The sequence below is a fragment of the Ranitomeya imitator genome, chromosome 6 (genome assembly GCF_032444005.1).
Source record: "Ranitomeya imitator isolate aRanImi1 chromosome 6, aRanImi1.pri, whole genome shotgun sequence".
NCBI classification, from domain to species: domain Eukaryota; kingdom Metazoa; phylum Chordata; class Amphibia; order Anura; family Dendrobatidae; genus Ranitomeya; species Ranitomeya imitator.
In genome coordinates, this window is record NC_091287.1 from 67,006,028 (window position 1) to 67,150,206 (window position 144,179).

The 144,179-nt window shown below is 43.6% G+C and overlaps 2 protein-coding genes across 2 annotated transcripts; both read left to right on the top strand.

Moving 5' to 3' along the window:
- The first annotated feature begins 33,202 nt into the window (after positions 1–33,202).
- Positions 33,203–98,397, top strand: LOC138643306 (kelch-like protein 10). The gene is made up of 8 exons (XM_069732235.1): positions 33,203–33,215; positions 40,658–40,790; positions 42,049–42,172; positions 83,629–83,864; positions 84,749–85,238; positions 86,169–86,786; positions 87,442–87,591; positions 98,035–98,397. Exons 1-8 carry the CDS (start codon positions 33,203–33,205, stop codon positions 98,395–98,397), a joined length of 2,127 nt encoding a protein of 708 aa, XP_069588336.1.
- A 27,753-nt stretch (positions 98,398–126,150) lies between these two features.
- Positions 126,151–134,790, top strand: LOC138643572 (kelch-like protein 10). Its single transcript, XM_069732452.1, has 5 exons — positions 126,151–126,368; positions 127,251–127,740; positions 128,676–129,293; positions 129,948–130,097; positions 134,343–134,790. Exons 1-5 carry the CDS (start codon positions 126,190–126,192, stop codon positions 134,703–134,705), a joined length of 1,800 nt encoding a protein of 599 aa, XP_069588553.1. The 5' UTR covers positions 126,151–126,189; the 3' UTR covers positions 134,706–134,790.
- The last annotated feature ends 9,389 nt before the right edge of the window (positions 134,791–144,179 follow it).

The window sequence follows — 144,179 nt, forward strand, 5'->3', positions numbered from 1 at the left end:
TTGCATAATCTGCATGATGTGGTTGTGTTGGGGTTGCCATGGCTACAAGCCCATAATCCAGTATTGGATTGGAAATCCATGTCGGTGTCCAGCTGGGGTTGTCAGGGGGTACATGGTGATGTTCCATTTCTGTCAATTTCGTCATCCACCCCTTCTGAGGTCCCAGAGTTCTTGTCTGATTACCGGGATGTATTTGATGAGCCCAAGTCTGATACCCTACCTCCGCATAGGGATTGTGATTGTGCTATCAATTTGATTCCTGGTAGTAAATTCCCAAAAGGTCGATTGTTTAATTTATCCGTACCTGAGCACACCGCTATGTGCAGTTGTGTGAAGGAATCCCTGGAGAAGGGGCATATTTGCCCGTCATCGTCGCCATTAGGAGCTGGGTTCTTTTTTGTAGCCAAGAAGGATGGTTCGCTGAGACCTTGTATTGATTACCGCCTTCTTAATAAGATCACGGTTAAATTTCAGTACCCCTTGCCATTGTTATCTGATCTGTTTGCTCGGATTAAGGGGGCTAGTTGGTTCACAAAGATAGATCTTCGTGGTGCGTATAATCTGGTGCGAATTAAGCAAGGCGATGAATGGAAAACTGCATTTAATACGCCCGAGGGTCATTTTGAGTATCTTGTGATGCCGTTCGGACTTGCCAATGCTCCATCAGTGTTTCAGTCCTTTATGCATGACATCTTCCGAGAGTACCTGGATAAATTCCTGATTGTGTACTTGGATGACATTTTGATCTTCTTGGATGATTGGGAGTCTCATGTGAAGCAGGTCAGAACGGTTTTTCAGGTCCTGGGTGCTAATTCTTTGTTTGTGAAGGGATCAAAATGTCTCTTTGGTGTGCAGAAGGTTTCATTTTTGGGGTTCATCTTTTCCCCTTCTACTATCGAGATGGATCCTGTTAAGGTCCAAGCCATCCATGATTGGACTCAGCCGACATCTCTGAAAAGTCTGCAAAAGTTCCTGGGCTTTGCTAATTTTTATCGTCGCTTCATCTGCAATTTTTCTAGTATTGCCAAACCATTGACCGATTTGACCAAGAAGGGTGCTGATGTGGTCAATTGGTCTTCTGCTGATGTGGAAGCCTTTCAAGAGTTGAAGCGTCGTTTTTCTTCTGCCCCTGTGTTGTGTCAACCAGATGTTTCTCTTCCGTTCCAGGTCGAGGTTGATGCTTCTGAGATTGGAGCAGGGGCTGTTTTGTCGCAGAGAGGTTCTGATTGCTCAGTGATGAAACCATGCGCTTTCTTTTCCAGGAAGTTTTCGCCTGCTGAGCGAAATTATGATGTGGGCAACCGAGAGTTGCTGGCCATGAAGTGGGCATTCGAGGAGTGGCGTCATTGGCTTGAAGGAGCTAAGCATCGCGTGGTGGTATTGACTGATCATAAGAACTTGACTTATCTCGAGTCTGCCAAGCGGTTGAATCCTAGACAGGCTCGTTGGTCGCTGTTTTTTGCCCGGTTTGACTTTGTGATTTCGTACCTCCCAGGCTCTAAAAATGTGAAGGCGGATGCTCTGTCTAGGAGTTTTGTGCCCGACTCTCCGGGTTTGTCTGAGCCGGCGGGTATCCTCAAGGAAGGAGTAATTGTGTCTGCCATCTCCCCTGATTTGCGGCGAGTGCTGCAAAAATTTCAGGCTAATAAACCTGATCGTTGTCCAGCGGAGAGACTGTTTGTCCCTGATAGGTGGACGAATAAGGTTATCTCTGAGGTTCACTGTTCGGTGTTGGCTGGTCATCCTGGAATCTTTGGTACCAGAGAGTTAGTTGCTAGATCCTTTTGGTGGCCATCTCTGTCGCGGGATGTGCGTACTTTTGTGCAGTCCTGTGGGATTTGTGCTAGGGCTAAGCCCTGCTGTTCTCGTGCCAGTGGGTTGCTTTTGCCCTTGCCAATCCCGAAGACGCCTTGGACACATATCTCTATGGATTTTATTTCAGATCTTCCCATTTCTCAAAAGATGTCAGTCATTTGGGTGGTCTGTGATCGCTTTTCTAAGATGGTCCATCTGGTACCCTTGTCTAAGTTGCCTTCCTCCTCTGATTTGGTGCCATTGTTCTTCTAGCATGTGGTTCGTTTGCATGGCATTCCAGAGAATATCGTTTCTGACAGAGGTTCCCAGTTTGTTTCGAGGTTTTGGCGAGCCTTTTGTGGTAGGATGGGCATTGATTTGTCTTTTTCCTCGGCTTTCCATCCTCAGACTAATGGCCAGACCGAACGAACCAATCAGACCTTGGAAACATATCTGAGATGTTTTGTTTCTGCTGATCAGGATGACTGGGTGTCCTTTTTGCCTTTGGCTGAGTTCGCCCTTAATAACCGGGCCAGCTCGGCTACCTTGGTTTCGCCATTTTTCTGCAACTCTGGGTTCCATCCTCGTTTCTCTTCAGGACAGGTTGAGTCTTCGGACTGTCCTGGTGTGGATACTGTGGTGGACAGGTTGCAGCAGATTTGGACTCATGTAGTGGACAATTTGACCTTGTCCCAGGAGAGGGCTCAACGTTTTGCTAATCGCAGACGCTGTGCGGGTCCCCGACTTCGTGTTGGGGATCTGGTTTGGTTATCTTCTCGTCATATTCCTATGAAGGTTTCCTCTCCTAAGTTTAAACCTCGTTTTATTGGTCCGTATAGGATTTCTGAGGTTCTTAATCCTGTGTCTTTTCGTCTGACCCTTCCAGATTCTTTTTCCATACATAACGTATTCCATAGGTCGTTGTTGCGGAGATACGTGGCACCTATGGTCTCATCTGTTGACCCTCCTGCCCCGGTTTTGGTGGAGGGGGAGTTGGAGTATATTGTGGAGAAGATTTTGGATTCTCGTGTTTCAAGACGGAAACTCCAGTATTTGGTTAAATGGAAGGGTTATGCTGAGGAAGATAATTCCTGGGTTTTTGCCTCTGATGTCCATGCTCCCGATCTTGTTCGTGCCTTTCATGTGGCTCATCCTGGTCGGCCTGGGGGCTCTGGTGAGGGTTCGGTGACCTCTCCTCAAGGGGGGGTACTGTTGTGAATTCTGTGGCAGAGCTCCCTCCTGTGGTCACAAGTGGTACTTTGGCTGATTCTCTCTGGGATCTTCCGTTTGTGGAGGAAAATGGTACTGCAGCTTCTGAGTTTCCTCCCTCAGGTGATCTGGTGAGCTTGTTAGCTTCTTCTCTACTTAACTCCACCTGATGCTTTGATCTATGCTTCCTGTCAATGTTTCAGTGTGGGACTTGTTTTTTCCCTGGATCATTCCTGTGGCCTGCTGCTCTGCAAAGCTAAGTTTGCTTATGTTATTTTGTTGCTATTTTTCTGTCCAGCTTGCTTTATTGGTTTTTCTCGCCTGCTGGAAGCTCTGAGACGCAGAGGGACCACCTCCGTACCGTTAGTCGGTGCGGAGGGACTTTTTGTCCCCTCTGCGTGGTTTTTTATAGGTTTTTGTGCTGACCGCAAAGTTATCTTCCCTATCCTCGTTCTATTCAGCTAGTCGGGCCTCACTTTGCTAAATCTGTTTCATCTCTGTTTGTGTTTTCATCTTACTCACAGTCATTATATGTGGGGGGCTCTTTTCCTTTGGGGAATTTCTCTGAGGCAAGGTAGGCTTATTTTTCTATCTTCAGGCCTAGCTAGTTTCTCAGGCTGTGACGAGGCGCCTAGGTTCTGGTCAGGAGCGCTCCACGGCTACCTTTAGTGTGGTTGGATAGGATCAGGGATTGCGGTCTGCAGAGTTCCCACGTCTCAGAGCTCGTTCTATTATTTTGGGTGTTTGTCAGACCACTGTATGTGTTCTGACCGCTATGTCCATTGTGGTACTGAATTGCCTTCATATCAGTTTTCATAACAGTATTCCTTCTAACTTTCTTATTCCTTCTTTCTATCTATTTATCTATCTCATCTATCTAACAGCAGATTACCTACAATATACACCCCGCGACATACACCCTACAACATACAACATACACCCTGCTACATACACACTGTGACATCCACCCAGCGATATATGTCTTGCAACCTACCACATGTGACATGCAACATACTACATGCAACATGCAACATATTGCATGCAATATACTACATGTGACATGCAACATGCTACATGCGACGACAATATGCAACATGCTACATGCAACAACATGCGACAACATTCAACATGTGACGATGTGCAACAACATGTGACATGCAACATGCAACGACATGCAACATGCGACAACATGCAACATGCAACATGCTACGACGTGCGACAAAATGCGACTACATGCGGCATGCAAAAACATGTTACATGCGACAATATGCGGTATGCGTCAACATGCGACATGCAACATGCAACAACATGCAACAGCATGCGGCGACATGCGACTACATGTGACTACATGCAACTACATGCGACAATATGCGTCATGCTATGACATGTAACAGCATGCGACAACATGCGACACGCATGATGCAATGACATGCGACAACATGCATCATGCGATGATATGCAGCAACATGCGCCATGCAACATACAACAACATGCAACAACATGCAACAGCATGTGACATGAAACATGCGATGACATGCTACAACATGCGACATGCGACAGCATGCGACACACAACATGCGACAACATGCGACAACATGCATAATGCGATGACATGCAGCGACATGCGACATGCAACAACATGTGACATGCAACAACATGCCACATGCAAGATGCGGCAGCATGTGACATGCAACATGCGACGACATGCAACAACATGTGACATGCGACGACATGCGACAACATGCACCATGCGACAACATGCACCATGCAACATGCGAAATGCAACAACATGTGACATGCAACAATATGCGCCATGGGACGACATGCGGCAACATGCGACAGCATGCCAAAACATTTGACATGCACCAACATGCAACAACATGTGACATGCAACAACATGCAACAACATGTGACATGCTACAACATGCGACATGCGACAGCATGCGACACGCAACATGCGACAACATGCGACAACATGCATAATGCGATGACATGCAGCAATATGCGGCATGCAACAACATGTGACATGCAACAACGTGCGACATGCAAGATGCGGCAGCATGCGACATGCAACATGCGACGACATGCAACAAGATGCGACATGCGACAACATGCGACAACATGCACCATGCGACAACATGCACCATGCAACATGCAAAATGCAACATGTCACATGCGACAATATGCGCCATGGGACAACATGTGGCAACATGCGACAGCATGCCAAAACATTCGACATGCACCAACATGCAACAACATGTGACATGCAACAACATGCAACGACATGCGTCATGCGGCGACATGCGACGACATGCAACATGCGACATGCACCATACAACATGCAACATACAACACATACATACAATATATACATATAGACATACAGTACATTAAACATAGAGTACATCCTCACCATCACTTGTCACTTTGATCCCCGAAGCAAGTGTCATCTTTAAAAAATATTAAAATAACAAACAACCTATATACTCCCTGTCCGCAGAAATCCAATGTAAACAAGTGTCCCTCGACGATCTCCCATGGAGAACAGCTGCATCAGCTGATGTGACTGCTCTCCAGGGGCTCCAGGACTACAATGATGGAAGGTTTGCTTCCCCAATGTATTCCCCACAATCTATTCCTATGCCCCTGTGAGAAAATAGTTCCTAGTCTCACTTCTGGCACTGCTGTGTGAGGAAGTTCCCACGCAGCAATTGCCATAAAGTGAGACTTTGTCCTAAGGTAACCTCTCAGTGATGCACTGCAGGAGCCCTTGTCTCCTGTCAATGTGTCACTGAGGGTCCTATAGAGGAGTGACATCACCCGATGTCACTGTTCTATAGGGGAGATCGTCGTGGGACACTCGCTACTAATTGGACTATGGCGGACAGGTAGTATACGGTTTATTATTTTACTTTTTTTTGCAGGCGCTGAAGTATGGTAAGTATGGTTAAATGAAGAATATTAAAATACTTTTCTCATAATGTGTGCGTGTTTTATTAACCCTTTATTACTATTGGATTAATAATGGATAGGCGTGTTATTGACGCCTCTCTGTTATTAACCCGGCTTAATGTCACCTTACAATAGCAAGGTGACATAATCCCCTTATTGCCCCATATCTGTTATGACCTGGTGGTCAGGACAATAATTGACCTGGTGGTTAAGAGCACACGGAATGACCTGATAGTTACTGATAAAAAGGACGAGCTCTGGGACGTGGGAACTCTGCTGACCGCAATCCCTAAACCTATCAAACACACTAGAAATAGCCGTGGATTGCGCCTAACGCTCCCTATGCAACTCGGCACAGCCTAAGAAACTAGCTAGCCCTGAAGATAGAAAAATAAAGCCTACCTTGCCTCAGAGAAATTTCCCAAAGGAAAAGGCAGCCCCCCACATATAATGACTGTGAGTAAAGATGAAAATACAAACACAGAGATGAAATAGATTTAGCAAAGTGAGGCCCGACTTACTGAACAGACCGAGGATAGGAAAGGTTACTTTGCGGTCAGCACAAAAACCTACAAAAAGACCACACAGAGGGCGCAAAAAGACCCTCCGCACCGACTCACGGTGCGGAGGCGCTCCCTCTGCGTCCCAGAGCTTCCAGCAAGCAAGACAACAAATTAAATAGCAAGCTGGACAGAAAAATAGAAAATCAAAGAAATACAAGCTGGAACTTAGCTTCTGATGGGAAGACAGGTCACAAGAACGATCCAGGAGTGAACAGACCAATACTGGAACATTGATAGGTGGCATAGAGCAAAGATCTAAGTGGAGTTAAATAGAGCAGCAGCTAACGAATTAACCTCGTCACCTGTGAAACTCAGAAACACCCACCAGAGGAAGTCCATGGACAGAACCAGCCGAAGTACCATTCATGACCACAGGAGGGAGCCCGACAACAGAATTCACAACAGTACCCCCCCTTGAGGAGGGGTCACCGAACCCTCACCAGAGTCCCCAGGCCGACCAGGATGAGCCAAATGAAAGGCACGAACCAGATCGGCAGCATGAACATCAGAGGCAAAAACCCAGGAATTATCTTCCTGACCATAACCCTTCCACTTGACCAGGTACTGGAGTTTCCATCTCGAAACACGAGAATCCAAAATCTTCTCCACCACATACTCCAACTCCCCCTCAACTAACAGCGGGGCAGGAGGATCAACGGATGGAACCACAGGCGCCACGTATCTCCGCAATAACGACCTATGGAACACATTATGGATGGCAAAAGAAGCAGGAAGGACCAAACGAAATGACACAGGATTGATAACCTCAGAAATCTTATACGGACCAATGAAACGAGGCTTAAACTTAGGAGAGGAAACCTTCATAGGAACATAACGAGACAACAACCAAACCAAATCCCCAACACGAAGTCGGGGACCCACACAGCGCCGGCGGTTAGCGAAACGTTGAGCCTTCTCCTGGGACAATGTCAAATTGTCCACCACATGAGTCCAAATCTGCTGCAACCTATCCACCACAGTATCTACACCAGGACAGTCTGAAGACTCAACCTGCCCTGAAGAGAAACGAGGATGGAAACCAGAATTGCAGAAAAACGGCGAAACCAAAGTAGCCGAGCTAGCCCGATTATTAAGGGCGAACTCAGCCAACGGCAAAAAGGACACCCAATCATCCTGATCAGCAGAAACAAAGCATCTCAGATATGTTTCCAAAGTTTAATTAGTTCATTCAGTTTGGCCATTTGTCTGAGGATGGAAAGCCGAGGAAAAAGACAAATCAATGCCCATCCTAGCACAAAAGGATCGCCAAAACCTTGAAACAAACTGGGAACCTCTGTCAGAAATGATGTTCTCCGGGAGACCATGTAAACGAACCACATGCTGGAAAAATAATGGCACCAAATCAGAGGAGGAAGGCAATTTAGACTGTACCGTACCAATGGTGGCAGACCTAGCGAACCGCTTAGTGCGCTTAGGACAATCGGAGATAGCATGAGTGGAATCACCACAGTAAAAACATAGCCCATTCCGACGTCTGTGTTCTTGCCGTTCAGCTCTGGTCAAAGTCCTATCACATTGCATAGGCTCAGGCCCATGCTCAGATAGTACCGCCAAATGGTGCACAGCTTTACGCTCACGCAAGCGTCGATCGATCTGAATGGCCAAGGACATAGACTCATTCAGACCAGCAGGCATGGGAAACCCCACCATGACATCCTTAAGGGCTTCAGAGAGACCCATTCTGAAGATTGCTGCCAGGGCACATTCATTCCACTGAGTGAGCACAGACCACTTTCTAAACTTTTGACAATATATCTCCGCTTCATCCTGACCCTGACACAGAGCCAGCAAGATTTTCTCTGCCTGATCCACTGAATTAGGTTCGTCATAAAGCAATCCAAGCGCCAGGAAAAACGCATCAACATCACGCAATGCCGGATCTCCTGGCGCAAGGGAAAATGCCCAGTCTTGAGGGTCACCACGTAACAAAGAAATAATGATCTTTACTTGTTGAACAGGGTCACCTGAGGAGCGAGGTTTCAAGGCAAGAAACAATTTACAATTATTTTTGAAACTCAAGAACTTAGATCTATCACCAAAAAAAAAATCAGGAATTGGAATCCTAGGCTCTGACATCGGATTCTGAACCACAAAATCTTGAATGTTTTGTACCCTTGTAGTGAGATTTTCCATCCAAGAGGACAGACCTTGAATGTCCATGTTTACACCAGTGTCCTGAACCACCCAGAGGTAAAGGGGAAAATAGAGACAAAACACACTGCAAAGAAAAAAAAATGGTCTCAGAACTTCTCTTATCCCTCTATTGAGATGCATTAGTACTTTGGGCCACCTGTACTGTTATGACCTGGTGGTCAGGACAATAATGGACCTGGTGGTTAAGAGCACACGGAATGACCTAATAGTTACTGATAATAAGGACGAGCTCTGGGACGTGGGAACTCTGCTGACCGCAATCCCTAAACCTATCAAACACACTAGAAATAGCCGTGGATTGCGCCTAACGCTCCCTATGCAACTCGGCACAGCCTAAGAAACTAGCTAGCCCTGAAGATAGAAAAATAAAGCCTACCTCTCCTCAGAGAAATTCCCCAAAGGAAAAGGCAGCCCCCCACATATAATGACTGTGAGTAAAGATGAAAATACAAACACAGATATGAAATAGATTTAGCAAAGTGAGGCCCAACTTACTGAACAGACCGAGGATAGGAAAGGTTACTTTGCGGTCAGCACAAAAACCTACAAAAAGACCACGCAGAGGGCGCAAAAAGACCCTCCGCACCGACTCACGGTGCGGAGGCGCTCCCTCTGCGTCCCAGAGCTTCCAGCAAGCAAGACGACAAATTAAATAGCAAGCTGGTCAGAAAAATAGCAAACCAAAGAAATACAAGCTGGAACTTAGCTTCTGATGGGAAGACAGGTCACAAGAACGATCCAGGAGTGAACAGACCAATACTGGAACATTGACAGGTGGCATAGAGCAAAGATCTAAGTGGAGTTAAATAGAGCAGCAGCTAACGAATTAACCTCGTCACCTGTGAAACTCAGAAACACCCACCAGAGGAAGTCCATGGACAGAACCAGCCGAAGTACCATTCATGACCACAGGAGGGAGCCCGACAACAGAATTCACAACAGTACCCCCCCCTTGAGGAGGGGTCACCGAACCCTCACCAGAGCCCCCAGGCCGACCAGGATGAGCCAAATGAAAGGCACGAACCAGATCGGCAGCATGAACATCAGAGGCAAAAACCCAGGAATTATCTTCCTGACCATAACCCTTCCACTTGACCAGGTACTGGAGTTTCCATCTCGAAACACGAGAATCCAAAATCTTCTCCACCACATACTCCAACTCCCCCTCAACTAACTCCGGGGCAGGAGGATCAACGGATGGAACCACAGGCGCCACGTATCTCCGCAATAACGACCTATGGAACACATTATGGATGGCAAAAGAAGCAGGAAGGACCAAACGAAATGACACAGGATTGATAACCTCAGAAATCTTATACGGACCAATGAAACGAGGCTTAAACTTAGGAGAGGAAACCTTCATAGGAACATAACGAGACAACAACCAAACCAAATCCCGACAACAGAATTCACAACACATATCCCACCGCTACACGGGAGTGGGAAGAGGGGCTAAGTGCCAGAATTGGTGCATCTTACAGATGCGCCATTTCTGGGGCGGCTGCGGACTGGTATTTGTAGCCGGGGGGACCAATATCCATGGCCCCTCTCTAGGCTATGAATATCAGCCCACAGCTGTCTGCGTAGCCTTTCTGGCTATAAAATATAGAGGGACCCCATGTAATTTTTTTTTGGGGTCCCCATATTTTAATAGCCAACTGAACCAATAGTTTTTGGTGCAGTTTTGATGCATGTTTGATGCTGTTTTTGGTGCAGTTTTGATGTGTTTTTGATACAGTTTTGGTGCAGTTTTGATGAGTTTTTGATGCAGTTTTTGGTGCAGTTTTGATGCAGTTTTTGGTGCGGTTTTGATGCCTTTTTATGCAGTTGCTGGTGCAGTTTTGATGCAGTTTTTGGTGAAGTTTTGATGCGTTTTTGCGTGGTTTCGATGCATTTTTTGATTCATTTTTGGTGCGTTTTTTGCGCGGATTTGATGCATTTTTTAATTTGTTTTTGGTGTGTTTTTGCATGTTTTTGGTGCAGTTTTGATGCAGTTTTTGGTGTGGTTTTGATGCAGTTTTTGGTGCAGTTTTGATGTGTTTTGGTGCGTTTTTTGCACGGATTTGATGCATTTTTTAATTCATTTTTGGTGCGGTTTTTTGTGCGGTTTTGATTCAGGTTTTGATGCGTTTTTTATGCAGTTTTTGGTGCATTTTTTGGTGCGGTTTTTGTGCAGTTTTGATGCAGGTTTTGGTGCATTTTTGATGCAGTTTTTGGTGCAGTTTTGATACAGTTTTTGGTGCGTTTTTGCACGGTTTTGATGCATTTTAATTCGTTTTTGGTGCGGTTTTTGCTCAGTTTTTGTGCGTTTTTGTAAGCTAAATAAAGATGTATTATAGAACAAGAAAAGAGATTTGTGATGTCATTATTGTCCAACATCCTCTTTTACATTTGTCCAACCCACACTCAATTACACACACAGATAGACATATAGATGATAGATGAAATGGATAGACAGATCTACATATAGATAGATCTATAGATGCATACATCTATCTGTTCATATATCTATCTATAGATATATCTGGATAGATAGATATATCTATTGATAGATGTATGGATAGTGTAGGGTGTGTGTCCATTGTCCGGATTACAGCCGAAGTAGCTGCAGATTGGATGCTGCGTACATGTAGTCCCATTGGATGATGTATGCACACACACCCCAAAAGACCCCCTGCACAGCCTTGCACACACCCGAACTGTCCCGTACACACCTGAACAGCCAGGCACACACCCAAACAGCCCTGCACAGCGCCGCACACACCCGAACAGTCCAACACACCCGAACAGCCAGGCACACACCCGCACAGTCCCGCAAACACCCGAACAGTCCTGCACACACCCAAACCGTCCCATACACGCCAGCACACATCCGAACAGCCCGCAGACCCCACCCGCACACACCCGGACAGTCCCGCACACACCCGAACAGTCTTGCACACACCCGCACACATCCGGACAGCCCCGCACAGCCCGCACACATCTGAACAGCCCGCAGACCCTGCCCACACACACATACACGCACACAGTCACCGCCCACACACTTCCCTCCTCCCAAACTGCAGCGTTTCTCAGACCCACATCCGCAGCCAAACTGCAGATCTTTTTTACATCTGCAGTTTTGCTGCAGATGTGCCCAACACAATGCAAAACTAAGGGTGCAGAGACGCTGCAGTCCGGCACAAAAGAAGTGACATGCATCGACGGAACAAAAAAGCTGCATTTCGGTGCGGCCGCAGCATGTGCACAACAAGTCTGTGGCTCTCATAGACTTACATTGGTTGTGCACTACACTGCGGATTTGATACAGCAAAAACCGCTGCGGATCTGGAATCAAATCTGCAACATGTGCACACAGCCATAGCATTTAGTGAACCTAGCAAATAAGCCAAGCAAGAAACAAGTGTAGGATTGCACTTTTTTTGCAATTTCATCGCACTTTGAATTTTTTTCACATTTTCTGTTACACGACATGGTAAAACCAATGATGTCATTCAAAAGTAGAACTTGTCCCACAAAAGACAGGTGGCATAGAGCAAAGATCTAAGTGGAGTTAAATAGAGCAGCAGCTAACGAATTAACCTCGTCACCTGTGAAACTCAGAAACACCCACCAGAGGAAGTCCATGGACAGAACCAGCCGAAGTACCATTCATGACCACAGGAGGGAGCCCGACAACAGAATTCACAACACATATCCCACCGCTACACGGGAGTGGGAAGAGGGGCTAAGTGCCAGAATTGGTGCATCTTACAGATGCGCCATTTCTGGGGCGGCTGCGGACTGGTATTTGTAGCCGGGGGGACCAATATCCATGGCCCCTCTCTAGGATATGAATATCAGCCCACAGCTGTCTGCGTAGCCTTTCTGGCTATAAAATATAGAGGGACCCCATGTAATTTTTTTTTGGGGTCCCCATATTTTAATAGCCAACTGAACCAATAGTTTTTGGTGCAGTTTTGATGCATGTTTGATGCTGTTTTTGGTGCAGTTTTGATGCGTTTTTGATACAGTTTTGGTGCAGTTTTGATGAGTTTTTGATGCAGTTTTTGGTGCAGTTTTGATGCAGTTTTTGGTGCGGTTTTGATGCCTTTTTATGCAGTTGCTGGTGCAGTTTTGATGCAGTTTTGATGCAGTTTTTGGTGAAGTTTTGATGCGTTTTTGCGTGGTTTCGATGCATTTTTTGATTCATTTTAGGTGCGTTTTTTGTAGGTTTGATGCAGTTTTTTGGTGCAGTTTTGATGCATTTTTGGTGCGTTTTTTGCGCGGATTTGATGCATTTTTTAATTTGTTTTTGGTGTGTTTTTGCGTGTTTTTGGTGCATTTTTAATGCAGTTTTTGGTGTGGTTTTGATGCAGTTTTTGGTGCAGTTTTGATGTGTTTTGGTGCGTTTTTTGCATGGATTTGATGCATATTTTAATTCATTTTTGGTGCGGTTTTTTGTGCGGTTTTTATTCAGGTTTTGATGCATTTTTTATGCAGTTTTTGGTGCGTTTTTTGGTGCGGTTTTTGTGCAGTTTTGATGCAGTTTTTGGTGCATTTTTGATGCAGTTTTTGGTGCAGTTTTGTACAGTTTTTGGTGCGTTTTTGCACGGTTTTGATGCATTTTAATTCGTTTTTGGTGCGGTTTTTGCTCAGATTTTGTGCGTTTTTGTAAGCTAAATAAAGATGTATTATAGAACAAGAAAAGAGATTTGTGATGTCATTATTGTCCAACATCCTCTTTTACATTTGTCCAACCCACACTCAATTACACACACAGATAGACATATAGATGATAGATGAAATGGATAGACAGATCTACATATAGATAGATCTATAGATGCATACATCTATCTGTTCATATATCTATCTATAGATATATCTGGATAGATAGATATATCTATTGATAGATGTATGGATAGTGTAGGGTGTGTGTCCATTGTCCGGATTACAGCCGAAGTAGCTGCAGATTGGATGCTGCGTACATGTAGTCCCATTGGATGATGTATGCACACACACCCCAAAAGACCCCCTGCACAGCCCTGCACACACCCGAACTGTCCCGTACACACCTGAACAGCCAGGCACACACCCAAACAGCCCTGCACAGCGCCGCACACACCCGAACAGTCCAACACACCCGAACAGCCAGGCACACACCCGCACAGTCCCGCACACACCCGAACAGTCCTGCACACACCCAAACCGTCCCATACACACCAGCACACATCCGAACAGCCCGCAGACCCCACCCGCACACACCCGGACAGTCCCGCACACACCCGAACAGTCTTGCACACACCCGCACACATCCGGACAGCCCCGCACAGCCTGCACACATCTGAACAGCCCGCAGACCCTGCCCACACACACATACACGCACACAGTCACCGCCCACACACTTCCCTCCTCCCAAACTGCAGCGTTTCTCAGACCCACATCCGCAGCCAAACTGCAGATCTTTTTTACATCTGCAGTTTTGCTGCAGATGTGCCCGACACAATGCAAAACTAAGGGTGCAGAGACGCTGCAGTCCGGCACAAAAGAAGTGACATGCATCGACGGAACAAAAAAGCTGCATTTCGGTGCGGCCGCAGCATGTGCACAACAAGTCTGTGGCTCTCATAGACTTACATTGGTTGTGCACTACACTGCGGATTTGATACAGCAAAAACCGCTGCGGATCTGGAATCAAATCTGCAACATGTGCACACAGCCATAGCATTTAGTGAACCTAGCAAATAAGCCAAGCAAGAAACAAGTGTAGGATTGCACTTTTTTTGCAATTTCATCGCACTTTGAATTTTTTTCACATTTTCTGTTACACGACATGGTAAAACCAACGATGTCATTCAAAAGTAGAACTTGTCCCACAAAAGACAAGCCCCCACATGGCCATATTGACAGAAAAATTATGGCTTTGGAAAGAAGGGGAGCGATAAACGAAAAAAGCTCCAGGGGTGAAGGGGTTTAGAAACATGGATATGGAAATATCTATGGAAATAGACATAGATATACAGATATATCTGTATGTATCTATTTATCCCATATCTATCTATCTATCTATCTATCTATCTATCTATCTATCTATCTATCTATCTATCTATCCCATATCTATCTATCTATCTATCCCATGTCTATCTATCTATCTATCTATCTATCTATCCCATATCAATCTATCTACCTGTGTGTAAAAAAAGAGTGTGGGTTGGACAAATGTAAAAGAGGAGGTTGGACAGAAATGACATCACAAATCTTTTTGAAGATAGAGGGAGGGGTTTGGGTGTGTTTTGGAGTGGGTGTGGTAGGTTTGGGCTTAGTGGCCAGTGCAATGCATCATGGAACTTGTAGTATTAGAGCACAATAAGTCAGGAGAAAGGAAGTTGTCGATTAACCCCATGAGAGCTGGATTCAGCACTGAAGATGTGCTGCTACAGCATGATAAAAGGTAATATTGCTAAAATAAACACAGTGGATGTTGTCAGTGGCACATAATAGCAAGATTTATGAAAAAAAAAAGTTATTGTAGTGGACAACTTCTTTAAGACTCAGTTCACACTGTCATAATATCAAGAAAGGTTTTTTACTACATGGACTTTCTAAACATTTTTTTTACAGAACATAAAAAAAATTATAAAAAACTAAGAATGAGTCCTATTGAACATATCCCAGTAGGCACTAACAATAGAATCCAAAATTTGAATCGTAGGAGATATATTGGATATATAAGCTTAATACATTAAGGCCATATGGACTGAATGAAATCACTGAGGTTCTCCGCTAAAATTATTGAAATACATTCTCTCTAGAAATATTGCTTAAGTCATATTCATATAATATATTAATTTTAGTAAATTATTAGCACTTTCCTCTGGAATATACTTATAATTTTTTATCACAAATATATGTATATTTTTCAAGTATAACACTTCTTTTTTATATGAAGTTCTTTTCTATTCAAATCCCCACACACTAAAGTTTAATTAATTCTCTTTAATCAAATGATTAATTACATTTCTTATTTATCTAAGTAATATTAGTAATTGGATATATCTACTACGTGCACTGATATTTGTCAACTTTTATAAATAATTTAACTTTTTTCTGGGGATATCTTGAGCAGAGATTCAAGCAGGTACTGTTTTTTTGTGCGGAATCACCTGCTATATGGTCCCGAGATTGGTTGTGTGCTCCGTTTCGGACATTGTGTACCTTGTTCTACCTCTGGCTATCTGAGGTGTAGATATGCATAGCTCTTTAATTCCTTAATGACCGCCAATACATCTTTTTACTGACCTGAGATATAAGAGCATAGCCTCCCCATACAGGTGACAATCCAGCAGCTGCCGGCTGTACACTATAGCGGACAACTTGCTCTACCAGCCACGATCAGTGCTTGCACCGTCCAAATCTGTTTAACCCCTTAAATGCTGCTGTCAATAGTGACTACATCATTATAAATGGTTAACAGAATGTGAGGGCTTCCTCTTTATCCCAATTGGTGCCCTTAGATCATGATTTTGTGGTCCTGATGTTTGCCATGGCACTTCACGACCAAATAGTGGTCTTAGAGCCTGACGGCTGTAGCGGCCTGTTCAGAAGTTAGCGGCATTTAGGTGGTAAAAATACACTTTTTCATTTCTGTTATGCCACTTTGCATTAATTCCTGAAAAGCACCTGAAGGGTTAATAAACTACCTGACAGCCGTTTTCAATATATAAGGGGGTGCTGTTTTTAAATGATATAACTTTTAGGGGTTTCCCGATATATGGGACCCCTAAAGGCACTTCAAATATGGATAAGTCCTAAAAAAATAAATTTTGTAAATTTCCTTGAAAAAATGAAAACTTACTGCTACATTTTTAAACCTCTTAAAATGCTAACAAAATAAAAAAACATTTTACAACATTTTACAAATGGTGCTGATGTAAAGCAGTCATGGGGGAAATGTTATTTATTAATATTTTGCTGTGGTATGACTATCTGGATTAAAGGAATGATCATTCAAAGTTTAAAAACTGCTATTTTTTAAATATTTTTCTCAAATTTCTGATATTTATAATAAATAAATACAAAACATATCGACCTAAATTTACCATTATCATAAAGTATAATGTGTCCCAAAAAACAATCTCAAAATCACTGGGATTTGTTGAAGCATTCCAGAGTTATTACCACATAAAGTGACACTACCAACTATACAAATTTCTCAGTCATACACAAAATTGTGCGATATGTCTACTGGGGGATCCAGCCTTTCATCTTGATCCTTTTTTTTTTGTTCGGCTGCCAACATACGTATCTACGGCTAGCGCCATGAGCTGTTATAATGACTAGGAGTTACTAGTATATTATATATTTTTACAATATGCTTCAACAATGATTACACGGATTCATGGTTTTAAATGTTTTAATTATTTTTGGTGCAATCCTTCTTGAACCTAGTGCCTCTTTTTTATTATATTTATAATATATATTTTTACACACAACAAAAGAACACTGGTTTCTCTTTTAATATATTTTTTATTTATAGTTTATTTTAATAAAGTTGTCTTTATTACATCTTTTGATTTAACGGGAATTCATAGGCTTGGTGTCTGATGATGACGTGTAGATGGGTGAGTCTACTCTTGAGAGGAGTTGTTTTTTGTCTGTGGGTTCTCGTCCTTGTGCATACATTTTTTTTTTACGGCATTTCTTTGTTCTTTTGGTTTCTTCCTGATTTTTCGTATTCCTACAAAAGATGTAATAAAGATTATGTTACAAAATGGACCATTTGTAAGTAAATAAGTCTGTATGATATTGGACCATTTTTTGAACTTTGACATGTGATTAGTGTTGAGCGATACCGTCCGATACTTGAAAGTATCGGTATCGGATAGTATCGGCCGATACCCGAAAAATATCGGATATCGCCGATACCGATATCCGATACCAATACAAGTCAATGGGACATCAAGTATCGGAAGGTATTCTCATGGTTCCCAGGGTCTGAAGGAGAGGAAACTCTCCTTCAGGCCCTGGGATCCATAGGGATGTGTAAAATAAAGAATTAAAAGAAAAAATATTGATATGCTCACCTCTCCGGCGGCCCCTGGACATCACGCTGCTAACCGGGAGGCTTCTTTGTTTAAAATGCGCGCCTTTAGGACCTGCGAATGACGTTCCGGCTTCTGATTGGTCGCGTGCCGCCCATGTGACCGGCACGCGACCAATCAGAAGCCGTGACGTCATTCGCAGGTCCTCAATTCCTAGAATTAGGAGTTTTTGTGAATGAGAATGACGTCGCGGCTTCTGATTGGTCGCGTGCCGGTCACATGGGTGGCACGCGACCAATCAGAAGCCGCGACGTCATTCTCATTCACTAAACTCCTAATTCTAGGAATTGAGGACCTGCGAATGACGTCACGGCTTCTGATTGGTCGCGTGGCGGTCACATGGGCGGCACGCGACCAATCAGAAGCCGGGACGTCATTCGCAGGTCCTAAAGGCGCGCATTTTAAACAAAGAAGCCTCCCGGTTAGCAGCGTGATGTCCAGGGGCCGCCGGAGAGGTGAGCATATCAATATTTTTTCTTTTAATTCTTTATTTTACACATCCCTATTGATCCGATACCGATACCCGATATCACAAAAATATCGGATCTCGGTATCGGAATTCCGATACCGCAAGTATCGGCCGATACCCGATACTTGCGGTATCGGAATGCTCAACACTACATGTGATACTATTGGCCCCATTTTTTTTAATTTGGGACTTATTTAAGAACTGTCAAACATGTGCCTATGTATATACTTTTATGATTTCCTGATGAAGGAGTCATAGTACCCCGAAATGTATTGAATAAAGCCACTTTTTCGTCTGAATATCCATTAGGACTTCTATCTTTCAAAAAGCGCGGAGTTAATCCACCTTTTTATCCCATTTTTTTTTTACTCATAAAAAAATGAAGAAGGTGTAGTTGTGGTACTTTTACACTAATAAAGGCTTTGCACAAAGTGCACACCCATCAAATAATTATAGAAAGGTTCAGTCATCCATAGACCTTAGATGGCAATAACTGTGAGCCTCATTCAAATACTGAACATTAAAAACACTTTATGTGCTGCAGTCATCCGGTGGTGTGGAAAAGTTGGGTCTAATTCAGGCTTTGTTCATTGTTATCAGAGTGAGCCTGTCAGCACTTTCTATTGGCAGGGGAAAGCGCCCGTCTGTTATGCCCCTCCTTTGGCACTAAAAACTTGCTCAGACAAGATGCTAGTGGCAGGGCACGCCGGACTGACATATATCTCTTTGGTTTCGCCGCCAGTGTGTTGCACACCTGGTATGTATGAATGAATTAAAACTGAGTATTTAACATAGGCATTACACCACCATAGCACTGTGGACCTTGAGGAAGACGCTATAAGCGTTGATACGTGTGGGTCCTAACATTGCCACAGTCCGCTATGCTAATAATTGAGGTGACCTACCTGATAGTGTGGGGGTAAGACACTGGGTCCTTTGGTGCACCTTTTGGAGACCAGTTATTTTTGGAGCAGTTGATTTCCTCATACCCTTTGGATACTCAGGCCTTTCCACAGTTGTGGATGGTATTGCTGAACAATTATTTGTACTGATTTTACATTGAATATGGTACTTTAGTTAGAACTTTAATGCTTGTTTCTGAATGGGATAACAGCATGCATATATTGTCTTGTCCACATTATTTTGGGTTTGGTCACATTGAGATATACATATATACAATTGATATTGACTGTGCAGTGTTTCCTTTTGAGTATTTAGCTCATATTTGTATGGAACCTAATCCTCTATCCTGTTTGTGGGGTTTTTAATTGTTTTTTTTTAAAAAACAGTTCTTGTGTGGTGTTTTCAATAAAATTTTGTCATCTTTTGTACTAAAACTATTGGTGTGGGGATCCCAATTTTTTGATGCATGTACTTTTCTCTGTGTTGTAGTGGCAGGGCAGCACAACACCTCCAAGGCATAGAGGACCAGCTCATGCCAGGTGTCCAGCTTTAAGACCCAATTGTTGGAGTTCGCAGAGGAATTAGGGAGTACGCTGGTTTGTTCTGACAGGTATTGCTTGACCAGCTTTAAAAACTTTCCTTCCTTGTCAAAATTACCTGGTAATCAAGGAATGGATGCTGGTAGGTTGACATGAACTTGTCCCAGGCCTTTGACAGTATACCTCTGCCTCTGCTGTACCTGGTGTATGTCTCTCTAGACTCTCCTCCTTGGTTGGGCAATGAAACTTGCCCCATGCTGCTGAAGTTGGCTGATGGAAATTTTTTCATCATATTTTTCACAGTGGCCTTCTGCTAAAACACTATTTTAGAAAACCTCTCCACCTCATGAAGAAGAAAGGCAAAGTTCTCCTTGTAGAGTGGGTCTAGCAGGGTGAACAACTAGTACTCTTTTTTGGTCAAGATGAATGTAACACAAGTGGAACGGGAGATGTCAAAACATAAAGTTTGCCTTATGTACCAAGGTCCCTAGACCCAACATGTCCTTGTCTCGCCTTGATGACTACTCACCTTCTCCATATCTTCCTCCTTAATCTTCTCCTCAGCCCATCCACATAGGAGAAACAGGACAAAGCTTGTGTGGATGCTAGCCTCAATCATGCTATCAGCCAGCTCCTCCTCAACTTTCACCTCCTCATTGTTACCCGATCTGCGCTAAGCAGATGAGATGAGGCTATGTAGTATCTCCTTGTCTCATGTCTTTGTCCATCTGCATCTAATCCGCATGCAAAGCTTCATGTTTAATTGTCAGCAGTGACCGTTTAAGTAAGCACAGAAGTGGGATCCTTGTGCCGATGATGTCTCATCTGTTATTCCTTTAATTACCTCTGCTGTGGTATGCACTTTGTCTCCTAGACAAATTAGCTTCACCAGAGCCTATTGACCCTTTGCTGAAGGAGTGATGCAGAGCTTCCAACTTCTGGCTGATGTGGATGAAGTTGTCTGAGATAACACATCGGAGATGGAAGATAAGAGAGAGCAAGAGGGGGTGCAGGAACTGATGGATGATGTGGAGGAAACCCTGATAGAGGTAGGGCCAGCAATATTTGGTGTCAGGAGTGCTGTGCCAGGGTGGGACTCAACTGCAGCCTCCACAATGTTCACCCAGTGTGCTATAAGGAAAATGTAGTGTCCTTGGTCACAAGCTCTTGTCCACATGTTGATTGTTAGGTGGACAATCACAGTAACGGCAATGGTCAGGGTGCGGGTGATGTTCCTGGACTCGTGCTGGTGCAAGGCAGGGATGCCACACTGGGAGTAAAAGTGGTCGACAAGCCTAAATGGCAAGATTATCACTGCAAGCTGCCTGGAAATGTGTCCATTTAACATTTGGGTCTGTGGTTGAGTGGCTGGAAACTTTTACTTTCAATCTAAGGCCTGGGGTAGGCACAGCTGAACGCTGTGCTGGTACTAGGATTTGGAAGTGCCTGGTGATGGTGTGTCAGAATGTAAAATGTGCAAGGACAGGTGCAATGTCATAGACAGGGGACTGGTAAGCACTTAGCACTGGGGAAGAGGCAGTAATGGCACCAATCATGGACCCAGGTGTTCGGCCCACTGAGTTGCGGTCTTAGATGGTATGTGCCTGATCATGCTGGTGGTTAGGCTCTTAGTGGTCAGGTCCCTACTTATCTTGGCATGGCACAGGTTGCAAATGACCATTTTTTTGTCTCAGAATTCTCTGTAAAATAGTCACAGACTGGGGAACACCTAACACTTTGATGGAGAAATTCAGGAGTGTCAAGGCTCTGCGAAAGAGTTGCCCACCTTCTCCCACTGATCACCCTACTGCCTCTTAGGCTAGCTTCACATTTTGTTATGTGAACTGTTGTGAATTCTGTTGTTGAACTCCCTCCTGTGGTCGTGAATGGTACTTCGGCGAGTTCTGTCTATGGGCTCCCTCTGGTGGCTGTGAGTGAAGCTGCTGCTTCTGAGGTTCCTTACACAGGTGACGTGGTTTATCCTTTGGTTGGCTGTTCTATTTAACTCCTCTCAGATCGTTACTCCATGCCAGCTGTCAATGTTTTTGCATTGGTTCAGTTCGCTCCTGGATCTCTCTGGTGACCTGCCTTCTCCTGCAGAAGCTAAGTTCCTGATAGTCATTATTTGTTCACTGTTTTCTTGTTCAGCTGGTTTTCATGATTTTGTCTTGCTAGCTGGAAGCTCTGGGATGCAGAGTGGCCCCTCCACACCGTGAGTCGGTGCGGAGGTCCTTTTTGCACACTCTGCGTGGTCTTTTGTAGGTTTTTGTGCTGATCGCAAAGTTACCTTTCCTATCCTCTGTCTATTTAGTAAGTCTGGCCTCCCTTTGCTGAAACCTGTTTCATTTCTGCGTTTGTGACTTTCATCTTTACTCACAGTCAATATATGTGGGGGGCTTCCTTTACCTTTGGGGAATTTCTCTGAGGCAAGGTAGGCTTAATTTTCTATCTCTAGGACTAGATAGTTCTTAGGCTGTGACGAGGCGCCTAGGTCTGGTCAGGAGCGCTCCACGGCTATTTCTAGTGTGTGTGATAGGATTAGGGATTGCGGTCAGCAGAGCTCCCACATCCCAGAGCTCATCCTGTATGAGGTTTAACTATCAGGTCATTCCGGGTGCTCCTAACCACCAGGTCATAACAGTACAGCTGGCCCAAAGTATTAATGCATCTCAATAGAGGGATAAGAGAACTTCTGAGACCATTTTTTTTTCTTTGCACTGTGTTTTGTCTTTCTTTTCCCCTAGACCTTTGGGTGGTTCAGGACACAGGTGTAGATATGGACATTCAAGGTCTGTCCTCTTGTATGGATCATCTCTCTGCAAGGGTACAAAACATTCAAGATTTTGTGGTTCAGAATCCTATGTTAGAGCCTAAAATTCCTATTCCTGACTTGTTTTTTGGGGATAGATCTAGGTTCTTGAATTTCAAAAATAATTGTAAACTGTTTCTAGCTTTGAAACCCCGCTCCTCTGGTGACCCCGTTCAACAGGTAAAAATCATTATTTCTTTGTTGCGTGGTGACCCTCAAGACTGGGCATTTTCCCTTGCGCCAGGAGATCCGGCATTGCGTGATGTTGATGCGTTTTTTCTGGCGCTTGGATTGCTTTATGATGAATCAAATTCAGTGGATCAGGCAGAGAAAATCTTGCTGGCTTTGTGTCAGGGTCAGGATGAAGCGGACGTGTACTGTCAGAAGTTTAGAAAGTGGTCTGTGCTTACTCAGTGGAATGAATGTGCCCTGGTGGCAATTTTCAGAAAGGGTCTTTCTGAAGCCGTTAAGGATGTCATGGTGGGATTTCCCACGCCTGCTGGTCTGTTGTGAATTCTGTTGGCAAGCTCCCTCCTGCGGTCATGAATGGTACTTCGGCTGGTTCTGTCCATGGGCTTCCTCTGGTGGTTGTGAGTGGAGCTGCGGCTTCTGAGTTTCCTTCCACAGGTGACGAGGTTAATTCGTTAGCTGGCTGCTCTATTTAACTCCACTTAGATCATTGCTCCATGCCACCTGTCAATGTTCCAGTATTGGTCTAGTTCTCTCCTGGATCGTTCTTGTGAACTGTCTTCCCAGCAGAAGCTAAGTTCCTGCTTGCTTTTCTCTGGCTTGCTATTTTTCTGTCCAGCTTGCTATTTTGATTTTGTCTTGCTTGCTGGAAGCTCTGGGACGCAGAGGGAGCGCCTCCGCACCGTGAGTCGGTGCGGAGGGTCTTTTTGCGCCCTCTGCGTGGTCTTTTTGTAGTTTTTTGTGCTGACCGCAAAGTTACCTTTCCTTTCCTCTGTCTGTTCAGTAAGTCGGGCCTCACTTTGCTAAATCTATTTCATCTCTGTGTTTGTAATTTTCATCTTTACTCACAGTCATTATATGTGGGGGGCTGCCTTTTCCTTTGGGGAATTTCTCTGAGGCAAGGTAGGCTTTATTTTTTTATCTCTAGGGCTAGCTAGTTTCTTAGGCTGTGTCGAGTTGCATAGGGAGCGTTAGGAGCAATCCACGGCTATTTCTAGTGTGTGTGATAGGATTAGGGATTGCAGTCAGCAGAGTTCCCACGTCTCAGAGCTTGTCCTATTTTATTAGTAACTATCAGGTCATTCCGTGTGCTCTTAACCACCAGGTCCATTATTGTCCTTACCACCAGGTCATAACAGTACAGGTGGCCCAAAGTATTAATGCATCTCAATAGAGGGATAAGAGAAGTTCTGAGACCATTTTTTTTTCTTTGCAGTGTGTTTTGTCTCTCTTTTCCTCTTTACCTCTGGGTGGTTCAGGATACAGGTGTAGATATGGACATTCAAGGTCTGTCCTCTTGTATGGATAATCTCACTGCAAGGGTACAAAAAATTCAAGATTTTGTGGTTCAGAATCCGATGTTAGAGCCTAGGATTCCTATTCCTGATTTGTTTTTTGGGGATAGATCTAAGTTTCTGAATTTCAAAAATAATTGTAAATTGTTTCTTGCTTTGAAACCTCGCTCCTCAGGTGACCCTGTTCAACAAGTGAAAATCATTATTTCTTTGTTACGTGGCGAACCTCAAGACTGGGCATTTTCCCTTGCGCCAGGAGATCCGGCATTGCGTGATGTTGATGCGTTTTTTCTGGACTTGGAGTTTGCTAGGCGTTGTGGTTTTTTCTTGGAGCCCTTGCAGTATCCTATTCCATTGAGAGGAATTGATGCTACACCTTTGGCCAAGAATAAGCCTCAGTACTGGACCCAATTGACCATGTGCATGGCTCCTGCACATCAGGAGGATATTCGCTTTTTGGTGTTGCATAATCTGCATGATGTGGTCGTTTTGGAGTTGCAATGGCTACAGGTCCATAATCCAGTATTGGATTGGAAATCTATGTCTGTGTCCAGCTGGGGTTGTCAGGGGGTACATGGTGATGTTCCATTTCTGTCTATTTCGTCATCCACCCCTTCTGAAGTCCCGGAGTTTTTGTCGGATTATCGGGATGTATTTGATGAGCCCAAATCCAGTGCCCTACCTCCTCATAGGGATTGTGATTGTGCTATAAATTTGATTCCTGGTAGTAAGTTTCCTAAGGGCCGACTGTTCAATTTATCTGTGCCAGAGCACGCCGCTATGCGGAGTTATGTAAAGAAATCCTTGGAGAAGGGTCATATTCGCCCGTCATCGTCACCATTGGGAGCAGGGTTCTTTTTTGTGGCCAAGAAGGATGGTTCTTTGAGACCTTGTATTGATTACCGCCTTCTTAATAAGATCACAGTCAAATTTCAGTACCCTTTGCCGCTGCTGTCGGATTTATTTGCTCGGATTAAGGGGGCTAGTTGGTTCACCAAGATAGATCTTCGTGGTGCGTATAATCTTGTGCGTATTAAACAGGGTGATGAATGGAAAACAGCATTTAATACGCCCAAGGGCCACTTTGAGTACCTGGTTATGCCATTCGAGGCTTTCCAATGCTCCATCAGTATTTCAGTCCTTTATGCATGACATCTTCCGAGAGTACCTGGATAAATTCCTGATTGTATATTTGGATGATATTTTGGTCTTTTCGGATGATTGGGAGTCTCACGTGAAGCAGGTCAGAATGGTGTTCCAGGTCCTTCGTGCGAATTCTTTGTTTGTGAAGGGGTCAAAGTGTCTCTATGGAGTTCAGAAGGTTTCATTTTTGGGTTTCATTTTTTCCCCTTCTACTATCGAGATGGACCCTGTTAAAGTCCAGGCCATTTATGATTGGACTCAGCCGACATCTGTGAAGAGTCTGCAAAAGTTCCTTGGCTTTGCTAATTTTTATCATCGCTTCATCAGTAATTTTTCTAGTGTTGCTAAACCGTTGACTGATTTGACCAAGAAGGGTGCTGATGTGGTCAATTGGTCTGCGGCTGTGGAAGCTTTTCAGGAGTTGAAGCGTCGTTTTTCTTCTGCCCCTGTGTTGTGCCAGCCAGATGTTTCGCTTCCGTTTCAGGTCGAGGTTGATGCTTCTGAGATTGGAGCAGGGGCTGTTTTGTCGCAAAGAAGTTCTGATGGCTCGGTGATGAAACCATGTGCCTTCTTTTCTAGAAAGTTTTCGCCTGCTGAGCGCAATTATTATGTTGGCAATCGAGAATTGTTGGCCATGAAGTGGGCATTCGAGGAGTGGCGTCATTGGCTTGAAGGAGCCAAACATCGCGTGGTGGTCTTGACGGATCACAAGAATTTGACTTATCTCGAGTCTGCCAAATGGTTGAATCCTAGACAGGCTCGTTGGTCGCAATTTTTCTCCCGTTTTGATTTTGTGGTTTCGTACCTTCCAGGCTCTAAGAATGTGAAGGCTGATGCCCTGTCAAGGAGTTTTGTGCCTGACTCTCCGGGTGTTCCTGAGCCGACGGGTATTCTCAAAGAGGGGGTAATTTTGTCTGCCATCTCCCCTGATTTGCGGCGGGTGCTGCAAAAATTTCAGGCTGATAGACCTGACCGTTGCCCAGCGGAGAAACTGTTTGTCCCTTATAAATGGACTAGTAGAGTTATCTCTGAGGTTCATTGTTCGGTGTTGGCTGGTCATCCTGGAATCTTTGGTACCAGAGATTTGGTGGCTAGATCCTTTTGGTGGCCGTCTTTGTCGCGGGATGTGCGTTCTTTTGTGCAGTCCTGTGGGACTTGTGCTCGGGCTAAGCCCTGCTGTTCTCGTGCCAGTGGGTTGCTTTTGCCCTTGCCGGTCCCGAAGAGGCCCTGGACGCATATCTCTATGGATTTTATTTCGGATCTCCCTGTCTCTCAAAAGATGTCGGTCATTTGGGTGGTTTGTGATCGCTTCTCTAAGATGGTCCATTTGGTACCCTTGTCTAAATTGCCTTCCTCCTCTGATTTGGTGCCATTGTTTTTCCAGCATGTGGTTCGTTTACATGGCATTCCGGAGAACATCGTTTTGGACAGAGGTTCCCAGTTTGTTTCGAGGTTTTGGCAAGCCTTTTGTGCTAGGATGGGCGTTGATTTGTCTTTTTCCTCGGCTTTCCATCCTCAGACAAATGGTCAAATCGAACGAACTAATCAGACTTTGGAAACATATCTGAGATGCTTTGTTTCTGCTGATCAGGATGATTGGGTGTCCTTTTTGCCTTTGGCTGAGTTCGCCCTTAATAATCGGGCCAGCTCGGCTACTTTGGTTTCGCCGTTTTTCTGCAATTCTGGTTTCCATCCTCGTTTCTCTTCAGGGCAGGTTGAGTCTTTGGACTGTCCTGGTGTAGATACTGTGGTGGATAGGTTGCAGCAGATTTGGACTCATGTGGTGGACAATTTGACATTGTCCCAGGAGAAGGCTCAACGTTTCGCTAACCGCCGGCGCTGTGTGGGTGTCCGACTTCGTGTTGGGGATTTGGTTTGGTTGTCGTCTCGTTATGTTCCTATGAAGGTTTCCTCTCCTAAGTTTAAGCCTCGTTTCATTGGTCCGTATAAGATTTCTGAGGTTCTCAATCCTGTGTCGTTTCGTTTGACCCTTCCAGCTTCTTTTGCCATCCATAATGTATTCCATAGGTCATTGTTGCGGAGATACGTGGCGCCTGTGGTTCCATCCGTTGATCCTCCTGCCCCGGTGTTGGTCGAGGGGGAGTTGGAGTATGTGGTGGAGAAGATTTTGGATTCTCGTATTTCGAGACGGAAACTCCAGTACCTGGTCAAGTGGAAGGGTTATGGTCAGGAAGATAATTCCTGGGTCTTTGCCTCCGATGTTCATGCTGCCGATCTGGTTCGTGCCTTTCATTTGGCTCGTCCTGGTCGGCCTGGGGGCTCTGGTGAGTTTTCGGTGACCCCTCCTCAAGGGGGGGTACTGTTGTGAATTCTGTTGGCAAGCTCCCTCCTGTGGTCATGAATGGTACTTCGGCTGGTTCTGTCCATGGGCTTCCTCTGGTGGTTGTGAGTGGAGCTGCGGCTTCTGAGTTTCCTTCCACAGGTGACGAGGTTAATTCGTTAGCTGGCTGCTCTATTCAACTCCACTTAGATCATTGCTCCATGCCACCTGTCAATGTTCCAGTATTGGTCTAGTTCTCTCCTGGATCGTTCTTGTGACCTGTCTTCCCAGCAGAAGCTAAGTTCCTGCTTGTTTTTCTCTGGTTTGCTATTTTTCTGTCCAGCTTGCTATTTTGATTTTGTCTTGCTTGCTGGAAGCTCTGGGACGCAGAGGGAGCGCCTCCGCACCGTGAGTCGGTGCGGAGGGTCTTTTTGCGCCCTCTGCGTAGTCTTTTTGTAGTTTTTTGTGCTGACCGCAAAGTTACCTTTCCTTTCCTCTGTCTGTTCAGTAAGTCGGGCCTCACTTTGCTAAATCTATTTAATCTCTGTGTTTGTAATTTTCATCTTTTCTCACAGTCATTATATGTGGGGGGCTGCCTTTTCCTTTGGGGAATTTCTCTGAGGCAAGGTAGGCTTTATTTTTCTATCTCTAGGGCTAGCTAGTTTCTTGGGCTGTGTCGCGTTGCATAGGGAGCGTTAGGAGCAATCCACGGCTATTTCTAGTGTATATGATAGGATTAGGGATTGCGGTCAGCAGAGTTCCCACGTCTCAGAGCTCGTCCTATATTATTAGTAACTATCACGTCATTCCGTGTGCTCTTAACCACCAGGTCCATTATTGTCCTTACCACCAGGTCATAACACTGGTCTGAATGAGTCTATGTCTTTGGCCATTCAGATCGATCGGCGCATGCGTGAGCGCAAAGTTGTGCACCATCTGGCGGTATTCTCTGAGCATAGGCCTGAGCCTATGCAGTGTGATAGGACTTTGACCAGAGCTGAACGGCAAGAACACAGACGTCAGAATGGGCTATGTTTTTACTGTGGTGAATCCACTCATGCTATCTCCGATTGTCCTAAGCGCACTAAGCGGTTTGCTAGGTCTGCCACCATTGGTACGGTACAGTCTAAATTTCTTTTGTCCGTTACTCTGATTTGCTCTCTGTCGTCCTATTCTTTAATGGCATTTGTGGATTCAGGCGCTGCCCTGAATTTGTTGGACTTGGAGTTTGCCAGGCGCTGTGGTTTTTTCTTGGAGCCCTTGCAGTATCCTATTCCATTGAGAGGAATTGATGCTATGCCTTTGGCCAAGAATAAGCCTCAGTACTGGACTCAATTGATCATGTGCATGGCTCCTGCACATCAGGAGGATATTCGCTTTTTGGTGTTGCATAATCTGCATGATGTGGTCGTTTTGGGGTTGCCATGGCTACAGGTCCATAATCCAGTGTTGGATTGGAAATCTATGTCTGTGTCCAGCTGGGGTTGTCAGGAGGTACATGGTCATGTTCCATTGCTCTCAATTTCACCTTCCACTCCTTCTGAAGTCCCTGAGTTTTTATCAGATTACCGGGATGTATTTGAAGAGCCCAAATCTGGTGCCCTACCTCCTCATAGGGATTGCGACTGTGCTGTTAATTTGATTCCTGGTAGTAAGTTTCCTAAGGGCCGTCTGTTTAATTTATCTGTGCCAGAGCACGCCGCTATGCGGAGTTATATAAAGGAATCCTTGGAGAAGGGTCATATTCGTCCGTCGTTGTCACCATTGGGAGCAGGGTTCTTTTTTGTGGCCAAGAAGGATGGTTCTTTGAGACCTTGTATTGATTACCGCCTTCTTAATAAAATCACAGTCAAATTTCAGTATCCTTTGCCGCTGCTGTCTGATTTATTTTCTCGGATTAAGGGGGCTAGTTGGTTCACCAAGATAGATCTTCGTGGTGCGTATAATCTTGTGCGAATTAAACAGGGTGATGAATGGAAGACGGCATTTAATACGCCCGAGGGCCATTTTGAGTACCTGGTTATGCCATTCGGGCTTTCTAATGCTCCATCTGTGTTTCAGTCCTTTATGCATGACATCTTCCGAGAGTACCTGGATAGATTCATGATTGTATATTTGGATGACATTTTGGTCTTTTCGGATGATTGGGAATCTCATGTGAAGCAGGTCAGAATGGTGTTCCAGGTCCTTCGTGCGAATTCCTTGTTTGTGAAGGGGTCAAAGTGTCTCTTTGGAGTTCAGAAGGTTTCATTTTTGGGTTTCATTTTTTCCCCTTCTACTATCGAGATGGACCCTGTTAAAGTTCAGGCCATTTACGATTGGACTCAGCCGACATCTGTGAAGAGCTTGCAGAAGTTCCTGGGCTTTGCTAATTTTTATCGTCGCTTCATCGCTACCTTTTCCAGTGTTGCTAAGCCGTTGACTGATTTGACCAAGAAAGGTGCTGATGTGGTCATATGGTCCTCTGCGGCTGTAGAGGCTTTTCAGGAGTTGAAGTGTCATTTTGCTTCTGCCCCTGTGTTGTGCCAGCCAGATGTTTTGCTCCCTTTTCAGGTGGAGGTTGATGCTTCTGAGATTGGAGCAGGGGCTGTTTTGTCGCAAAGAAGTTCTGATGTCTCGGTGATGAAACCCTGTGCCTTCTTTTCTAGAAAATTCTCGCCTGCTGAGCGCAATTATGATGTGGGCAATCGGGAGTTGTTGGCCATGAAGTGGGCATTCGAGGAGTGGCGACATTGGCTTGAAGGAGCTAAACATCGCGTGGTGGTCTTGACGGGTCACAAGAATTTGACTTATCTCGAGTCTGCCAAACGGTTGAATCCTAGACAGGCTCGATGGTCGCTCTTTTTCTCCCGTTTTGATTTTGTAGTTTCATACCTTCCGGGATCTAAGAATGTAAAGGCTGACGCCCTGTCAAGGAGTTTTGTGCCTGATTCTCCGAGTGTTCCGGAGCCGGCGGGTATTCTTAAAGAAGGGGTAATTTTGTCTGCCATTTCCCCTGATTTGCGGCGTGTGCTGCAAAAGTTTCAGGCTGATAGACCTGACCGTTGTCCTACGGAGAAACTGTTTGTCCCTGATAAATGGACTAGTAGAGTTATCTCGGAGATTCATTGTTCAGTATTGGCTGGTCATCCTGGAATCTTTGGTACCAGAGATTTGGTGGCTAGATCCTTTTGGTGGCCTTCTTTGTCACGGGATGTGCGTTCTTTTGTGCAGTCCTGTGGGATTTGTGCTCGGGCTAAGCCCTGCTGTTCTCGTGCCAGTGGGTTGCTTTTGCCCTTGCCGATCCCGAAGAGGCCCTGGACGCATATTTCTATGGATTTTATTTCTGATCTCCCTGTTTCTCAAAAGATGTCAGTCATTTGGGTGGTTTGTGATCGCTTCTCTAAGATGGTCCATTTGGTACCCTTATCTAAATTGCCTTCCTCCTCTGATTTGGTGCCATTGTTTTTCCAGCATGTGGTTCGTTTGCATGGCATTCCAGAGAACATCGTCTCGGACAGAGGTTCCCAGTTTGTTTCGAGGTTTTGGCGGTCCTTTTGCGCTAAGATGGGCATTGATTTGTCGTTTTCTTCGGCTTTCCATCCTCAGACTAATGGCCAAACCGAACGAACTAATCAGACTTTGGAGACATATCTGAGATGCTTTGTTTCTGCTGATCAGGATGATTGGGTGTCTTTCTTGCCTTTGGCTGAGTTTGCCCTTAATAATCGGGCCAGCTCGGCTACTTTAGTTTCTCCTTTTTTTCTGTAATTCTGGTTTCCATCCTCGTTTCTCTTCAGGGCAGGTTGAGCCTTCGGACTGTCCTGGTGTGGATGCGGTGGTGGACAGGTTGCAGCAGATTTGGACTCATGTGGTGGACAATTTGACATTGTCCCAGGAGAAGGCTCAACGTTTCGCTAACCACCGGCGTTGTGTTGGTCCCCGACTTCGTGTTGGGGATTTGGTTTGGTTGTCGTCTCGTTATGTTCCTATGAAGGTTTCCTCTCCTAAGTTTAAGCCTCGTTTCATTGGACCATATAAGATTTCTGAAGTTCTTAATCCTGTGTCATTTCGTTTGGACCTTCCAGCTTCTTTTGCCATCCATAATGTGTTCCATAGGTCGTTGTTGCGGAGATATGTGGCACCTATGGTTCCCTCCGTTGATCCTCCTGCCCCGGTGTTGGTCGAGGGGGAGTTGGAGTATGTGGTGGAGAAGATTTTGGATTCTCGTGTTTCGAGACGGAAACTCCAGTATCTGGTCAAGTGGAAGGGTTATGGTCAGGAAGATAATTCCTGGGTCTTTGCCTCTGATGTTCATGCTGCCGATCTTGTTCGTGCCTTTTATTTGGCTCATCCTGATCGGCCTGGGGGCTCTGGTGAGGGTTCGGTGACCCCTCCTCAAGGGGGGGGTACTGTTGTGAATTCTGTTGTCGAACTCCCTCCTGTGGTCGTGAATGGTACTTCGGCGAGTTCTGTCTATGGGCTCCCTCTGGTGGCTGTGAGTGAAGCTGCTGCTTCTGAGGTTCCTTACACAGGTGACGTGGTTTATCCTTTGGTTGGATGTTCTATTTATCTCCTCTCAGATCGTTACTCCATGCCAGCTGTCAATGTTTTTGCATTGGTTCAGTTCGCTCCTGGATCTCTCTGGTGACCTGCCTTCTCCTGCAGAAGCTAAGTTCCTGATAGTCGTTATTTGTTCACTGTTTTCTTGTTCAGCTGGTTTTCATGATTTTGTCTTGCTAGCTGGAAGCTCTGGGATGCAGAGTGGCCCCTCCGCACCGTGAGTCGGTGCGGAGGTCTTTTTTGCACACTCTGCGTGGTCTTTTGTAGGTTTTTGTGCTGATCGCAAAGTTATCTTTCCTATCCTCTGTCTATTTAGTAAGTCGGGCCTCCCTTTGCTGAAACCTATTTCATTTCTGCGTTTGTGACTTTCATCTTTACTCACAGTCAATATATGTGGGGGCTTCCTTTACCTTTGGGGAATTTCTCTGAGGCAAGGTAGGCTTAATTTTCTATCTCTAGGGCTAGATAGTTGTTAGGCTGTGACAAGGCGCCTAGGTCTGGTCAGGAGCGCTCCACGGCTATTTCTAGTGTGTGTGATAGGATAAGGGATTGCGGTCAGCAGAGCTCCCACATCCCAGAGCTCGTCCTGTATGAGGTTTAACTATCAGGTCATTCCGGGTGCTCCTAACCACCAGGTCATAACAGTGAACCCATTTAACGGACTACGTTACACCACAGCATAACGCGGTGTAATGTAGTCCATTAACGCCGCCATTGATTGTAATGGCGAACGCATCGCTAGCGCACGCCCACATTGGGCGTGCGCTAGCGATGTGCCATCATTTGAGTGACGGACCGTGAACGCTGCTTGCAGCGTTTGCGGTCCGTTCCTCGCTAGCTCAGATCGGGGATCTGCGCTAGCGGGATCGGCAAACGAGATTCCTTTTCGGACATTGCGTTAGCGCAGTCCATAGCACTATGCGCTAAACGGACTGCCCTAACGCAATGTGACCCTAGCCTTACTTACTGTTTTGGTGTTGCCAATCTCTCCACCTCAGCTCTGCTGGCCTCCTGACTTGGTGACTTAACAACAATGTGACTTATCTGCCACTGTGTCTTATCATCTTCCTCATTAGACACAATTTGCCATTCCCCACTGTAATCTTCTTGTGGCCATTGCTGCTCTATGCTTTGTGCATCACTAAAGAGCATCTCCCCCTGTCCCTCTTGGGACATTCAGGGTGAGAGGCCACAATTGATGTTGTAAAGAGCTCCTCAGAGTGTCCTAGTTTGGGATCACTAGTCTCCTGGTATTCAACATGGTCGGAGAACGTAAGATCAGGGTGATGATTACGTGATTGTAAACACCGCAATGTGCTCTATGGATGAGTAATTGAATCCAGAAAAATGTTTCAACTCTTTCTTACTGTTATATAGCACATAATATATGGATGAATAATTAAATACAGAAAACATTTTCAACACTATTTGGGAAAGTTATATGCCACTGAAATGTTTCACAGAGCATACAGAAAAAAATGTTCAATGTTTTTTGAACTGTTATATAAAACCAAAATGTACCACGGAGCACATAATAGTATACGGATATGTAATTGAATGCAGAAAAATGTTTCAACACTTTTTTAGACTATTATATATCACAGAAATGTATCTTAGAGCAAGTAAACGTATATATATATGTGAGTAATTAAATACAGAAACTTTTTAAAATGCTTTTTGGAGTGTTATATGCCACCAAAATGTACTACAGAGAATAGTGTCTGAAGTAATTGAATACAAAAAAAGTTTCAAGGCTTTTTTGGACTGTTATATAGCACCAAAATGTACCAAATAGCACATTATAGTTTATGAATGAGTAATTTAATACCGAAGTTTTTCTTAGAGCAAGTAAAAGTATATATATGCGAGTAATTAAATACAGAACCTTTCTAAAAAAAATTTTGGGAGTGTTATATGCCACCAAAATGTACTACAGAGCACGTAATACTCTATGGAGGAGAAATTGAATCCATAAAAATGTTTTAATTTTTTTTGCAGTGTTATATAACACAAAAAGGTAACACAAATCACCTTATATTCTATTGATGAGAAACTGAATATAATGTAGTCGCCTCTCCCTCTGCTGCGTCTTCCTCTCTGTGCTCGCTCCCAGCCTCTCCTGCTTGCGCGTGCATGCCAGGTTCAGAGCTGTTTGTGTGCACTTCTAATCTCCTGTCGGCGCTCCTTATCGTCCTCTCTATGGTTCTGGAGGACTAGTACCCAGAAGTGCCGCACTGTGTCAAGGTATTTAAACTGCTTCCTGCCGCCCCTCTGTGCCTGATGATCATTTGTGCCCTCAAGTGCTCTTGGCCGCCCGTAGTCTTTGTGTTTTCTTGTCCCTCTGACTTCGGGTTGTTCTTGTCTTTGCAGTACCTCGCCAGCCTCAGTGCTTCAGCAGTACCTCGCCCGGTTCCGTGTCTCTATAGCAACTCTCCAGTCCTTGTGTCTCTGCACTTTTCCCGCCAGTCTCTGTGCCGTGGCACTACCTCATCAGTTCCTGTGCCTCGCCAGTGTGTCAGCAGTCTCTGTGTTGCAGCAGTGTTCCCGCTATCCTTTTTGTCCCTGTCATACCCGCCAGCTCTGTGTCTCTGCAGTACTCACCTATCCTGTGTTCCTGCCGTCTCCGCTAGTCCTTTGTTTCTTCCCTTCCCAGTCCCCCAGTTTCCGTGGCGATAGTCCCTCACGGGCCTGCCCCTAACTCTCCCTGTATAGGGGGCGGTCTATCTGGTCAGCTTGTCCATGAGGGGTTCGTTGTCACGGTCCAGTGGGTCCACTTTCTGGTTTCACCCTTTGAACCGTCACACTAGAGAACTCTGATTCGTTAAGCTATGCACACACATGGGTGGGACAAGCACGCCCTCCAATAACAATAGTCACAGAGCTGAACAATGGCTTCAATGTGCCGAGCCTGGTGGCGCCTGTCCTTTTCTGACCCCTGATGATGTCACACGGCCAGCCCATTGCATTAAAGCCACTAACAAAATAAATGATTCGGGGATTCATGATTAAAATCGAGCACTGCCTAATGCTCGCCGAGTGACAAGCACATCCGAGCACCCAGATACTTGAGTCATATCCAAGTATCACTGAGCACGTTCGCTCATCCCTACTCCTCTTCGAATGCAAGTATCATCAGTGAAGTGGATGTAGAGGTGAGTTGAGTATTTAACATTTTGCTGGCCCTCTACAGCTCAGAAAAATGTTAAATTCCAGGGGAGCAAATTACGAAAAAATGTTTCTGGATTGTCCTATAGGTTGTGAGATGTGTCATCCATGTGCCTGTTTTATTTTTTTCTGGCATTTTCCATAGATGGGTAATTGTATTGTCTCAGACGTCTAGTCATTACAATTTGTCCTTAGTCAAAGTCTCTCCTGTTCTTACTCGCCTACTTTATGGCTTCCAACATATCAACTTCAAGAACTTGCCTAATATATCCCACCTCTGACAGGTGCTATTTCAGTGACATAATCGATAATTTTCATTTCACCTGTCAGTGCTTATAAATAATCTTTCAGATACTCAACGTAAATAGTCACTGATTTTGTAGTATTTATCACTTCATACAAAAGTCTGTGCATTTTCCAGTAGTCCTTCCGTGCTCAGAGAAAACATGGCCAAATCCACAAGCTTCTTTGTACCCCAATCCAGTCTACCATGAAAACATTACTAATGCTCCTTTTCATTTCTAATTCATCAGTAGTAAAGTTCTTATGAATCTAACATGCAATATGCAGACGAAAATGGAGATGTATTGAGCGGAGTAAAACGAAATTGGAGAATAATTTATTGAGGGCACTGAACATGAAATAAAATGGAAACTGGAGACAAACGGAGACATTTTCATATAAAATGTGACAACGGAACCTGAGACTCGAGAGGTCACATTTTATGGTAATCAGTTTAAAATTTATAGATAGTGAAAAGCAACAAGAGCACCGCTGTTCTGTGTGGTTTTATTATCGCACTGCAAGGAAGTTGATTTGATGAAAACCCCTGAATTAACATTTTGCATATATAACATGATTATTAAAAGGTCTCGCATTTCATATAGGATGAAATGTTGGTTTTCTTCATACTCTCGCCCTATGATCTTTGCAGAAAAAACAAAATGGGAACATTTTATGTAAAATTACATGTTTACATGAGGCGATTATCATTTATCCCCTTTTCAACATGGCCATTTTCTGTATTTGAACTTTCATTTTCTACTTCCTTTGTTCCAAAGGCCATAACTTTTTTATTGTCCATTGATACAACCAGATGAGGGCTATCTTTTTTGCTGGACGAGTTGTTCTTTTGAATGACATTATCCAATTTATCATGTGATGTCGCGAAATACAGGAAAAATTTCACAAATTATTTTTTGGGGGTTTTGTTTTTACATCATTTATTGTACTATAAAACCCACCTGGCAATATGATTTTCGGAGATACCAGTACCAAAGTTGAGACAATACCAAGCATGCATATTTTTTTTATTTAAGTGGTAAAAAAATCATAAATTATTTAAAGAAAAACATTACTGAGCCCCATAATGTTTTTGTTCTTATTTTTCGAAAAATGGGCCTCTGCAGGGACTTTTTTTGTGCCTTGAGCTGATGTTTTTATTGATTTTGGGGTAGACATGATATTTTAATCTTTTCTTACATTTTTTTGATTGTGGCAGCTGAAAAAATGAAATTCTCATTAAAATGTTTATGAAGCAGGTTAATTAACATTATATGTTACTATATCAGACTTTTCTGGTCATGGAGATACAAAGAGAGAAAAGGAGTGTGATTTGAATTATTTTTTTCAGATTTTTTTCAGTAATAAAAAAAAAATCAGTGGTGCGAGCGAGATTATACACAGCGGAGAAAAATGTGACTCTATCATAACTGGTGCAGCTAGTAAGCTATGTGATACATCGCTGGAATTGGAGTCTCATTCCTTACATCATGTTGCTGCTAGAGGAAAATACCACTGACGGGTTCATTTTAAATACTGATATTGATGTAAAACCACCCGGGCAATGACAAAATCTCCATTAGCAGTTTTCAAGCCAATTTACTATAACAGAGCCATTTATAGGTTGTTGGAGCCAGGTCGACTTATTTTGATCTTTAAGAATAAACCCTGTGTCATCACAAAATTCATTACACTATAAAAGCGGACAAGAGCACCCACTGACCCTCGTGTCTCCACAAATTTGTATTCATATATCTTTGAATTATTTCTCTTTGCGATATGTTATACTCAGAGAATCTGCTAGGAGTCTGTAAAGGGCTGCGATCTGGTAGGGGTTACTCATGTATATTCTTACATTAAAAAAGAAATTTTGAAACCCCTTAAATAATAAGAAATATACAACTTGGCAATTTATAAAGCAACAAAAAAAAATCGTATAGATGGCTATATGTACATGTTCTAAAAGGGGAAGAATCTCCATGAGATTAATAAATGCATAAGTTGACTCACCACTGTCAAGGCATATTAGATGTGCACACAACAGTGACATAAAAATACTACATTACTATGGTGTTTTCAAGATAAAAATAGGCCCTATGTATGGAGATCTAAACAAAACGTTTTTGAAGGAAGTTTCAATGAATGCATTATATTAACAGTGTTAAGCCCGCCATACATAGTAGATGGCTGTTGGCTGAATCATTGCTAGGCCATCTCCACCTATGTTCCGCTTAGCGCTCTTGTGTTTTTTATGAGAAAGTTGCTGACTGACACATTGACCAGTGTCTTATCTCACAGACAACAATGTAATTGACAGTGTGAAATCGGACATGTCCAATTGACTTCTCACCTGACCATCAGTCGACCAGCGCCCGATATACAGTACATTAGACTGTCAGCTGAACCCTCCAATATCTTTTTGGCCGACATTAGTCTAATGTGTATGGGGTCTTTTAGGCTTCTTTCACACTTCTCACTATGGGGCCGTCACGAAGCGTCGGCGCGACGTACCGACGGAAGTGTGTGAAATTTTGAGTGACGTGAGCAGCAGACACAGTGTTTCAATGTGTCCGCTGTCCAATGTAAAGTCCCAGGAAGGAGGGGGGGGATTTCTGGCCGGGCATGCGTATTAAAAAATGCAGGGTATGACGTACGAAAAAACGTTTTTTTGATACGACGGCCCGCCAAATACCGACGCATCCAGTGCACGACGTATGAAACATGTGTCCATACGTCGCGATGCGTCGGTAATACAAGCCTATGTGAAAAAACGCATCCTGCGGGCAACTTTGTAGGATGTGTTTTTTTCACAAAACGACGCATTGTGACAGTTAGCTGAAAACGTAAGTGTGAAAGTAGCCTTAGTCTGAAGATATTAGAGAAGTTAACTGGGCTTAAGGCTACTTTCACACATCAGGTTTTTGCCGTCAGGCACAATCCGGCAAGTTTTGAAAAAAACTGATCTGTTTTTTTCCCAACGGATTTGTTTATTTCTCATAGAGTTGTATTAGCGCCGGATTGTGCCTAATGGCCATGCGTTTCATCCATTTTTTGTCGGCTCCGTCTAAAATAATTTTTCCGGCGGCCGGAGAAAATGTTCTTTCTGCCCAGCGAAAAAATGCCAAGCGACGGTTCCAGCGATAAACGGATGAAACTGACATGTGAAATGATGAATCTGGCCTTCGAATCTGGTTTTCATGCATTCTCGATACAAATCATGCACATCCCATTCTGGGATATCTCTCTCTCTCCTCTTTTCCCCGACACATGAAGTCCAAACTCCATCCCCGGGTTCATTTAAAAAAAAAAAACGGATCCAGCAAAAAAAGGATCCGTTGCATCAGTTTTTTACAATTTGCAATGGATCAGTTTTTTTTTTACAAATTTTCTGGATCCTGCCTAAGGCTACTTTCACACATCAGGCTTTTTGTTTCAAACACAATCCAGCAATTTTTGAAAAAAACAGATCCATTTTTTTTACGCCGGATCTGTTTTTTTTCCATAGAGTTGTATTAGCGCCGGATTGTGCCTGATGGCCAGACGTTTCATCCGTTTTTTTTTCCAGATCCGTCCAAATAGTCGTTTCCGGCAGACGGAGAAAACGTTCACTGCAACTTTTTTTTGTCCGGCGGAAAAAAACGCACAGTGACAGAATCGGCCAAAAACCCATGAAATGGAGGTGTGAAACAATGAATCCGGCACCCGGATCCGGTTTTCAAAGCATTTTCCATACAAATCATGCAGATTTTCCATTCTGGTCGGTCTCTCTCTCTCTCTCTCTCTCCTCCCGAAACAGGAAGTCAAGAATCCATGCGCATTAAAGAAGGACGGATCCAGCTAAGTAACGGATCCGGCGCATCAGTTTTTCACAATTTGCGCCGGATCCATTTTTTTACAAATTGGCCGGATTTCGCCTGAACACAAAAAACTGATGTGCGAAACTAGCCTAACGGCAAAAACCTGATGTGTGAAAGTAGCCTAATATAAATATCTGCAGCCAGTGTACGTGACTGCACATTGCAGAGTCCTGCCAGTGTTCAGTGTGCACATTGACAGGATTTCATCTATTGCCAGCTTAAGCGAGTGACTGCCAACTTTTCCAGCTTGTCTCAATGTTCTATGGAGAGCAGCAGATGAGAATCTAGTTGGCACGTGACCACAACTATGTAGATTGCATACTTGACCTGGCAATAGAGAGGAATACTGTCAGTATATACTGTATATTGCAAGTGGTCAATATTTGGCAATCTGCAGTCATGTAACGTGACTACAGAAACGTATACTCAGCCCAGAGTACTCCATTAAATGAATCCTTTTACATTTTAACCCTCTTGCAAAATAAAGATAATTTAAAATAATGAAATGGGTAATTTCTTTACAACGTATGAACAAAAGAACCAGGGGCTGCAGACCTGGATGTAGGAACACCATTGTAACATGTTCCTTGTTATGATTAGATGTGCTGAAAGGGAATCATAAATTGCTAACCAGCAGCACAGAGATCATCTAGATTGTGGGAATAGAGAGAGTGTTAGATTAATTACTAGCCATTTATCATAGTGACATCACAGCGCTAGTCTCAGGCTTTCCACCTTCATCATACACAAACTACAGGAAAATTGCATTCTTCATATGTTACCTTTGATAAAGAAAGTCAAAAATGACTTTTCTTTTATATGATAACGAAGGCCATGACCTAGAATGACTGAGAACATTTGTTGGTAGTGACAAATCCTAAATGTGCGATCTTTAGACTGAAGGCACGTTGCTTGAAAATTGCTGTCACAATTTGCTCTTGTCAACAATGACCCCACGCACAGTGAGGATCATTCCGGTCAAGTCCATCAGATCCTTGACTGTGATTGTTCTCACCACCAATCTTTTAACAAAGTCTTGATAGCTTAGCAGAAAATTAATAGGTCTTTTCAGAATGAAATGTTGTGTTTACATATAATTGATCACCAAACCAATCTCCTATACTTCATTTTTAGCAGCAACCATGTCTTGTAGCGTACAGTTTGACCATATGCCTTTATGTTGGATCAATATCTTTCCTCTCTCAGCCTGGGCTCATATTGTGCATCCGTTATTTTCTTCCTTTTAGTTATTTTGTTTGTACTAATTCTCTTTAAGAGCTGAGATTTTAATGAATCATCTTCTCTCGTGCTTCCTTTCAGCGCCTTCATGCTCGATCCTCTGTGCAATTTTCTATAATACTGAATAATGTTTCCATTTTCTTTGTATTGAAGTATAATGTTTCCTTACAGGATCGGTGAGATCACAAGATGAATTTCCTGTAAGTAGACCAAGATCTATCGTTTTCCACCTCTTTACTTTTGTCTACGTATGCAATATTAAAGACAGACAGAGAGTCATTCGACATTTCACAGCTGGCAACAGGTGCGTGCTACATTTTGTCTTGTGCCTCTGTAAATTCTGTGCCAGAGGAATGTAACAAAACTACATGTGGTTCAGAAATATAACATCAGTCATGAATGTGATGAATCTTTTTCTGTCTTTCTTTTTGTCTTAGGCTGCAGTCACACTAGCAGTATTTGGTCAGTATTTTACATCAGTATTTGTAAGCCAAAACAAGGAGTGGAACAATTAGAGGAAAAGTATAATAGAAACATATGCACCACTTCTGTATTTATCACCCACTCCTGGTTTTGGCTACAAATACTGATGTAAAATACTGACCAAATACTGATAGTGTGACGGCAGCCTTAACGTACCTTCACACTGACCAACTTCACAACGATATCGCTAGCGATCCGTGACGTTGCAGCGTCCTGGCTAGCGATATCGTTGTGTTTGACACGCAGCAGCGATCTGGATCCTGCTGTGACATCGTTGGTCGGAGCAGAAAGTCCAGAACTTTATTTCGTCGCTGGATCTCCCGCAGACATCGCTGAATCGGCGTGTGTGACGCTGATCCAGCGATGTCTTCACTGGTAACCAGGGTAAACATCGGGTTACTAAGCGCAGGGCCGTGCTTAGTAACCCGATGTTTACCCTGGTTACCAGTGTAAATGTAAAAAAAAAACAAACACTTCATACTTACATTCCGGTGTCTGTCGCGTCCCTCGGCGTTCTGCTTCCCTGCTCTGTCAGCGCCGGCCAGCCGTAAAGCAGATTACTTGCGGTGACGTCACCGCTGTGCTTTACGGCCAGCCGGCGCTCACAGTCAGTGCAGGAAAGCAGAACGCCGGGGGACAGACACCGGAATGTAAGTATGTAGTGTTTTTTTTTTTTTACATTAGCACTGGTAACCAGGGTAAACATCGGGTTACTAAGCGCGGCCCTGCGCTTAGTAACCCGATGTTTACCCTGGTTACCAGGGGACTTCGCATAGTTGGTCACTGGAGAGCTGTCTATGTGACAGCTCTCCAGCGACCACACAGCGACGTTGCAGCGATCGGGATCATTGTCTAGATCGCTGCAGCGTCGCTAAATGTGACGGTACCTTTATTCTCAGTAGACAAAAGTCAATTATATTGCAGACTCATTTCAACTTGATTTCTAAATTACTTACAGCTATGATGCTGCATAAATGCTCATTTAGATTTCCATTGTTGTCTTGTACGTGAAAAAAATGGACTGATTTAGGTCTGTGTTTGGGATCAGATTTACATCAAGTGTTTGATCTGTTTGTCAGGTTTGCCATCAGTGTTTCATCAGTTTTTCTTGCTGAAAAAACAAGAGAGATGTTTCTTAAGCTTTTAGGCTATGTGCCCACATTGCAGAAATGCTGCGAAAATGTCAGCAACTCCCTGCCTTGGGTAAAACGCATGCGGAATTCGCATACATTTTCCCGCAAAACACCAGCATTTTGCAAGCATTTTTAGCTTGCAGAATGCTTGCGTTTTCCAAGCGATTTGAAGCATCACTTGGAAAAGTGATTGACTGGTTGGTCACACTTGTCAGGCATAGTGCTTGACAAGTGTGACCAACTTTTTACTATTGATGCAGCCTATGCAGTATCAATAGTAAAAGATAGAATGTTAAAAATAATAAAAAAAATAAAAAATATGGTTATTCTCACCTTCCGACGGCCCCCGATCTCCTCAGCAGTGCTCCTGGTATGTTCCGTTCCCAGGGATGCTTTGCGCGAAGGACCTTTGTGACCTCACGGTCGTGTGACCGCGACATCATCCCAGGTGATTCACGCAATGCATCCCTGGGAACGGAAGCATCGCTGAGAGGCGGGAGGACTCCAGGGGCCATCAGAAGGTAAGTATATCCCTACTTTTTATTTTAATTTTTTTTACAGGGATATTGTACCTAGGGCCTGGAGGAGAGTCTCCCCTCCTCCAGACCCAGGTACCATCCGCACATGAAGCGCTCACTTTACGCATGGTGGGTATAGCCATATGCGTAAAGTGAGTGTTTCAAAGCAATCCTTTAGTTGCGGAATCACCGCAATTCCGCAGAAATAATGAACATGCTGCAGATTTTACCGCTATGCGATTCCGCAGGTGGAAAATCCACTGCATGGGCACAGCAACTGCGGAATCCCATAGGATTGCATGGGAATGCGTTTTTTAAGCATTTTTTAGTGTTTCCGCTGCGGCAAAAAACACGGCAGAAACGCATAAAAAATGCAACGTGGGCACACAGCCTTACTGTCAAGCTAACATAAAAAACAGCACAAGATCTAGGACCCACAGGACCCAAAGACTTGAATATTTGATTTTGATTCTCGACTTTGCTTTCTTGGCGAACACTCTGTTTGCAAAAAAACAATCATGTGAACAACCTTATAAACTATAATAATTACATTTCCCAGCCGTAAAAAACAGAAACATGTATGTAAAACTCAGGCACCTGAATTAGGTTTTAGTGTATGGATTAGTAAATCTAAATGTTTTTCATTTGTTGCAGATCACGCATTCCTAAACTTTGACTTAATGGGACATGCATGTTTGAGCATGACATAGGCAATGAAGGCATGTCTTACTCCGATGCCTCAAAAACTACATCCTATACAGGCGGTACAAATTCTGTAATGTCAGTTATGAGGCTCTTTTTCAATGTTTGTATTGTGCATGATCAGAAAATTTACATTGTGTTAGGTTTTGAGTTTACACAAAAAAATTGTGGTTTCTTAGGTCAAGTTCAGACAAGCAAATGAAAAATTGTGCAATTTCTATCCAGAAAAAATGGTAAAATTGATGTGCAACCCATTTGTCATCCGTGTGTCATCCGTGTGTCTGTTATTGGCATCCGTCATCTTTTATTGCATTTTAAAGAGAAACATGCCCACTGCTCCCCAAAAACGCAAAAAACTCCATAAATGGTCCCATGATGGCAGTAATACAATTTTCACCTTCTAAACAGCTTAAAAGAACATGTTCTTTTTGTTTGCTAACCAATTTCAAGTCAAATTTCCTGAAATTTGTGGTTTCACTTGAATTTGGATATTTTGAGATTTATTTTCCACAATGCTGAAGCATTAGAGAGCGTGCTAAAATATTTTTGCATGGTCGCACGGGCTTCCCCATAATGCCCTGCAACTATGACATCTAGAGGACCATTACACCTTGGACAGTGGTGGTCATTATCTGGGCCATCACAGATCAGTGGTTCACAGTGGAGCACAGTTTGCACAGCAGAGTCATTTTCCATCTCCAGAACCACTGGGTAAGTCTCTTCTGTAGAGTGTAAATTCTTATGGTAAGTCTTTTCTCTCATCTGTAGACTGTAATATCTTATGGTCAGTGGGGTCTTCACTGTCTCTCTCTCTATGTTGCTCTAATATTTTCACAGCGAATCAAATTTTTGTGGAAAATTCGTCAAAGTCTGCAAATTCAAATTTCAAAACATTCACTCATCTCTATTTTTGTTAGACTCAATGGGTTGGAATAGTGTTTTCTGAAAAGTTTTTTCATACATAACATTGTTATAAAATAGCAAGACCACAAGGTGAACAAAGGCACCCCATCCTTTATATTTGCTAAATGTAATTGTTACATGTAGATACTAGTGATGAACGAGTGTACTCATTGCTCGGGTGGTCTCCGAGTATTTGTAAGTTGTAACTGCTCGGAGATTTAGCTTTCGTTGCCTCAGCAGCATGATTTACAGCTGATAGACAGCTTGATTACATGTGGTGATTCCCTAGCAACCAGGCAACCCCACATGAACTCAGGTTGGCTTGCAGCCGTAAATCATGCAGCTGGGTCAACAAAAACTAAATCTCTGAGCACTTACAAATACTCGGAGACCACCCGAGCATGCTCGGGAAAACCCAAGCAATGAGTATATGCGCTCATCACTAGTAGTTACCCATTATATACATGACATCTACATTTTTTCTGGACTACATAGAGAATACCATGCATTAGCAGAAGACATCGCCAATGGACAAAGGTGACACTTTCTGAGTTTGAGGTGAACTCTATCGTGGGGTTCAAGGTGGTACATGGCAAAAAATATTATATGGTGGACTGGAAGGGTCACGGCCCAGAGGACAGAACCTGGGAACCTGTGGAGCATAGTCAGGCTCCGCTGCTCATTGCAACCTTTCAGCGTAGCGAGGTCCAAGGAAGGGGAAGCCCTAGGAGAAGGTGTAATGTTAGGAGTCGAGTTTCCGCTGCTGCACAGGGGGAATCTCGAGCCATGTCTGCTGCGGTCTCCCATTCTGCTTCAGCCGCAGTGGAGCCTGCTCAGCGGAGACATCGGTCCCAGCGTCTCACTCAGCCTGATACTGTGCAAAGGGTTACTGCTGCCTTTCCAGGTTCTGCTTTTGTAGCCAGCACTGGTCAGCGGCGTGCAGGCTTTTCTGGGACTAAGTCCTGCTTTGCACACACTGAGCATGCCCATGGGAGGACCTCTCATTGGAGGTCGGGGGTCACACGCTCAGGCCCTGTAGCAGCTCCTATTGGACCACTTGGAAGGTCCTTGTCTGCTACAGCTATAATAGGTTCGCATGGCCGCACGGCCATGCGCTAGTATCAAACCAAAGTCTATGAGCTCAGCGCCAGTGTTGTCATGTCTGGATGTGGTTAGGGTTTGGCTGAAATAAGCCCCTAGAATACCAGCACCATCCGGTGAGGAGCTTGTATGTGTGTACTCAGGGCCTTGGCTGAAATAAGCCGCTAGAATACCGGCACCTCCGGTGAGAAGTTGTTTGCCTGTTTCTCTGACTGCATGACCACAGTTTTGCTCTGTTTGGTAGCTGTGTACCTCTGTGAGGTTAACAGGGCACAGCATCTTGTTTCTAGCGAATCTGTGGAGTTAACAGAGTTCGCTTATACCACCATATAGCGCCGCCATTTGCCAGCAGCAGGTTCCTCTCCTGCACGGTGGACCCCGGGTTCCGAACGCACCTATTAATACATATATATATATACTCGGTGCGTTCCACCAACCCTAACACTGAGTTTCTATGGTATGGCAGTAATGTACCCTAAACCTATTGTGTAGTAAGAACAATCAGCAAAACATGGTTATGTATGAGAGTTTAGTTACTAAAGATGTGAAATTGAAGTTTTGAAAGAATGTGAAGAACATTGCATAATTCGGATTTCGATAACTGATGCTGATACAAAAATAATTTTATCAGAAGTCATAGAAGAAATGAAATCTTAGAATCAGGAAGCCTTTGGGCTATATTTAGTAAAGCAAGGTTGTAGACATGCCCCGTCTCCAGGGACTTGTCCTGCTCACACAAAAGTACAATGAATCTTTAGAGTCTTATTTCTCAAACTCTGAGCAACTCTAAATGATGAATAGTCTGAGCTCCAGGCAGCTGCAGGAAGACAATTACAAAGTCAAAATCAGACATGTAGTCTCACCTAGAGAGAAGAAATATTACAAAAATGCGAAAGCCAATCTAACAATAAGTTAAAGGCTGCAAATATCTTTGCACTGATTTTTTTAAATTGTTCATGTAATCAATTTTCGAAATAGTTTTCATAGATTTCATAGTGGTTTGTGACAGAAATGTACAGTTCCTATCTGTGGTTCTGTAATGTGCTTTTCATCCATGTGGGCAGCACAAATAGAGCACAAGGTTCAAGATTCAAGGTGATTAACCTGTTCAAGCCGTGTAGTTAAAAACTAATTACAAAATGACAGAAGCGCAGTAATCAAAGTCACTGCCATGCTTTACCTCTTTTCTTTAGCTTAAGAGATTCTGTCACTTGCTCACAAAATTTGAGTTAAACGGAACATGTCACCCCCCTGGGTGTTTTTAAGTAAAAGAGCCACCTTCAGCAGCACTAAGGTTGCATTCTGTGAAGGTGGCTCTTATATTTATTATCCCTAGGAATGCTGAAATAATTACTTTTATAAATTTTGGTCATACCTGTATTGTGTCCCGGAGGTATGTCTTCTCCACCGGTGTCAACTGCCTCCGAGACGTCAATGATCCCCGTTTCCTCCGGGCGCCGCCTCCTCTCTTTGTCTTGACGTCACCGGCACCAGCGCTCTGCAATCAGTTCTTGGGCATGTGCCGTGCTCGCTGCCCGTGAACTTACATCAGGTGCCTGCACCTGCGTGTAGCCGAGGCCCCAGAACCCGCACCGCAGTGTGTTATGATGTATTCACACTGTGGGACTGGGAATCTGGTGCCTGTGCAGTGGAGCGGATCACCGTGCTCCATTGAAGATAGTGCCGAATCTCACGAGACTTCACAAATCTCGCGAGACATCAGCACTATCTTCAATGGAGCACGGTGACCCAGTCCACTGCGCAGGTGCCAGATTCCCAGCCCAATGGTCTGAATACATCATAACACACAGCAGGGCAGGATCTGAGGCCTCAGCTACACAAAGGCACCAGTGACGTCACGACAAAGAGAAGAGGCGGCGCCCAGAGGAAACAGGTGGATGATTGACAGCTCTAAGGCAGTTGACATCGGGGGAGAAGACATATCTCCGGGACGCAATACAGATATGGCGTGAAATTTATAAAGTGATTATTTCAGCATTCCTAGGGATACTAAACATAAGAGCCACCTTCACAGAATGCAGCCTTAGTGCTGCTGAAGGTCGCTCTGTTACTTAAAACCGTCCTGGGAGGGTGACAGGTTCCCTTTAAACACCTTGTAAAAATCCCTGCGCTCCAGTGATTCTGCATATTTGTTTCCTTTTTGTGCTGTGTCACTTCATTCCAGAGATATTCACAGTTGTTGCTTTTAGAGCACAGTATGTGAAATCTCTGCTTGTAGTGCAACTGAGCATTTCTTCAAAATTTTCTCTCAGATGTGCACTTTCACCCATCTCTTCCAGACACTGTCAATCCCAGCTCGGCACCTGATCTAGGTTTCTGGATAAACATTTTTCCTCTCAATTGACAGACTGTACAAACTAGATATATAACCAGAGCATTGAGCAGAAGAAAAAATAACCAGCTAATAGAGCCTATATAGCATCTTGCAAAAGTGTTTCTGATACTTAAATGGTTATTCCCAGTATAGCAAATTATCCATTATCCATAGAACAAAGTATAACTAACTAATCACTGGGGGTCCCAGCAGTAAGACCCCCAGCAATCCTAAGAACGAGACTAGGAGCTGACCTCTGCTGTACATGGATTTGTCAGAGAGTACCATAGGCAATAAATGAAGTAGAGGTCCAGCATGTGATATGGGATGTACTTAAAGGGGTTGTCCAGTCCACATCGATAAGTTTGCATTTGCTCTGTGTGACTGCAGACTTACGAAGCACTGAGGGAGTCAACAGTTTATGAGCTGGGACTAGAAGGTATGTATGAGTTATACATACTCCCATGCAGAGCCCGTCCGGTGGCGCGGCCTCACGCCATACAAGTGTATGGCGCAAGGCCACGCTCACTTGATGGGCCCTACCCGGGACTATGTATAACACATATTTCCTCTCTGGTCCCTGCTCAGAACCTAAGTGACTGCAAACATCGATTTGGACCAGACAACCCCTTCAAAATAAAGAAACAAGATGACAATTAAGTAAAAGGTTTTTTTTTAGTTCATTAAACCAGTCAAATAGACAGAGTAAACTATGCTTACTATAACTGGTGTATCTGATACCTCTCCGAGACTGTCTTGCAATCAGAAAATTAAATCTATGAGCACGGTTCATTATTGTACTTCTGACCAATTTTTGTCTAGATTTTCTATATTAAGGCTATCTTTGTCTTGTTTCAAATTCCTCTGTTATTATTATTATTTATTATTATAGCGCCATTTATTCCATGGCGCTTTACATGTGAGGAGGGGTATACATAATAAAAACAAGTACAATAATCTTAACCCCTTTCTGTCATTGGACGTACTATTCCGTCCATGTGGGGTGGGCCTAAATTCCCAAGGACGGAATAGCACGTCCAGGGCGATCGGGCGCGCTCACGGTATAAATAACCGCGCACAAAGCCTCTCATACCCGATGTAAGCGTCTGGACATGCGCACTCCAGCCGCCCTTATAGCCCTATGTATCGCACACTGGCGGCTGCGGTCAGGCACAGTCTATCTACTCTTTAGCACTGCCACCTCCAAGATGGCGCCTGCACACCACCGTCCATGTGACCTGCCCTTCCTGGCAGGTCACTTCTGCCTAACTCCGCCCACTTCCTGGGCGGTTTAGCACTGCTCTCATGCTCTCAGCTGCGTCCTCCCGGTCTCTGCCACCATATAAACAGCCCCATGGCCCTCTGTCCTCACCTGCTATTCAGCGGTGGACGCCGCGATGACAGCACCTATATAGGTAATTACATGCTACACTCTTCAGCGTCTCTCCAGTATGTAACTCTATCAGGGTCCGTCATAGATGTTCTATTTCTTCTAGGCTGTAACTTTTCTCTCTGGATATCCAATACTATATTGGTAGCTACCTCCGGGTAGGTGTCCATACACTCCTGCTTCTTTTGTCTTCTCGTTTATAGTACCTCAGTCCACTCTCTCACTATGATTTATGTTCCACCTCCCAGGCAGGCCATATAGCCACTTGAATCTATACATTGTCCCAGTAAACGGTATGTAAAACTCCACCACTGTACTACCACTGTGCCATGACATAGGTCACTCTCTTATACCACTAGTATCCACCCACCATCATTTTTGCCATAGTCATATGCATAGGATGTTTCATATGTTGTATATACTTTGGTTATTTTTGTTCACAGTTTTATTTATGTTTTCCCAATTATGGTTTTTAATTATGCTGTATTGTATGTACATACTTATTTCAGTTACTGATGAAGGTCCAGCTGTGGGACCGAAACGTTTTCTAATTTGGGATAATACATCTTTCATTTCTTCACACCACAAAGTTAAGTGCCGGATTTTGTATTATTTACCAATAAAAACATCAACTCGTCCCGCAAAAAACAAGACCTCACCGGACTCTGTGGACTCAAATATGGAAAAATTATAGCTCTCAAAATGTGGTAATGCAAAAAATATTTTTTGCAATAAAAAGCGTCTTTCAGTGTGGGACGGCTGCCAATCATAAAAAACCCGCTATAAAAGTAAATCAAACCCCCCTTCATTACCCCCTTAGTTAGGGAAAAATTAAAAAATGTATTTATTTCCATTTTCCCATTAGGGTTAGGGTTATGGCTAGGGTTAGGGCTAGGGTTAGGGTTAGGGTTAGGGCTAGGGTTAGGGTTAGGTCTAGGGTTAGGGTTAGGGTTAGGGCTAGGGCTAGGGTTAGGCTAGGGTTAGGGTTAGGGCTAGGGTTAGGGCTAGGGTTAGGGCTAGGGTTAGGGCTAGGGTTAGGGCTAGGGTTAGGGTTGGGGCTAGGGTTAAGGCTACAGTTAGGGTTGGGGCTAAAGTTAGAGTTAGGGTTTTGATTACATTTACAGTTGGGAATAGGGTTGGGATTAGGGTTAGGGGTGTGTGTGGGTTAGAGGTGTGGTTAGGGTTACCATTGGGATTAAGGTTAGGGGTGTGTTTGGATTAGGGTTTCAGTTATAATTGGGGGGTTTCCACTGTTTAGGCACATCAGGGGCTCTCCAAACGCGACATGGCATCCGATCTCAATTCCAGCCAATTCTGCGTTGAAAAAGTAAAACAGTGCTCCTTCCCTTCCGAGCTCTCACGTGTCCCCAAACAGGAGTTTACCCCAACATATGGGGTATCAGCGTACTCAGGACAAATTGGACAACAACTTTTGGGGTCCAATTTCTCCTGTTACCCTTGGGAAAATACAAAACTGGGGGCTAAAAAATAATTTTTGTGAGAAAAAAAAGATTTTTTATTTTCATGGCTCTGTGTTATAAACTGTAGTGAAACACTTGGGGGCTCAAAGTTCTCACAACACATCTAGATAAGTTCCTTGGGGGGGTCTAGTTTCCAATATGGGGTCACTTGTAGGGAGTTTCTACTGTTTAGGTACATTAGGGGCTCTGCAAACGCAATGTGACGCCTGCAGACCATTCCATCTAAGTCTGCATTCCAAATGGCGCTCCTTCCCTTCCGAGCCCTCCCATGCGCCCATACGGTGGTTCCCCCCACATATGGGATATCAGCACACTCAGGACAAATTGGACAACAACTTTTGGTCTCCATATTCTCCTGTTACCCTCGGAAAAATACAAAACTGGGGGCTAAAAAATAATTTTTGTGGGAAAAAATTTTTGTTTTATTTTTACGACTCTGCATTATAAACTTCTCTGAAGCCCTTGGTGGGACAAAGTGCTCACCACACATCTAGATAAGTTCCTTAGGGGGTCTACTTTCCAAAATGGTGTTACTTGTGGGGGGTTTCCACTGTTTAGGCACATCAGTGTCTCTCCAAATGCAACATGGCGTCCCATCTCAATTCCTGCCAATTTTGCATTGAAAAGTCAAACGGCGCTCCTTCCCTTCCGAGCTCTCCCATGTGCCCAAACATTGGTTTACCCCCACATATGGGGTATCAGTGTACTCAGAACAAATTGTACAACAACTTTTGGGGTCCAATTTCTTCTCCTACCATTGGGAAAATAAAAAATTGGGGGTGAAAAGATAATTTTTGTGAAAAAAATGATTTTTTATTTTTACGGTTCTGCATTATAAACTTCTGTAAAGCACTTGGTGGCTCAAAGTGCTCACCATACCTCTAGATAAGTTCCTTAGGGGGTCTACTTTCCAAAATGGTGTCACTTGTGGGGTGTTTCAATGTTTAGGCACATCAGTGGCTCTCCAATCGCAACATGGCTTCCCATCTCAATTCCAGTCAATTTTGCATTGAAAAGTCAAATGGCGCTCCTTCGCTTCTGAGCTCTGTCATGCGCCCAAACAGTGGTTTACCTCCACATATTGGGTATCGGCGTACTCAAGACAAATTGTAAAACAACGTTTGGGGTCCATTTTCTCCTGTTACCGTTGGTAAAATAAAACAAATTGGATCTGAAGTAAATTTTTTGTGAAAAAAAGTTAAATGTTGATTTTTATTTAAACATTCCAAAAATTCCTGTGAAACAGCTGAAGGGTTAACAAACTTCTTGAATGTGGTTTTGAGCACCTTGAGGGGCGCAGTTTTTAGAATGGTGTCACACGTGGGTATTTTCTATCATATAGACCCCTCAAAATGACTTCAAATGAGATGTGGTCCCTAAAATAAAATGGTGCTGGAAAAATGAGAAATTGCTGGTCAACTTTTAACCCTTATAACTCCCTAACAAAAAAAATTTTGGTTACAAAATTGTGCCGATGTAAAGTAGACATGTGGAAAATGTTACTTATTTGCATAAAAATTCAAAGTTGGAAAATTGCGAAATTTTCAAAATTTTTGCCAAATTTCCGTTTTTTTCACAAATAAACGCAGGTAATATCAAAGAAATTTTACAACTATCATGAAGTACAATATGTCGCGAGAAAACAGTGTCAGAATCACCTGGATCCGTTGAAGCGTTCCAGAGTTATAACCTCATAAAGGGACAGTGGTCAGAATTGTAAAAATTGGCCCGGTCCATAACGTGCAAACCACCCTTGGGGGTAAAGGGGTTAAACAATACAAGTCACGACTGGTACAGTAGGAGAGAGGACCCTGACCGCAAGGGCTCACAATCTACAAGGGATGAGTGAGGATACAATAGGTGAGGGTAGAGCTGGTCGTGCAGCGTTTGGTCGATCGGTGGGTACTGCAGGTTGTAGGCTTGTCGGAACAGGTGGGTCTTCAGGTTCTTTTTGAAGGTTTCGATGGTAGGCGAGAGTCTGGTATGTTGTGGTAGTGAGTTCCAGAGTAGGGGTGATGCGCGAGAGAAATCTTGTATGTGATTGGGGGAAGAGGAGATAAGAGGGGAGTAGAGAAGGAGATTTTGTGAGGATTGAAGGTTGCGTGCAGGTAAGTACTGGGAGATGAGGTCACAGATGTATGGAGGAGACACATTGTGGATGGTTTTGTATGTCATGGTTAGGGTTTTGTACTGGAGTCTCTGGGCACCTATTTTGAAGTCTGTTTTCTACTTATTCATCTGCTTTTTTTTGCTTTGTTCACTATTGTGAGGGCAGTTTTTCATGTGTATGTTTGCAGATGATTTATTTGCAACTTTTTAAAAAAGCTAAACATTTTTGCGCTGAATATCCCCCTCCATCAGTGATTTTTTTTATGTTTTGTGTGTAGGGAGGAGAACCAGGCTAACGGTTCTCTTTGCATTTCTGGGCCAGAACTGTCGGGGCAGTCACCATTGTTTCATTGTTGTGACCGGAGCAGTTCAGGACACCTGATTGATGGGGACGGGTCTACCTTAAATCGCAGTCTGAGTGGGAAGATGGGACACTTGGCGGGAACCGAGTCTGTGAGCAGTTGACTCCCTCTCGACGCACTCATGCTAGCTTTCTGTGACTGCGCACCTGGCCAGCAAGGCTGCTGAAACCAACCACCCTGAGCCTGGTGAGTCTCCCGCATCGGGTAGTGACAGTGCATATCTTGACTCCGCTCGCCACCGTGGATGCATCGCTCAGTTCTATCCTCGCGGTGCCCGCTGAGGACCGGCCTGTGCCTGTGGCCATTTTCACTGGACTGTGTGCTACTACTGCTGACTGAACTTTCTGCTTCTTCTGTGTCACTTACCATCACCACTACCCCACCATGTGCACAGATCAGGAGATCCCGTGCTGAAGAACCCGGAGGATTCATCATTGCAAGGAGAAAGTGCATCGCTCATCTGTGGGACCAGATCGGAGACATCTTGCGCCGCCTGCGGTGCCGCTCAGGGATTTTCCAGCCACCTTCTCCAGTGCACAGAGACTGATAAGTTAACCTGTTATCTTCTATTGCATTTGACTTTCACCCATCATCCTATCTACATCCCCTTTCCCCCCTGCTTGTACCATTACTGTTTATACATATAAAGAACCTGTTAACCCTGGCTCTGCCTCCTGTGTGTCACTGCATCCTATGTACCTGCTAGCTTCCTACATGTGTATGCAGTTAAGATTTGCTTCTGACATATATTAAACGGCTCATGCAACTTTTTGTTTAAAAAAGGCTTCGAAAATGTAAGAGCATTTTATTGCACAATATTAATGAACCCGCATGCACCATTTTGAATAATTTGGTGTTACACATGGCAATGATTACTGCAAGACAAAAAAGAAAATGACTTAAACAAATAAAACCAAAATAATGAATCAGGCTATCAGTCTGTAGATTTCTACTTAAATCTTTGCCATTTTAAGCCTTTCTCATTAATATATTTCCAAATTTGTTTAGTGATGTAAAAAGTTATTTTTATCTATTTCAGTTCTCATTTTGCACAGCTTATGCCAAATCCTGGTCTTAACTGCTTTATAAATGTGGACCGAAGTGTTTGGCTAATGTACCTAAAGATACCTAAGCCAACCAATCTCCTGTGAATAAGAGGGCCACTTTGCTATCTGTATATTGCCTCACAATTCATTAACACTCATGAACAATCAAATACCTTGAACATTTTTTCATGGTATTTGTCATAGGTAGCACGGTGGCTCAGTGGTTAGCACTGTTGCTTTATAGAGTTGGAGTCCTGGGTTCAACTCTCAGCAAGGACATCTGCAAGGAGTTTGTATGTTCTCCCCGTGTGGCTGCTACCAAGTACTGCAATTTATCTCCCATTCACATTAGTCTATAGTGAACTAAGAAATGCAATACTGTATTATTTAGGCCATAAAACTCACTTTTTAGTAAGAAAGAATTGTACGCCCAGGATAAAATTAGCTATATTAACCTCTTCACCCCTGAGCCTGTTTTCACCTTCATGAACAGGCCTATTTTTACAATTCTGACTTTATGCGGTAATAACTCTGGAATGCTTCAACATGTCTCACTGATTCTGAAAGTATCTTCTCGTGACATTTTGTTCCATGATAAGGGTAACATTTCTTTAATATGACTTCCGTTTATTTGTGAAAAAAACATAAACTTGGCAAAAATTAAATGCTCTTAAATCAGAGAGCTATATCATGCAAAATACTTAATAAATAACATTTTCCACATGTCAACTTTACATCAGCACAATATTTTCCTGTTAGGAATTTATAAGGGTTAAAAGTTGACCAGTGATTTCTCATTTTTCCAACAAAATTTACAAAACCATTATTTTTAGGGACCACATCACTTTTGATGTGACCTATATGACAGAAAATACTCAAAAGTGACACCATTTTAAAAACTGCACCTCTCATGTGCTCAAAATCACATCCAAGAAGTTTATTAACCCTTCACGTACCTCACAGGAATATTTGGAATTTGGAAGGAAAAAATGAACATTTAACTTTTTGTCACAAAAATTTTACTTTAGACCCAAAATTTTACATTTTCATCATGGTAACAGGAGAAATTGCACCATATACATTATGCAATTTCTCCTGAGTATGCTGATACCCAATATGTGGGGGAAAACTACTGTTTGGGCGCACGGCACAGCTTGGAAGTGAAGGAGCACCATTTGACTTTTTGAATGCAAAATTTGCTGGAATAATTAGTGGACACCATATCACGTTTGAAGAGCACCTGAACCCCCACAAGTGACACTATTTTGGAAACTAGAGCAATCAATGAACTTATCTAGATGTGTGGTGAGTGCCTTGAACCCCAAGGTGCTTCACATAAGTTTATAACATTGAGCCGTGAAAATGTGAAAATATAAAAATCACTTTTTCCCCACAAAAATGTTTTTTAGCCCAAAATTTTGCATTTTCCCAAGGGTAATAGGAGAAATTGTACCATACAATTTCTCCTGAGTAGGCTGACACCCCATATGTGGGGGTAAAATACTCTTCAATCTCAAAAAAGGAGTGATGTTTTGGAACACAGACGTTGATGGAATGGTCTGCTGGTGTCATGCCTTGTTTTGACAGCCCCTGATGTGCCTAAATAGTGGAAAATCCCCACAAGTGACACTATTTTGGAAGCTAGATCCCTCAAGGATTGCATCTAGATGTGTGGTGAACCCCCTGAACCCCAGCTGATTCCTAGAAGTTTATAACGTAGAGGAATGAAAATACAAAAAAATCATATTTTTCCTACAAAATTTTTATTTTGATAGCTGAAGAAAATGGACCCTGAAATAGGTTGAGCAATTTTTCCTGAATATGCTGATACTCAATATGTGGTCAAAAACTACTTCAGCTCAGAAGGGAAAAAGCGCATATTGGAGTTTACATTTTGATGGAATGGTTTGAGGGTGCCATGTCACATCGGCAGAGCCCCTGAGGTGCCAGAACAGCAGAACCCCACATAAACGACCACATTTTACAAACTACACCTCTCAATGAATTCATCTAGGGGTGTGGTGATCATATTGACACCTCAGGTGGGTCACAGAATTTTATACCATTATGAACAAAAAAATAATAATATTTTTACCACCAAAATTTTATTTTAGCCCCAGATTTTACATTTTCACGTGGGGAAATGTGTTAAAATAGCACGATTTTTAAAAAAACGCTTTAACTTATTGCCACTATGGGACTTTTACATTCTGCAGTCTCATCGCAGTTATAATGCATAGCAATGCAGCAGCATTGCAATACTTATAACTGTCAGAGTTGCAGACACAAGTTAATTAGATGATGCACTACGCATGATCTAACTAACTTCCTAGTGCCTGGTGACCCAGATGTCATGACAAATCGGGTCACCATGGCAATGTTTGGAACTCCGAGATAAGTTGCGAAGTCTCTCATCCAAGGGCAGAGGGGCTTTCTTCCCTCTGCCTGCTCTCTAAATGCTGTGATTGCACCGATCGCAGCATTTAGGTGCTTAAAGTGCCGGGGGCGATGCGATCACCGTTCCTGCCACTTAGAACAAGAGCAGAATCAGCTGACACCCTGAGGCGATCGCAGGCACACAGCCCTAATGTATTGCATTGGTCGGGAATTCCTTCTTGATCATGACATACATGTAATGCAAATGTCAGGAAGGGGTTACTGGCTGCTTTTCTTCCTTGAGGGTGTATAATTTGAATGAGTTGCATGCAAGTCAATCATGTTTGCATCCACATGTAAGAGGTAAGGTGCAAGCAGTGTCCACACATGAGGAATATTGAATCTGATGCGTTGCTAATTATTGCCTGTCAGCCCTGCATGTATGAACTGTCAGAATTGTAGCTCCATAATTAAAGGCGACCACACCTCCCACCCCACTATGAGCACAAAAATACCTATAAAATGTTTTTCTACATGTAATTCCTCCAATGTGACAGTTTTCACAATGTCAATGTCTCATGGGCCACATGTTGCAGTTCTACCAGACCACTGATCGGCAGCTTTCTGTGTACACCGAGCATAGCCAGTGTTCCTGTTCATTTGTATAATTGTCATTTAATATGTTAGGTGGTATTTTATTAAAGGCCTCACTAAATAGTTTTACAAATAAATCAATATTAGGAGGCAGTGTTGGTGGAGGAAATGTCTTGATCATACAATCAGATATTTTCCTACCTTGTGATGTTTGTTCCTACAATTGAAACTCCAAAATTTTCACTGCTTCCAATTCCTCTGTTGTAATTAAAGGACGGGGAGGCTGAAACTTAACATATCGTACATCTTCTTAAAATGTACTTTGCATGCAGAGGTGTGAATCCTTTATTGCTGCAAAGCAATCAAATTTGGCAGCGAGGGAAATGTCAAATCTAATTTCAAAACTTCTATCTGAGATGTAGTAAAAATAGTATTCAAAAGGTTAATTACCTTCATTGTGTTGCTCATTTTTGCCGCATCTCGATTATCCTTAGTCTTCTTTGTATTTGATATATGTTGATTGGTTTCTTGTTTCCTTTTTTCCTTCCTTATTGAGTGTCTTTCTGTAAGTCCAAAAGTTGCTACAGAATCAGTGTCTGTTGAGACGTGAGAAGAAATAGAGGCACGCTGGTCCCGGACTCCCTTTTTGATTGTTTCCATTTGTATATGCGATTCAACTCCTGATCTTGTAGATTCCTCTGATATTTCTTACTAGCTATTGAACCCGTTCTACGCCCGGGTGGCGAGCATTTATATTGGTATATGGTCGCCATCCTGTCATGAGCTGCTCCATCCTGCGTCCCCATCCTTTCATGAGCTGCTCCATCCTGCGTCCCCATCCTGTCATGTGCTGCTCCATCCTGCGTCCCCATCCTGTCATGTGCTTCTCCATCCTGCGTCCCCATCCTGTCATGTGCTGCTCCATCCTGCGTCCCCATCCTGTCATGTGCTGCACCCATTCTGCGTCCCCATCCTGTCCCATCCTGTCATGAGCTGCTCCCATCCTGTGCCTCCATTCTGTCATGTGCTGCTCCATCCTGCGTCCCCATCCTGTCATGTGCTGCTCCATCCTGCGTCCCCATCCTGTCATGTGCTGCTCCATCCTGCGTCCCCATCCTGTCATGTGCTGCTCCATCCTGCGTCCCCATCCTGTCATGTGCTGCACCCATTCTGCGTCCCCATCCTGTCCCATCCTGTCATGAGCTGCTCCACCCTGCGCCCCCATCCTGCGCTGTTATGAAAGGCAATTCAGTATCACAATGGACATGGAGGTCAGAGCACATACAGTGATCTGACAATAACCCAAAATAATAGAACGAGCTCTGAGACGTGGGAACTCTGCAGACCGCAATCCCTAATCCTCTCCAAACAACACTAGAGGCAGCCGTGGATTGCGCCTAACTCTGCCTATGCAACTCGGCACAGCCTGAGAAACTAACTATAACCTCCTAAAAAATTCATCAGGAGGTTATGATTTGTATATCTTTTCATTGACCATAAAGAATTTTATATCTGGCATCCTTTTCTATATAAGTTTTTGAGAAACTAACTAGCCTGAAGATAGAAAATAAGCCTACCTTGCCTCAGAGAAATACCCCAAAGGAAAAGGCAGCCCCCCACATATAATGACTGTGAGTTAAGATGAAAAGACAAACGTAGGGATGAAATAGATTCAGCAAAGTGAGGCCCGACTTTCTTAACAGAGCGAGGATAGGAAAGATAACTTTGCGGTCTACACAAAACCCTAAAGAAAACCACGCAAAGGGGGCAAAAAGACCCTCCGTACCGAACTAACGGCACGGAGGTACACCCTTTGCGTCCCAGAGCTTCCAGCAAAACAATTAGACAAGCTGGACAGAAAAAACAGCAAACAAATAGCAAAGAAGAACTTAGCTATGCAGAGCAGCAGGTCACAAGAATGATCCAGGGAAAAACAAGTCCAACACTGGAACATTGACAGGAAGCATAGATCAAAGCATTAGGTGGAGTTAAGTAGAGAAGCACCTAACGACCTCACCAGATCACCTGAGGGAGGAAACTCAGAAGCCGCAGTACCACTTTCCTCCACAAACGGAAGCTCCAAGAGAATCAGCCGAAGTACCACTTGTGACCACAGGAGGGAGCTCTGCCACAGAATTCACAACAGTACCCCCCCTTGAGGAGGGGTCACCGAACCCTCACCAGAGCCCCCAGGCCGACCAGGATGAGCCACATGAAAGGCACGAACAAGATCGGGAGCATGGACATCAGAGGCAAAAACCCAGGAATTATCTTCCTGAGCATATCCCTTCCATTTAACCAGATACTGGAGTTTCCGTCTTGAAACACGAGAATCCAAAATCTTCTCCACAATATACTCCAATTCCCCCTCCACCAAAACCGGGGCAGGAGGGTCAACAGATGGAACCATAGGTGCCACGTATCTCCGCAACAATGACCTATGGAATACGTTATGTATGGAAAAAGAATCTGGGAGGGTCAGACGAAAAGACACAGGATTAAGAACCTCAGAAATCCTATACGGACCAATGAAACGAGGTTTAAACTTAGGAGAGGAAACCTTCATAGGAATATGACGAGAAGATAACCAAACCAGATCCCCAACACGAAGTCGGGGACCCACACGGCGTCTGCGATTAGCGAAACGTTGAGCCTTCTCCTGGGACAAGGTCAAATTGTCCACTACATGAGTCCAAATCTGCTGCAACCTGTCCACCACAGTATCCACACCAGGACAGTCCGAAGACTCAACCTGTCCTGAAGAGAAACGCGGATGGAACCCAGAATTGCAGAAAAATGGCGAAACCAAGGTAGCCGAGCTGGCCCGATTATTAAGGGCGAACTCAGCCAAAGGCAAAAAGGACACCCAGTCATCCTGATCGGCAGAAACAAAGCATCTCAGATAGGTTTCCAAGGTCTGATTGGTTCGTTCGGTCTGGCCATTAGTCTGAGGATGAAAAGCCGAGGAAAAAGACAAGTCAATGCCCATCCTACCACAAAAGGCTCGCCAAAACCTCGAAACAAACTGGGAACCTCTGTCAGAAACGATATTCTCTGGAATGCCATGCAAACGAACCACATGCTGGAAGAACAATGGCACCAAATCAGAGGAGGAAGGCAATTTAGACAAGGGTACCAGATGGACCATCTTAGAAAAGCGATCACCCAACCACCTAAATGACTGACATCTTTTGAGAAACGGGAAGATCTGAAATAAAATCCATAGAGATATGTGTACAAGGCCTCTTCGGGACCGGCAAGGGCAAAAGCAACCCACTGGCACGAGAACAGCAGGGCTTAGCCCGAGCACAAATCCCACAGGACTGCACAAAAGTACGCACATCCCGCGACAGAGATGGCCACCAAAAGGATCTAGCCACTAACTCTCTGGTACCAAAGATTCCAGGATGACCAGCCAACACCGAACAATGAACCTCAGAGATAACTTTATTCGTCCACCTATTCGGGACAAACAGTTTCTCCGCTGGACAACGATCAGGTTTATTAGCCTGAAATTTTTGCAGCACCCGCCGCAAATCAGGGGAGATGGCAGACACAATTACTCCTTCCTTGAGGATACCCGCCGGCTCAGATAAACCCGGAGAGTCGGGCACAAAACTCCTAGACAGAGCATCCGCCTTCACATTTTTAGAGCCCGGAAGGTACGAAATCACAAAGTCAAAACGGGCGAAAAACAGCGACCAACAAGCCTGTCTAGGATTCAAACGCTTAGCAGACTCGAGATAAGTCAAGTTCTTATGATCAGTCAATACCACCACGCGATGCTTAGCTCCTTCAAGCCAATGACGCCACTCCTCGAATGCCCACTTCATGGCCAGCAACTCTCGGTTGCCCACATCATAATTTCGCTCAGCAGGCAAAAACTTCCTGGAAAAAAAAGCGCATGGTTTCATCACTGAGCAATCAGAACCTCTCTGCGACAAAACAGCCCCTGCTCCAATCTCAGAAGCATCAACCTCGACCTGGAACGGAAGAGAAACATCTGGTTGACACAACACAGGGGCAGAAGAAAAACGACGCTTCAACTCTTGAAAAGCTTCCACAGCAGCAGAAGACCAATTGACCAAATCAGCACCCTTCTTGGTCAAATCGGTCAATGGTTTGGCAATACTAGAAAAATTGCAGATGAAGCGACGATAAAAATTAGCAAAGCCCAGGAACTTTTGCAGACTTTTCAGAGATGTCGGCTGAGTCCAATCATGGATGGCTTGGACCTTAACAGGATCCATCTCGACAGTAGAAGGGGAAAAGATGAACCCCAAAAATGAAACCTTCTGCACACCAAAGAGACACTTTGATCCCTTCACAAACAAAGAATTAGCACGCAGGACCTGAAAAACCGTTCTGACCTGCTTCACATGAGACTCCCAATCATCTGAGAAGATCAAAATGTCAACCAAGTACACAATCAGGAATTTATCCAGGTACTCTCGAAAGATGTCATGCATAAAGGACTGAAACACTGATGGAGCATTGGCAAGTCCGAATGGCATCACTAGATACTCAAAATGACCCTCGGGCGTATTAAATGCAGTTTTCCATTTATCGCCTCGCCTGATTCGCACCAGATTATACGCACCACGAAGATCTATCTTGGTGAACCAACTAGCCCCCTTAATCCGAGCAAACAAATCAGATAACAATGGCAAGGGGTACTGAAATTTAACAGTGATCTTATTAAGAAGGCGGTAATCTATACAAGGTCTCAGCGAACCATCCTTCTTGGCTACAAAAAAGAACCCTGCTCCTAATGGCGACGATGACGGGCGAATATGCCCCTTCTCCAGGGATTCCTTCACATAACTGCGCATAGCGGTGTGCTCAGTCACGGATAAATTAAACAGTCGACCTTTTGGGAATTTACTACCAGGAATCAAATTGATAGCACAATCACAATCCCTATGCGGAGGTAGGGCATCGGACTTGGGCTCATCAAATACATCCCGATAATCAGACAAGAACTCTGGAACCTCAGAAGGGGTGGATGACGAAATTTACAGAAATGGAACATCACCATGTACCCCCTGACAACCCCAGCTGGACACCGACATGGATTTCCAATCCAATACTGGATTATGGGCTTGTAGCCATGGCAACCCCAACACAACCACATCATGCAGATTATGCAACACCAGAAAGCGAATAACCTCCTGATGTGCAGGAGCCATGCACATGGTCAGCTGGGTCCAGTATTGAGGCTTATTCTTGGCCAAAGGCGTAGCATCAATTCCTCTCAATGGAATAGGACACTGCAGGGGCTCCAGGAAAAACCCACAACGCTTAGCATATTCCAAGTCCATCAAATTCAGGGCAGCGCCTGAATCCACAAACGCCATGACAGAATACGATGACAAAGAGCAGATCAAGGTAATGGACAGAAGAAATTTTGACTGTACCGTACCAATGGTGGCAGACCTAGCGAACCGCTTAGTGCGCTTAGGACAATCAGAGATAGCATGAGTGGAATCACCACAGTAGAAACACATCCCATTCAGACGTCTGTGTTCTTGCCGTTTAACTCTGGTCAGAGTCCTATCGCACTGCATAGGCTCAGGTTTAAGCTCAGGTAATACCGCCAAATGGTGCACAGATTTACGCTCACGCAAGCGTCGACCGATCTGAATGGCCAAAGACATAGACTCATTCAAACCGGCAGGCATAGGAAATCCCACCATGACATCCTTAAGGGCTTCAGAGAGACCCTTTCTGAACATAGCTGCCAGCGCAGATTCATTCCATTGAGTGAGCACTGACCACTTTCTAAATTTCTGACAATATATCTCTACCTCATCCTGACCCTGACAAAGAGCCAGCAAATTCTTTTCTGCCTGATCCACTGAATTAGGCTTATCGTACAGCAATCCGAGCGCCAGGAAAAACGCACCGATATTACTTAATGCAGGATCTCCTGGCGCAAAAGAAAATGCCCAGTCCTGAGGGTCGCCACGCAAAAAAGAAATAATAATCAAAACCTGTTGAACTGGATCACCAGAGGAACGAGGTTTCAAGGCCAGAAATAGCTTACAATTATTTTTGAAACTCAGAAACTTAGTTCTATCTCCAAAAAACAAATCAGGAATAGGAATTCTTGGTTCTAACATAGATTTCTGATCAATAGTGTCTTGAATCTTTTGTACTCTTGCCGAGAGCTGATCCACAAATGAAGACAGACTTCTAATGTCCATCGCTACACCTGTGTACTGAACCACCCAAATGTCTAGGGGAAAAAAAAAGGCAAAACACAGTGCAAAGAAAAAAAAATGGTCTCAGAACTTCTTTTTTCCCTCTATTGAGAATCATTAGTACTTTGGCTTCCTGTACTGTTATGAAAGGCAATTCAGTATCACAATGGACATGGAGGTCAGAGCACATACAGTGATCTGACAATAACCCAAAATAATAGAACGAGCTCTGAGACGTGGGAACTCTGCAGACCGCAATCCCTAATCCTCTCCAAACAACACTAGAGGCAGCCGTGGATTGCGCCTAACTCTGCCTATGCAACTCGGCACAGCCTGAGAAACTAACTAGCCTGAAGATAGAAAATAAGCCTACCTTGCCTCAGAGAAATACCCCAAAGGAAAAGGCAGCCCCCCACATATAATGACTGTGAGTTAAGATGAAAAGACAAACGTAGGGATGAAATAGATTCAGCAAAGTGAGGCCCGACTTTCTTAACAGAGCGAGGATAGGAAAGATAACTTTGCGGTCTACACAAAACCCTAAAGAAAACCACGCAAAGGGGGCAAAAAGACCCTCCGTACCGAACTAACGGCACGGAGGTACACCCTTTGCGTCCCAGAGCTTCCAGAAAAACAATTAGACAAGCTGGACAGAAAAAACAGCAAACAAATAGCAAAGAAGAACTTAGCTATGCAGGGCAGCAGGCCACAGGAATGATCCAGGGAAAAACAAGTCCAACACTGGAACATTGACAGGAAGCATGGATCAAAGCATTAGGTGGAGTTAAGTAGAGAAGCACCTAACGACCTCACCAGATCACCTGAGGGAGGAAACTCAGAAGCCGCAGTACCACTTTCCTCCACAAACGGAAGCTCCCAGAGAGAATCAGCCGAAGTACCACTTGTGACCACAGGAGGGAGCTCTGCCACAGAATTCACAACACTGCGCCCCCATCCTGACATGTGCTGCTCCCATCCTGCGCCCCCATTCTGTCATGTGCTGCTGCCATCCTGCACCCCCGTTCTGTCATGTGCTGCCCTATTCTGTCATGTGCTGCTCCCATCCTGCTCCCCCGTTCTGTCATGTGCTGCTCCCATCCTGCGCCCCCGTTCTGTCATGTGCTGCTCCCATCCTGGGCCCCCATTCTGTAATTTGCTGCTCCCATCCATATGCCCCATACGCTGCTCCATAAAGGTTTATGGCCCCCATAAGATGCTCCATAGTATATGCCCCGTACACTGCTCTATAAAGGTTTATGGCCCCCATAACATGCTCCATGGTATTATATGCCCCGTACACTGCTCCATTATGGTTGATGGCCCCATAAGATGCTCCATGGTATTATATGCCCCCGTACACTGCTCCATTATGGTTGATGGCCCCATAAGATGCTCCATGGTATTATATGCCCCCGTACACTGCTCCATTATGGTTGATGGCCCCATAAGATCCTCCATGGTATTATATGCCCCCGTACACTGCTCCATTATGATTGATGGCCCCATAAGATGCTCCATGGTATTATATGCCCCCGTACACTGCTCCATTATGGTTGATGGCCCCATAAGATGCTCCATTGTATTATATGCCCCGAATACTGCTGCAATATATATAAAAAAAAATACCATACTCACCTATCGTCGCTGGGCACCGAGTGCTGGGGGGCCTGAGCAGGCGGGGACACCGGCGTGCTGTGGGGGTCAGGTGCTGGAGTCGCCGCTAGCTCAGGCCCCCGACACTTGCTATAGTCACCTGGCCCTGATCCAGTGCTGCGTGCCGCTCCGTCTTCCGACCCCTCTGGCTGTGACTGTTCAGTCAGAGGGCGGCACGCATTAAGCGCGTCATCGCGCCCTCTGAACTGTGAACGTCACAGGCAGAGGACCCGGGAGACGGAGCCGCACGCAGTGCTGGAACAGGGGACAGGTGAATATAGCTCATACTCACCCTCCTGGTGCGTCCCTGCCTCTCCGGTGGAGATCGCGGTGTGCGTTCAGTGCTTACGCATACCGCGATCTCCTGGGAGCGTCACTCTGTAGGGTCCAGACTGCGCCGGCGCTTGCGCTTGCGCAGTCTATAAAGGCTTTGGACAGAGTGACGCTCCCAGTGTTATATTATAGATGCTTCATTTACTTAATCTGTTTCTTCCATGTGATAAACATTTCCTTCATTTCAATTTTAAATATTTCTCTTTCGTATTGGCAGTGACATCATGCGTCACCCATGGCAGGCACGTCAAAGTCAGCTCCTGGCCTGTGCACCAGCTATAGAAGTGGATGCTGCATGTTGTGGGAGTGAGGGAAGGTGAGAAGAATCATCTTTTTTTAATGTGTTAGAGAATAGCAGCAGAAAGAGGAGCATTATTATAGGATGGGTCCAGGAACTAGGACATTATACTAGAAAGGGTTCTGGGAAGGGGCCCATAATGGCTGACATTTCACCAGGATGGGGGATATATATTGCGGGAAGGACCTATAGTGTGGGACATTACATCAGGATGGGGGATATATATTGCGGGAAGGACCTATATTGTGGGACATTACATCAGGATGGGGGATATATATTGCGGGAAGGACCTATAGTGTGGGACATTACATCAGGATGGGGGATATATATTGCGGGAAGGACCTATAGTGTGGGACATTACATCAGGATGGGGGATATATATTGCGGGAAGGACCTATAGTGTGGGACATTACATCAGGATGGGGGATATATTTTGCGGGAAGGACCTATAGTGTGGGACATTGCATCAGGATGGGGGATATATTACAGGAAGGGGCGAGGATGGGTACATTACACCAAGATGAGGGACATATATTACTGGAAGGACCCCATAGTGCGGGACATTACACCAGGATGGGGGACATATATTATTTTTCCCTGGAGAACAAAAAATGATTGGAATATTAATTCAAATGTCCTGATCCATCTATTCCCCCAACATAATTAGAGGAGGATCAGGGGTCCCCCAAACATATTAAATGGTCTGCTGTTAGCAATTTGTTTTCAGTGAACAAGTAGATGAAAGTTTACCCAAGTATTACAACTCTCTATATCACATAGCTATATATGCCGAGAACTCATCTACTACCAAATAATAAAAGGAAGACTAAGATCTGCTCGACATCCTGTAGATTTACGGCTGCAGAATTCTATGTGGATTTGCTGTAGAGTATCTTAACCCCCCTTGGATAAAGGAAGTAGAGATTTTCCAATAATAACTAAAAGCCATGAAAATAAGAACTTATTGAGAATAGTCAATTACATCAGATATCCACGTCATAAACTTTGGACAGACATAGCTGGGGCACAAATAGCTTTCTGGCAGCTATATGCCTCTGCAGTATGTGCTTGCTCTACACATAACCATTATTTCAAGTCCAAGACAGTTTCCTGGCTGCCATTTTTTTTTACGTCATTCAGAAATATGTCCCTTCTTAACAAGTCTCTCAGCTTTCCAAGTGATTGGTAAGGCATTAATAATATTCAAATTTTCTTCTGTGGTGGAGGGTAGCCAAAAGGCTAGGCAACAATAGGCAAAATTGTTGGTACCCTTCTGTTAAAATAAGAAAAACCCATAACTTGAAGCTGAGAAAATTAATATTGAATTAAAATGTATTGCATATTAACTTAAGAAAATCAGATATTGTTTTTAAAATTGTGATTCAACAGAACTTAAAGAAAACAAACTAATGAAAATGGCCTGGACAAAAAAGAAATTGAATATAGGGACATATTAAACTAACATGTACCTTGTAATTAGCATCACAGGTGTCTACAATCTTTTGTCTGCCTGTTTAACGGGTGAAAAGTAGTCACTGTGCTGTTGGTTATCATGGTGTACACATCACTGAACATGGAGCAAAGAAAGCTAAGGATAGAATTGTCTCAGGAGATTAGAAAGAAAGTTATAGAGAAACATGTTAAAAGGAATCAGTCAGTAGAATCAACCCTCCTAAGCCGACTATATGGGCATGTAGGTCAAAGGAAGATGAATAAAATGATACCTTGATATCTGCGATCCGAAGTCTTATTCCAGAGAAATCCACTATTTTCTTAATATGTAAATGAGCTGTTAATAAATATTGGTTGGACGCAGATCTCCCTGAGAATCTACAGTACCTCCTGAGCTTATGTTACAAGTGAGAGACATGTAAAGACTGACATTCTGCCTTCTGGAGCAAAGTGTGCTGTCTAGTGACAGAAAGATTGGTCTGAGTCGCAGGTCATCTGTCCTCCAACAGGATAATGTCCAAAAGTATAGCCAAAACTATCAATGAATGGCTAAGAGCTAAGCTTTGAACCATTCTAAAGTGTCCTTCTATGAGCCCTGATCTAAATCCTGTTGGACATCTGTAGAAGGCACCTTCACACCTGAGATAGCTGGAGAAGTTTGCTCATGAGGAGTGGGCCAAAATACCTGGGTAGAATGCAGAAGTCTCTTTGAATGTTACAAAATTCTGTTGTTTGCCTTATAAGTAGAGTTGAGCGAATTTTTCAAAATTTGGTTCCGATTACGATCGATGGCAAATATTGCTTTTGCAATATTTTGAACACAGCCAAACATCATTGGAGTCAGTGGGAATGGAAACCTAAATTCGGCATAAATAGGGTGCCGATATGGCACGAATATGGCAAATTCAGATTCGGCGAACGATTCCCAACATATTCACTCAACTCTACTCGAGAGGTTGTACAACTAAATATTGAGTTAAGGGAACCATCATTTTTGTCCAGGTCATTTTCATTAGTTTGTTTGTTTTATCCTCTTCACCACATGCGCCGTACTAGTACAGTGCATGTCGTGTCTCCCCCTTTGATGTGGGCTCCGGCGGTGAGCCCACATCAAAGTCGCGACATGTCAGCTGTTTTGTACAGCTGACATGTGCGCGCAATAGCAGAGTGTGAAATCGCGATTCACCCGCAGCACCTGTTAAATGCTGCTGTCAAACCCTGACAGCGGCATTTATCTACCGCTTCCGGCCGCGCGTCCAGAAATGAGCTCATCGCCGACCCCATCACATGATCGGGGGTCGGCGATGCATCAGGATGGTAACCTTAGAGGTCCCTGAGACCTCTACAGTTACTGATGCAGGCCTGCTGTGAGCGAAACCCTGTGGTCGGCGCTCATAGCAAGCCTGCAATTCAGCTACATAGCAGCGATCTGATGATCGCTGCTATGTAGCTGAGCCGATCCAGTGGTGCCAGCGTCTAGCCTCCCATGGAGGCTATTAAAGCATGGCAAAAGTAAAAAGAAATGTTTTTAAAAATATGAAAAAAATAAAAAAAATATAAAAGTTTAAATCACCCCCCTTTCGCCCCATCCAAAATAAAACAATTAAAAAAAATCAAACCTACATATATTTGGTATCACTGCGTTCAGAATCGCCCGATCTATCAAAAAAAAAAGCATTAACCTGATCACTAAATGGCGTAGCGAGAAAAAAATTTGAAACGCCAGAATTACGTTTTTTTGGTGGCGCGACATTGCATTAAAATGCAATAACTTGCAATCAAAAGAACGTATCTGCACAAAAGTGATATAATTAAAAATGTCAGCTAGGCACACAAAAAATAAGCCCTCACCTGACCCCAGATCACAAAAATTGGAGACGCTACGGGTATCGGAAAATAGTTCTTTTTGTTTTTTAAGCAAAGTTTTGAATTTTTTTTCACCACTTAGATAAAAAACAGCCTAGACATGTTAGGTGTCTATGAACCCGTAATGACCTGGAGAATCATAATATCTGGTCAGTGTTAGCATTTAGTGAAGCTCGCATAAAAGCCAAACAAAAAACAAGTGTGGGTTTGCACTTTTTTGCAATTTCACCGCACTTGGAATTTTTTACCCGTTTTCTAGTACAAGACATGGTAAAACCAATGGTGTCGTTCAAAAGTACAACTCATCCCGCAAAAAATATGCCCTCACATGACCATATTGATGGAAAAATAAAAAAGCTATGGCTCTGGGAAGGAGGGGAGTGAAAAACGAAAACACAAAAACGAAAAAGGGCCGCGGCGGGAAGGGGTTATTTTTTTCTGTTGAATCACAAGTCTCAAGTGGATTTTTCTTACTTTCACAAAAAGGAAACAAATTTGTTCATTGTTTCAGGCTCCATTGTATCATATTGGAGACAGTGAATTATCGTTGATAAAGCTTATTTCCAGTACAATGTAGATAAATCTCAAGTTACAGGGTTCATGCTAATAAAAAGGCGATTGTATTTCTAGTGATAGAAATGGATCCCTATAGCATCTTAATGGATTCAAGTTTTATTATTTTATGTCAAACCTGTAGTAAATCCAGTCCTAATCACATCAACATCTTCATCGTGAAAAATAAGCTAAAAAATTGCTGGATGTTTTTACTTTTACCATCATATCTACAGTGTGTGAGATTTCCTTTGGCCATACACATAAGCTAGCGATGGGTCAATTTTTATCTTTTCCATTCATTCATAAACATATTGTAAGGAGGCTAATGGCCACGTAATCAGTGGGAGGTATGTGTCACAGGGAAGGCTGCTCCCTCTGATGTAACCCGGAATATTTTTCTTTAGTGCACGTAAGCACTAGGATTTTGTTTGGTGCACCTCGGTCTGGGTTGCGGGTAGCTATAAGACATGGGTGGGTCTGGCTACCCACATACCTCACCTGTGGGTGTGGTTACAGCCTACATAATGAAGGCTGTTGTTTGGCACATGGTCTTTGTCTGGGGAGGGAAAAGCCCATCTGTGTATGTGGCTCCAGAGAGAAACTGCATGCAGGACATTGCCCACAGGCCTGAGGATGCAGAACCCGACTAAGGGCATTTTGTGTTATTTTACCGCCTCTAAAGGCTGTTTACCTTTTGTTGTTGCTTAAGGGTTTATGGAGCAAATAAACCCACATGGACTTTTTGTTTAAAGAAAAACGCCTCCGGTCTTCCTCCTGCCTGAGCGAGTACGGTCTCTACAATATATATTTACTGCTATAGGCAGATTGAGGTGAGCTGGCAACCAATACTTCTGGAATTATCTTCAGGGGTTCGCAAAGAAATATTAAAGAAATATTCCCATGTCATAAAGTGATGCAATAAATAGAAAAAACAGGATAATAGGATCCACACACCTTTAGTATTAAATTAATGTACGGGTGCACAATTGCACTCTGTGTCTCTTCAGTTATCTTCACAATATAGTACTTCAGGACCATTTTTATGGTGACAGAGTCTCCAAAAAAGTCCCATTCTGATCCCCAAAATAAACTAACAGTAATTAGAAGGCTTTGTTCACGCATTGCGGTTTTGATGCAGTTTTTTCTGCAAATTAAAAGCTGCGTTTTACAATACCAGATAAGTCTATGAGATTTCAGAAGTCTTATGCACACACATTATTTTTTTTCTTGACTGAATTAGAAATCTGATGAGTTTTTTTAAACTGCTTCATGTCTCTTCTTTCAGTGTTTTTGCAGCATTTTTTTTCACCCGTAGAAAGGAATGAGAAAGGCTGGTTTCACATTTGCGTTTTTTTGGGTGCGTTTTTGCGGTAAAAAACGCAAAAAAAGCATGGTGAAAAAACGCATGTAAACGCGTGCAAACGCTGCGTTTTTTTGACGCATGCGTTTTTGCATGTGGTGAAAAAAACGCGGCGTTTTGACGCGTTTACATGCGTTTTTTCATGCGTTTGCGTTTTTTAAACGCATGCTGAGAAATGTGTGACAGCTGCCAATCATCAAAATAAAGTAAAAAACCCACTATAAACAGAAATAGTTAGGGTTAGGGTTAGGGGTAGGGGTAGGGGTAGGGATCATAACCCTAACCCTAAAGGGATCCTAACCCTAACCCTACCGCTAACCCTAACCCTAAGGAATCCTAACCCTAATCCTACCCCTAACCCTACCCCTAACCCTAACCCTAAGGGATCCTAACCCTAACCCTACCCCTAACCCTACCTCTAACCCTACCCCTAACCCTAACCCTAAAAGGATTAGGGTTAGGGGTAGGGGTAGGGTTAGGGTTAGGATCCCTTAGGGTTAGGGGTAGGGGTAGGGGTAGGGTTAGGGTTAGGGGTAGGGTTAGGGGTAGGGTTAGGGGTAGGGTTAGGGTTAGGGGTAGGGTTAGGGTTAGGATCCCTTAGGGTTAGGGTTAGGGGTAGGGTTAGGGTTAGGGGTAGGGTTAGGGTTAGGATCCCTTAGGGTTTAGGGTTAGGGGTAAGGTTAGGGTTAGGGGTAGGGTTAGGGTTAGGGTTAGGGGTAGGGTTAGGGTTAGGATCCCTTTATCACCTTTATGTTGGGGGGTGGCATATCAGTGTGTTTTCTGTTTTTTTAATAGAAAAACGCATGCGTTTTTAACGCAAAAAAACGCATGCACCAAAAAACGCATGCGTACCCATTGACTCCAATGTATTTTTTGACCCAAAAAAACCGCATGAAAACGCATGCGTTTTTTTTGGTCCAAAAAACGCCTCTCAAAAATACTACAAGTTGCATTTCTGAAAATGAACGCATGCAGTAAAAAACGCATGCGTTTCAAAACGCGACCAAACGCGTACACACAAAAACGCATGCGTTTTCAATGTTAAATATATGAAAAAAAACCGCATGCGTTTTTTTTGAAAAAAAACGCTGCAGACAAAAACGCAAGTGTGAAACCACCCTAAGTGCAAAAATGCTGCAAAAATGCAGGTATCAGGTTTGGCTGCGTTTTTGGTGCAGGAAATTCAGGAACAAGAGGAGGAAAATCGCCACAAAAAACTAACAAAACCTGCTTTATTTTAAGCCACTTCTTTATTGACAAGAGAACAGGTTTTGCCTGCAGAAAAAAAAGCAATATGTGAACATAGCTAAACAGACCCTGAAGTAGATGTATTCCTTTATTTATTTATTTTAAATAAAAATCATTCATTCCATATACTGTATGTTTTGACTTCAGATGCCATAAAAACTTTGAAGCTTATTTAAATGATTGTTCAAAACTGATTTCACTTGACTAAATTGATTACACTATTCTTCTTATATGTTTCTGTAATGTATTCTGACATTGCAAACATGAAATCCTATTGACTTACTATCATATCCAGGGATCCAATTACATGGTGAGCCCTGCAAGCCAATACTCAATACTTGGCTTTAATATAGGGAGCAATATTAAAATCAGTTTCTTTAATTTATGTGCATATTGCAGGCTATAACCGACATGCTCTACAGCGGTGGACACCGCGGAATCAGCTCTCCTGAAGGCTGCATTAAGAGACTCTCATTTAAGATATACGCTGTACTCTGGATAACACTGGCAGCGCCTATAGCCATCGGCATTTATGTACCATTCCATTCTTTGGCAACGTATTTAGCCATCAGTATATATCTACTATCCCAACCTTTGTCACTGACGAAGGTCACATGTGTGACCGAAACGTTTGAATTGTGCGTTGGGATAAAATAAAGTACCCAATCTTCTTCTCACAACAAGTTGAGTGCTGGGTTTTGTAATTAAGTTATCCTATGGTTTGGGAACCTACCCATGCACCTCTTTAAGGTTGTGCACACGTTGATCTTTTCATAACCGACATAATAGACTTCCAGCAAGACTAATAAAACATAATTACCAGACAGCATAATAGATCGATATTGTGACATGTCATTGACATTTCCAATTTCTGTGTTCTAAAGTCAAATATTTTTCTGTAAGCCTTGTTCATTCCTGGCAAAAAAATGTTCCATTAATTATAGGAGGATATATATTATTGAAAACATCTCATGATATATACCATGAAGTACAATCTATGAATACACTATATATTATATATATATATATATATATATATATATATATATATATATATATATATATATATAAAAGCCAGGATAAGGAGAATGGGTAAGCGGATGGAATTTTGTTTGACTAAAGAACAACTTGCCTTAAAGGTGTTGTCCAGACTTGGGCCGAAAGTCTGCAATCACTCTATGTAACTGCAGATTGCTGAATCGTGACAGCATTCGATGCAGACGCTGTCACATTGCTATTGCTTGCGCTAGTGGGTGATCATATGACCACAAGTATGCATTTTGCTTACTTGTGGTCACATGCTAACTAGATGCCAGAAGAGTCTAGTTGGCAAGTGATCACAAGTATGTAAATATCATACTTCATGTGACTGCCCACTTGCGCCGACAATAATGGGAACCTGCAATAATGTACATGTGAGAGAGTGCCATGGCTGTAGTCATGGCCAAGGAAACTGGGGCATCTGTGCCCTGGCCTCCCATCACATGAAAACAATGTCCAATACTTTGCATACCTGTGGCTTCACTTTCTGCGCTTTCAGGGTGCTTTCTGCTCTGCTGTAGGCTCCCTTTAGACGGTGTTGCATAGATTGAGACATAGCCCTTTTCAGCTTTCAAATAAACAACTTTACTATTTTATTTACGCAGCACATCCATATTCTTCAGAGCATTTACTACAGGATTCACATTACACAATTCTTCTTCTTTCCCTGCACTTTCCTTCCTGTCACACAGCACATACCCTGGTCAGACCGTACCTCACGCTTCCTCAGCATCCTCCCAAGTCAGTTATGCTGCGGTAGACCTTCCCTAGTCTGTTTCACACCAGGCAGGAGAATATCTGTCTTCAAAGTCAGTTGCCACTTGGCGAGCAACCTACCCATCTGTACTGTACTTTGCGGTGACACAGCGTACTCTTGGTCCAAGCTCACTGCATCTGAGATTCTCTCAGCTGTTTCGCACTGGTTCTGAGGGCATCTGCCCAAGCTAAAAGCTGCCACATCATGGAGCTAACTGCATTCCTGTCCTGTCACTGTTTCTGTCTTTATTCTTCTCTCCTGCTGCTGTACAGCCTACTACTGATCAGGCTCAATGCTATGGATGGCTAGGCTTCTCCCTTGGTGAATGTTACGTGGCCACTGCTATCATCCCGGGCACTTAAGCCCATGCAGGCGGTTTGGGCACCCTGCCCAACTGACTGAAATGAGGAAATCCTCCCTCTCTTAGCTGCAGCTGTCCCTTCCTGCATTTAACTGTTTACTAGCTGGTTTTACTGTACTACATTACTTATACTATAATGCCCCATCTAATGACCAGAAATGAGTACTACGCTTTCCCTATTTAACAGGTACACACAATAGCAAATATATACATTACAACAGCATTAACACAAGGGAAGGGAGTGGAGTATTACACGGTCCCGGTACATCCCTTACATACACGCTTCTCCCAGTCACCAATCAGCATTCTGCAGTCAGATTGTTTTATCCCCAATTTATGTCTATGCTGATAATTTAGAGCTATTTCGACTATTTGCTTTGAATGCTATAACTCCCTCACTCTATAATTCATTGGTCTTGCACATAATTAGAATGTGCTACATCACTTTAAAACATTCAAAACCCTTAGAAAATCTGTAACAACAGTATTGCTATTTTATATATGTATATATATTAGCAATCAGTGAGTGTGCTCATTACACGAGATTTCCGAGCATGATCCGGTGTTCTCTGAGAATCTTGGGCGTGCTGGTAGATTATGTTTGTGTCGCCGCATCTGCACGATTTGCGGCTGCTAGACAGCCTGAATACATGTGGGGGATTCCCTAACAAACAGCAATCCCCACATGTGTTCAGGTTGTCTAACAGCCATAAATCATGCAGCTGCGGGAACACAAACATAAAACACGATCACACCCAAGATACTCTGAGAACACCTGAGCATGCTCGAAAATCTCGAGTAACGAGCACACTCGCTCATCACTAATATAAATATGCAATCGATTCATGCAGCATTATATGAACACCCGATTCTTACACTTTGGCTGGTCAAAACAATGGAAGCAATTGTTACCATCCACCTTTTGTGTCTCCCCTTTTCTTCATAGATTGTAAGCTTGTGAGCAGGGCCCTCATTCCTCTTGGTATCTGTTTTGATATATGTGTTTATTGTTATGCTGTAATGTCTATTGTATATACAAGCCCCGTCTTTAATGTAAATTTCTGCGAAATATGTTGGCGCTATAGAAATGAAATTATTATTATTATTATTATTATTACACGTACACACACACACTATATATATATATATATATATATATATATTATACAGTAAAAAAAAGTATTTATTCAGGGACCAATTATGCAAGTTCTCCCACTTACAAAGATGAGGGAGGCCTGTAATTGACATCATAAGTAGATCACAACTGTGAGAGTCAAAATGAGAAAACAAATCCAGAAAATCACTTTGCCTGATTTGGCAAGATTTATTTTGTAAATTGTGGAGGAAAATAAGCATTTGATCATTAACAAAAAGCTAATCTCAATATTTTGTTAAATATCCTTTGTTTGCAATGACAGTGGTCAAATGTTTTCTCTAATTCTTCACAAGGTTGGCACACACTATTGGTTGTGTGTTTGCTCATTCCTCCATGCAGATCTCATCTAGAGTAGTGATGTTTTGGGCCTGTCGCTGGGCAACATGGACTTTCAGTTCCCTCCAAAGGTTTTCTATAGGGTTGAGATCTGGAGACTGGCTAGGCCACTTAAGAACCTTGATATGCTTCTTATGAAGTAAATCCTTCATTGCTCTGGGGTGTGCTTGGGATCATTATAATGCTGAAAGACCCATCCATGTTTCATCTTCAATGCCCTTGCTGATTGAATGAGGTTTGTTCTCAAAATCTTACAATGCATGGCTCCATTCATTCTTTCATGTATACGGATCAGTCATCCTGGTCCCTTTGCAGAGAATCAGCCCCAAAGCATGAAGTTGCCACCCCCATGCTTCACAGTAGGTATGTTGTTCTTTGGATGCAACTCAGAATTCTGTCTCCTCCAAACACGATGAGTTTTGTTTCTACCAAACAGTTCTACTTTGGTTTCATAAGACCATATGACATTCTCCCAATACTCTTCTGGATAATCCAAATGCTCTCTAGTAAAGTTCAGACAGGTCCGGACATGTACTGGCTTAAGCAGGGAGTCATGTCTGGCACTGCAGGATCTGAGTCTCTGGCAGCGTAGTGTGTTACTGTTACTTAGCCTTTGTTACGGTGGTCCCAGTACTATGCAGATCATTCATTAGGTCCACCATTGTGGTTCTGGGATTTTTGCTCACCGTTCTTGTGATCATTTTGACCCCATGAGGTGAGATCTTGCGTGGAGCCCCAGATCGAGGGAGATTATCAGTGGTCTTGTATGTCTTCCATTTTCTTATTATTGCTCCCACAGTTGATTTCATCACACCAAGCTGCTTGCCTATTGCAGATTCAGTCTTCCCAGCCTGGTGCAGGGCTACAATTTTGTTTCTGGTGTCCTTTAACAGCTCTTTGGTCATCACCATAGTGGAGTTTGGAGTGTGATTGAGGTTGTGGACAGGTGTCTTTTATACTGATAACAAGGTCAAACAGGTGCCATTACTACAGATAATGAGTGGAGGACAGAGGAGCCTCTTAAAGAAGTTACTGGTCTGTGAGAGCCAGAAATCTTGCATGTTTTAGTTTGACCAAATACTTATTTTACATTATAAATTGCAAAATAAATCTTGCCAAATCAGGCAAAGTGATTTTCTGGATTTGTTTTCTCATATTGTCTCTCATAGTTGTGGTATACCTATGATGTCAATTACAGGTCTCTCTCATCTTTCTAAGTGGGAGAACTTGCACAATTAGTCGCTGACTAAATACTTTTTTTCCCCACTGTATATACGGTCATGGCCAAAAGTATTGACACCCTTACAATTCTGTCAGATAATACTCATTTTCTTCCTGAAATGATTGCAAACACAAATTATGACTGTATATGTGTGAGACATAACCGAACAAGAAAGTTGCCTGCAATAAACAACACTGGCTTGTAATGCAAATTTACTTGGTGGTCAGCTTGATGCTTTGGAACACTTTGCTTTTGACCTTGGACTTTGTCAAATTTTCATTAATTTTCCCCCAACTAACCCCATACATATTAGATGACGTATAGCCATCTTACACGGCTTTCACATACAGAGGAGCGCTCGTTCAACTGAGTGATCCAGTGTTCTCTATGAAAAAGCTGGTGAGGAGGCCCAAAAAGTCTCTTTAGCCTGTATGAGAAGACCAACACTATTAAAAATCCATGATAGTTGGGGGTCCTGTTGGAGATATTGCATTGGGGCCCATGAGCTGGCAGTATGTATGAATCAGGTGACCTTAAGGACAAGGACAAAAGGACAGTATAAGATACACCAAATAAATGTAACATATTACACATCTAACATCAATTCTTTTACTGGACTTGGCAATCGCACAATTGCTGGGGATCTACCAGCAGGCCCAGATCACATTTGCCAGTGACTTGTGCCACTGTAGTTGCTTATTTTCAACTTTAACTGTTGCTTATGTGGATGACCTAGTTACAGTAAAAAACTATGTTCCCCAGAGATCTTTCATAATATCTTTAGGACATAGTATGTAAAAATAGTAGGGGAAAAAATAAAAGCCCCCACTGCAGCAAAAAATATGAAAAATGTATATACAGTATAAAATACATTTTAGTACATACAGTGCATAAAAAAACTATACAGTTTATTTTTTTATATTTATTTAGTATATTTGCATTGCAAAAAAAGTGACAGGAATTTACATGCATCTTAAAACACCAAGTCAAAAATCACAATTTCTCCCTGAAAGAACAGGGCCTCATACAGCCACGTCAGAAAAAAAAATAAGAACGTTATATCTAATGAAACGTGGAGAGGTGAGAGTAAAAAGTTGTTAATGTACAAAACTGACGTATGCATAAAAAGGATAGAATTGAAAATAATATATGGACAAACAATTCATTCACATCATGTTATAAAAGGTGAAACACATCACAAAGGTTTTACTAGATATTACCTATTTTAAAACTGAAAATTAATAGGGTCATCCAAGTTCTTTTCAGCACATATCGCCAGCCAAGTGGAAAATGAGCTTTAGAATTAGGATTTAAAGATGTTGTCTCAAGGTCGTAAATGATTAAAATTGTAAAGTGTTCTTAAAATCAATTTACCCCGTAGATCCAGGTTACTGGTTAGATAGGTTGGGAGTGCAGGCAGCCTGCAGACACTAAAGGTACCGTCACACTGAACGATATCGCTAGCGATCCGTGACGTTGCAGCGTCCTGGCTAGCGATATCGTTCAGTTTGACAGGCAGCAGCGATCAGGATCCTGCTGTGCCATCGTTGGTCGGCGCAGAAAGTCCAGAACTTTATTTCGTCGCTGGATCTCCCGCAGACTTCGCTGAATCGGCGTGTGTGACGCCGATTCAGCGATGTCTTCACTGGTAACCAAGCTAAACATCGGGTTACTAAGCGAAGGGCCGCGCTTAGTAACCCGATGTTTACCCTGGTTACCAGCGTAAATGTAAAAAAAACAAACACTATATACTTACATTCCGGCGTCTGTCCTCTCCTGCGCTGTGCTTCTCTGCACTGTGTAAGCGCAGCGGCCGGAAAGCACAGCGGTGACGTCACCGCTGTGCTTTCCGGCCGGCGCTTAGTGCAGAGAAGCACAGCGCCGGAGAGGACAGACGCCGGAATGTAAGTATGTACTGTTTGTTTTTTTTACGTTTACGCTGGTAACCAGGGTAAACATCGGGTTACTAAGCGCGGCACTGCGCTTAGTAACCTGATGTTTACCCTGGTTACCAGGGGACCGGCATCGTTGGTTGCTGGAGAGCTGTCTGTGTGACAGCTCTCCAGCGACCACACAGCGACACTGCAGCAATCGGGATCGTTGTCTAGATCGCTGCAGTGTCGCTTAATGTGATGGTACCTTAAGCTTCAGAGCCTGCGAGCACTCCTCTGAAGCCTGCTGGATCACTGGATCAATCTTCAGAAGGCGGTGGAGGAGCACTGCTTTCCTGAAGACAGAAGGTTACAACCAGGGATGGATTAAGGGTAGCCAGGGCCCTGGGCTGTTCAGACACTGTGGGCCCCCCGGTCATGTGACGGGGTCATGTGACGGGGTCATGCGACGGGGTCATGCGACGCGGTCATGCAACAGGGTCATCATATACCTGAACCAGATTATTCCAGAAAAATAGTTGCTGTGTGAAACTATAACCTGTCAAACATCCATTGATCTAGTCAATTTACCTTTCAGTTCAGTATATAGTATATAGTGTATAGTGTCAGTGTATAGGTCACACTGACTCACCAGTGATGTCTCTAGGTGAAGTCCTTCATCTTTCATCCAGCACAGACCGCCATCACTTCATCCTGCCAGGACTCGTCTCTGCAGGAAGTAACACAGTTATCTCGAGCTCCGCTTGTAGAACACATTACTTATTTTTTCCCAACTTCTACATTACACCACATGAAGACAAAGATGCAACATAGTGTCACTCTACACAGTAACAGGACCGCCCCCCATTTAAAACAGTGTCCTCAAGAAATAAAATAAATACATCACTTTAGTAATAATATCCCTTAATTATCCCCTATGGTAATAATAATATCCCCCATCCTGACCCCGTGTATCTCATTCCTGGCTTCAGCCCTATGTTCTCCCATCCTGCCCTCATGATTATCCATCCTGCCCCATATGATCTCCCCATCCTGCCCCATCTGTCTCCATCATATCCATCCTGCCCCATGATCCTGCACGATCTGTCTCCAATCCTGCCCCATGTCTTTCATTCTGCCCCATGTCTTCAATCATGCCCCGTATCTACATTCTGCCCATGTCTCCAGTCCTGCCCTCAGTGTGTCCAGCATCTCTGCCCCCAGTGTCCAGCATCTCTGCCCCAGTATCCAGCATCTCTGCCCCCAGTGTCCAGCATCTCTGCCCCCAATGTGTCCAACATCTCTGCCCAATGTGTCTGGCATCTCTGCCCCTAGTGTGTCCAGCAATCTGCGCCAGTGTCTCCAGCATTGCCCCCAGTGTGTCCAGCAATCTGCCCCAGTGTGTCCAGCATATTACCCCCAGTGTGTCCAGCAATCTGCCCCAGTGTGTCCAGCATATTACCCCCAGTGTGTCCAGCATATTACCCCCAGTGTGTCCAGCAATCTGCCCCAGTATGTCCAGCATATTGCCCCAGTGTGTCCAGCAATCTGCCCCAGTGTCTGACTCCAACATATTGCCCCTAGTGTGTCCAGCAATCTGCCCCAGTGTGTCCAGCATTGCCCCCAGACAGTGTGTTCAGCAATCTGCCCCAGTGTGTCCAGCATTGCCCCCAGTGTGTCCAGCAATCTGCCCCAGTATGTCCAGCATTGCCCCCAGACAGTGTGTCCAGCAATCTGCCCCAGTGTGTCCAGCATTGCCCTCAGACAGTGTGTCGAGCAATCTACCCCAGTGTGTCCAGCATTGCCCCCAGACAGTGTGTCCAGCAATCTGCCCCAGTGTGCCCAGTATTGCCATTGCCCCCAGACAGTTTGTCCAGCAATCTGCCCCAGTGTCTCCAGCATTGCCCCCAGTGTGTCCGACTCCAGCAATCTGCCCCAGTATGTCCAGCATATTGCCCACAGACAGTATCTAGCATTCCGGCCCGCCCGGGCCCCCCGGATTGCCATTCGCAAAAAACCCCCCCAAAAACCGAGTTCTCCTCACCTGACCTGCGCTCCAGTGGCGAGCTCCCTCCAGCAGCGTGCACTCACCAGCGACTGACAATAACGTCACACGCCGGCGACGTGTGCGCTGCGCCTGCGGCTGACTTCAGCTGCCAGCATCCAATTGGCTGGCGGCTGTTGTTAACTATTGACATGCGAGAGCGCGCCCACACATCAATAGGTGAAACTGCCACAGCGCCGGTAGGGGCCCGGTGAGCAGATGAGACGGGGCCTGATGCGGGCCCCCTCTGCCCACCGGGCCCATACGCCAGTCAGGGCAGTAATGCCCTGATGGCGGCGGGCAATCTGAGCGGTAGCCCAAGGCCCCCCCAAACCACTGGGCCCTGGGCTAGCGCCCAGATTGACCCTATTATAATCCGCCCCTGGTTACAACACTCCTTGATAAAACGATTCATATTTAAATCAAATTTACAAACTTTTTGGGATGAAATTGTTCTAATTCTAACTGTGAGGGTTTTTTTTTAAATTTTATTTAAGGTTTTCCTGGAGCTATGAAAATCATAGCTCAAAGCTGTGATCACCAAGGAAAATAGCAGCCATCCATACATTGTATGTAAATGGTGCACTACATGGAATACATTTAAACTAAGTACCGTGTATTACATGAATGGGTCAGGTCTGTCAGAAACATAGCTGATGATACTTTGTGGCTCTGTTTCTTTGATTTATAGAGATTGGCTCCAAGTGTACACAAGAGACAGAAATATAATAAACGGCTGAATGGAAGAAAAATCTATTAGATCAGTGATATGAACCGAAGCAAAAAATAATGTAGATAGCTAGAACATAGATTATTATGGAACGTCAGATGAGATTAAATGGGGGATTATGGAACTCTGATACAAGTACCGTATATACTCGAGTATAAGCCGAGATTTTCAGCCCAAATTTTTGGGCTGAAAGTGCCCCTCTCGGCTTATACTCGAGTCACGGTAGCGGTGGGGTCGGCGGGTGAGGGGGAGAGGGCGCTGAGGCATACTTACTTAGTCTCAGCGATCCTGGCGCTTCCCCTGCCCTCCCACGGTCTTCTGTGCTGCAGCTTCTTCCCCAATTCAGCGGTCACGTGGGACCGCTCATTAGAGAAATGAATAAGCGGCTCCACCTCCCATAGGGGATGGAGCCGCCTATTCATTTCTCTAATCAGCGGTAAAGGTGACCGCTGATAGAGGAAGAGGCTGCGGCACAGAAGACCGTGGAACGGCAGGGGGAGCCGGACGTCGGGACCAGGTAAGTATGTCATATTCACCTGTCCGCGTTCCAGCCACCGGGCGCCGCTCCATCTTCCCGGCGTCTATCTGTGCTCTGACTGTGCAGGTCAGAGGGCGCGATGACGCATATTGTGTGCGCGGCGCCCTCTGCCTGATCAGTCAGAGCGGGGAGACGCCGGGACCGGACGCTGGAAGCTGCAATCAAGAAAGGTGAGTATGGCTTTTTTTTTTTATTGCAGCAGCAGCAGCGGCGGCACAGATTTATGTGGAGCATCTATGGGGCAATATGAACGGAGCAGAGCACTATATGGGGCAGATATGGAGCAATATGAACAGTGCAGAGCACTATATGGGGCAGATATGGGGCAATATGAACGGTGCAGAGCACTATATGGGGCAGATATGGGGCAATATGAACAGTGCAGAGCACTATATGGGGCAGATATGGAGCAATATGAACAGTGCAGAGCACTATATGGGGCAGATATGGGGCAATATGAACAGTGCAGAGCACTATATGGGGCAGATATGGGGCAATATGAACGGTGCAGAGCACTATATGGGGCAGATATGGGGCAATATGAACGGTGCAGAGCACTATATGGGGCAGATATGGGGCAATATGAACAGTGCAGAGCACTATATGGGGCAGATATGGGGCAATATGAACAGTGCAGAGCTCTATATGGGGTAGATATGGGGCAATATGAACGGTGCAGAGCACTATATGGGGCAGATATGGGGCAATATGAACAGTGCAGAGCACTATATGGGGCAGATATGGGGCAATATGAACAGTGCAGAGCACTATATGGGACAGATATGGGGCAATATGAACGGTGTAGAGCACTATATGGGGCAGATATGGGGCAATATGAACGGTACAGAGCACTATATGGGGCAGATATGGGGCAATATGAACAGTGCAGAGCACTATATGGGGCAGTTATGGGGCAATATGAACGGTGCAGAGCACTATATGGGGCAGATATGGGGCAATATGAACGGTGCAGAGCACTATATGGGGCAATATGAACGGTGCAGAGCACTATATGGGGCAGATATGGGGCAATATGAACAGTGCAGAGCACTATATGGGACAGATATGGGGCAATATGAACGGTGCAGAGCACTATATGGGGCAGATATGGGGCAATATGAGCAGTGCAGAGCACTATATGGGGCAGATATGGGGCAATATGAACGGTGCAGAGCACTATATGGGGCAGATATGGGGCAATATGAACGGTGCAGAGCACTATATGGCAGAGCTATGGGGAAATATGAACGGTGCAGAGCACTATATGGCAGAGCTATGGGGAAATATGAATGGTGCAGAGCACTATATGGCACAGCTATGGGGCAATAATGATCTATTTTTATTTTTGAAATTCACCGGTAAATGCTGCTATTCCACCCTAGGCTTATACTCGAGTCAATAAGTTTTCCCAGTTTTTTGTGGCAAAATTAGGGGGGTCGGCTTATACTCGGGTCGGCTTATACTCGAGTATATACGGGTAATTAGATGGGACTCCTGTATTACTCTATGGTCATTCCATTCAGAATTCCAACACACAATGCAGATTGTGATGTCATAAAGAAACATCAGATTTTGATTCCATTAGCTGAACAGCTTGGAGACTAGAAGACGCAGTGACAGGATAGGCCACCATACATTCATAATAGATCCTGAGGAAAGCTTTTACACCAGCAACATGGAAAGCAAAATGATCCCTGTGGCTTTCAATATCTTTAATGAGCTTAGAATGGAGGGCAAGCTGTGTGACATTGTCATCAAAGTTGGCGATGTAGAGTTCAATGCTCATAAGATTATCCTATGTGGCTGCAGTCCTTACTTTAGGTCAGTATTTAAGATGCTCACAGGGAAATGTAATTTTATGAAAATGCTCACGATTGGCTGTAAACTCTAATTCTATGGATATTAGGATTTTCCAGAATTAATTATTTCAGCAATATGAAACCCTCACTAAACAACAGAACTCATGGGCCCTTTCATGTTCATTAAGAGGGTCAAATCGCTCTAGAATGCTTTCAGACTCTAGTGTGACCTAAAAAAAACCAAACATTCACATCATAAGGAAAGGCCAGAAATTGTAGGGGACCCCTTTAACTAGAGATGGGCAAATTTGGGAAAAATGTAAAATTCACAGCTTTGCTTAAATTTCTTCAGGAATTTTCATTTGTATGGCATTTAAGCTATGTGAATGGAGTGAGAATTACTATGCTCTGAGGTTTCTCCAGGCACCAAAACATATTAAAAATAGGTTAAAAAAAGGAATAAAAAATATATACTTAACCAGCCCTGTCTGATCATGATATTACGGGGCCTAGTCACCACAGATGGTGCTGAAGATGGTGTTTGTGTAAAATGGTAAATATAGTAGAGCCCCAGAAGACTCCAAAGATGGTCCAATGAAGACTGGATAAGATAAGGGCATCAGGATATGTAAGGGACGGATGTGTATATTTTTTTTAACCCCTTCCTGGTTATTTATAATCTAAAACATGGTGGCTGGACGGATAACATTTTGCTGGATTGACCCAAAGAGAATTCTGGATATCTGTATTTGGGCAAGTTTTTTGTAAAAATTTGAGGCAAATTCCATTCACCTTAAATCAAGGTCCTGACTTTTAATCTATATTGTTCCATTTAATAGTTTCTTGTAGGTAAATGCAATTTTCACCTAGATCATGCTTTTATCTCTACATTCTTTCTAATTGCAGAGCATTGTTCACAAACAGCTGGAACAACAGTGAAGATAAGGCGTATGACATATCTGGCGTCTCTCCAGAGATAATGAACTTTATTCTAGAGTATGCCTATACAGGGACTGTCCCAATCAATGCCGACAATGTGGAAAATCTCTTAATTGCGGCAGATTACTTCAACATTCTAGATCTTCTTCAACAATGTTCTGATTTCATGATAAACCAACTGTGCCCAGAAAATAGCATTGGTATCTACAAGTTTACTGAGTATTACTATTGCCCCAAGCTTCACCAGAAGGCATATTCTTACATCTTGCATAATTTCGAAAATATAATGAACACCTCAGATGAGTTTCTTGAACTGTCAGCTACCGAACTGAAAGATCTTTTAGAGAAAGATGAGCTTAATGTTAAACACGAGGAAGCTGCATTTGAAGCTATCATAAAGTGGATCAATTATAACCCAGCAAGCCGGCAACAGTATATCTCAGCTCTTCTTCCAGAGGTAATGCTGAAGTTTTATCATGAAGTCTTCACCTAGAGTTAAAAATATTCTGACAAAAGCTGATTGAAACATGTAGCTGATGTCAGTGAAGGTCTGACCATTGGTTCAGAAGAAGAAAAACGTGCTGTTGAATGTTTGTTTTTTACTAAGCACTATGCCACCTACATTGATGCTTTATGTTCACATTCGGGCTTAGATAGATAGATAAAGATATACTGCACAAATATCTGCTTAGTACAGTAGATGTATTTGATTTCACATTTTTCTCGTTGCCTTTATCATACTTTTTATTGTTTTGCGAGGCACAATTGGTTCTCTTTTTTTAAAGCACACCTGTCTTCTCAGCTGACTTCAAAATAAGCTGTCATTTGTGTGTACATCAGAAATAACATTATTTCTGGCTATTATATGACTTTTATTCTGCATTTTCACTAAGTTTCCTATCTATAAATTCCAGGTGTCAATGTGCTATTGGGAGTAGACTAGCTGATATGATGTCTCCTCTACATGGTACATGGAGACAAGAGAGACAATAGGGATTCATGTTCCCCTATCACTTTGTGGAATGTAGACAGAAGCTGCAGCATCACAAAGGACATTATATAGAAGTAGAGAGCAGTGTAGCTGTGAGTCCAGTACAAGAGGATGGCGTGGGGGGGGGCGCTTACTACAAAGAATCCTTTCTCCCTCTTTCCATCCAATAGACTTAATAGTCCACTGTATTATGATACCGCGATGAATTGACAATCTCTTTAATGAGACAGATTTTTCTACATGAGTTATATAAGTTCAGGAGGCAAAGGGTATTAGAAAAGGCTAACAGGTGGAGAAAAAGGCATATTTCTTTGACAAAATATTACAATGTTTTTTGTGTTATTGATTTATTAACAGCTTTTTTAAAACAATAGTAACCATTATATTTCTTTCCAGGTTCGCTTTGCCTTCATGCCCACTGAATATTATGGCAACAATGTCAAATCCAACATCTATATACGAGACAATGAAGAATGTAAACCTATTCTAATTAATGCTTTCAAAGCCATGCATAACCTCAATGTTAATGGCCCCTCACATTCTGATTTTCAAAATCCTATGAGCAGACCCCGTCTTCCTTATGCAGTCTTGTTTGCCATTGGTGGTTGGAGTGGAGGTGGACCAACCAATGCCATGGAATCATATGATGCTCGTGCTGACAAATGGATCAATGTTACATGTGAAGAGGAAAGTCCAAGAGCCTATCATGGAACAGCATACTTAAACGGCTATGTGTACCTTATTGGTGGATTTGATAGTGTGGATTATTTTAACAATGTAACACGTTTTAACCCAGTCAAGAAAGCATGGAAGCAAGTAGCACCGATGCATTCAAAGAGATGTTATGTCAGTGTCACAGTTCTGGATGAAAACATCTATGCAATGGGAGGCTTTGATGGCCATTTTCGTCTGAACACTGCTGAACGATACGAGCCAGAAACCAACCAGTGGAGTTTGATTGCCCCTATGAATGAGCAAAGAAGTGATGCAGGTGCCACCACACTTAATGATAAGGTAAGGAGATAGTCATCATAACTAGATACAAGCGGATTGCGTGAAATTCAAATTTGACAGCATCTCTAAATTTTCCCCAAAGGTTAGATTTTTAAATTCGCCTTGAATCTCAATATTGCAAAGGACCTAGTTGCTTGAAAATTACACGTATGACACTTGGAGGTCTCCTAGGACTCTATTGAACCCCTTTTGAGTTCTGTGATGCAAATACAGCCTTATTAATGTCACACACACTCAGGAATGCACATTTTACTCTGTAAAGCTCTAGCATTTAAGAGAAAACAGAATTCAAAGATCCAGCTCGCAGACAAGACTGGTCCGACCACTACTCTCTTCACTACTCTAGTTAACTGATAGGTCTCTCCCATAGGTGTACCTTGGGATAGACCTCTTAATCACCTAGAGTGGTTAATATTTTATAGCAAACCTATAAGTATGCAGCCTGGCTCTGATTCCAGCTGTCCATGGTTTGGATAGCATGGTCAACAGACAGGTTCCCTTTATCACACCCAGAAGCAACACACTTGATGGTTACTTCCTTATTCTTGTTCTCTAATTCTACTAGTCTATTGAGATGCTAGTACATTTTGGTAGTTCCTTCTTTATGTATAAAAAATTGTATGTATAAAATTTATGACTATTATTTTTTTCACAGATCTATATATGTGGAGGATTCAATGGGAACGAGTGCTTGCTCACTGCTGAGATGTACAACCTTAATACCATGCAGTGGAGTATAATTTCTTCAATGGGGAGTCGACGCAGTGGAGTGGGAGTTGTTGCCTATGGAGAAAAAGTATATGTGGTATGGACTAATTATATTTAAAACCTGTTATTAATGGACATGAAGCAAATCCCAAAAATGTACAAGCTGACCAATTCATCAATCAGAATTGTATAATTCTAGAACATATTTCTTGCTTTGAAAACGATGGCCTCGCTTCATCATTTGCATTTTTGTAACTCACTTTTTGTTTTTGTCTTATGGTATTTGCTGTTTTTGGTGCCAAATTCATCAAAAGGGCCCATGCAATTCATGAATTTGGTGCACAGTTCACAATAAGCTTTCTTCCTGTCTTGAACAATTTGTACGTCTTTTGGCACTAAAATTTGCATGATGACACAAAAGAAATCACAAAAATTGAACAAAAATACTGGCATACTAAAAAATGCATCAGGGGGACTGGAGTGGAGTTGTGTTAAATTATGCATTTTTTTTTTTAAAGTGTCAATTAATAAATAAATAAAATAATGTCTGAGCCTAAGACATCTGGAATAACTAAACTTCAGAAAGCAGAAAACAAAACAAAAAGGTCACTGAACAAATATACAGTATAATGCATTTAAAAAAGTGCAACTAGTACAATGACTTTTGTGCACACAAAAAAAAACAAAACTACACAAAACATTGTTGCACAGCAATGATGGATCAGGGCTGATGTATAGTAAAAGATAGACCCGAAGTGTAGCCAATATTTGTCTTAACACATTCCTATCAATTTTCGTTCTTACACTGTCATTCTTTCAAGAGCCATATCTTTTTCAGTTTTCCACTGACATAAATAGCCATTTGGAGATTTGCGGAACGAGTTGTAGTTTTGAATGACACCATTACATACTTTAGTTTACATAGTTACAATGCTTTGCATGTTGAAAAAAGGCTCATGTACATTAAGTTCAACTGAAGGATGGGAACGAATGCAGGGAAGGAGTTTAAGTACAACCAAAATGCATGAACCAGTCTGCCTTAAAAGAGAAGATTTTTTCCTACTGATCCAAGTTTGTCAATCGACTCGATCAACATTTTGAACAAATCTATATATATAATTGTCTTAGGGTTTGGCTGTCAGTCATGGAAATCCTGCATTGCTGATTGGTCGAGGCCACTAGGCCTCGACCAATCAGCGACGCGCACAGTCTCTGATTGGTCGAGGCCGGCTGGCCTCTGCGTGTCGCTGATTAGTCAAGGCCACCAGGCCTCAACCAATCAGCAATGGGCACAGTCTCTGATTGGTCGAGGCCAGCCGGCCTCGACCAATCAGTGACGGGCACAGTCTGCCGCGAATTCTGAAATCATCATTGTCCTCCACTGCTGTCAAGTGCCACCATTGTGTTGTCTAAGGGTCTAATTGTCTGTCTGTCTCGGATATCAGCCAATCAGCGATATTAGTGCGGGATTTAAACACCACTGACAGCGCAACAAACATACATACATACATATTCTAGAATACCCGATGCTTTTGAATCGGGACACCATCTAGTATTTTATAAATGTACATAAGAATTTCTGTTATTTTCTTTTAAGCTTACAAATCTTATTGCAAACCATTGATGGTTCCCGCTGTGACCAACTCTTCCGGTAACCTATTCAAAAGATTAATAGTTCTTATATTAAAGAAAGCCTGTCTCCTCTGCAGATTGTACCTTTCTTTTTCTAAGTGGAGGGACTGCCCTCTTGTCTTTTGAGGGATTTTATACGAAAAAGCATATTTTTTGTGTGGGCCATTTATGTACTTGTAAAAGTTTATCACGTCCCCCCTTAGATAACTCTTCTCAAGAAATGTGAATATAATTCTTTTTATCTTTTCTTCATAACTAAGATCCTGCATTCCCCAGTTTTGTGGCTTTTTGATCTTTTTCCAGCTCCAGGACATCCTTTATATGAATTGGAATAGTGCCCAGAACTGAGCTGCCTATTCCAGATGTGGTCGCACTAATGCTTTGAAAAGTGATAGTATTAAGTCAATGTCTCGCAGGTCCATTGCTCATTTAATATACAGATGTAGCCAAGCTCAGATGAACTATACAAAAAACTTAGTTGTCAAATATAATTTTTTGTGGTATCTGTATTCTGTTAACTGTTAATCACGACATCTGTATGACAATATCCCACTGACTTTAGAAGCTGCTGATTGATATTGTGTTATACAATTTAGTCTGTGAGGAACGAGTTCAGTTCCTTTTCTACAAGTGACTCTTCTAGTTTTACTCTCCCTAAAACTTATGAAGCTCACATTTTATTAGTTTCCATCTGCATAACTTTACATTTTTCCACATTGAACAAATTTGGATTCACGCTCAGTTTCTCCAAGTCAGCATGTAACTTATGAAGATCTTCCATGGACTGCATATATTGTCATTATTTTCATTTTAAAAATTGCAAAAAAAAAGTCTGATGCAAAAGTTTGTGTGCTCAGATAACTTTGACCTCGGGTTCAGAACCTAATTAGCCTGTAGGGTTATAGCTTGTTCACTATCATTGTCAGGAAAGGCCATGTGGTGCAGATTTCCCAGCTTCCTCTAACCTTGTGCCAAAAAACAGCAGCTATGGGTTCTTCTAAGCAGCTACCTAGCACTCTGAAGATGAAAATAGTGGAGGCCCACGAAGCAGGAGAAGGCTATAAGAAGATAGCAAAGCGTTTTCAAGCTGCCCTTTCCTCAGTTTGAAAAGCAATTAAGAAATGGCAGTTAATATTAACAACGGAGGTCAAGATAAGTTTTGGAAGACCAAGCAAAATTTCAGTGAGAGCTACTTGTAGGATTGCTAAAGAGGCAAATCAGAACCGTCGCATGACTGCAAAAGACCTTCAGAAAGATTTAGCAAAATCTGGCATTGTTGGACATTATTCTACTGTTTAGACACTCCATCACAAATATGGCCTTCATGGAAGGGTCATCAGAAGAAAACCTCTCCTGCATCCTCACCAAAAATTCAGCATTAAAAGTATGCAAATTAACTCTTTGGTCACAATGATCAATGTGTGGAGAAAAAAGCCACAGAATTTCAGGGAAAGAACATCTTGCCAACCATTAAGCATGGGAGTGGATCAACCATGTTTTGGGATTGTGTTGCAGCCAATTGCATGGCGAACATTGTTCGGATGGGGAAGAATGGATTCAATGAAATGTCAACAAATTATTGATGCCATCTGTAAAAGAGCTGAAATTGAAAAGAGGTTGGCTTCTACAAATGGGTAATGATCATAAGCACAAGTCAAAATCCACAATAGAATACCTCAAAAGGAGCTAGCTGAAGGTGTTACAATGGCCCTCTCAGTCCCCCGATCTGATTGAAAATATGTGGCTAGACCTCAAAATAGCTGTGCGTGGAAGACGACCCAGGAATCTTATAGAACTGGAATAATTTTTTTCAAGGAAGAATGAATTAAAATCCATTAAACATGAATTTAAAGACTCTTGACTGGCTACAGAAAGTGTTTGCAAGCTGTGATACTTTCAAATGGGGGTACTACTAGGTACTAGCCATTCAGGGTGCCCAACCATTTGCATCTGCCCATTTTTCTTTTTGTAATTTTTAAAATGTAAAAGATGAAAATGTTTATTTTGTTTGCCTAAAATACAAAGGAAATGTGTCACCTTTAACTTTAGGCCTTTTAGAGATCATTTCATCTTCAACATGCTTAATTGTTCCCAATAACAGTAATTTTAATCAGGGGTTGTTAGGACTGGCGGAACGCACCAAGAGAGATGATATAGATGCGTTCGCAGTCCGGGGTCCACCGTGCAGGTGAAACCTGCTGCTAGGAAATGACAGACTATATGGCGGTATCCAAAAGTATACACGCGTGGGTTAAACCTCACCCAGCGTGAAGAAAGCGATCCTGTTGCGTCACAGGACCGCGGTACCGCACATAGAGCGCGAGCAAGTGGTCAGCGAACTTAACCCCAACAGGGATTGTAGTCCGATTAGACTCTTGCTGGCACTACACCGCTACTGGGTGTGTAAGGAAATATATAATTATAGCACCGAAGTGCGAACTGTGCCATGATGGCAGGTACCACTAAGCACCCAGACGTGGGTCAGGAAGCGCACACTGGCGCGTGGCACCGCACTGGCGGTCACAGCAATAGACGCTGATACGTGTGTGACACGTTGAGTGATTAGTCGGGCGCTAGATAGCAGCCATACACCATACGCGAACAGTCATACAATAGGGTAGGGGTATTTAATGAACGACTTGCACTCACAACAAACACACGTATTAAATTGTACACTAGCGCATGGCCGTGCGGTCATGCGCAGTTTATATAGTTGCAGGACAGGAAGTGGCCACAGAAACTTTGCCCTTCCAAGACCTGCCAAGAGGACCAATAGAATGCGCTGCAGAGTCTGAGCACATGACCCTCGATCTCCAACGGGAGATCTTGCCCTGGGCATGCTCAGTGTGCGCAGACAAGGACTTAGTCCCAGAGAAGTCCACTCGCTGCTGACCAGCACTGACTTTAATGGCAGGAGCTGAAGAAGCAGCAGTAACTCTCTGAACAGAGTGAGACCGAGCAAGACGCTGGGACCGACGTCCCTGCTGAGCAGGCTCCACTGCGGCTGGATAGGAATGGGGGACCGCAGCAGAGATGGCTCGACATTCCCCCTGTGCAGAAGCGGGAACTCAAGACCTAACATTACCCCCCCTCCTAGGGCCCCCCTCTCCTTGAGCCTCGCAACGCTCGAAGGCAGCAATGAGCTGTGGGGCCCGAATGTTTTCAGCAGGCTCCCATGACCTGTTCTCTGGACCATAACCCTTCCAATCCACCAGATAGAACTTTTTGCCGCGTACCACCTTACACCCCAAAATAGCGTTCACCTCGTAATCGTCCGTAGACGAACCTGATGTCCCGGCAGATGACTCGGAAAACCGGGACATGCATACGGGTTTCAAGAGGGACACATGAAAGGTGTCGGTGATACCCAAGCGTGGAGGAAGAGCCAGGCGGTAGACCACAGGATTAACCTGTTCGAGAACCTTGAAGGGACCCAAGTAGCGAGGAGCAAACTTAGTGGACTCAACTCGCAGCCTGATGTTACGGGCGGAGAGCCACACCAAGTCGCCAGGAGCAAAGGTCGGAGCGGGGCGCCGATGAACATCGGCGGAGGACCTCATTCTCTCCTTGGAAGCCCGAATGGCATCCTGAGTGCGATCCCAAATGTCCCGTGCCTCCACAGCCCAGTCTGCCACCCTGGAATCGGCGGAAGACACGGGCATGGGCACAGGTACCCGCGGATGCTGACCATAGTTAAGGAGGAATGGAGTCTGTCCAGTGGAGTCAGCTACAGCATTGTTAAGAGCAAACTCTGCCCACGGTAGCAAAGATGCCCAGTCATCTTGCTTAGCAGAGACAAAATGTCGCAGATATGTGACCAAGGTCTGGTTGGCTCTCTCCACCAACCCATTCGTCTCGGGATGATATGCCGAAGAGAGATTCAACTCGATACTGAGAAGGCGACAAAGCTCTCTCCAGAACCGAGACGCAAACTGGGGACCCCGGTCACTGACAATTTTGTCTGGCATACCGTGAAGACGGAAGATGTGTTTAACAAACAATGCTGCCAAGGCCCGTGCAGAAGGTAGCCGAGGAAGCGGCACCAAATGCACCATTTTAGAAAAATGGTCGGTGATAACCCAAATGACAGTACAGCCACGTGACTTGGGCAAACCCACCACAAAGTCCATCCCGACCACCTCCCAGGGCCTGTCTGCCACCGGCAGAGGGTATAACAACCCAGCTGGCCGTTGACGGAGAGACTTATTTTTGGCACAAGAGACACATGCCCGAACGTAGTCTCCTACGTCACGAACCATATGTGGCCACCAATACATTCTCGCCAACAACTCAGATGTCCTCTTTGCCCCAAAGTGTCCACCCACTGTGGACGAATGAGCCCACGAGAGAACCTCCGGACGCAAATTGATGGGAACAAAAGTCTTGCCCGGAGGCACAGACTCAAGCGAAACCGGAGCTACGGTTCTCAGACTCTCTGAAGGGACAATCAGCCGAGGCTCGTCCTCCTCCTCCACAGTTGACACCAGGGAGCGAGAGAGAGCGTCAGCACGAATGTTCTTCTCCCCGGCGAGATAATGTAGAGTGAAGTGGAACCGGGAGAAAAACAAGGACCATCTGGCCTGACGAGAATTCAGCCGCTGGGCTGTCTGTAAATAGACCAAATTCTTGTGGTCCGTGAAGACTTGGAATGGGAACTGAGCACCCTCCAAGAGATGTCTCCATTCCGAAAAGGCCAACTTCATTGCCAGCAGCTCCCTATCCCCGATGGAGTAATTTCTCTCCGCTGGTGAGAAGGTCTTTGAGAAGAAGAAGCATGGGTGCTTCCGACCATGAGCATCCTTTTGATAGAGGACTGCTCCTGCACCAACGGATGAGGCATCCACCTCCATTAGGAATGGCTTATCCACATCGGGACGATGTAAGATGGGAGCGCTAGCAAAGTGGGACTTAATAGAAGTGAAGGCCTTGGAGACCTCTTCGGACCACAATTTAGGATTCGCTCCCTTCTTGGTGAGGGATACCAAGGGAGCTACCAGGGTTGAGAAGTGGGGGATGAACTGACGATAGTAATTTATGAACCCCATAAAGCGCTGCACCGCTTTCAGAGAATGGGGTTCCTGCCAGTCCATCACTGCCTGTAGTTTGGCAGGATCCATAGCCAATCCCTGGGCCGAGATGATGTAGCCCAGGAAAGGTAAAGACTCCTGCTCAAACATACACTTCTCCAACTTGGCATAGAGGGAGTTTGCCCGTAGGAGGTCGAAGACTTTGCAAACATCTCTCCGGTGGGAGTCAATATCTGGAGAGTAGATGAGAATATCATCCAGATAGACTACGACCGAGGTGGAAAGCATATCCCGGAAGATATCGTTCACAAAGTCTTGGAAAACGGCTGGGGCATTACAGAACCCGAAGGGCATCACCAGATATTCATAGTGCCCATCCCTGGTGTTAAAGGCCGTCTTCCATTCGTCCCCCTCACGGATGCGAATCAGATTGTAAGCACCCCGCAGATCTAATTTAGTAAATACCCTTGCTCCCCGAAGTCTATCGAATAACTCAGATATCAAGGGCAAAGGATACTTATTCTTAACGGTGATGGCGTTAAGACCCCTGTAGTCTATGCATGGGCGCAATTCCCCATTCTTCTTCTGCACGAAGAAGAACCCTGCCCCAGCAGGTGACACTGACTTCCTAATGAATCCTCTTGCCAGATTTTCCTGGATGTACTGTGACATTGCCTCCATCTCCGGGAGAGATAGCGGATAAACTCGACCCCGGGGAGGCTCAGCACCAGGCAAGAGATCAATAGGACAGTCATAGGGGCGATGAGGCGGAAGGACCTCCGCCGCCTTTTTGGAGAACACGTCTGCATAAGACCAATACTGCTTGGGGAGAGAGGATAGATCTGCGGGTACCTCAGTAGTAGCAACCTGAACGCACTCCCTCTGACACCTACCCCCACAAGATTCACCCCAACCCAGAATTCTGCCTGAGGACCACTCGATATGAGGAGAGTGGTACCGTAGCCAAGGTATTCCCAACAGGACCTCAACAATTCCTTCCGCAATGACGAGCAGAGAAATTATCTCCTGATGAGATGGCGACATGGACAGAGTAAAAGGGATGGTCTGGTGTGTTATCTGTGAGGGCAATGTCGACCCATTCACCACTCGCACCGTTACTGGTTGAGCAAGCATTACCAGGGGTATTGCGTGACGTTGGGCGAAGGCAGAAGACATAAAATTGCCCTCCGCCCCAGAATCCACGCAGAGCTCTACCGAGTGGGAGAATGAGCCAATAGTAATTGTCCCCTTAATGGACAACTTAGAGGCAAACGTCGCCGTGTCTAGTGTGCCTCCACCTACTACCACTAGACGCTGACGTTTCCTCGACCGCTGAGGACATCTGGTGGCTAGATGTCCTGACTGCTGGCAAACATGACAGACCCTGAGTGCATAAGCGGTCCGGGACTTAGATCCTGCTTGTGACACTTCCCTGGCCTCATGTGGCTCAGGAACCAGGACCGGAGATTCCAGAGGTTTGGCGAAAGTAGGAGCCAGCCGAAACCTCTGCCTACACTGGGCTCGCTCTAACCTCCGCTCGTTAAAACGGAGGTCAATTCGAGTGGAGACAGTTATTAACTCCTCCAGTGTGGCAGGAATCTCCCTAGTGGCCAGAGCGTCCTTTACGTGGTCAGCCAAGCCCCTCCAAAATATGGGGATAAGAGCTTTATCCGACCAATCCAGCTCAGATGCTAAGGTGCGGAATTGGACGGCAAAATGACTGACCAAGGACTCACCCTGAGTTAATGCCAGCAATTGGAGCGCAGTATCATGGGTGACTTGAGGTCCTAAAAAGACCTGTTTCAGAGCGCTCAGAAACAGCGGAGCACTCTGCACCACATGATCGCCACGCTCCCACAGCGGCGTAGCCCATTCCAACGCCCTGTCCGACAATAGAGACAGAATAAATCCCACCTTAGCCCGCTCTGTGGGAAAACGTGCAGCCAGGAGCTCGAGGTGAATAGAGCACTGACTCACAAATCCCCTACAAAACTTGCTATCACCAGAAAATTTTTCTGGCAGCGGGAGGCGAGATAATGTCGGAACAGGGGTGGCAATGGACACAGTAGCTGCAGCCACGCTGGCAGCCTGTACAGCTACTGCAGTAACATCCACAGCTGAAGTCGCGCTCTCGAGAGCCGCCAACCTACCCTCCAGCTGCTGGATATACCGCAGAGATTGCTGTTTGTCTGTCATCACTAGCCAGACCCTGGCGCTAGTGTAATGTTAGGACTGGCGGAACGCACCAAGAGAGATGATATAGATGCGTTCGCAGTCCGGGGTCCACCGTGCAGGTGAAACCTGCTGCTAGGAAATGACAGACTATATGGCGGTATCCAAAAGTATACACGCGTGGGTTAAACCTCACCCAGCGTGAAGAAAGCGATCCTGTTGCGTCACAGGACCGCGGTACCGCACATAGAGCGCGAGCAAGTGGTCAGCGAACTTAACCCCAACAGGGATTGTAGTCCGATTAGACCCTTGCTGGCACTACACCGCTACTGGGTGTGTAAGGAAATATATAATTATAGCACCGAAGTGCGAACTGTGCCGTGCTGGCAGGTACCACTAAGCACCCAGACGTGGGTCAGGAAGCGCACACTGGCGCGTGGCACCGCACTGGCGGTCACAGCAATAGACGCTGATACGTGTGTGACACGTTGAGTGATTAGTCGGGCGCTAGATAGCAGCCATACACCATACGCGAACAGTCATACAATAGGGTAGGGGTATTTAATGAACGACTTGCACTCACAACAAACATACGTATTAAATTGTACACTAGCGCATGGCCGTGCGGTCATGCGCAGTTTATATAGTTGCAGGACAGGAAGTGGCCACAGAAACTTTGCCCTTCCAAGACCTGCCAAGAGGACCAATAGAATGCGCTGCAGAGTCTGAGCACATGACCCTCGATCTCCAACGGGAGATCTTGCCCTGGGCATGCTCAGTGTGCGCAGACAAGGACTTAGTCCCAGAGAAGTCCACTCGCTGCTGACCAGCACTGACTTTAATGGCAGGAGCTGAAGAAGCAGCAGTAACTCTCTGAACAGAGTGAGACCGAGCAAGACGCTGGGACCGACGTCCCTGCTGAGCAGGCTCCACTGCGGCTGGATAGGAATGGGGGACCGCAGCGGAGACGGCTCGAGATTCCCCCTGTGCAGAAGCGGGAACTCGAGACCTAACAGGGGTGCACAACCTTTTACATGCCACTGTACCCATTATGGGACAGTGTTAAATGCCTTGGAAACATATCAAAATACTATATCTACAACAACCCTTTTGTCCAGGTTTCTTCTCACCTCTTAATAATTATAAATCAGACTATCACTTATCATAATTTTTCTACCATGCACTTCTGTATATTATCCCTTACGAGCCCCACAAACATTTTTTCCCACAATTGATGAATTTGGAACTAAATCCACCAGCATAAAAAAGATGCAAAAAAAAACAAAAAACGGCAAATCATGAATCAGGGTCCCACGTTATCAATCTGGGCTTGAAAAAGGCTGCCTCATACACAAAATGTCTTCTTTTGTGATTGTATTTGTCTCTACTTTCAAGCACATTTGAGTCCGATGCCTTGGCATTCTCTATTGGATTCCTCTTTATGATCTAAGTCACATAGGGACCTTATATAAAGGGGTGTTCCCATGTTACTTAAATTGTCAGGTTGACTGAAGGTTCCCCAATCCTAGCAGGGCAGACGATTTGCTCCCATGAGATGAGCAGCCACTATGGGGCAGCACATAAAACCATGTATAACCTATTCTAAATACATAAAAATATTGCAGTGTAGAATAAGACCCCACAATAGCCAGAAAAAAGACAGGATAGCCTAAATAGTCAAATCAAATGATCTTTATTTTATTTTTCAGGTTGGAGGTTTTGATGGAATAAATCGCTTAAGAAGTGCAGAGGCGTACAACACTGTGGACAACACCTGGCATGTCGTGCCAAGCATGTACTCACCACGCAGCAACTTTGGCATAGAAGTAATAGATGACCTTCTTTTGGTTATAGGTGGATTCAACGGATTTACCACAACATTAAATGTTGAAAGTTATGATGAAAAAGCAAACGAGTGGTATGATGTCCATGGCATGAGTATCAACCGAAGTGCCTTAAGTTGTTGTGTGGTCCCTAGCCTCATCAACATCAGAGACTATACAGCCTGCCCAGACATCGACTCCGGAGATATGGTCACAGCGTCCTCCTCTACTGGTTTACTTCCAGTATGATGTATTATTCGTAACACAACTTCATACAAAACAAGCAAGCATTATCCACCAGACCAGCAAAAAATAAACGTTCAACAAACTGACTGAAATAGTATTTGTACTGCAGTTCATGATCTGGATAATGTTAAACACAAACATCTGAGATGGATAAATGGGATGACTGGTAAATTTTAGCTTGGGGAGCATGCAGTAGCATTATCACAAGGATGCATCCACACATGACACCTCCTAGACCTGTCCGATTTTTTTTTCTCTGACAGCACCTAGATCCAAAGAATTTCATTGATCCATACACACATTAGTTTTAAAAACCGATCCATATCTGTGGAACATTTCCTATTCTTATCTGTTTTGTAGATCAGATTTGGCCATTAAAGTCTATGGGGAACTGTGAGAAAGTCTATGGGAATCCGTGAGGCTTAGATGAACTAGGAATACTTTGTACTTCAGCTTTTCATCCTAGTTTCATCCATTTTTAACTGATACATTCTTAAGACTCAATGGATAAAAAGTCCTGATGGTCTACCCACTTCACTGAAAAAGACTGGATCAGAAACAAATTGACGCATCTTCAAAGCAATTAGGAACCTACGAAACCTGAGAATAATATCGGTCTGTTTTTTTGGATGGTAACACTCATACATATGTGCTATAGTAACTATAAATGTATGTGTTTACACTTCCAATTAAATCACAGATCCAAGAGTAAGATCTGTCAGACGCAGACCACGTCCTATTGTCCAATTTGTGGGTCAGACTCAGCAATTTAAGTCTATGGAGATCAGTGACACACGGATGCAAATGGAAAGGCTCCAAATTTGCTTCCCTTTTGCATCCATGTCTCATGAATCTGCTGCTTCGGGATAAACCTGAATAAAAATATGTGACTTTCCCAGTGTTTTACTGGCTTGGAAGCATGCATACCTCTTCAGTGAAAGAAATGGAAGGGAAAAATAGGAAGCAACTAGGATGCGGTTGGCAAATAAAATGAGCCCTAATTGCCTTTAAAAGCCATTTATTATATTCTGAAATATTCTGACTGCTAAGCATAATAAACGGATGGGCTGGGAAGGGGCTAAAAAACAGTAAAAAATCTGCTCAGTTGATGAATGACACATGAATGGCTAATTCATGTATCATTGTGAGTGTAGCCCCCGACTCGTTGATCCCTGCTTGGTCAGAATGAATGTTCAGATATCATGATGTGAGAGCATTGCCATACATCAATAGTGTGTCAAGGCCTGGACACCTGTACTGAAGTGAAATGGGGGCCTAGCAAGCCAGTGAAGGCTGATGGGAAGGTGCTAGAGGAGTATGATTTTGTATTGATTTTTATTACCTCTACTCAATTCACATGAATCCAACAAAATGGCTTCTACTTCTCTGAATTTGCAAGAATCGGATATCCAAAAATTTGGATTTGCTAGAATACGCAAATTTTGGGAAAATCTAAATGAGTTTGATTTTTCATTAAATCAATTGGCTTTACCTTAATTATATCCTTATAATAGTATTCCAAACAGGAATCTAGTAGCAGTCCATTACGACAAATTTGCATTGGTTTGAAGCTATCACCTTTCTGTATGATGGTACATTACTGCTCGGCTGATTGAAGTCCATCTGCTGGGACCCTAGTTTGTCAGAGCAGGTCTCCTGTGTCCCCAGGTGCAAAGAAGTAAAGATAGTAGCTTGTGCAACTGGAATACCTCTTTGAGTCTGAAGAATATTTACCTTTAAAGGGATTGTCTTCCACTCAGACAACCCCTTCGCAATCATCAAGTTTGCCCCCCCTTCCGTAAAATAACAACATTTATACTCAGCTCTGACATCATTTTCATGTCCAGGTCATCTGAAGGTGGGGAGAGTGAAGCCAGTGATGATTGGGAGCATGGCTCGCATGACATAACAATGTCACAAGCGCATGCTGACACCCCTGGAACGGCGCCACATCGGAAGTGAGGATAACTGTTGTTATTTTCCAAGGGAAAATGTGCTGATTGAGAATGGGTTGTTAAAACAGTGGACAACCCCTTTAACAGAGTTGTGTATATTATTTTTGCATATCTTTAAAGGAAATCTGTCACCCCCTGGGACTTTTTTTTAGCTATTAAAATGGGTAAAGAGTCCTATCTGTATGCCCATATGTGTGGTCTTTATGTGCAGAAATCGTCTTCTATTCTGTTATGGTAATGATTTCTTCCAGGCTCTGGGCGTGCGATGCCAGTAAGAAAATTTGGCCTCCAGTTTTCATTTGAATACTACCCCCTCTGTTATGATCTGGTGGCCTTGGAGCAGCATGATACGTACTCTGGAGAAGGTGGCACCTGTACTGACCGCAAACCCTGAACTTAGCAGCGCAACTAGAAGCAGCCGTGGGGGGTACCTAACGCTCCCTAGACCCCTCGACACAGCCTAAGAATTAACTACCCCTAAAGACAGAAACAGGAAACCTATCTTGCCTCAGAGAAAATCCCCAAAGGATAGACAGCCCCTCACAAATATTGACTGTGAGAGGAGAGGGAAATAACATACGCAGACATGAAATCAGGACTTAGCATAGGAGACAATACTAGCTAAAAAGAAAGGATAAAACAGAGTACTATGCAGTCAGTATTAAAACACTAGAAAATATCCACCACAGAAAATACAAAACACCACATCTGACTAAAGACATGGAGGGTATATCTGCATCTCCAGAGACACAGCTAGGCTGCAAAAAATCCTTCACAACAAAGCTGGACAAGAAAAAACATGAAAAATGCACAGAACTATAAGGTCCACAGCAGGTGGACAGCAAAAACAAAGCCAGGACTTATCTTTGAAGAAAAGCACAGCGAACAGGAGAGACCAGAAGGGATGTGAATCCTCCAAAAACAATGGACAACTGGCACTGACTAAAGGATCAAGCAAGGCTATATAGCCCAGCCCAAATTGCAAAAAATAGATACACCTGATAAATGCTGCGATCCAACTACCGCAGCATTACCACTCATAACTAGTGTTGAGCGATACCGTCCGATACTTGAAAGTATCGGTATCGGATAGTATCGGCCGATACCCGAAAAGTATAGAGAGTATAGAAGGCTAGCACTCGACAGTTCTGAAGGTGACGGTGCAGATGAACGGAACCAATGGTCCTCTCAATCATATAATGTAAAATCACTGCACTCGTACGATGAAGATATTCAATTCATGTGGATAATTTTATTTAGAAAAATGTTCAGGTGAAGCGATAAGTATAAACGTTTCGGCCAGCCCGTGGCCTTGTTCACTAAATCGCTGTGTGCTTTAGGGGACCAGACAGAGCAATAGTTGGATGCCTTGGAAGAGTACAACCAGAAATATTAGAAAATTCGTGTGGCTTAGTGATACAGGAGCTGTGGTCGCCGTAGAGCAGGGCAAACAGGTATAAGTACCAAAGGCTGTGCGCCTTCAGAGATTTGCCAGAGTCAAAATCGGATACCCTGGAGTAGTATAACCAGTACTGTGGGGAAATTCGTGTAGCTGCTAGGTTGTGGAACCAGCTAGAAGCAATGTATATTGAACTAAACCACAAGAATAAGGGGATCAGTGTCAATCCGTCCTCATATGTCCATGGAGATGGGTGGCCAGGACCAGCGTTGGTGGGCAAGTGGGAAGAGCAGACACTCACGGTGTCACTGTGTGGAGTAGCGCGTACACACACTGTGTATATATATATATATTTATATATATATATATATATATACAGTATATACAGTAAAAAAAAAGTATTTATTCAGGGACCAATTATGCAAGTTCTCCCACTTACAAAGATGAGGGAGGCCTGTAAATGACATCATAGGTAGATCACAACTGTGAGAGTCAAAATGAGAAAACAAATCCAGAAAATCACCTTGTCTGATTTGGCAAGATTTATTTTGTAAATTGTGGAGGAAAATAAGTATTTGATCATTAACAAAAAGTTAATCTCAATATTTTGTTAAATATCCTTTGTTTGCAATGACAGTGGTCAAATGTTTTCTCTAATTCTTCACAAGGTTGGCACACACTGTTGGTTGTATGTTTGCTCATTCCTCCATGCAGATCTCCTCTAGAGTATTGAAGTTTTGGGCCTGTCTCTGGGCAACATGGACTTTCAGTTCCCTCCAAAGGTTTTCTATAGGGTTGAGATCTGGAGACTGGCTAGGCCACTTAAGAACCTTGATATGCTTCTTATGAAGTAACTCCTTCATTGCTCTGGGGTGTGCTTGGGATCATTATAATGCTGAAAGACCCATCCACGTTTCATCTTCAATGCCCTTGCTGATTGAATGAGGTTTGTTCTCAAAATCTTACAATACATGGCTCCATTCATTCTTTCATGTATACGGATCAGTCATCCTGGTCCCTTTGCAGAGAATCAGCCCCAAAGCATGAAGTTGCCACCCCCATGCTTCACAGTAGGTATGTTGTTCTTTGGATGCAACTCAGCATTCTGTCTCCTCCAAACACAACGAGTTTTGTTTCTACCAAACAGTTCTACTTTGGTTTCATAAGACCATATGACATTCTCCCAATACTCTTCTGGATAATCCAAATGCTCTCTAGTAAAGTTCAGACAGGTCCGGACATGTACTGGCTTAAGCAGGGAGTCATGTCTGGCACTGCAGGATCTGAGTCTCTGGCAGCGTAGTGTGTTACTGTTACTTAGCCTTTGTTACGGTGGTCCCAGTACTATGCAGATCATTCACTAGGTCCACCCTTGTGGTTCTGGGATTTTTGCTCACCGTTTTTGTGATCATTTTGACCCCATGAGGTGAGATCTTGCATGGAGCCCCAGATCGACGGAGATTATCTGTGGTCTTGAATGTCTTCCATTTTCTTATTATTGCTCCCACAGTTGATTTCATCACACCAAGCTGCTTGCCTATTGCAGATTCAGTCTTCCCAGCCTGGTGCAGGGCTACAATTTTGTTTCAGGTGTCCTTTAACAGCTCTTTGGTCATCACCATAGTGGAGTTTGGAGTGTGATTGAGGTTGTGGACAGGTGTCTTTTATACTGATAACAAGGTCAAACAGGTGCCATTACTACAGGTAATGAGTGGAGGACAGAGGAGCCTCTTAAAGAAGTTACTGGTCTGCGAGAGCCAGAAATCTTGCATGTTTTAGTTTGACCAAATACTTATTTTACATTATAAATTGCAAAATAAATCTTGCCAAATCAGGCAAAGTGATTTTCTGGATTTGTTTTCTCATATTGTCTCTCATAGTTGTGGTCTACCTATGATGTCAATTACAGGTCTCTCTCATCTTTCTAAGTGGGAGAACTTGCACAATTGGTCGCTGACTAAATACTTTTTTTCCCCACTGTATATACAGTCATGGCCAAAAGTATTGACACCCTTGCAATTCTGTCAGTTAATACTCATTTTCTTCCTGAAAATGATTGCAAACACAAATTATTTGGTATTATTATCTTCATTTAATTTGTCTTAAATGAAAAAGCACAAAAAGAATTGTCCTAAAGCCAAATTGGATATAATTCCACACCAAACATAAAAAAGGGGGTGGACAAAAGTATTGGCACTGTTCGAAAAATCATGTGATGCTTCTCTAATTTGTGAAATTAACAGCACATGTAACTTACCTGTGGCACCTAACAGGTGTTGGCAATAACTAAATCACACTTGCAGCCAGTTGACATGGATTAAAGTTGACTCAACCTCTGTCCTGTGTCCTTGTGTGTACCACATTGAGCATGGAGAAAAGAAAGAAGACCAAAGAACTGTCTGAGGACTTGAGAAACCAAATTGTGAGGAAGCATGAGCAATCTCAAGGCTACAAGTCCATCTCCAAAGACCTGAATGTTGAATGTTCCTGTGTCTACCGTGCACAGTGTCATCAAGAAGTTTAAAGCCCATGGCACTGTGGCTAACCTCCCTAGATGTGGACGGAAAAGAAAAATTGACAAGAGATTTCAATGCAAGATTGTGCGGATGTTGGATAAAGAACCTAGACTAACATCCAAACAAGTTCAAGCTCCCCTACAGTACGAGGGTACAACAGTGTCAACCCGTACTATCCGTCGGTATCTGAATGAAAAGGGACTGTATGGTAGGAGACCCAGGAAGACCCCACTTCATACCCCGAGACATAAATAAGCCAGGCTGGAGTTTGCCAAAACTTACCTGAAAAAGCCTAAAACGTTTTGGAAGAATGTTCTCTGGTCAGATGAGACAAAAGTAGAGCTTTTTGGGCAAAGGCATCAACATAGAGTTTACAGGAGAAAAAAAGAGGCATTCAAAGAAAAGAACACGGTCCCTACAGTCAAACATGGCGCATTGTTCCCTGATGTTTTGGGGTTGCTTTGCCGCCTCTGGCACTGGACTGCTTGACCGTGTGCATGGCATTATGAAGTCTGAAGACTACCAATAAATTTTGCAGCATAATGTAGGGCCCAGTGTGAGAAAGCTGGGTCTCCCTCAGAGGTCATGGGTCTTCCATAAGGACAATGACCCAAAACACACTTCAAAAAGCACTAGAAAATGGTTTGAGAGAAAGCACTGGAGACTTCTAAGGTGGCCAGCAATGAGTCCAGACCTGAATCCCATAAAACACCCGTGGAGAGATCTAAAAATGGCAGTTGGAGAATGCGCCCTTCAAATATCAGGGACCTGGAGCAGTTTGCCAAAGAAGAATGGTCTAAAATTCCAGCAGAGCATTGTAAGAAACTCATTGATGGTTACCGGAAGTGGTTGATCGCAGTTATTTTGGCTAAAGGTTGTGCAACCAATTATTAGGCTGAGGGTGCCAATACTTTTGTCTGGCCCATTTTTGGAGTTTTGTGTAAAATGATCAATGTTTTGCTTTTTGCTTCATTCTCTTTTGTGCTTTTTTCATTTAAGACAAATTAAATGAGGATAATAATACCAAATAATTTGTGTTTGCAATCATTTTCAGGAAGAAAATGAGTATTATCTGACAGAATTGCAGGGGTGTCAATACTTTTGGCCATGACTGTATATGTGTGAGACATAACCGAACAAGGAAGTTGCCTGCAATAAACAACACTGGCTTGTAATGCAAATTTACTTGGTGGTCAGCTTGATGCTTTGGAACACTTTGCTTTTGACCTTGGACTTTGTCAAATTTTCATTAATTTTCCCCCAACTAACCCCATACATATTAGATGACATATAGCCATCTTACCCGGCTTTCACATACAGAGGAGCGCTCGTTCAACTGAGTGATCCAGTGTTCTCTACGAGAAAGCTGGTGACAGAAAGTCTAAAATCAGACATGCTCGATTGACATCTCCACTGAAAATCAGTTGGTTGGTGCTCCCATACACAATAGCGAGTTTATCAGACCTGTCAATATTGGCAAATGCGGTCAGCATTAGTTTACCTGTTGGGATTTCAACTTGCCTTTATTTGTCTATCTCACAGCAACTGGTGGTAATGGGTCATTTGAATCTTAAGGTTTATTCAGATATTTAAGGGAGTAACTAGAGAGGGTGCAAAGTTTGCAGTCACACAAAGGTCTTAGCGCAATGAGGAGGCCCAAAAAGTTTTTTTAGCCTATATGAGAAGACCAACACTATTAAAAATCCATGATAGTTGGGGGTCCTGTTGGAGATATTGCATTGGGGCCCATGAGCTGGCAGTATGTATGAATCAGGTGACCTTAAGGACAAGGACAGAAGGACAGAATAAGATACACCCAATAAATGTAACATATTACACATCTAACATCAATTCTTTTACTGGACTTTGCAATCGCACAATTGCTGGGGATCTACCAGCAGGGCCAGATCACATTTTCCAGTGACTTGTGCCACTGTAGTTGCTTATTTTCAACTTTAACTGTTGCTTATGTGGATGCCCAGTTACAGTAAAAAACTATGTTCCCCAGAGATCTTTCATAATATCTTTAGGAGATAGTATGTAAAAATAGTAGGGGAAAAAATAAAAGCCCCCACTGCAGCAAAAAATATGAAAAATGTATATACAGTATAAAATACATTTTAGTACATACAGTGCATAAAAAAACTATACAGTTTATTTTTTTATATTTATTTAGTATATTTCCATTGAAAAAAAAAGTGACAGGAATTTACATGCATCTTAAAACACCAAGTCAAAAATCACATTTTCTCCCTGAAAGAACAGGGCCTCATACAGCCACATCAGAAAAAAAAAAATAAGAACGTTATATCTAATGAAACGTGGAGAGGTGAGAGTAAAAAGTGGTTAATGTACAAAACTCACGTATGCATAAAACAGATGGAATTGAAAAGAATATATGGACAAACAATTCATTCACATCATGTTATAAAAGGTGAAATACATCACAAAGGTTTTACTAGATATTACCTATTTTAAAACTGAAAATTAATAGGCTCATCTAAGTTCTTTTCAGCACATATCACCTGCCAAGTGGAAAATGAGCTTTAGAATTAGGATTTAAAGATGTTGTCTCAAGTTCATAAATGATTAAAATTGTAAAGTGTTCTTAAAATCAATTTACCCTGTAGATCCAGGTTACTGGTTAGATAGGTTGGGAGTGCAGGCAGCCTGCAGACACTAAAGGTACCGTCACACTGAACGATATCGCTAGCGATCCGTGACGTTGCATCGTCCTGGCTAGCGATATCGTTCAGTTTGACAGGCAGCAGCGATCAGGATCCTGCTGTGCCATCGTTGGTCGGCGCAGAAAGTCCAGAACTTTATTTCGTCGCTGGATCTCCCGCAGACATCGCTGAATCGGCGTGTGTGTTGCCGATTCAGAGATGTCTTCACTGGTAACCAGGGTAAACATCGGGTTACTAAGAGCAGGGCCGCGCTTAGTAACCCGATGTTTACCCTGGTTACCAGCGTAAATGTAAAAAAAAAAAAACACTACATACTTACATTCCGGCGTCTGTCCTCTCCGGCGCTGTGCTTCTCTGCACTGTGTAAGCGCAGCGGCCGGAAAGCACAGCGGTGACGTCACCGCTGTGCTTTCCGGCCGGCGCTTAGTGCAGAGAAGCACAGCGCCGAAAAGGACAGATGCCGGAACGTAAGTATGTACTGTTTGTTTTTTTACGTTTACGCTGGTAACCAGGGTAAACATCGGGTTACTAAGCGCGGCCCTGCCCTTAGTAACCCGATGTTTACCCTGGTTACCAGGGGACCGGCATCGTTGGTCGCTGGAGAGCTGTCTGTGTGACAGCTCTCCAGCGACCACACAGTGATGCTGCAGCGATCGGGATCGTTGTCTAGATCGCTGCAGCGTCGCTTAATGTGACGGTACCTTAAGCTTCAGAGCCTGCGAGCACTCCTCTGAAGCCTGCTGGATCACTGGATTAATCTTCAGAAGGCGGTGGAGGAGCACTGCTTTCCTGAAGACAGAAGGTTAAAACCAGGGATGGATTAAGGGTAGCCAGGGCCCTCGGCCGTTCAGACACTGTGGGCCACCCGGTCATGTGACGGGGTCATGCGTTGGGGTCATGCAACGGGGTCATGCGACAGGGTCATGCGACAGGGTCATCATATACCTGAACCAGATTATTCCAGAAAAATAGTTGCTGTGTGAAACTATAACCTGTCAAACATCCATTGATCTAGTCAATTTACCCTTCAGTTCAGTATATAGTATATAGTGTATAGTGTCAGTGTATAGGTCACACTGACTCACCAGTGACGTCTCTAGGTGAAGTCCTTCATCTTTCATCCAGCACAGACCGCCATCACTTCATCCTGCCAGGACTCGTCTCTGCAGGAAATAACACAGTTATCTCGAGCTCCGCTTGTAGAACACATTACTTATTTTTTCCAACTTCTACATTACACCACATGAAGAAAAAGAGGCAACATAGTGTCACTCTACACAGTAACAGGACTGCCCCCCCATTTAAAACAGTGTCCTCAAAAAATAAAATAAATACATCACTTTAGTAATAATATCCCTTAAAGGGAACCTGTCACCCCGTTTTTTCAGATTGAGATATAAATACTGTTAAATAGGGCCTGCGCTGTGTTATGAAATGTAATTCAGTACCGCAATGGACAAAGGGGTCAGTGCACATACAGTGACATAGCAATAACCCAAAAAATAAGAACGAGCTCTGAGACGTGGGAACTCTGTTGACCGCAATCCCTAATCCTCTCCAACACAACTAGAGGCAGCCGTGGATTGCGCCTAATGCTGCCTATGCAACTCGGCACGGCCTGAGAAACTAGCTAGCCTGAAGATGGAAAATAAGCCTACCTTGCCTCAGAGAAATACCCCAAAGGAAAAGGCAGCCCCCACATATAATGACTGTGAGTTAAGATGAAAAGACAAATGTAGAGATGAAATAGATTTAGCAAAGTGAGGCCCAACTTCCTGAACAGAGCGAGGATAGAAAAGGCAACTTTGCGGTCAACACAAAACCCTACAAAATCCACGCAAAGGGGGCAAAAAGACCCTCCGTACCGAACTAACGGCACGGAGGTACACCCTCTGTGTCCCAGAGCTTCCAGCTAGCAGAAAAAACAAATAGACAAGCTGGAATAGAAAAAACAGCAAACAAATAGCAAAGAGGAACTTAGCTATGCAGATCAGCAGGCCACAGGAACACTCCAGGAGGAAACAGGTCCAACACTAGAACATTGACTGGAAGCCAGGATCAAAGCACTAGGTGGAGTTAAATAGGGTAGCACCTAACGACTTCCCCATATCACCTGAGGAAGGAAACTCAGAAGCCGCAGTACCACTTTCCTCCACAAACGGAAGCTCACAGAGAGAATCAGCCGAAGTACCACTTGTGACCACAAGAGGGAGCTCTGCCACAGAATTCTCAACAGTACCCCCCCCTTGAGGAGGGGTCACCGAACCCTCACCAGAGCTCCCAGGACGACCAGGATGAGCCATATGAAAGGCACGAACAAGATCGGGAGCATGGACATCAGAGGCAAAGACCCAGGAATTATCTTCCTGAGCATAACCCTTCCACTTAACCAGATACTGGAGTTTCCGTCTAGAAACACGAGAATCCAAAATCTTCTCCACAATATACTCCAACTCCCCCTCCACCAAAACCGGGGCAGGAGGATCAACAGATGGAACCACGGGTGCCACGTATCTCCGCAACAATGACCTATGGAATACGTTATGTATGGAAAAAGAATCTGGAAGGGTCAGACGAAAAGACACAGGATTAAGAACCTCAGAAATCCTATACGGACCAATAAAACGAGGTTTAAACTTAGGAAAGGAAACCTTCATAGGAATATGACGAGAAGATAACCAAACCAAGTCCCCAACCCGAAGTCGGGGACCCACACAGCGTCTGCGATTAGCGAAACGTTGAGCCTTCTCCTGGGACAAGGTCAAATTGTCCACTACATGAGTCCAAATCTGCTGCAACCTGTCCACCACAGTATCCACACCAGGACAGTCCGAAGTCTCAGCCTGCCCTGAAGAGAAACGAGGATGGAACCCAGAGTTGCAGAAAAACGGTGAAACCAAGGTAGCCGAGCTGGCCCGATTATTAAGGGCGAACTCAGCCAAAGGCAAAAAGGACACCCAGTCATCCTGATCAGCAGAAACAAAGCATCTCAGATATGTTTCCAAGGTCTGATTGGTTCGTTCAGTCTGGCCATTAGTCTGAGGATGGAAAGTCGAGGAAAAAGACAAGTCAATGCCCATCCTACCACAAAAGGCTCGCCAAAACCTCGAAACAAACTGGGAACCGCTGTCAGAAACGATATTCTCTGGAATGCCATGTAAACGAACCACATGCTGGAAAAACAATGGCACCAAATCAGAGGAGGAAGGCAATTTAGACAAGGGTACCAAATGGACCATCTTAGAGAAGCGATCACAGACCACCCAAATGACTGACATCTTTTGAGAGACGGGAAGATCTGAAATAAAATCCATAGAGATATGTGTCCAAGGTCTCTTCGGGACCGGCAAGGGCAAAAGCACTGGCACGAGAACAGCAGGGCTTAGCCCGAGCACAAATTCCACAGGACTGCACAAAAGCACGCACATCCCGCGACAGAGATGGCCACCAAAAGGATCTAGCCACTAACTCTCTGGTACCAAAGATTCCAGGATGACCAGCCAACACCGAACAATGAACCTCAGAGATAACTTTATTCGTCCACCTATCAGGGACAAACAGTTTCTCCGCTGGGCAACGATCAGGTTTATCAGCCTGAAATTTTTGCAGCACCCGCCGCAAATCAGGGGAGATAGCAGACATAATAACTCCCTCTTTGAGGATACCTGTTGTGAATTCTGTGGCTGAGTTCACTTCTGTGGTCACAAGTGGTATTGCAGTCTCTGGGCTTCCTCCCTCAGGTGTTTTGGTGAGCTCGTTGGCTGCCTTGCTATTTAGCTCCACCTGAGTCTGTCTTCCTTGCTCCTTGTCAATGTTCCAGTGTTGGATCTGAGCTACTGCGTCTTTCCTTGGGCCTGCTGCTCTGCTAGATAAGTGCTTCTAGTTTGTTTTCTGTTTTTTCTGTCCAGCTTGCTATTAACTTTTGCTGGAAGCTCTGAGAAGCAAAGGGGTGCACCGCCGTGCTGTTAGTTCGGCACGGTGGGTCTTTTTGCCCCTTTGCGTGGTTTTCGTTTTAGGGTTTTTTGTAGACTGCATAGTTCTCTTTGCTATCCTCGCTCTGTCTAGAATATCGGGCCTCACTTTGCTGAATCTATTTCATTCCTACGTTTGTCTTTTCATCTTGCTAACAGTCATTATATGTGGGGGGCTGCCTATTCCTTTGGGGTATTTCTCTGAGGTAAGTCAGGCTTGTATTTCTATCTTCAGGCTAGTCAGCTCCTCAGGCAGTGCCGAGTTGCATAGGTAGTTGATAGGCGCAATCCACTGCTGCTTATAGTTGTGTGAGGATAGATCAGGTACTGCAGTCTACAGAGATTCCACGTCTCAGAGCTCGTCCTATTGTTTTTGGTTATTGCCAGATCTCTGTATGTGCGCTGATTACTGCACGCTGTGTTGCCTGATTGCCAGCCATAACAGTACAAGGAGCCCTCCAATGATTTCCAATAGAGGGAAAAAAGAAATCCTGACATCATTTTTTTTTCTTAGCTCTGTCTTCAGTCTTTTTTTTCCCCTAGACATTAGAGTGCTTCAGGACACAGCTGTGGACATGGATATTCAGGCTCTGTGCTCCTCAATGGATAATCTCGTTGTAAATGTACAAAAGATTCAAGATACTATTGATCAGAAATCGATGCTAGAACCAAGAATTCCGATTCCTGATTTGTTTTTTGGTGACAGAACTAAGTTCCTGAGCTTCAGAAATAATTGTAAGCTATTTTTGGCCTTGAAACCTCATTCTTCTGGTAATCCTATTCAACAGGTTTTGATTATTATTTCTTTTTTGCGCGGCGACCCACAGGACTGGGCGTTTTCTCTTGCACCAGGAGATTCTGCATTGAGTAATGTTGATGCATTTTTCCAGGCGCTGGGATTGCTTTACGATGAGCCTAATTCAGTGGATCAAGCTGAGAAAAATCTGCTGGCTTTATGCCAGGGTCAGGATGATGTAGAAGTATATTGTCAGAAATTTAGGAAATGGTCAGTACTCACTCTGTGGAATGAATCTGCACTAGCGGCTTTGTTCAGAAAGGGTCTCTCTGAAGCTCTTAAGGATGTAATGGTGGGATTTCCTATGCCTGCTGGTTTGAATGAGTCTATGTCCTTGGCCATTCAGATCGGTCGTCGCTTGCGCGAGCGTAAATCTGTGCACCATCTGGCGGTATTGTCTGAGAGTAAGCCTGAGCCTATGCAGTGCGACAGGACTATGACTAAAGTAGAACGGCACGAACACAGACGTCTGAACAGACTGTGTTTCTATTGTGGTGATTCTACTCATGCTATTTCTAATTGTCCTAAACGCACTAGGCGGTTCGATAGCTCTGCCGTTATTGGTACTGTACAGTCCAAATTCCTTTTGTCCATTACCTTAATGTGCTCTTTGTCATCATATTCTGTCATGGCGTTTGTGGATTCAGGCGCTGCCCTGAATCTGATGGATTTGGATTATGCTAAACGTTGTGGATTTTTCTTGGAGCCTTTGCGGTGTCCTATTCCGTTGAGAGGAATTGATGCTACACCTTTGGCCAAGAATAAGCCTCAGTACTGGGCCCAGCTGACCATGTGCATGGCTCCTGCACATCAGGAAGTTATTCGCTTTTTGGTACTGCATAATTTGCATGATGTGGTCGTGTTGGGGTTGCCATGGCTACAAACCCATAATCCAGTATTGGATTGGAACTCTATGTCGGTAACCAGCTGGGGTTGTCAGGGAGTACATGGTGATGTTCCATTTTTGTCTATTTCGTCATCCATTCCTTCTGACATCCCAGAGTTCTTGTCGGACTTTCAGGATGTATTTGAAGAGTCCAAGTCTGATGCCCTACCTCCGCATAGGAATTGTGATTGTGCTATCGATTTGATTCCTGGTAGTAAATTCCCTAAGGGTCGTTTATTTAATTTGTCCGTACCTGAACACACCGCTATGCGCAGTTATGTGAAGGAGTCCCTGGAGAAGGGACATATTCGCCCATCGTCGTCACCATTGGGAGCAGGGTTCTTTTTTGTAGCCAAGAAGGATGGTTCGCTAAGACCGTGTATTGATTACCGCCTTCTTAATAAGATCACTGTTAAGTTTCAGTATCCCTTGCCTTTGATTTCTGACTTGTTTGCTCGGATTAAGGGGGCTAGTTGGTTTACTAAGATTGATCTTCGTGGTGCGTATAATCTGGTGAGAATCAGGCAGGGAGATGAATGGAAAACGGCATTTAATACGCCCGAGGGTCATTTTGAGTATCTGGTGATGCCGTTCGGACTTGCCAATGCTCCATCTGTTTTTCAGTCTTTTATGCATGACATTTTCCGTGAGTATCTGGATAAATTCTTGATTGTTTACTTGGATGACATTTTGATCTTCTCAGATGATTGGGAGTCTCATGTGAAGCAAGTCAGAATGGTTTTCCAGGTACTGCGTGCTAATTCCTTGTTCGTGAAGGGATCAAAGTGTCTCTTCGGTGTGCAGAAAGTTTCATTTTTGGGGTTCATCTTTTCCCCTTCTACTATCGAGATGGATCCGGTTAAGGTTCAGGCCATCCAGGATTGGACTCAGCCGACATCTCTAAAAAGTCTGCAGAAATTCCTGGGCTTTGCTAATTTTTATCGTCGCTTCATCTGTAATTTTTCTAGCATTGCCAGACCATTGACCGATTTGACCAAGAAGGGTGCTGATTTGGTTAATTGGTCTTCTGCTGCCGTGGAAGCTTTTCAGGAGTTGAAGCGTCGTTTTTGCTGTGCCCCTGTGTTGTGTCAACCTGATGTTTCTCTTCCGTTCCAGGTCGAGGTTGATGCTTCTGAGATTGGTGCAGGGGCGGTTTTGTCACAGAGAGGTTCTGGTTGCTCAGTGTTCAAACCATGTGCTTTCTTTTCCAGGAAATTTTCTGCTGCTGAGCGTAATTATGATGTGGGCAACCGAGAGTTGCTGGCCATGAAGTGGGCATTCGAGGAGTGGCGTCATTGGCTTGAGGGTGCTAAGCATCGCGTGGTGGTTTTGACTGATCATAAGAACCTTACTTATCTTGAGTCTGCCAAGCGCTTGAATCCTAGACAGGCCCGTTGGTCGTTATTTTTTGCTCGTTTTGATTTTGTGATTTCATACCTTCCGGGCTCTAAAAATGTGAAGGCGGATGCTCTGTCTAGGAGTTTTGTGCCCGACTCTCCGGGGTTATCTGAGCCGGCGAGTATCCTCAAGGAAGGAGTCATTGTGTCTGCCATCTCCCCTGATTTGCGGAGAGTGTTGCAGAAATTTCAGGCTAATAAACCTGATCGTTGTCCGGCCGAGAAACTGTTCGTCCCTGATAGGTGGACTAGTAAAGTTATCTCTGAACTTCATTGTTCGGTGCTGGCCGGTCATCCAGGAATCTTTGGTACCAGGGAGTTGGTTGCTAGATCCTTCTGGTGGCCATCTCTGTCACGGGATGTGCGTGCTTTTGTGCAGTCCTGTGGAATTTGTGCTAGGGCTAAGCCCTGCTGTTCACGTGCCAGTGGGTTGCTTTTGCCCTTGCCGGTCCCGAAGAGGCCTTGGACACATATTTCGATGGATTTCATTTCTGACCTTCCCGTTTCTCAAAAAATGTCGGTCATTTGGGTGGTCTGTGATCGCTTTTCTAAAATGGTCCATCTGGTGCCCTTGGTTAAATTGCCTTCCTCCTCTGATTTGGTGCCTTTGTTCTTCCAGCATGTGGTTCGTTTACATGGCATTCCTGAGAATATTGTTTCTGACAGAGGTTCCCAGTTTGTCTCGAGGTTCTGGCGAGCCTTTTGTGGTAGGATGGGCATTGACCTATCTTTTTCCTCGGCCTTCCATCCTCAGACTAATGGCCAGACCGAACGAACCAATCAGACCTTGGAAACATATCTGAGATGTTTTGTTTCCGCTGACCAGGATGATTGGGTGTCATTTTTGCCGTTGGCTGAGTTCGCCCTTAATAATCGGGCCAGCTCGGCTACCTTGGTCTCTCCATTTTTCTGCAATTCTGGGTTCCATCCTCGTTTCTCTTCAGGACAGGTTGAGTCTTCGGACTGTCCTGGTGTGGATTATGTGGTGGACAGGTTGCAGCAGATCTGGACTCAGGTAGTGGACAATTTGACCTTGTCCCAGGAGAAGGCTCAGCTTTTCGCTAATCGCAGACGCCGTGTGGGACCCCGACTTCGTGTTGGGGATCTGGTTTGGTTATCTTCTCGTCATATACCTATGAAGGTTTCCTCTCCTAAATTTAAACCTCGTTTTATTGGTCCGTATAGGATTTCTGAGATTCTCAATCCGGTGTCTTTTCGTCTGACCCTCCCAGACTCCTTTTCCATACATAATGTATTCCATAGGTCGTTGTTGAGGAGATACGTGGCACCTATGGTTCCATCTGTGGAGCCTCCTGCCCCTGTTTTGGTGGAGGGGGAATTGGAGTATATTGTGGAGAAGATTTTGGATTCTCGTGTCTCTAGACGGAAACTCCAGTATCTGGTCAAATGGAAGGGTTATGCTCAGGAAGATAATTCCTGGGTTTTTGCCTCTGATGTCCATGCCCCAGATCTTGTTCGTGCCTTTCATGTGGCTCATCCTGGTCGGCCTGGGGGTTCTGGTGAGGGTTCGGTGACCCCTCCTCAAGGGGGGGGTACTGTTGTGAATTCTGTGGCTGAGTTCACTTCTGTGGTCACAAGTGGTATTGCAGTCTCTGGGCTTCCTCCCTCAGGTGTTTTGGTGAGCTCGTTGGCTGCCTTGCTATTTAGCTCCACCTGAGTCTGTCTTCCTTGCTCCTTGTCAATGTTCCAGTGTTGGATCTGAGCTACTGCATCTTTCCTTGGGCCTGCTGCTCTGCTAGATAAGTGCTTCTAGTTTGTTTTCTGTTTTTTCTGTCCAGCTTGCTATTAACTTTTGCTGGAAGCTCTGAGAAGCAAAGGGGTGCACCGCCGTGCTGTTAGTTCGGCACGGTGGGTCTTTTTGCCCCTTTGCGTGGTTTTCGTTTTAGGGTTTTTTGTAGACTGCATAGTTCTCTTTGCTATCCTCGCTCTGTCTAGAATATCGGGCCTCACTTTGCTGAATCTATTTCATTCCTACGTTTGTCTTTTCATCTTGCTAACAGTCATTATATGTGGGGGGCTGCCTATTCCTTTGGGGTATTTCTCTGAGGTAAGTCAGGCTTGTATTTCTATCTTCAGGCTAGTCAGCTCCTCAGGCAGTGCCGAGTTGCATAGGTAGTTGATAGGCGCAATCCACTGCTGCTTATAGTTGTGTGAGGATAGATCAGGTACTGCAGTCTACAGAGATTCCACGTCTCAGAGCTCGTCCTATTGTTTTTGGTTATTGCCAGATCTCTGTATGTGCGCTGATTACTGCACGCTGTGTTGCCTGATTGCCAGCCATAACAGATACCCACCTGCTCAGATACACCTGGAGAGTCGGGCACAAAACTCCTAGACAGGGCATCCGCCTTCACATTTTTAGAGCCCGGAAGATACGAAATCACAAAGTCAAAACGGGCAAAAAACAACGACCAACGAGCTTGTCTAGGATTCAAGCGCTTGGCGGATTCGAGATAAGTCAAGTTCTTATGATCAGTCAAGACCACCACGCGATGCTTAGCTCCTTCAAGCCAATGACGCCACTCCTCGAATGCCCACTTCATGGCCAGCAACTCTCGATTGCCCACATCATAATTTCGCTCAGCAGGCGAAAACTTCCTGGAAAAGAAGGCGCATGGTTTCATCACCGAGTAATCAGAACTTCTCTGCGACAAAACGGCCCCTGCTCCAATCTCAGAAGCATCAACCTCGACCTGGAAGGGAAGCGAAACATCTGGTTGACACAACACAGGGGCAGAAGAAAAACGACGCTTCAACTCTTGAAAAGCTTCCACAGCAGCAGAAGACCAATTGACCACATCAGCACCTTTCTTGGTCAAATCGGTCAATGGTTTAGCAATACTAGAAAAATTGCAGATGAAGCGACGATAAAAATTAGCAAAGCCCAGGAACTTTTGCAGACTTTTCAGAGATGTCGGCTGAGTCCAATTATGGATGGCTTGGACCTTAACAGGGTCCATCTCGATAGTAGAAGGGGAAAAGATGAACCCCAAAAATGAAACCTTCTGGACACCAAAGAGACACTTTGATCCCTTCACAAACAAAGAATTAGCACGCAGAACCTGAAACACCGTTCTGACCTGCTTCACATGAGACTCCCAATCATCCGAGAAGATCAAAATGTCATCTAAGTACACAATCAGGAATTTATCCAGGTACTCTCGGAAGATGTCATGCATAAAGGACTGAAACACTGATGGAGCATTGGCAAGTCCGAATGGCATTACAAGATACTCAAAATGGCCCTCGGGCGTATTGAATGCAGTTTTCCACTCATCGCCTCGCTTTATACGCACAAGATTATACGCACCACGAAGATCTATCTTGGTGAACCAACTAGCCCCCTTAATGCGAGCAAACAAATCAGATAATAATGGCAAGGGGTACTGAAATTTAACCGTGATCTTATTAGAAGGCGGTAATCTATGCAAGGTCTCAGTGAACCATCCTTCTTGGCTACAAAAAAGAACCCTGCTCCTAATGGCGACGATGACGGGCGAATATGCCCCTTCTCCAAGGACTCCTTCACATAACTCCGCATAGCGGTGTGCTCAGGCACCGATAAATTAAACAGTCGACCTTTTGGGAATTTACTACCAGGAATCAAATCGATAGCACAATCACAATCCCTATGCGGAGGTAGGGCATCGGACTTGGGCTCATCAAATACATCCCGGTAATCAGACAAGAACTCAGGAACCTCAGAAGGGGTGGATGAGGAAATAGTCAGAAATGGGACATCACCATGTACCCCCTGACAACCCCAGCTGGACACAGACATGGATTTCCAATCTAATACTGGATTATGGACTTGTAGCCATGGCAACCCCAACACGACCACATCATGCAGATTATGCAACACCAGAAAGCGAATAACCTCCTGATGTGCAGGAGCCATGGATATGGTCAACTGGGTCCAGTACTGAGGCTTATTCTTGGCCAAAGGCGTAGCATCAATTCCTCTCAATGGAATAGGACACTGCAAGGGCTCCAAGAAAAACCCACAATGCCTAGCATACTCCAAGTCCATCAAATTCAGAGCAGCGCCTGAGTCCACAAATGCCATGACAGAATACGATGACAAAGAGCAGATCAAGGTAACGGACAGAAGAAATTTTGACTGTACCATACCAATGGTGGCAGACCTAGCGAACCGCTTAGTGCGCTTAGGACAATCAGAGATAGCATGAGTGGAATCACCACAGTAGAAACACAGCCCATTCAGACGTCTATGTTCTTGCCGTGCAACTCTGGTCCAAGTCCTATCGCACTGCATAGGTTCAGATTTAGGCTCAGGTAATACCGCCAAATGGTGCACAGATTTACGCTCGCGCAAGCGTCGACCGATCTGAATGGCCAAAGACATAGACTCATTCAGACCAGCAGGCATAGGAAATCCCACCATGACATCCTTAAGGGCTTCAGAGAGACCTTTTCTGAAAATAGCTGCGAGCGCACCTTCATTCCACTGAGTGAGTACAGACCACTTTCTAAATTTCTGACAATATACCTCTATATCATCCTGACCCTGACACAGAGCCAGCAAATTCTTCTCTGCCTGATCCACTGAATTAGGCTCATCGTACAGCAATCCGAGCGCCAGGAAAAACGCATCAATATTACTCAATGCAGGATCCCCTGGCGCCAGGGAAAATGCCCAGTCCTGAGGATCGCCACGCAAAAAAGAAATAACAATCCTCACTTGTTGAACTGGATCACCAGAAGAGCGAGGTTTCAAGGCCAGAAACAGTTTGCAATTATTTTTGAAATTCACAAACTTCGCTCTATCACCATAAAACAAATCAGGAATAGGAATTCTTGATTCTAACATAGTCTTCTGAACCACCAAATCTTGAACCTTTTGTACATTTATAACGAGATTATCCAATGAAGAGCATAGACCCTGAATATCCATGTCCACACCTGTGTCCTGAATTACCCAAATGTCTAGGGGGAAAAAAAAAAGGCAAAACACAGTGCAAAGGAAAAAAAATGGTCTCAGAACTTCTTTTTTCCCTCTATTGGGAATCATTAGTACTTTTGGCTTCCAGTACTGTTATGAAATGTAATTCAGTACCGCAATGGACAAAGGGGTCAGTGCACATACAGTGACCTAGCAATAACCCAAAAAATAAAAACGAGCTCTGAGACGTGGGAACTCTGTTGACCGCAATCCCTAATCCTCTCCAACACAACTAGAGGCAGCCGTGGATTGCGCCTAACGCTGCCTATGCAACTCGGCACGGCCTGAGAAACTAGCTAGCCTGAAGATGGAAAATAAGCCTACCTTGCCTCAGAGAAATACCCCAAAGGAAAAGGCAGCCCCCACATATAATGACTGTGAGTTAAGATGAAAAGACAAACGTAGAGATGAAATAGATTTAGCAAAGTGAGGCCCAACTTCCTGAACACAGCGAGGATAGAAAAGGCAACTTTGCGGTCAACACAAAACCCTACAAAATCCACGCAAAGGGGGCAAAAAGACCCTCCGTACCGAACTATCGGCACGGAGGTACACCCTCTGCGTCCCAGAGCTTCCAGCTAGCAGAAAAAACAAATAGACAAGCTGGAATAGAAAAAACAGCAAACAAATAGCAAAGAGGAACTTAGCTATGCAGATCAGCAGGCCACAGGAACACTCCAGGAGGAAACAGGTCCAACACTAGAACATTGACTGGAAGCCAGGATCAAAGCACTAGGTGGAGTTAAATAGGGTAGCACCTAACGACTTCCCCATATCACCTGAGGAAGGAAACTCAGAAGCCGCAGTACCACTTTCCTCCACAAACGGAAGCTCACAGAGAGAATCAGCCGAAGTACCACTTGTGACCACAAGAGGGAGCTCTGCCACAGAATTCTCAACAGTACCCCCCCCTTGAGGAGGGGTCACCGAACCCTCACCAGAGCTCCCAGGACGACCAGGATGAGCCATATGAAAGGCACGAACAAGATCGGGAGCATGGACATCAGAGGCAAAGACCCAGGAATTATCTTCCTGAGCATAACCCTTCCACTTAACCAGATACTGGAGTTTCCGTCTAGAAACACGAGAATCCAAAATCTTCTCCACAATATACTCCAACTCCCCCTCCACCAAAACCGGGGCAGGAGGATCAACAGATGGAACCACGGGTGCCACGTATCTCCGCAACAATGACCTATGGAATACGTTATGTATGGAAAAAGAATCTGGAAGGGTCAGACGAAAAGACACAGGATTAAGAACCTCAGAAATCCTATACGGACCAATAAAACGAGGTTTAAACTTAGGAAAGGAAACCTTCATAGGAATATGACGAGAAGATAACCAAACCAAGTCCCCAACCCGAAGTCGGGGACCCACACAGCATCTGCGATTAGCGAAACGTTGAGCCTTCTCCTGGGACAAGGTCAAATTGTCCACTACATGAGTCCAAATCTGCTGCAACCTGTCCACCACAGTATCCACACCAGGACAGTCCGAAGACTCAGCCTGCCCTGAAGAGAAACGAGGATGGAACCCAGAGTTGCAGAAAAACGGTGAAACCAAGGTAGCCGAGCTGGCCCGATTATTAAGGGCGAACTCAGCCAAAGGCAAAAAGGACACCCAGTCATCCTGATCAGCAGAAACAAAGCATCTCAGATATGTTTCCAAGGTCTGATTGGTTCGTTCAGTCTGGCCATTAGTCTGAGGATGGAAAGCCGAGGAAAAAGACAAGTCAATGCCCATCCTACCACAAAAGGCTCGCCAAAACCTCGAAACAAACTGGGAACCTCTGTCAGAAATGATATTCTCTGGAATGCCATGTAAACGAACCACATGCTGGAAAAACAATGGCACCAAATCAGAGGAGGAAGGCAATTTAGACAAGGGTACCAAATGGACCATCTTAGAGAAGCGATCACAGACCACCCAAATGACTGACATCTTTTGAGAGACGGGAAGATCTGAAATAAAATCCATAGAGATATGTGTCCAAGGTCTCTTCGGGACCGGCAAGGGCAAAAGCAACCCACTGGCACGAGAACAGCAGGGCTTAGCCCGAGCACAAATCCCACAGGACTGCACAATAGCACGCACATCCCGCGACAGAGATGGCCACCAAAAGGATCTAGCCACTAACTCTCTGGTACCAAAGATTCCAGGATGACCAGCCAACACCGAACAATGAACCTCAGAGATAACTTTATTCGTCCACCTATCAGGGACAAACAGTTTCTCCGCTGGGCAACGATCAGGTTTATCAGCCTGAAATTTTTGCAGCACCCGCCGCAAATCAGGGGGGATAGCAGACATAATAACTCCCTCTTTGAGGATACCCACCGGCTCAGATACACCCGGAGAGTCGGGCACAAAACTCCTAGACAGGGCATCCGCCTTCACATTTTTAGAGCCCGGAAGATACGAAATCACAAAGTCAAAACGGGCAAAAAACAACGACCAACGAGCTTGTCTAGGATTCAAGCGCTTGGCGGATTCGAGATAAGTCAAGTTCTTATGATCAGTCAATACCACCACGCGATGCTTAGCTCCTTCAAGCCAATGACGCCACTCCTCGAATGCCCACTTCATGGCCAGCAACTCTCGATTGCCCACATCATAATTTCGCTCAGCAGGTGAAAACTTCCTGGAAAAGAAGGCGCATGGTTTCATCACCGAGTAATCAGAACTTCTCTGCGACAAAACGGCCCCTGCTCCAATCTCAGAAGCATCAACCTCGACCTGGAAGGGAAGCGAAACATCTGGTTGACACAACACAGGGGCAGAAGAAAAACGACGCTTCAACTCTTGAAAAGCTTCCACAGCAGCAGAAGACCAATTGACCACATCAGCACCTTTCTTGGTCAAATCGGTCAATGGTTTAACAATACTAGAAAAATTGCAGATGAAGCGACGATAAAAATTAGCAAAGCCCAGGAACTTTTGCAGACTTTTCAGAGATGTCGGCTGAGTCCAATTATGGATGGCTTGGACCTTAACAGGGTCCATCTCGATAGTAGAAGGGGAAAAGATGAACCCCAAAAATGAAACCTTCTGGACACCAAAGAGACACTTTGATCCCTTCACAAACAAAGAATTAGCACGCAGAACCTGAAACACCGTTCTGACCTGCTTCACATGAGACTCCCAATCATCCGAGAAGATCAAAATGTCATCTAAGTACACAATCAGGAATTTATCCAGGTACTCTCGGAAGATGTCATGCATAAAGGACTGAAACACTGATGGAGCATTGGCAAGTCCGAATGGCATTACAAGATACTCAAAATGGCCCTCGGGCGTATTGAATGCAGTTTTCCACTCATCGCCTCGCTTTATACGCACAAGATTATACGCACCACGAAGATCTATCTTGGTGAACCAACTAGCCCCCTTAATGCGAGCAAACAAATCAGATAATAATGGCAAGGGGTACTGAAATTTAACCGTGATCTTATTAGAAGGCGGTAATCTATGCAAGGTCTCAGTGAACCATCCTTCTTGGCTACAAAAAAGAACCCTGCTCCTAATGGCGACGATGACGGGCGAATATGCCCTTTCTCCAAGGACTCCTTCACATAACTCCGCATAGCGGTGTGCTCAGGCACCGATAAATTAAACAGTCGACCTTTTGGGAATTTACTACCAGGAATCAAATCGATAGCACAATCACAATCCCTATGCGGAGGTAGGGCATCGGACTTGGGCTCATCAAATACATCCCGGTAATCAGACAAGAACTCAGGAACCTCAGAAGGGGTGGATGAGGAAATAGTCAGAAATGGGACATCACCATGTACCCCCTGACAACCCCAGCTGGACACAGACATGGATTTCCAATCTAATACTGGATTATGGACTTGTAGCCATGGCAACCCCAACACGACCACATCATGCAGATTATGCAACACCAGAAAGCGAATAACCTCCTGATGTGCAGGAGCCATGCATATGGTCAACTGGGTCCAGTACTGAGGCTTATTCTTGGCCAAAGGCGTAGCATCAATTCCTCTCAATGGAATAGGACACTGCAAGGGCTCCAAGAAAAACCCACAACGCCTAGCATACTCCAAGTCCATCAAATTCAGAGCAGCGCCTGAGTCCACAAATGCCATGACAGAATACGATGACAAAGAGCAGATCAAGGTAACGGACAGAAGAAATTTTGACTGTACCATACCAATGGTGGCAGACCTAGCGAACCGCTTAGTGCGCTTAGGACAATCAGAGATAGCATGAGTGGAATCACCACAGTAGAAACACAGCCCATTCAGACGTCTATGTTCTTGCCGTGCAACTCTGGTCCAAGTCCTATCGCACTGCATAGGCTCAGATTTAGGCTCAGGTAATACCGCCAAATGGTGCACAGATTTACGCTCGCGCAAGCGTCGACCGATCTGAATGGCCAAAGACATAGACTCATTCAGACCAGCAGGCATAGGAAATCCCACCATTGCATCCTTAAGGGCTTCAGAGAGACCTTTTCTGAAAATAGCTGCGAGCGCACCTTCATTCCACTGAGTGAGTACAGACCACTTTCTAAATTTCTGACAATATACCTCTATATTATCCAGACCCTGACACAGAGCCAGCAAATTCTTCTCTGCCTGATCCACTGAATTAGGCTCATCGTACAGCAATCCGAGCGCCAGGAAAAACGCATCAATATTACTCAATGCAGGATCCCCTGGCGCCAGGGAAAATGCCCAGTCCTGAGGATCGCCACGCAAAAAAGAAATAACAATCCTCACTTGTTGAACTGGATCACCAGAAGAGCGAGGTTTCAAGGCCAGAAACAGTTTGCAATTATTTTTGAAATTCACAAACTTCGCTCTATCACCATAAAACAAATCAGGAATAGGAATTCTTGATTCTAACATAGTCTTCTGAACCACCAAATCTTGAACCTTTTGTACATTTATAACGAGATTATCCAATGAAGAGCATAGACCCTGAATATCCATGTCCACACCTGTGTCCTGAATTACCCAAATGTCTAGGGGGAAAAAAAAAGGCAAAACAGTGCAAAGGAAAAAAAATGGTCTCAGAACTTCTTTTTTCCCTCTATTGGGAATCATTAGTACTTTTGGCTTCCAGTACTGTTATGAAATGTAATTCAGTACCGCAATGGACAAAGGGGTCAGTGCACATACAGTGACCTAGCAATAACCCAAAAAATAAAAACGAGCTCTGAGACGTGGGAACTCTGTTGACCGCAATCCCTAATCCTCTCCAACACAACTAGAGGCAGCCGTGGATTGCGCCTAACGCTGCCTATGCAACTCGGCACGGCCTGAGAAACTAGCTAGCCTGAAGATGGAAAATAAGCCTACCTTGCCTCAGAGAAATACCACAAAAGGAAAAGGCAGCCCCCACATATAATGACTGTGAGTTAAGATGAAAAGACAAACGTAGAGATGAAATAGATTTAGCAAAGTGAGGCCCAACTTCCTGAACACAGCGAGGATAGAAAAGGCAACTTTGCGGTCAACACAAAACCCTACAAAATCCACGCAAAGGGGGCAAAAAGACCCTCCGTACCGAACTAACGGCACGGAGGTACACCCTCTGCGTCCCAGAGCTTCCAGCTAGCAGAAAAAACAAATAGACAAGCTGGAATAGAAAAAACAGCAAACAAATAGCAAAGAGGAACTTAGCTATGCAGATCAGCAGGCCACAGGAACACTCCAGGAGGAAACAGGTCCAACACTAGAACATTGACTGGAAGCCAGGATCAAAGCACTAGGTGGAGTTAAATAGGGTAGCACCTAACGACTTCCCCATATCACCTGAGGAAGGAAACTCAGAAGCCGCAGTACCACTTTCCTCCACAAACGGAAGCTCACAGAGAGAATCAGCCGAAGTACCACTTGTGACCACAAGAGGGAGCTCTGCCACAGAATTCACAACAGCTGTGTGTTACAATAGTGTATGTAGTGTACCCTGATTCCTCACCTATGCTGCGAAATACATTACCAAAGTCGCCGTTTTCGCCTGTCAATCAGGCTGGTCTGGTCAGGTGGGCGTGGTGACATCGCTCTTTTCTTCCCCAGCTTTCCGTTGGTGGCGTAGTGGTGTGCGCATGTCGCAGTGACGAATCCACTGCGCGCACGTGAAGAAGCAGCGCGCGATCTGCGCTATTACCCCCTGTCATCGGTGGGGGCGGCCATCTTCCTGGGGCCGCGCGTGCGCAGATGGAGTGCTCTGCTGCACGGGGCTTCAGGAAAATGGCAGCGGTATGCCGCGCGTGCGCAGAAGAGATCGCGGCGGCCATTTTCCCAAAGCCGAGATGCAAACTGGCTGGCGGCTGTTGTTAACTATTGACATGCGAGAGCGCGCCCACACATCAATAGGTGAAACTGCCAGAGCACCGGTAGGGGCCCGGTGAGCAGATGAGACGAGGCCTGATGCGGGCCCCCTCTGCCCACCGGGCCCATACGCCAGTCAGGGCAGTAATGCCCTGATGGCGGCGGGCAATCTGAGCGGTAGCCCAAGGCCCCCCCAAACCACTGGGCCCTGGGCTACCACCCAGATTGACCCTATTATAATCCGCCCCTGGTTACAACACTCCTTGATAAAACGATTCATATTTAAATCAAATTTACAAACTTTTTGGGATGAAATTGTTCTAATTCTAACTGTGAAGGTTTTTTTTTTTAATTTTATTTAAGGTTTTCCTGGAGCTATGAAAATCATAGCTCAAAGCTGTGATCACCAAGGAAAATAGCAGCCATCCATACATTGTATGTAAATGGTGCACTACATGGAATACATTTAAACTAAGTACCGTGTATTACATGAATGGGTCAGGTCTGTCAGAAACATAGCTGATGATACTTTGTGGCTCTGTTTCTTTGATTTATAGAGATTGGCTCCAAGTGTACACAAGAGACAGAAATATAATAAACGGCTGAATGGAAGAAAAATCTATTAGATCAGTGATATGAATCAAAGCAAAAAATAATGTAGATAGCTAGAACATAGATTATTATGGAACGTCAGATGAGATTATATGGGGGATTATTATGGAACTCTGATACAAGTAATTAGATGGGACTCCTGTATTACTCTATGGTCATTCCATTCAGAATTCCAACACACAATGCAGATTGTGATGTCATAAAGAAACATCAGATTTTGATTCCATTAGCTGAACAGCTTGGAGACTAGAAGACGCAGTGACAGGATAGGCCACCATACATTCATAATGGATCCTGAGGAAAGCTTTTACACCAGCAACATGGAAAGCAAAATGATCCCTGTGGCTTTCAATATCTTTAATGAGCTTAGAATGGAGGGCAAGCTGTGTGACATTGTCATCAAAGTTGGCGATGTAGAGTTCAATGCTCATAAGATTATCCTATGTGGCTGCAGTCCTTACTTTAGGTCAGTATTTAAGATGCTCACAGGGAAATGTAATTTTATGAAAATGCTCACGATTGGCTGTAAACTCTAATTCTATGGATATTAGGATTTTCCAGAATTAATTATTTCAGTAATATGAAACCCTCACTAAACAACAGAACTCACGGCCCTTTCATGTTCATTAAGAGGGTCAAATCGCTCTAGAATGCTTTCAGACTCTAGTGTGACCTAAAAAAAACAAACATTGACATCATAAGGAAAGGCCAGAAATTCTAGGGGACCCCTTTAACTAGAGATGGGCAAATTTGGGAAAAATGTAAAATTCGCAGCTTTGCTTAAAATTCTTCAGGAATTTTCATTTGTATGGAATTTTAGCTATGTGAATGGAGTGAGAATTACTATGCTCTGAGGTTTCTCCAGGCACCAAAACATATTAAAAATAGGTTAAAAAAAGGAATAAAAAATATATACTTAACCAGCCCTGTCTGACCATGACATTACGGGGCCTAGTCACCACAGATGGTGCTGAAGATGGTGTTTGTGTAAAGTGGTAAACATAGTAGAGCCCCAGAAGACTCCAAAGATGGTCTAATGAAGACTGGACAAGATAAGGGCATCAGGATATGTAAGGGACGGATGTGTATATTTTTTTTAACCCCTTCCTGGTTATTTATAATCTAAAACATGGTGGCTGGACGGATAACATTTTGCTGGATTGACCCAAAGAGAATTCTGGAGATCTGTATTTGGGCAAGTTTTTTGTAAAAATTTGAGGCAAATTCCATTCACCTTAAATCAAGGTCCTGACTTTTAATCTATATTGTTCCATTTAATAGTTTCTTGTAGGTAAATGCAATTTTCACCTAGATCATGCTTTTATCTCTACATTCTTTCTAATTGCAGAGCATTGTTCACAAACAGCTGGAACAACAGTGAAGATAAGGCGTATGACATATCTGGCGTCTCTCCAGAGATAATGAACTTTATTCTAGAGTATGCCTATACACGGACTGTCCCAATCAATGCCGACAATGTGGAAAATCTCTTAATTGCGGCAGATTACTTCAACATTCTAGATCTTCTTCAACAATGTTCTGATTTCATGATAAACCAACTGTGCCCAGAAAATAGCATTGGTATCTACAAGTTTACTGAGTATTACTATTGCCCCAAGCTTCACCAGAAGGCATATGCTTACATCTTGCATAATTTCGAAAATATAATGAACACCTCAGATGAGTTTCTTGAACTGTCAGCTACCGAACTGAAAGATCTTTTAGAGAAAGATGAGCTTAATGTTAAACACGAGGAAGCTGCATTTGAAGCTATCATAAAGTGGATCAATTATAACCCAGCAAGCCGGCAACAGTATATCTCAGCTCTTCTTCCAGAGGTAATGCTGAAGTTTTATCATGAAGTCTTCACCTAGAGTTAAAAGTATTCTGACAAAAGCTGATTGAAACATGTAGCTGATGTCAGTGAAGGTCTGACCATTGGTTCAGAAGAAGAAAAACGTGCTGTTGAATGTTTGTTTTTTTACTAAGCACTATGCCACCTACATTGATGCTTTATGTTCACATTCGGGCTTAGATAGATAGATAAAGATATACTGCACAAATATCTGCTTAGTACAGTAGATGTATTTGATTTCACATTTTTCTCGTTGCCTTTATCATACTTTTTATTGTTTTGCGAGACACAATTGATTCTCTTTTTTTAAAGCACACCTGTCTTCTCAGCTGACTTCAAAATAAGCTGTCATTTGTGTGTACATCAGAAATAACATTATTTCTGGCTATTATATGACTTTTATTCTGCATTTTCACTAAGTTTCCTATCTATAAATTTCAGGTGTCAATGTGCTATTGGGAGTAGACTAGCTGATATGATGTCTCCTCTACATGGTACATGGAGACAAGAGAGACAATAGGGATTCATGTTCCCCTATCACTTTGTGGAATGTAGACAGAAGCTGCAGCATCACAGAGGACATTATATAGAAGTAGAGAGCAGTGTAGCTGTGAGTCCAGTACAAGAGGGTGGCGAGGGGGGGGGGTGGGCGCTTACTACAAAGAACCCTTTCTCCCTCTTTCCATCCAATAGACTTAATAGTCCACTGTATTATGATCCCTCGATGAATTGACAATCTTTTGAATGAGACAGATTTTTCTACATGAGTTATATAAGTTCAGGAGGCAAAGGGTATTAGAAAAGGCTAACAGGTGGAGAAAAAGGCATATTTCTTTGACAAAATATTACAATGTTTTTTGTGTTATTGATTTATTAACAGCTTTTCTAAGCACTAGTAACCATTAAATTTCTTTCCAGGTTCGCTTTGCCTTCATGCCCACCGAATATTATGGCAACAATGTCATATCCAACATCTATATACGAGACAATGAAGAATGTAAACCTATTCTAGTTAATGCTTTCAAAGCCATGCATAACCTCAATGTTAATGGCCCCTCACATTCTGATTTTCAAAGTCCTATGAGCAGACCCCGTCTTCCTTATGCAGTCTTGTTTGCCATTGGTGGTTGGAGTGGAGGAGGACCAACCAATGCCATGGAATCATATGATGCTCGTGCTGACAAATGGATCAATGTTACATGTGAAGAGGAAAGTCCAAGAGCCTATCATGGAACAGCATACTTAAACGGCTATGTGTACCTTATTGGTGGATTTGATAGTGTGGATTATTTTAACGATGTAACACGTTTTAACCCAGTCAAGAAAGCATGGAAGCAAGTAGCACCGATGCATTCAAAGAGATGTTATGTCAGTGTCACAATTCTGAATGAAAACATCTATGCAATGGGAGGCTTTGATGGCCATTTTCGTCTGAACACTGCTGAACGATACGAGCCAGAAACCAACCAGTGGAGTTTGATTGCCCCTATGAATGAGCAAAGAAGTGATGCAGGTGTCACCACACTTAATGATAAGGTAAGGAGATAGTCATCATAACTAGATACAAGCGGATCGCGTGAAATTCAAATTTGACAGCGTCTCTAAATTTTCCCCAAAGGTTAGATTTTTAAATTCGCCTTGAATCTCAATATTGCAAAGGACCTAGTTGCTTGAAAATTACACGTATGACACTTGGAGGTCTCCTAGGACTCTATTTAACCCCTTTTTAGTTCTGTGATGCAAATACAGCCTTATTAATGTCACACACACTCAGGAATGCACATTTTCTCTGTAAAGCTCTAGCATTTAAGAGAAAACAGAATTCAAAGATCCAGCTCGCAGACGAGACTGGTCCGTCCACTACTCTCTTCACTACTCTAGTTAACTGATAGGTCTCTCCCATAGGTGTACCTTGGGATAGACCTGTTAATCACCTAGAGTGGTTAATATTTTATAGCAAACCTATAAGTATGCAGCTTGGCTCTGATTCCAGCTGTCCATGGTTTGGATAGCATGGTCAACAGACAGGTTCCCTTTATCACACCCAGAAGCAACACACTTGATGGTTACTTCCTTATTCTTGTTCTCTAATTCTACTAGTCTATTGAGATGCTAGTACATTTTGGTAGTTCCTTCTTTATGTATAAAAAATTGTATGTATAAAATTTATGACTATTATTTTTTTCACAGATCTATATATGTGGAGGATTCAATGGGAACGAGTGCTTGCTCACTGCTGAGATGTACAACCTTGATACCATGCAGTGGAGTATAATTTCTTCAATGGGGAGTCGACGCAGTGGAGTGGGAGTTGTTGCCTATGGAGAAAAAGTATATGTGGTATGGACTAATTATATTTAAAACCTGTTATTAATGGACATGAAGCAAATCCCAAAAATGTACAAGCTGACCAATTCATCAATCAGAATTTTATAATTCTAGAACATATTTCTTGCTTTGAAAACGATGGCCTCGCTTCATCATTTGCATTTTTGTAACTCACTTTTTGTTTTTGTCTTATGGTATTTGCTGTTTTTGGTGCCAAATTCATCAAAAGGGCCCATGAAATTCATGAATTTGGTGCACAGTTCACAATAAGCTTTCTTCCTGTCTTGAACAATTTGTACGTCTTTTGGCACTAAAATTTGCATGATGACACAAAACAAATCACAAAAATTGAACAAAAATACTGGCATACTAAAAAATGCATCAGGGGGGACTGGAGTGAAGTTGTGTTAAATTATGCAATTTTTTTTTAAAAGTGTCAATTAATAAATAAATCAAATAATGTCTGAGCCTAAGACATCTGGAATAACTAAACTTCAGAAAGCAGAAAACAAAACAAAAAGGTCACTGAACAAATATACAGTATAATGCATTTAAAAACATGCAACTAGTACAATGACTTTTGTGCACACAAAAAAAACAAAACTAGACAAAACTTTGTTGCACAGCAATAATGGATCAGGGCTGATGTTTAGTTAAAGATAGACCCGAAGTGTAGCCAATATTTGTCTTAACACACTCCTATCAATTTTCGTTCTTACACTGTCATTCTTTCAAGAGCCATATCTTTTTCAGTTTTCCACTGACATAAATAGCCATTTGGAGATTTGCGGAACGAGTTGTAGTTTTGTATGACACCATTACATTCTTTAGTTTACATAGTTACAATGCTTTGCATGTTGAAAAAAGGCTCATGTACATTAAGTTCAACTGAAGGATGGGAACGAATGCAGGGAAGGAGTTTAAGTACAACCAAAATGCATGAACCAGTCTGCCTTAAAAGAGAAGATTTTTTCCTACTGATCCAAGTTTGTCAATCGACTCGATCAACATTTTGAACAAATCTATACATATAATTGTCTTAGGGTTTGGCTGTCAGTCATGGAAATCCTGCATCGCTGATTGGTCGAGGCCACCAGGCCTCGACCAATCAGCGACGTGCACAGTCTCTGATTGGTCGAGGCCGGCTGGCCTCGACCAATCAGCGATGGGCACAGTCTGCCGCGAATTCTGAAATCATCATTGTCCTCCACTGCTGTCAAGTGCCACCATTGTGTTGTCTAAGGGTCTAATTGTCTGTCTGTCTCGGATATCAGCCAATCAGCGATATTAGTGCGGGATTTAAACACCACTGACAGCACAACAAACATACATACATACATATTCTAGAATACCCGATGCTTTTGAATCGGGACAACATCTAGTATTTTATAAATGTACATAAGAATTTCTGTTATTTTCTTTTAAGCTTACAAATCTTATTGCAAACCATTGATGGTTCCCGCTGTGACCAACTCTTCCGGTAGACTATTCAAAAGATTAATAGTTCTTATAGTAAAGAAAGCCTGTCTCCTCTGCAGATTGTACCTTTCTTTTTCTAAGTGGAGGGACTGCCTTCTTGTCTTTTGAGGGATTTTATAAGAAACAGCACATTTTTTGTGTGGGCCATTTATGTACTTGTAAAAGTTTATCACGTCCCCCCATTAGATATCTCTTCTCAAGAAATGTGAAGATGATTCTTTTTATCTTTTCTTCATAACTAAGATCCTCCATTCCCCAGTTTTGTGGCTCTTTGATCTTTTTCCAGCTCCAGGACATCCTTTATATGAATTGGAATAGTGCCCAGAACTGAGCTGCTTATTCCAGATGAGGTCGCACTAATGCTTTGAAAAGTGATAGTATTAAGTCAATGTCTCGCAGGTCCATTGCTCATTTAATATACAGATGTAGCCAAGCTCAGATGAACTATACAAAAAACTTAGTTGTCAAATATAATTTTTTGTGGTATCTGTGTTCTGTTAACTGTTAATCACGACATCTGTATGACAATATCCCACTGACCTTAGAAGCCGCTGATTGATATTGTGTTATACTATTTAGTCTGTGAGGAACAAGTTCAGTTCCTTTTCTACAAGTGACTCTTCTAGTTTTACTCTCCCTAAAACTTATGAAGCTCACATTTTATTAGTTTCCATCTGCATAACTTTACATTTTTCCACATTGAACAAATCTGGATTCACGCTCAGTTTCTCCAAGTCAGCATGTAACTTATGAAGATCTTCCATGGACTGCATATATTGTCATTATTTTCATTTTAAAAATTGCAAAAAAAAGTCTGATGCAAAAGTTTGTGTGCTCAGATAACTTTGACCTAGGTTTCAGAACCTAATTAGCCTGTAGGGTTATAGCTTGTTCACTATCATTGTCAGGAAAGGCCATGTGGTGCAGATTTCCCAGCTTCCTCTAAAAAACAGCAGCTATGGGTTCTTCTAAGCAGCTGCCTAGCACTCTGAAGATGAAAATAGTGGAGGCCCACGAAGCAGGAGAAGGCTATAAGAAGATAGCAAAGCGTTTTCAAGCTGCCCTTTCCTCAGTTTAAAAAGCAATTAAGAAATGGCAGTTAATATAACAACGGAGGTCAAGATAAGTTCTGGAAGACCAAGCAAAATTTCAGTGAGAGCTGCTTGTAGGATTGCTAAAGAGGCAAATCAGAACCGTCGCATGACTGCAAAAGACCTTCAGAAAGATTTAGCAAAATCTGGCATTGTTGGACATTATTCTACTGTTTAGACACTCCTTCACAAATATGGCCTTCATGGAAGGGTCATCAGAAGAAAACTTCTCCTGCATCCTCACCAAAAATTCAGCATTAAAAGTATGCAAATTAACTCTTTGGTCACAATGATCAATGTGTGGAGAAAAAAGCCACAGAATTTCAGGGAAAGAACATCTTGCCAACCATTAAGCATGGGAGTGGATCAACCATGTTTTGGGATTGTGTTGCAGCCAATTGCATGGCGAACATTGTACGGATGTGGAAGAATGGATTCAATGAAATGTCAACAAATTATTGATGCCATCTGTAAAAGAGCTGAAATTGAAAAGAGGTTGGCTTCTACAAATGGGTAATGATCATAAGCACAAGTCAAAATCCACAATAGAATACCTCAAAAGGAGCTAGCTGAAGGTGTTACAATGGCCCTCTCAGTCCCCCGATCTGATTGAAAATATGTGGCTAGACCTCAAAATAGCAGTGCGTGGAAGACGACCCAGGAATCTTATAGAACTGGAATAATTTTTTTCAAGGAAGAATGAATTAAAATCCATTAAACATGAATTTAAAGACTCTTGACTGGCTACAGAAAGTGTTTGCAAGTTGTGATACTTTCAAAAGGGGGTACTACTAGGTACTAGCCATTCAGGGTGCCCAACCATTTGCATCTGCCCATTTTTCTTTTTGTAATTTTTAAAATGTAAAAGATGAAAATGTTTATTTTGTTTGCCTAAAATACAAAGGAAATGTGTCACCTTTAACTTTAGGCCTTTTAGAGATCATTTCATCTTCAACATGCTTAATTGTTCACAATAACAGTAATTTTAATCAGGGGTGCACAACCTTTTACTTGCCACTGTACTCATTATGTTGGACAGTGTTAAATGCCTTGGAAACATATCAAAATACTATATCTACAACAACCCTTTTATCCAGGTTTCTTCTCACCTCTTAATAATTATAAATCAGACTATCACTTATCATAATTTTTCTACCATGCACTTCTGTATATTATCCCTTACGAGCCCCACAAACATTTTTTCCCACAATTGATGAATTTGGAACTAAATCCACCAGCATAAAAAAGATGCAAAAAAAACAAAAAACGGCAAATGATGAATCAGGGTCCCACGTTATCAATCTGGGCTTGAAAAAGGCTGCCTCATACACAAAATGTCTTCTTTTGTGATTGTATTTGTCTCTACTTTCAAGCACATCTGAGTCCGATGCCTTGGCATTCTCTATTGGATTCCTCTTTATGATCTAAGTCACATAGGGACCTTATATAAAGGGGTGTTCACATGTTACTTAAATTGTCAGGTTGACTGGAGGTTCCCCAATCCTAGCCGGGCAGACAATTTGCTCCCATGAGATGAGCAGCCACTATGGGGCAGCACATAAAACCATGTATAACCTATTCTAAATACATAAAAATATTGCAGTGTAGAATAAGACCCCACAATAGCCAGAAAAAAGACAGGATAGCCTAAATAGTCAACTCAAATGATCTTTATTTTATTTTTCAGGTTGGAGGTTTTGATGGAATAAATCGCTTAAAAAGTGCAGAGGCGTACAACACTGTGGACAACACCTGGCATGTCGTGCCAAGCATGTACTCACCACGCAGCAACTTTGGCATAGAAGTAATAGATGACCTTCTTTTGGTTATAGGTGGATTCAACGGATTTACCACAACATTAAATGTTGAAAGTTATGATGAAAAAGCAAACGAGTGGTATGATGTCCATGGCATGAGTATCAACCGAAGTGCCTTAAGTTGTTGTGTGGTCCCTGGCCTCATCAACATCAGAGACTATACAGCCTGCCCAGACATCGACTCCGGAGATATGGTCACAGCGTCCTCCTCTACTGGTTTACTTCCAGTATGATGTATTATTCGTAACACAACTTCATACAAAACAAGCAAGCATTATCCACCAGACCAGCAAAAAATAAACGTTCAACAAACTGACTGAAATAGTATTTGTACTGCAGTTCATGATCCGGATAATGTTAAACACAAACATCTGAGATGGATAAATGGGATGACTGGTAAATCTTAGCTTGGGGAGCATGCAGTAGCATTATCACAAGGATGCATCCACACATGACACCTCCTAGATCTGTCGGATTTTTTTTTCTCTGACAGCACCTAGATCCAAAGAATTTCATTGATCCATACACACATTAGTTTTAAAAACCGATCCATATCTGTGGAACATTTCCTATTCTTATCTGTTTTGTGGATCAGATTTGGCCATTAAAGTCTATGGGGAACTGTGAGAAAGTCAATGGGAATCCGTGAGGCTTAGATGAACTAGGAATACTTTGTACTTCAGCTTTTCATCCTAGTTTCATCCATTTTTAACTGATACATTCTTAAGACTCAATGGATAAAAAGTCCTGATGGTCTACCCACTTCACTGAAAAAGACTGGATCAGAAACAAATTGACGCATCTTCAAAGCAATTAGGAACCTACGAAACCTGAGAATAAAATCGGTCTGTTTTTTTGGACGGTAACACTCATACATATGTGCTATAGTAACTATAAATGTATGAGTTTACACTTCCAATTAAATCACAGATCCAAGAGTAAGATCTGTCAGACGCAGACCACGTCCTATTGTCCAATTTGTGGGTCAGACTCAGCAATTTAAGTCTATGGAGATCAGTGACACACGGATGCAAATGGAAAGGCTCCAAATTTGCTTCCCTTTTGCATCCATGTCTCATGAATCTGCTGCTTAGGGATAAACCTGAATAAAAATATGTGACTTTCCCAGTGTTTTACTGGCTTGGAAGCATGCATACCTCTTCAGTGAAAGAAATGGAACGGAAAAATAGGAAGCAACTAGGATGCGGTTGGCAAATAAAATGAGCCCTAATTGCCTTTAAAAGCCATTTATTATATTCTGAAATATTCTGACTGCTAAGTATAATAAACGGATGGGCTGGGAAGGGGCTAAAAAACAGTAAAAAATCTGCTCAGTTGATGAATGACACATGAATGGCTAATTCATGTATCATTGTGAGTGTAGCCCCCGACTCGTTGATCCCTGTTTGGTCAGAATGAATGTTCAGATATCATGATGTGAGAGCATTGCCATACATCAATAGTGTGTCAAGGCCTGGACACCTGTACTGAAGTAGCAAGCCAGTGAAGGCTGATGGGAAGGTGCTAGAGGAGTATGATTTTGTATTGATTTTTATTACCTCTACTCAATTCACATGAATCCAACAAAATGGCTTCTACTTCTCTGAATTTGCAAGAATCGGATATCCAAAAATTTGGATTTGCTAGAATACGCAAATTTTGGGAAAATCTAAATGAGTTTGATTTTTCATTAAATCAATTGGCTTTACCTTAATTATATCCTTATAATAGTATTCCAAACAGGAATCTAATAAAACAATAGAGGTATTAAATAGCAACATTCCAACGCTCACAATAAATATAAATATATATGTTGCTGTATAGTGGATAAATTTGTAACCCAGTCGTACACAACGAAGTAGATAAGGAGTGTGGGAACCACAGAAAAACGACCAATAGGGGTAATATACGTATAGAAAACTTTATTCATAACAAATACATTACAATCATAAAAATGTCATAGTAGACTAAGGACAACAGAGCTACAAGGTGAAATACTGGTGGTGATTGCGCCAACCAGTCACCACCATACAAAAAACACGTGTGGATAGGAAAAACTCCGGCTATCGCAGGGGATATGTATAATAGTGTGATATGTGCACCGGTACCTCAGGTCGCTACATACATCATAAGATGACAGAGTCCATATACATACAAAGATATATCTATATATATGCCACAGTGGGATAGTAGTATAGAGCAATGTAGCAACCTTAATGATAGTACAGCGATGTGTGGCCAACAACATCGCATTAGATGTATATAAGGGCCGTCACATATGTCTATCCCTCCCCCTTGGTCATATACGACCATAAGACCCGCAATAAGACTGCCCGGTAAATACCAGGACTACGCGCACGTGTTGGACCGGACCTGGCTATCTCAGATTCCCCCCTGTTACAGGTAATTTGCCGGATGTATCCACGGTGACTAGTCCTGGTATTTACCGGGCAGTCTTATTGCGGGTCTTATGGTCGTATATGACCAAGGGGGAGGGATAGACATATGTGACGGCCCTTATATACATCTAATGCGATGTTGTTGGCCACACATCGCTGTACTATCATTAAGGTTGCTACATTGCTCTATACTACTATCCCACTGTGGCATATATATAGATATATCTTTGTATGTATATGGACTCTGTCATCTTATGATGTATGTAGCGACCTGAGGTACCGGTGCACATATCACACTATTATACATATCCCCTGCGATAGCCGGAGTTTTTCCTATCCACACGTGTTTTTTGTATGGTGGTGACTGGTTGGCGCAATCACCACCAGTATTTCACCTTGTAGCTCTGTTGTCCTTAGTCTACTATGACGTTTTTATGATTGTAATGTATTTGTTATGAATAAAGTTTTCTATACGTATATTACCCCTATTGGTCGTTTTTCTGTGGTTCCCACACTCCCTATCAAATAGGAATCTAGTAGCAGTCCACTACGACAAATTTGCATTGGTTTGAAGCTATCACCTTTCTGTATGATGGTACATTACTGCTCGGCTGATGGAAGTCCATCTGCTGGGACCCTAGTTTTTCAGAGCAGGTCTCCTGTGTCCCCAGGTGCAAAGAAGTAAAGATAGTAGCTTGTGCAACTGGAATACCTCTTTGAGTCTGAAGAATATTTACCTTTAAAGGGATTGTCTTCCACTCAGACAACCCCTTTGCAATCATCAAGTTTTCCCCCCCCCCTACCCCCCGTAAAATAACAACATTTATACTCAGCTCTGACATCATTTTCATGTCCGGATCATCTGAAGGTGGGGAGAGTGAAGCCAGTGATGGTTGGGAGCATGGCTCGCATGACATAACAATGTCACAAGCGCATGCTGACACCAATGGAACGGCGCCGCATCAGAAGTGAGGATAACTGTTGTTATTTTATGGGGGAAAATGGGCTGATTGAGAATGGGTTGTTAAAACAGTGGACAACCCCTTTAACAGAGTTGTGTATATAATTTTTGCATATCTTTAAAGGAAATCTGTCACCCCCTGGGACTTTTTTTAGCTATTAAAATGGGCATACAGGTAATAGAATAGTTAAAAGTCCTATCTGTATGCCCATATCTGTGGTCTTGATGTGCAGAAATCGTCTTCTATTCTGTTATGGTAATAATTTCTTCCAGGCTCTGGGCATGTGATGCCAGTAAGAAAATTTGGCCTCCAGTTTTCATTTGAATACTACCCCCTCTGTTATGATCTGGTGGCCTTGGAGCAGCATGAGACGTACTCTGGAGAAGGTGGCACCTGTACTGACCGCAAACCCTGAACTTAGCAGCACAACTAGAAGCAGCCGTGGGGGGTACCTAACGCTCCCTAGACCCCTCGACACAGCCTAAGAATTAACTACCCCTAAAGACAGAAACAGGAAACCTATCTTGCCTCAGAGAAAATCCCCAAAGGATAGACAGCCCCCCACAAATATTGACTGTGAGAGGAGAGGGAAATAACATACGCAGACATGAAATCAGGATTTAGCATAGGAGGCCATACTAGCTAAAAAGAAAGGATAGAACAGAGTACTATGCGGTCAGTATTAAAACACTAGAAAATATCCACCACAGAAAATACAAAACACCACATCTGACTAAAGACATGGAGGGTATATCTGCATCTCCAGAGACACAGCTAGGTTGCAAAAAATCCTTCACAACAAAGCTGGACAAGACAAAACATGAAAAATGCACAGAACTATAAGGTCCACAGCAGGTGGACAGCAAAAACAAAGCCAGGACTTATCTTTGAAGAATAGCACAGCGAACAGGAGAGACCAGAAGGGATGTGAATCCTCCAAAAACAATGGACAACTGGCACTGACTAAAGGAACAAGCAAGGCTATATAGCCCAGCCCAAATTGCAAAAAATAGATACACCTGATAAATGCTGTGATCCAACTACCGCAGCATTACCACTCATAACCACCGGAGGGAGCCCAAGAGCAGAATTCACAACAGTACCCCCCCTTGAGGAGGGGTCACCGAACCCTCACCAGAGCCCCCAGGCCGATCAGGACGAGCCAAATGAAAGGCACGAACCAAATCGTCAGCATGAACATCGGAGGCAACAACCCAAGAATTATCCTCCTGGCCATAACCCTTCCATTTGACCAGATACTGAAGCTTCCGCCTCGAAAAACGAGAATCCAAAATCTTCTCAACCACATACTCCAACTCCCCATCAATCAACACCGGGGCCGGAGGATCAACAGAGGGAACAACGGGCACCACATACTTCCGCAACAAAGATCCATGGAACACATTATGGATGGAAAAAGAGGCTGGAAGGGCCAAACGAAAAGACACTGGATTGATAATCTCAGAAATCCTATAAGGACCAATAAACCGAGGCTTGAACTTAGGGGAAGAAACCTTCATAGGAACATGACGGGAAGACAACCAGACCAAATCCCCAACCCGAAGCCGGGAGCCCTGCAAGACAATACTCAATACCTGGCTTTAATATAGGGAGCAATGGTTTCTTTAATTTATGTGCATATTGCAGGCTATAACCAACGTAATAGACTTCCAGCAAGACTAATAAAATATTATTACCAGACAGCATAATAGATCGATATTGTGACATGTCATTGACATTTCCAATTTCTGTGTTCTAAAGTCAAATATTTTTCTTTAAGCCTTGTTCATTCCTGGCAAAAAAATGGTCCATTAATTATAGGAGGATATATATTATTGAAAACATCTCATGATATATACCACGAAGTACAATCTATGAATACACTATATATATATATATATATATATATATATATATATGTATATATATATATATATATATGTATATATATATATATATATATATATACATATATATATATATATAAAAGCCAGGATAAGGAGAATGGGTAATCACATGGTATTTTGTTTGACTAAAGAACAACTTGCCTTAAAGGTGTTGTCCAGACTTGGGACGAAAGTCTGCAATCACTCTATGTAACTGCAGATTGCTGAATCGTGACAGCATTCGATGCAGACGCTGTCACATTGCTATTGCTTGCGCTAGTGGGTGATCATATGACCACAAGTATGCATTTTGCTTACTTGTGGTCACATGCTAACTAGATGCCAGAAGAGTCTAATTGGCAAGTGATCGCAAATATGTAAATATCATACTTCATGTGACTGCCCACTTGCACCGACAATAATGGGAACCTGCAATAGTGTACATGTGAGAGAGTGCCAGGGCTGTAGTCATGGCCAAGGAAACGGGGCATCTGTGCCCTGGCCTCCCATCACATGAAAACAATGTCCAATACTTTGCATACCTGTGGCATCACTTTCTGCGCCTTCAGGGTACTTTCTGCTATGTTGTAGGCTCCCTTTAGACGGTGTTGCATAGATTGAGACACAGCCCTTTTCAGCTTTCAAATAAGCAACTTTACTATTTTCTTTATGCAGCACATCCATATTCTTCACAGCATTTACTACAGGATTCACATTACACATTTCTTCTTCTTTCCCTGCACTTTCCTTCCTGTCACACAGCACATACCCTGGTCGGACCGTACCTCACGCTTCATCAGCATCCTCCCAAGTCAGCTATGCTACGGTAGACCTTCCCTAGTCTGTTTCACTCCAGACAAGAGAATATCTGCCTCCAAAGTCAGTTGCCACTTGGCGAGCAACCTGCCCATCTGTACTGTGCTTTGCGGTGTCACAGCGTACTCTTGGTCCAAGCTCACTGCATCTGAGATTCCTTCAGCCGTTTCGCACTCGTTCTGAGGGCATCTGCCCAAGCTATAAGCTGCCATATCATGGAGCTAACTCCATCCCTGTCCTGTCACTGTTTCTGTCTTTATTCTTCTCTCCTGCTGCTGTACTGGCCTACTACTGATCAGGCTCAATGCTATGGATGGCTAGGCTTCTCCCTTGGTGAAAGTTACGTGGCCACTGCTATCATCCCAGGCACTTAAGCCCATGCAGGTGGTTTGGGCACCCTGCCCGACTGACTGAAATGAGGAAATCAGTGAGTGTGCTCATTACACAAGATTTCCGAGCATGATCCGGTGTTCTCCGAGAATCTTGGGCGTGCTGGTAGATTATGTTTGTGTCGCCGCAGCTGCACGATTTGCGGCTGCTAGACAGCCTGAATACATGTGGGGATTCCCTAACAAACAGCAATCCCCACATGTGTTCAGGTTGTCTAACAGCCACAAATCATGCAGCTGCGGGAACACAAACATAAAACACGATCACACCCAAGATACTCTGAGAACACCCGAGCATGCTCGGAAATCTCGAGTAACGAGCACACTCGCTCATCACTAATATATATATGCAATCGATTCATGCAGCATTATATGAACACCCGATTCTTACACTTTGGCTGGTCAAAACAATGGAAGCAATTGTTACCATCCACCTTTTGTGTCTCCCCTTTTCTTCATTCATAGATTGTAAGCTTGTGAGCAGGGCCCTCATTCCTCTTGGTATCTGTTTTGATATATGTGTTTATTGTTATGCTGTAATGTCTATTGTATATACAAGCCCCGTCTTTAATGTAAATTTCTGCGGAATATGTTGGCGCTATAGAAATGAAATTATTATTATTATTATTATTATTATTATTACACGTACACACACTGTATATATATATATATATATATATATATATATATATAGTATATACAGTAAAAAAAAAGGATTTATTCAGGGGCCAATTATGCAAGTTCTCCCACTTACAAAGATGAGGGAGGCCTGTAATTGACATCATAGGTAGATCACAACTGTGAGAGTCAAAATGAGAAAACAAATCCAGAATATCACCTTGTCTGATTTGGCAAGATTTATTTTGTAAATTGTGGAGGAAAATAAGCATTTGATCATTAACAAAAAGTTAATCTCAATATTTTGTTAAATATCCTTTGTTTGCAATGACAGTGGTCAAATGTTTTCTCTAATTCTTCACAAGGTTGGCACACACTGTTGGTTGTATGTTTGCTCATTCCTCCATGCAGATCTCCTCTAGAATAGTGATGTTTTGGGCCTGTCGCTGGGCAACATGGACTTTCAGTTCCCTCCAAAGGTTTTCTATAGGGTTGAGATCTGGAGACTGGCTAGGCCACTTAAGAACCTTGATATGCTTCTTATGAAGTAACTCCTTCATTGCTCTGGGGTGTGCTTGGGATCATTATAATGCTGAAAGACCCATCCACGTTTCATCTTCAATGCCCTTGCTGATTGAATGAGGTTTGTTCTCAAAATCTTACAATACATGGCTCCATTCATTCTTTCATGTATACGGATCAGTCATCCTGGTCCCTTTGCAGAGAATCAGCCCCAAAGCATGAAGTTGCCACCCCCATGCTTCACAGTCAGGTCCGGACATGTACTGGCTTAAGCAGGGAGTCATGTCTGGCACTGCAGGATCTGAGTCTCTGGCAGCGTAGTATGTTACTGTTACTTAGCCTTTGTTACGGTGGTCCCAGTACTATGCAGATCATTCACTAGGTCCACCCTTGTGGTTCTGGGATTTTTGCTCACCGTTCTTGTGATCATTTTGACCCCATGAGGTGAGATCTTGCGTGGAGCCCCAGATCGAGGGAGATTATCTGTGGTCTTGAATGTCTAACATTTTCTTATTATTGCTCCCACAGTTGATTTCATCACACCAAGCTGCTTGCCTATTGCAGATTCAGTCTTCCCAGCCTGGTGCAGGGCTACAATTTTGTTTCAGGTGTCCTTTAACAGCTCTTTGGTCATCACCATAGTGGAGTTTGGAGTGTGATTGAGGTTGTGGACAGGTGTCTTTTATACTGATAACAAGGTCAAACAGGTGCCATTACTACAGGTAATGAGTGGAGGACAGAGGAGCCTCTTAAAGAAGTTACTGGTCTGCGAGAGCCAGAAATCTTGCATGTTTTAGTTTGACCAAATACTTATTTTACATTATAAATTGCAAAATAAATCTTGCCAAATCAGGCAAAGTGATTTTCTGGATTTGTTTTCTCATATTGTCTCTCATAGTTGTGGTCTACCTATGAATTACAGGTCTCTCTCATCTTTCTAATTGGGAGAACTTGCACAATTGGTCGCTGACTAAATACTTTTTTTCCCCACAGTATATACAGTCATGGCCAAAAGTATTGACACCCTTGCAATTCTGTCAGTTAATACTCATTTTCTTCCTGAAAATGATTGCAAACACAAATTATTTGGTATTATTATCTTCATTTAATTTGTCTTAAATGAAAAAACACAAAAAGAATTGTCCTAAAGCCAAATTGGATATAATTCCACACCAAACATAAAAAAGGGGGTGGACAAATGTATTGGCACTGTTCGAAAAATCATGTGATGCTTCTCTAATTTGTGTAATTAACAGCACATGTTACTTACCTGTGGCACCTAACAGGTGTTGGCAATAACTAAATCACACTTGCAGCCAGTTGACATGGATTAAAGGTGACTCAACCTCTGTCCTGTGTCCTTGTGTGTACCACATTGAGCATGGAGAAAAGAAAGAAGACCAAAGAACTGTCTGAGGACTTGAGAAACCAAATTGTGAGCAAGCATGAGCAATCTCAAGGCTACAAGTCCATCTCCAAAGACCTGAATGTTGAATGTTCCTGTGTCTACCGTGCGCAGTGTCATCAAGAAGTTTAAAGCCCATGGCACTGTGGCTAACCTCCCTAGATGTGGACGGAAAAGAAAAATTGACAAGAGATTTCAACGCAAGATTGTGCGGATGTTGGATAAAGAACCTAGACTAACATCCAAACAAGTTCAAGCTGCCCTGCAGTCCGAGGGTACAACAGTGTCAACCCGTACTATCCGTCGGTATCTGAATGAAAAGGGACTGTATGGTAGGAGACCCAGGAAGACCCCACTTCTTACCCCGAGACATAAATAAGCCAGGCTGGAGTTTGCCAAAACTTACCTGAAAAAGCTTAAAACGTTTTGGAAGAATGTTCTCTGGTCAGATGAGACAAAAGTAGAGCTTTTTGGGCAAAGGCATCAACATAGAGTTTACAGGAGAAAAAAAGAGGCATTCAAAGAAAAGAACACGGTCCCTACAGTCAAACATGGTGGTGGTTCCCTGATGTTTTGGGGTTGCTTTGCCGCCTCTGGCACTGGACTGCTTGACCGTGTGCATGGCATTATGAAGTCTGAAGACTACCAATAAATATTGCAGCATAATGTAGGGCCCAGTGCGAGAAAGCTGGGTCTCCCTCAGAGGTCAT

What these genes read in the sequence shown, in the direction of transcription:
- LOC138643572 (XM_069732452.1), top strand. Translation starts at nt 126,190, where the DNA reads ATGGATCCTGAGGAAAGCTTTTACACCAGCAACATGGAAAGCAAAATG. An exon ending in TCACCACACTTAATGATAAG is followed by an intron (nt 129,294 to 129,947) that starts GTAAGGAGATAG and finishes TTTTTTTCACAG; the next exon opens with ATCTATATATGTGGAGGATT. An exon ending in ATGGAGAAAAAGTATATGTG is followed by an intron (nt 130,098 to 134,342) that starts GTATGGACTAAT and finishes TTTATTTTTCAG; the next exon opens with GTTGGAGGTTTTGATGGAAT.
- LOC138643306 (XM_069732235.1), top strand. An exon ending in TCAGCAACTCCCTGCCTTGG is followed by an intron (nt 42,173 to 83,628) that starts GTAAAACGCATG and finishes TGATTCCATTAG; the next exon opens with CTGAACAGCTTGGAGACTAG. An exon ending in CCACCACACTTAATGATAAG is followed by an intron (nt 86,787 to 87,441) that starts GTAAGGAGATAG and finishes TTTTTTTCACAG; the next exon opens with ATCTATATATGTGGAGGATT.